The sequence below is a fragment of the Silurus meridionalis genome, chromosome 7, assembly GCF_014805685.1.
Source record: "Silurus meridionalis isolate SWU-2019-XX chromosome 7, ASM1480568v1, whole genome shotgun sequence".
NCBI lineage: Eukaryota > Metazoa > Chordata > Actinopteri > Siluriformes > Siluridae > Silurus > Silurus meridionalis.
The window spans coordinates 10,358,172-10,495,654 of record NC_060890.1 but is presented as its reverse complement, the minus strand read 5'-3'; the positions used below and the strand labels follow the sequence as shown (position 1 = coordinate 10,495,654).

At 37.5% G+C, this 137,483-nt stretch overlaps 8 protein-coding genes across 13 annotated transcripts in view; 4 read left to right on the top strand and 4 right to left on the bottom strand.

Annotated features, from left to right (window-relative positions):
* Positions 1 to 16,745: 16,745 nt before the first annotated feature.
* On the bottom strand, positions 16,746 to 45,756 carry rnls (renalase, FAD-dependent amine oxidase). Of its 3 annotated transcripts, XM_046853298.1 has the most exons (8): positions 45,618 to 45,756; positions 45,387 to 45,505; positions 44,130 to 44,235; positions 43,890 to 44,035; positions 42,256 to 42,414; positions 25,238 to 25,411; positions 21,373 to 21,548; positions 16,746 to 17,287 (listed from the first exon to the last, which is right to left on the bottom strand). In XM_046853298.1, exons 2-8 carry the CDS (start codon positions 45,502 to 45,504, stop codon positions 17,135 to 17,137), a joined length of 1,032 nt encoding a protein of 343 aa, XP_046709254.1. In that variant the 5' UTR covers position 45,505; positions 45,618 to 45,756; the 3' UTR covers positions 16,746 to 17,134. The 3 variants fall into 3 exon arrangements, with proteins under 3 accessions (XP_046709254.1, XP_046709256.1, XP_046709255.1); XM_046853299.1 differs by lacking the exons at positions 16,746 to 17,287; positions 45,618 to 45,756 and adding an exon at positions 20,776 to 21,082 and having other exon boundaries at positions 45,387 to 45,610; XM_046853300.1 differs by lacking the exons at positions 25,238 to 25,411; positions 45,618 to 45,756 and having other exon boundaries at positions 45,387 to 45,610.
* A 682-nt stretch (positions 45,757 to 46,438) lies between these two features.
* On the top strand, positions 46,439 to 60,445 carry lipf (lipase, gastric). Its single transcript, XM_046853297.1, has 10 exons — positions 46,439 to 46,549; positions 47,189 to 47,309; positions 50,775 to 50,892; positions 52,973 to 53,171; positions 56,831 to 56,940; positions 57,192 to 57,328; positions 57,959 to 58,105; positions 58,229 to 58,300; positions 59,643 to 59,711; positions 59,840 to 60,445. Exons 2-10 carry the CDS (start codon positions 47,202 to 47,204, stop codon positions 60,071 to 60,073), a joined length of 1,194 nt encoding a protein of 397 aa, XP_046709253.1. The 5' UTR covers positions 46,439 to 46,549; positions 47,189 to 47,201; the 3' UTR covers positions 60,074 to 60,445.
* Positions 60,446 to 61,761: 1,316 nt separating this feature from the next.
* On the bottom strand, positions 61,762 to 66,820 carry ankrd22 (ankyrin repeat domain 22). 2 transcript variants are annotated; one of them, XM_046853303.1, is made up of 7 exons: positions 66,747 to 66,820; positions 66,453 to 66,638; positions 64,228 to 64,419; positions 64,039 to 64,146; positions 63,788 to 63,865; positions 63,607 to 63,705; positions 61,762 to 62,578 (listed from the first exon to the last, which is right to left on the bottom strand). In XM_046853303.1, exons 2-7 carry the CDS (start codon positions 66,471 to 66,473, stop codon positions 62,501 to 62,503), a joined length of 576 nt encoding a protein of 191 aa, XP_046709259.1. In that variant the 5' UTR covers positions 66,474 to 66,638; positions 66,747 to 66,820; the 3' UTR covers positions 61,762 to 62,500. The 2 variants fall into 2 exon arrangements, with proteins under 2 accessions (XP_046709259.1, XP_046709257.1); XM_046853301.1 differs by lacking the exon at positions 66,747 to 66,820 and having other exon boundaries at positions 66,453 to 66,740.
* A 3,156-nt stretch (positions 66,821 to 69,976) lies between these two features.
* On the top strand, positions 69,977 to 85,726 carry LOC124388545 (cilia- and flagella-associated protein 57-like). 3 transcript variants are annotated; one of them, XM_046853294.1, is made up of 24 exons: positions 69,977 to 70,256; positions 71,436 to 71,619; positions 71,857 to 72,167; positions 72,340 to 72,575; positions 72,685 to 72,850; positions 73,213 to 73,341; positions 73,432 to 73,571; positions 74,148 to 74,313; positions 74,809 to 74,919; positions 75,319 to 75,525; positions 75,814 to 75,987; positions 76,244 to 76,405; positions 76,686 to 76,841; positions 77,445 to 77,538; positions 78,186 to 78,343; positions 78,713 to 78,886; positions 79,112 to 79,279; positions 80,101 to 80,298; positions 80,417 to 80,524; positions 80,620 to 80,748; positions 80,925 to 81,065; positions 81,488 to 81,584; positions 81,936 to 82,033; positions 85,294 to 85,726. In XM_046853294.1, the coding sequence occupies exons 1-23, from the start codon at positions 70,236 to 70,238 to the stop codon at positions 81,986 to 81,988; spliced, it is 3,483 nt and encodes a 1,160-aa protein (XP_046709250.1). In that variant the 5' UTR covers positions 69,977 to 70,235; the 3' UTR covers positions 81,989 to 82,033; positions 85,294 to 85,726. The 3 variants fall into 3 exon arrangements, with proteins under 3 accessions (XP_046709250.1, XP_046709251.1, XP_046709252.1); XM_046853295.1 differs by lacking the exon at positions 85,294 to 85,726 and adding an exon at positions 84,483 to 84,514; XM_046853296.1 differs by lacking the exons at positions 69,977 to 70,256; positions 71,436 to 71,619 and having other exon boundaries at positions 71,953 to 72,106.
* Positions 85,727 to 86,398: 672 nt separating this feature from the next.
* stambpl1 (STAM binding protein-like 1) lies at positions 86,399 to 95,839 on the top strand. Its single transcript, XM_046854904.1, has 11 exons — positions 86,399 to 86,758; positions 88,751 to 88,857; positions 89,533 to 89,750; positions 90,567 to 90,642; positions 91,326 to 91,421; positions 91,648 to 91,957; positions 92,045 to 92,166; positions 92,584 to 92,721; positions 93,071 to 93,183; positions 93,617 to 93,716; positions 94,526 to 95,839. Exons 2-11 carry the CDS (start codon positions 88,777 to 88,779, stop codon positions 94,580 to 94,582), a joined length of 1,311 nt encoding a protein of 436 aa, XP_046710860.1. The 5' UTR covers positions 86,399 to 86,758; positions 88,751 to 88,776; the 3' UTR covers positions 94,583 to 95,839.
* A 425-nt stretch (positions 95,840 to 96,264) lies between these two features.
* Positions 96,265 to 100,508, bottom strand: acta2 (actin alpha 2, smooth muscle). Its single transcript, XM_046854905.1, has 9 exons — positions 100,363 to 100,508; positions 99,000 to 99,172; positions 98,734 to 98,862; positions 98,011 to 98,121; positions 97,772 to 97,856; positions 97,519 to 97,680; positions 97,206 to 97,397; positions 96,942 to 97,123; positions 96,265 to 96,825 (listed from the first exon to the last, which is right to left on the bottom strand). The coding sequence occupies exons 2-9, from the start codon at positions 99,126 to 99,128 to the stop codon at positions 96,682 to 96,684; spliced, it is 1,134 nt and encodes a 377-aa protein (XP_046710861.1). The 5' UTR covers positions 99,129 to 99,172; positions 100,363 to 100,508; the 3' UTR covers positions 96,265 to 96,681.
* Positions 100,509 to 120,712: 20,204 nt separating this feature from the next.
* On the bottom strand, positions 120,713 to 121,881 carry ch25h (cholesterol 25-hydroxylase). The gene has a single exon (XM_046854206.1). The coding sequence runs from the start codon at positions 121,849 to 121,851 to the stop codon at positions 121,012 to 121,014; it is 840 nt and encodes a 279-aa protein (XP_046710162.1). The 5' UTR covers positions 121,852 to 121,881; the 3' UTR covers positions 120,713 to 121,011.
* An 8,252-nt stretch (positions 121,882 to 130,133) lies between these two features.
* Positions 130,134 to 137,483, top strand: part of LOC124388833 (interferon-induced protein with tetratricopeptide repeats 5-like) — a 21,747-nt gene continuing 14,397 nt past the window's right edge. Inside the window, exon 1 of the mRNA XM_046853898.1 lies at positions 130,134 to 130,425. Coding sequence (XP_046709854.1) covers positions 130,134 to 130,425 — 292 coding nt within the window. The remainder of the gene's footprint in view (positions 130,426 to 137,483) is intronic.

Here is a 137,483-nt window from a genome sequence, read left to right as displayed (position 1 = left end):
TGCTGTGGGGGTGTTTTTCAGCTGCAGGTAAAGGAAGACTGGTTGCAATCGAGTGAAAGATGAATGTGGCCAAGTACAGGGATTTCCTGGACGCAAACCTTCTCCGGAGTGCTCTAGGCCTTAGACTGGGCCAAAAATAACGAAGGAGTGGCTTCACAACAACTCCATGACTGTTCTTGAATGGCCCAGCCTGAGCCCTGACTTAAACCCAATTGAGCATTTCTGGAGAGACCCAAAAATGGCTGTCCACCAACGTTTACCATTCAACCTGACAGAACTGGAGAGGATCCCCAAATCCAGGTGTGAAAAACTTGTTGCATCTTTCCCAAAAAGACTCATGGCTGTATTAGATCAAAAGGGTGCTTCTACTAAATATTGAGCAAAGGGTCTGAATACTTAGGACCTTGTGATATTTCCGTATTTCTTTTTTAATAAATCTGCAACAATGTCAACAAATCTGTGTTTTTCTGTCAATATGGAGTGCTATGTGTACATTAATCAGGAAAATAAATTAACTTAAATGATTTTAGCAAATGGCTGCAATATAACAAAGAGTGAAAAATTTAAGGGGGAATACTTTCCGTACCCACTGTATATATATATACACATTATATATATTATACATACACAGGGTTATTCAAAAAGAATAAACCAATATCATGATGCATTGCTTCAGTTTTTAAGCACTGCATGGAATGAGTCAGTTTATTTATAATCAGTTATTTACATAAAAGTTGATTGTGAGCATAATACTTGTGACTTGGAGCTGGAGTTTTGCATTACTTTTCTTAATAAAGTATTATGTAATGAAATCGATTCATTCTTTTTGAATAACCCTGTATATAAAGTGTGTGTGTGTGTGTGTGTGTGTGTGTGTGTGTGTGTGTGTGTGTGTGTACTGTATATACAGTAATCTCCTATTTATCCCGGTGGTAACGAACACCACCACTAATAAAACGCTATTTTATTTATACAGTACTGTACTTTAATGAAACAAATTAGTTATGTGGCAAATGCAATTCTGCAATGTTCCAGCGGCGTGAGATTCCAACCACGGTAAAGCAAATTTCTGTATGTATGTGTATATATATATATATATACACACACACACACACACACACACACACACACACACACACACGTGCATGGTGGTCTTCAACAGGGGACTATGATAACAGATGCAGACTCAGCTAAATATTTCGGTGGACCAAAATGAGCACTTGAAAAATTCTGTAGCAGAACCACATGGGGAATAAAAATGGCTGTAGTAAAGCAGCATTTTGAAACACAAACTGTTATAATTTTGGTAGCAGATCCTGTATTGTGCCATATAATGAAATGATTTTGCTTGATGCAACTCTGAAAGGGACTATATTTCCCACTTTACAGATTTTTGTTTTCATGCCACAGGGCAGTGCAACACATTCAACAGGAAATCTGTCCTCTTCATACATGAGCTCAAAGATCCCCACAATTGGTTCGGCTTCTAATCAGAAGGCTGTGAGTTTAAATCCCAACACTGCCAAACTGCTACTAATGGACCTCTTAGCAAGCCTGTTAATTCTCAACTGCTCAGTTGTATAAATGAGATAACTGCAAGTCACTCTGGATAATAGCATCTGCCAAATACCATGAATGTTAGAAGTTTAGTTGATTGTTTTAACCCTCAACCGCTCAGGTGTATACATAAGAGAATTTTAAGTGGTTCTGGATGAAGAGCAAATGCTCCATATATAGTTCAACTACTACCTTTTTTTGCCTGTCAAGATAAACAACCTATACACTAAGTGACAAAAATGTCATCAATGAGCACAACATAAATGACCAAACAAGAAAGTTCTTCTCTTTCAATAATCACTAGTTAGACAGATGTACCACATATTTAAAAAGAAAAAAAAAAAAAAAAAAAAAACCACTAACATTGGCGGTTGTATTCGTGGTCTGGCTTGTCTAATCTTATTTCATTTAAACTACGAGTGACAAATGCAGATTTTGCTATGTGATGAACAGGATTTGAAGCCACTGCTTACCACATACCGCACAACGTTATGGTGAAACGTGTGTGGTCAGTGACTCTCATGCGACTGTATTTATTTCAGTGTCTTCCTGCATACATTGTAAATCCCGACTATATAATTTGAGAGGAAATCCATAGCAGCTACATGTATGTCTGGATAAACATTTCAGCAATCTCACCTATATAAATTCATGTTACTAGACAGCCTAAAGAAATAAAAATAAATAAATAATAGCATAATTTCTTAATTTACATAATGTGCAGATTGGGGTCAGTTTACACAGGAAAGTGAAAAGGGGGGAAAATTATTACAGGGTGTGGGTGTTCTCCTGGAGATACAGAACAATGCAGAGCTTTTATAATTGGCCACATTTTAGTTTGATTGCATCCAAGGCCACATCCTAAACACCACATACTATTGTACCAAGCAGTAGGCAAAAAATAATCAAATAGTATATACCACCACAGCCATCCTAAATGCTTTAAAATGCAAAAATTATATGTGCTTTCTGCAAATACATTACAGTTGATAACATTATTCAGTTGAAGGCTTGGTGGTGCAGAGGGCAGCATTGCAGCCCCACTGCTCCAGGGTCTTCAGGTCAATCCTGATTTCTGTTTGCGGCCTGTGAATAGTTTCACATGATTTCTTTGTCTCCACGATGATTTTCTGGTTTTCTCCCAACTCCCAAAAACATGACTACACCAAACTTTCCTGAATGGAAACTAGAAAAGGGTGTATTCTCTGTTCACAGTTAGTGTTTCCAGAATTGGCTCTGGTCCAACTGCGACTTACACTTACTCGAAGACAATTTTGATTTGGATTTGTATGTGTTATAGGAGTATAAGTTCCATGCATAATGTAAATCCAGCTTTACTTCAATTTTAATTCCATAGCTTTAAATTTTTTACTTAACCCTTATAACTGAAAGCATTTTCTGCAGCTGAAAAAAAAATGATAAAAAACCCCACAAATGATTTGTAAACATTTATATATTTGCTATTTAAACCAACTACATGCTTGAGTGTGCAGGTACAATCCACGGTGCATGGAATATTGCAGCGAATACACTATGCAGATCTATTAACCGGACAGAAAACATCAACGTCACAAAATCTGTAAAGTTGGGTTTGACAGAAATGAAAAGGTGGTAGGAAGAATTTCTAATGCTTCAAAGCTGGCTTCTTAGCCTAATGTAGTCTTGCCACACAGTGCATGCATAACTGCAGAAGAGTGAACAGGAATCTGGTCTTGACTTACAATTCCAAACTGCTTAATACCACAAGAATTGGACAGTGAATGACTGGAAAATGACTGGAAGAAGTTTCTGTAGGCAGATGAGTCCAAATTTGACATTTTTGGCACTAACAGAAGAACATATGTAAATTGGAGAACAGGAGAGATGTTAAAAGCCTCTCACCCACAGTCAAACATGGAGGTGGAAGCTTAATGGTTTGCGGTTGAAAGAAATGCCGTACCAACATGGCTCCCAGTCTAGACTTCAACTCCATGCAATTCTGTCTGAACTGCAGCTAATTAAACCCAACGTACATACATACAACAAGACAAGGACATGAAGCATACGTCCAAGATGTGTAAGTGTTAATTATAGAGCAAACAGTTGGCGGAAGTGTTATCTACCATGCAATAGCCTGCCCAGTCACCACAATTAAATCCTATTGAACTGCTCTGGGATAACCTGGATTGCAGGGTCAGAAAGAAATTGGGAAGAACTGCTTAGGCAAGTTTTACAAGAGGCCTGGCAAAGTATTTTAGCTGAAAGTTTGGAGAAACAAACTGTCCAGATGCCAAGAGTGTGTAAAGCTGTTATTCATGCAGAGGGAGGATTTATTATGAAAATAAAGTTTAACAGCTGTACACTTTTTGTTCAAAGTAAAACTTTCATACCATTAAATTACCTAGTCATTGCATTTAAACAAAAGGAACATGCATGCAGGTGTTTCTTAATCTTTGACAGGTACTCACCAGCAACCCCAGATCTATTTTATGCACCCAATACATCCATTTAAATATGAGACTCATTGCTTAAATGTGTATTAAAATGTTACTCCTACTAAAACCATGGGATGAATTGCATATTTTCAAATTAAAGAAAACATTTTCTTGTTTTTGTTGCAGACATAATACTGTTAAGGATGCATATTTTTTCCATCACATGCTCCATCATGATGTTCATGGTTCACTTCTGAGCATGGGTTGCTAAGATTTACTTGATACAAAAAAAAAAAAGAATGTAGGTGGATTATCTTTGCTAAATTGCTGTTGAATGAGTCTGTCTTGTGCCTGATATTCCCAGGATCATCTCTGGATCCTCTAGTATAAAGATGTTAATAGATGAATGATTAATTAATTAATGATCTATAGATTAATAAATGAATGAACGAATCACCCAGACCATAATGACTAATCCTGTACCTCATAAAGCTTTGCCATAAGCTAATTAAAAGTGCAACATGTGCCCCTTTCCCGAGTAAAATTTACATATAAATATTGTAACCTTGATAGCGCTACTGCACTGGTGCTCAATTTGGTATTTGTATGTCTTTAAGTGTAAGCCTTTTATTTTTTGTTGTTGTTTTTCAGAGTTAGTTTAAACCCAGTAAAATCAAGTAACCAGCATCAACAGCATAATAATTCAGTAACATTCAGATTTTGATTTTATTCATAAAAAAATGTATAATAATTAATGAAGATAAAAATTCCCCATGGATGCCTCACATAGAGGTCCATAGATCTCTCTTTAACCACTATTGCTCTATAACCAAGCAAAAATAGTAAAGTTTTGGAACTAGTGTGTATAGTCTCAGCCATTTTACATTAATAAGTGGCTTAAGATCAAGTCAAATCAATGCCGGAAATCTCCTAACACATGTTTGGATGGATCATCTCGGCTCTCTAGCCTCTGGCTTTATTGACTAACTGCACTCAGCTGCTCGTTTCAGAGAGACAAGTTTGATTCAATAACTAGACGTCGGAGCTTCGTCAAACCCGATCGTTACCTCGGCTCTATTAGTCTCATTTACAATGCAGGCAGAGAGCAGGCACGTCACATGACATTACAGCGGGCCATGTTCATGCCAATGGCGTGTACAGCACGCATGAACGCTCGCAATTAGATTATTGATTCTGAATAGCATGCTCGCACGCTGGAAGAGGGGGAAGAGCGGCAGCTTCTTTATCACAAGCAGTATCTTAACAAGGCAATAAATCTAATAAAGTTCCTCATGACATTACTTATCCAGGCCAGCCTACTCTTTTTGAATGTATTTTCAGCAGTTGTGTTTTAAATCATTTAGCTTTCTTTTTTTGAATTATTTCTGAGGCTTTTGGAGTTGGTGCTAAATTTGTATGAACTGTTAGAACAAATCCCTTTCTTGTAAAATAGTTTTGGACTACACTGTCAAGCAGCAGCAGTTGCTTCACTTTTTCCCCAAAGCTCCACTGCTGCAGGCCAGTGCCTCACAACGGTTTCCACTACAAGCGAATTCCTCTGAAGGAGGTATATCCAGACTACGATCGCTGTGGCCTCTAGAGCCTTGTCGGAGCGATAGATGCTCTGTCTGGTCTGGCATTTTGAATCTTCTCTCCAGCCTCTAAATGTACTGACCTTACAGAGGTGTCCTACTCCTTCACTCTCATCTAAAGGAAGTACTGGGACCAGAGGAACACAAAGGGAGTAAAGTCTCTCCCTGGGGAGTCCACAGCCTTTTAACCTCTCTGCAAAAAGCATATTGCACTCTTCCTTGCCAGGAGCAGGCAACACAAAGAATAAAGAATAAGGCTATAAAGCCCTAACCGGGCTTTCTTTGTTTTTACTTCTTTCTCTAAAAATCAAATAGTAAATCAAATAATAAATTAAATACTAAATCAAATACTAAATCAAATAGTAACTTTGGCAGAATTCTAGATTAAACATTTGGGGCAGAAGTGTGCATTTTAGTGACTCGGTTATTTTCTCCACCTTTATAAAAGCTCGTCTCTTCTTGTTGTCTTCCCTTTAATTATGCATCTGTTTCGGTTATCCTGAGGAAGTGTTTACAATGTTCTTTCGTTGCTTGTGGAAAAATGGTACAGGAATTGTGTGTGAAGTGATTGTAGCATGCTAATAGTAACGTGTTGCCAAGGTATGCACTGTTATGGCATACATGGGTCAACCATTTTGTTGCTCTTTGGGAGGACATTTACTGTAAACAATGTACACAGAATTTGTATTGAATCTTTAAATATCTGATCTCATGCTGATTGCACAAACATTATCATACTGAAAAAAGCCAAAGACATTCTCATGTTGCTCCAGGTCCTGCCTAGAGTCTGGGATGAACTTTGGAACAGATTGGGCCCTCTGTCCCAGCATGGAGGAGCTCTGTGTGTGCGCTCAGTAATGCTAAGTGTGGTCAAATGGCTTGGGATCTTTAACCCTTAACACACACACACACACATACGCCATGCCCTAAAGCAGGGCTTCATACTGTTCTCATCTCTAAAGTTTCTTTCAACCTGGAAAAGCCATCGAAGCGCTTTCCCTTTTCTCTGAATGCTCAGCGGTCTGCCCGACCCTCTTCTTACTGCACAGCTGTCTTGCATTTGGTTTGAGCCAGGAATAAAGCAGGAAGTGGAAATTAAACAAGAACTGGAGGGAGAAAAAAAAAAAACAAGACCTTGTTAGTTCTTGAGTTACCCTTCATTGCACTTTTCATATTCCCTGCACTCTAAAACACCTGATTCAGCCTAGAGAGTAAAACGGATACTTTAGAACCCTAGAAAAAATAAATACAGCACAAATGTTAGAAAACAGTTCTGTTAGTTATCAAGGATTCTCAAAGTAACCAATGAGCTGGACATGAGTGCTTGTGACACACACACAGAGCCAAGCCAGAACTAAAAGCTGATCCTAATCAAACTCCTAGCTAATATGGTTTTTGGTTTCACCTTCTAAAAAGGTGGCTAGGAGGCTATAACTGGACTTTCCTTCTCTGTTTATCAGTGGACCTTAACTTGGTCCCCTGTTTATAGAGATACAAAGCATTTAATAATTTGGAGTAGGCAGAGATGATGCCACCTAGCTAAATTAATTATTACAGATTAGACGCATTGGTTCCTCATTTGGTCACACTACTGTGTGTGTAAGTAGGAGCAGTCTGGCGTACTGAGTGCCAGCAAAGCCAGCATTAAGAGTCTAAATTCTAATATTACAGACAGACCATCTTAGCTTTCTTAAATTAAGATTAAGAGTCATTATTGACTCTAATGCAAAGGTTCAAAATCTGGAAATCTGGAAATATCCCTGTAATAATGATAACATAATGACAACATAATAACAATGTAATAATAATAACTTGTAAAAGACCCATCTGATAAACAAGAACAAAATGTTTCTAAATATGTCTTCTCGGTTAAACTGATCAGCCACAAATCCCGAGATTCGTTGTTATTATGAAATCGGCTGTACGCTAGGCATCTCTCCGATTCCGTTGACAGCGTATCAGTGGAGAAAGAGGACTGGGCCATTTTTGCTCCCCACAGGCTAAAAAAATCACTGTGTACTTAGTGCTCAACTTCTGCCCCATGAGATGTTGGGCAACACAGCTCCTCTTGTTCTCATCATGTTTTAGTGCTACCGGAGGTCGCAGGATGAGACACACTTGAAAGCAATGCGGGGAGCCATCTGCAGCAGACATTTGCAGGTGAACAAATACCACACGAAAGCTGTGTGGCAGATGCATTTGTGTGTGTATGGGAGGCTGCTCAAAAATCACAAAGGATAATCAAGACCATGGGGGCTTCGGCTGTCATTACGGTGACACGCAAGAACTTGCACGAGTTTTCTTGTCCAGGGCTGATCAGAAAGAAGACTGTTGACCTTTTAGGAGCAGCTTATGCAATATCTGTGAGCTATTAAGCCTTTATCCTTCTTCTTCTTTTTCCAAAGAATAAAAATCCCATATTCTTAAAAGTCTTTTTTTTAAAACAAAATGTACTCCAAGTGTTAGTTTGGTAGAGTTCAATCTGTAGGCCAGAGGCTTTTGGAGACGCCATGCCCTAAACGCTGGGTCATGCTGAGTGGACTACCAACCCATTGAACTTTCCACAGTCCCCTGACAATTCTAACCATCTCTTCGTTCCATGTGTGGAGCTCAAAGTTCACTGTAAGTGCAGTAAAAATAGAAAGAGACACTGTGTGTCCGCAAAAGCATCAGCATCAAGAGCAACTATGCAAAACAGGACAGACAGGATTCTTACTGACACATGAAGGGTATGCTTTCCGATTCATACAGTGACAATATAAAGTTTGGACTCTTCTGTATGAATGGAGGTATCTATGGTTCACTGGAGGTGCATGTTTTCTCAAAGGTTTTGTAATTCCCTTGAATATGGAGGTATTAATAAAATGTGAAAACACACAGGGGTAATTTGCATCATTTAATTTTACTCTGCAACCCAGGAATGTTGGTTACAGTGAAATTCATAGAAGTCTAACCTTAGATTCATACCTCAATTTTCTTGTATTCTACCCTATTCTAGTTGATCTGGTCAGGTAAAAAAAAACATGGACCCTGAACAAAATGCCATTTGACACAATAAACTTAATTGATTCATATGAAGTCTGTATATAGGCACATCTCATCCACTCAATCAGGCCAAGTAGTCAAGAACAGACAGCTCTCTCATGGAGGAGACGATGGAAAAAGGCAGCCAGACAATGTCTGTATTTAGCTCTCCGTCTGCCTCCTGATTTGTGCCACTCTGCTTGATGCTGCTGTTTGCTCTCTCTCACTCCCTGTGTATGTACTGTACTCTACAAACCCCCCAACCCAGAGGAAGTAAGATCTGGTGGAAGAGATAATGGTAGAAGTAAAGCTCTTAGGACATTGTGAATCTTTTGGGCCAACCCCTTTCACTCTTATGCAAAATAAACTATAAGTGCATGTCCACTGGATTTCGGAGGCCCTCCTCCACTTTCCACTGTCATCACAATTCAGGGTTTTACAAACATCCAGGCAATCATGAGATGCCAGCAACAGGGGTAGCAGTGAGGAAATCTGAACATGCCTTTTTCTACAATGGCAACAATGAGTTTGATATACTGTATTTATGTTTCATTTGCCATCTCCATTGTGCATAAGAATGCACAGTGGTGTATGCATGATTTCGTGGGAAGGCCTCAGCAGGCCATTATACCAAGGGACCCTGGGGCCGGGTCCTTGTTTCTCTTCTCCTTGTTTTCCATTATTCCAAACTTCATGGCCATTCCATTCCTCAAACCCTTTCTTAGTATTCTTTTTTACTATCCTGGCAAACCTTCCACATTTAGCAACATCTGTATAAGAGATGATAGTGAATGGCCATTTCTCTGGAGCACCTGTGTAAAGTGAGGTCACGCACAGTTCAGCTCTGCACCTCCCTTCCAGTCTTTCTTCCTCCCCTGTGTTCCAACTCTATCAAGATGCACTGTTTGTCTAAACCCTCTTAAGGCTTTAGAGCAGGCCCCAGCACAGGACAGGAGCAAATGAGGAATTCAGCCTGCTAAAGCTTGAGCTTGATCAAAGCTGCCCCAGTCTGCAGGCCTACTCAATGTAATTAGGACTGCAAGCTTTCCCCTCTCTTCCTTTGCCCAGAAAGTCCAGCTCCTAGTTTGTTTTAGAGATAATTACTATGTCAGTTATGAATACCACTTTCAATGCTGCAGTTTGTTACAATATTAATGTCAGTGGGACATGTGGAATCAAAACCGTAGCCGTGTTTCAGCAGCACCATTAGAAAGTGGAAGTGTGAGACAAGTTGGCCTGCTTTGATGCTCTCCTTCGCTTTACAGTCCAGCGACCACATTGTTATTCCTGAGCTGTTCTGCTGGTAATGAGATTTCCAGGCAAGCTGAAGCCATGTTTTTCTTGCCCTGTCTTATGAAACTTAAGATGTATTAGTTTGTCCCCCTTCCCCAAAAAAGGCAGCGCAATAAATGTAGTCCATCGCAGTCTCTCTCTGCGATCATTATTCAAGAGCCACACCAGCATTATAGGAATCTTCATGAACCTTGCTCTTATGTTTGGACAATGTCACTCTACATTCTCACACAAGTGGGCCAGCAACAGCAGCAGGATCCACTTCGGTGATCCCATGCAGAGAGGCCGCTCAGGGACCGGCTGCTGTTCCTGCCAAAGGCAAAGGCGGTGAACACAAGCAAAAATGGAGGCTGTATATTCCCTAGACTGTTGTGGAACCATGCAGTGGGAAGTGGGTAAAAGTAAACAAGGCATGCAGAGGAAAGGGAAAAAGAAATTATGTTGAACCAAAAAAATCTCTATTGCTTTAAAAAAAAAAAAAAGGCTGACGAAATTTAGGTGACCTGTTGGCCTTTCCCACAGCCATTACAACCCCAGGCACTAAAGCTTGTCTGCTTGCCTGCTTGCTCACTGCTCTTTCTGCGTGCACTTACTCTTCCTCAATAAGATCCAATACTTATATAAGCTATTTAACACCAACTATTCTTATGAGAATTTGAAGCTTTGTGTTCTAACCCCATTTTGTAATAGATTAGATATCAGAGATGGATCTAAAACTTTAAAAAAAAACAGGCTGCTAAGATAAGGTTAGATGACTGCTAGGTTAAGAAGACAGTGTCTCTGACATGCTAATTCGTCACTGCATTAAAGAGTCTATGAGATGGTGTAGATATCCTGTGTATAAGTACAGCTATAAATCAGCTGTGGCTGAAGTCAGAGGCACCACAAAAATTGATGACAGCCATTAAGAAGAAGCAGGAGGAATCGACCACTTCGGGCCTCATGACAGAAGGCATATAAAGGCTAGCAGAAGGACATTTTTAGTGTATGACCAGCAATGGCCTACACTGTGGTAGTTCAACTGCACATTACTCCGTCTCAAACCTAAAAATATGGCTTGTGGAACAGTGTGTGGTTAGCACCAACAGTGATGGTTGACATATGACACTTCCTTCCATTGTGGGTTTTTTGGAAAAGTAGTGTGAGAGAGTAAAGAAAATGATCACCTTGGATTCACTTTCAGATTCCTGGATATCAGCTGCTTTTGGGTCTTTTAAGGCCTTTTCCTAATGTGAAACCGTATGTTGCCTGTCATAAAAAATGTAAAACCTGTATTGGAAATACTGTATACATGGCATCATTACCTTTTTTATTTATATATATATATATATATATATATATATATATATATATATATATATATATATATATATATGTATGTGTGTGTGTGTGTGTGTGTGTGGCGTGTGTTTTTCCTGGGATGGTCTTTCAGCTTTATTGAAAATAAATAATGACAGTACAAAGGATATGCCCATCATGGCACCACCCCACTGACAAGAAAAAAATACAGTTGGTACTTTTCCTCTCGTATGTGATAGTTAATGCCTTCGAGACATATCTTTATAATAAAATCTCTGCTCCAAAACCCTAAATATAATTAAAAAAGGCTTACACTAGCCATATTTCGATATTTCTGCCACCTTTGACAGTCTAAAGTCCAGAGCTGTTACAGATTTACAACTTGAAAAGAAGCTTTTGAAAGAGTATTATAACCGGAGCTGGCTTAATCTGAGCTGAAAAGGCTTTATGCAATGAAACACTGCCCTGCTAACTGCTGTGATTATGTGCTGCACTCTGTTCTCTCCATTTAACACCTAGCCCTTATCAGAGAGAGAGAGAGAGAGAGAGAGAGAGAGAGAGAGAGAGAGAGAGAGAGTAATGAAGGCTATAGTCATGATGTAACCATGTGGTAATCTAAATGCTCAAATATTAGAGAATTACCTTTGGGACTACTTCAAATGTGTTAAAAAAAAAAACCTCCCTTATGATTGATTATTTTATGAACATAACCCAAGTACAAAAAAATATGACAAAAATATATGGACTACCATTATATTTATTACTGCCACTGGAACATTTTATTCCTTTACTTTTCACCCACAAACCAGTTTCAATGAACATTATTTATATAAACCAGCCAGTAATTTGGCTAAAACAACCAATACAACTCTGATTGTACTTGACAGTGATCATAATGTCATTTGAAAAGTAATTTGAATGCAGACTCCCTGGCTATGTCACACATGCCTTGGGCCAATTGGAACCTACTTGGAGAACTTGCAGCTCTAAATGACTGTCATTTTGCTTGTGAGTATATACAGGATAAAGACTAGAGGTGCCATTTTACTTACACACACCTTCCTAATATCAGGAAATTGTGACATGACCTGCAATAGATCAGAGCAACATATTTCCTCACTCAATTCTGAGAAACAAGGTAATAAAATCTACCGTAATAAAAACAAACTGGTCTGAAGCAGTGAAAAGGAAGTATGTGGTGTGTCAGACTTGAGACGTTAATTGATGTGTGTGTGTGTATGTGTGTGTGTGTGTGTGTGTGTGTGTGTGTGTGTGTGTGTGTGTGTGTGTGTGTGCATGCATGTGTGCACGTCTGGAAGATGACTCCATTCCCCTGAGAGGCTGAGTGTGCACAATGGGTGTGGCCCACCATGTCCTGTGTGTGTGTTTAACCAGTCCTCTGCCTGTTCTCTCTCTCTCAAACACACACACACCTTACTTGCGTAGACTACACCCCATGACTCCAACATGCACTATGAGTACAACTACCTTAGATTGTGACACTATATCAGTATGGCAAAGTACTATTCAGAGAATTTATAAATAAATAAATATAATGCTATACTGTTATGTTTTAGTACATATATTAAATCTTTTAGGGCAATTTTATTTGCTTCTACTTGTCATTACTGAAGTAAAACATTTAATGTGTAAGATTATTTACTCCAATGGACATGGCAGCTGGAACATCTGCCCAAGTTCAGGTAAAGTTCAACATGTTAATATTACCTTCAGTAGTAATTATTCACAGTCAGCTAATTATAGTAACTTTGTTGTTACATTTTGTAGCTGTAAGTAGCAAACTTTTAGCCAGTGTATACTGGGCTACAAATTACTTGTTCATTGTGGATAGCTGCTTGCCTTTTATTTTAAGCCATAAAGTGATACCCTACAAAATTCTCATTGTGAACAGTGTAGCCTAAAGCTGTATAGGATGCTGTTTGACTATCACTGTCAACTGAATATAAACATGCTAGCTAGCGGAAGTATTAGTGTAATTTTCATTTAATCAGTGAGATTTGTTTTTTTTTTGCATCCCTAGCAATGACAAGCCTATTGTGTGTTTTTTTGCCATGTTTGCCATGAACAGAATCCACTTGAACACAGATATTTCTAAAACAAAGCATACTAATGTTAGAATAAAAATCCTGATTACTACATCTAGCTGAGTTTATTTAAATTTTTATATTTAAGAGGGGAAAAACAACACGGTTGGGTCTATCAAATATCAAAAATTGTGACTTCTATAATGAAATATCAGGCTGAACATCTACTTAAGACTCATTTAAGTCGGCTATAATCAGCAGTGAAAACCAGAAAGTCTTTTTTTCCTGTGCATTTCTCAGGTCTAATTGGGCAATGGTCATAAGGCTTAATCGTGAAAATCATAAGCCACTACCCGAGCCAAAAACTAACATGACCCTTCCATTGTTTTTAGGAAACAAACTATAAGAAAGCATTTCAGCACCGAAACCACTCGAAGGCCACTCCAAGAAGGAACAATGCGAAAAAGTGGGCGTGAAAAGAAGCACACAACCAGATTCTTCTGTGCCACTGTGTAAATTAGGGACACACATCACTGACAAAACCTACTTTGTGGTATGGCATCATTTTATGAGCTACAGATGACACGAGTTCCTGGAGGGTTGCGCAAAAGCACAAGCGCTGTCAGTAGCTTCTGTGTTCAGTCAGAAAAAAAAAAGAAATCATGAGAAAAGCTAGATTTGTGCTGGTTGGATGGGTCATGCTGAAGTCACCTTGACATCTTGGCATTTTCCAAGCATTTTGACTGGCAGGACAAAGAGCTTACTGTGCAGCTGTTGAAAGAAGGCTGAGAAATGACATGCTAGTGAACAGACTTTCTTCTCCTTTGTTTTAATAACCTCTGATAAAGTATTTGACGAGCACAACTATCAGTGAAGTTGCACAGTAATGGCTGTTTTGGCAGAAGCTATACTGTAGCCATGTGGCTTATGCTGATCCTCTCGGATCAATACCCGGCTTCTGGATATTGACTGCTGAGAGAATTGTCCTATTTAGACTGATAAATAAAAGGAGAAGCACAGAGAAATAAGTTGACGACATCAGCTTCCATTACCCATGGCTCCACCCCCTAATTAAACAAGCCTGAGCTCCACTGGGATCTAAAGCAGAAAGGAGTCTAAACTTCCCAATCTCCTTTACACACACGCACACACATATTCCTAAACCCGCAAAGTATCTTTTTATTTCCTCCCAGAAAACATTCCAAAATATGAGAGGGAAAAAATGTCACACATAATTAGTGATGGCCTTGAATCCATCCACAGTTCTCAATGGAATGACAGGACCCTTTAAGCATCTTTAGGGGGTCCACATAAAGAGGACACACATGACTGCAATCCGGGCCTCCTGGCCTTTGCGTGGGGGGATGGGCCTCATGTAACAAGGAGCTGGTTTTGCTGTTGAGTTTTCTCATGTATACATCGTGCATGTATGTGTGTGCTTGGTAGGGATTACCCTACTATCAACCTCTAGTGCCATCTGCCACGGACATCCTGTGGAGCACTGGGTATGAAGAAGACCTGTTTTTTGGAGAGAAATTCCAATGCTTTTCGTGATGCTTCTGCAAAAGCCAGGGAAACACTTACTGCCTTTGGGATATGGTGAAATATAGAAACTGGGGGACCATTTTAAAAGAAGATAAAGGTTTTAATTTACCAATCTGTGCATGAGCGACGAGGCTTCAACAACATTTCTGTGCTACCTAATGCCCTCAATACACTCGCTCTACTGAGCTTGTAATGTCCATCAACCACTGAGTCAAATGACTGATGATTTCATCCCCTTGAGTGTTCAACCATAACCCATTCTTTCTTATCGGCTGCTATAAAAAGATCAAAGAGCCGGAGCTAGTAACGCGTGCGTTAATGAAAGGGAGACGCAGCTGATGCAACACTGTGGCAAGGCTACTGCAATCCAGGCAGCTGAGTTCTGTTTCTCAGAGGATGACTTGTATGAATTATGCATCCATAAGAAGTAATCTCTCTCTCTCTCTCTCTCTCTTTCTCTTTGTGCAGCCCAGTGTCTTTAAACAGCAGAAACACACAGGCAGAGATATATTCATAGTAAAAAAATTTTGTTCAATTTCAAAGGGTGACATGTGATGTTCTAAACATCCAGTTCGAGGCTCACTATAGGCTGCAGGCTTTTAAGCCTGCGCTCACACTGAATAATGATCAACATTGTCATTGTGTTTCGTGCCACACAGTGAGAAGCTAGATCAGCCAATCATAGAGGGCAATCGTAGCTAATCTTGCCATTTAAGTATACAGTATTTGCATATTTACCAGTCAAACTAACCAGTGTTTAGTTGGTTAATTTGTTAGTTAAACCTGCATTAGAAAACACTTAGTTCTGATTGACTGATTGGTTAGGCATTGTTTCATAAAAACCCCAATTTATTATAACCGCACTGGGAACACACTCTTGCATATTCTTTATGTGATCTTCATAGTAGACCTCAATCAAATAGATGCTTTGAAATCTGAAACAAAATTTTTACCAAAGGTGATGTTTCGAAAAAGCATCCAGTCTATTTGATGGATTCAATGTGATGTTCGCTCTACCATTTAACAATGTTGTCCGTTCTGTATTACTCGGCCCAGATGCTTCTTTGCAAAAAGGAGGTCCGTCCTTTAGTAATTACGCGGTGCATACATGATCGAAGGCATTCAGGTATCGGATATATAGAAACATGAACGTAAGCAAGCCAGTTTTCAGTTGATATTTTAGAGAGGTTATGGAAGGGGAAAGCTGGTACAAGTGTTGCAGATTCAACATAGCATATTGTCTAGTTTCCAAAAATGAACATTTACTCGTAAACCAACCAAGCAGTTGCACTAAACAAAATCGATGTACCAGTTCAGGTGTAAAGTTACTTCATTTATATATCTATACTATTCCTTTCTGTTTCATGGTGCTACATCATATCATCACACTATGTGTGCACTTTCAGGAAATACCTCTGGTCAGTGGTCAGGATAGCTTTGGAAGTATTGTTTGGAACAATTACAGTGACAAACACCTGCACTGTGCTGTATTCCTTCACACAATGCCTCCCTAAGCATTCAAAAGTATACATTTCTGCTGAAGTAATATACACAGCTCCAACTTCCCCAAAGTGGTGATGCGGAAGAACCAACCGAAGAGTAGGATGTGAAAGTAATACAATCCTGTGTCTGACATATTAGAATAGAGTTGAGGGGGTGGGAAAGAGAGTGAACAAGAGACAGACAGAATGCATGGGGTGGGTAGACCCAGCTGTGCACTGTATATGAGGCCCACCAAACCATAATTATGACTGGATTAAGAGAGGCTCTTTCACCATCCTTCCTGCCAAATATTTTGTCCCAGATTAAGGCCCAGCTGCAGCACCTCTAAACAGTGCATGTCGGTTAATAGCTGCTCAGCAGCCTGGCAGAGTGTCTCCCCAAAACACACATTCATACTCACCATGAGTCTGCTTTGCACAAATGATCTCTCAAGCTTTTTTTACAATGAAAAACAACAACAATACACAACATACTCAGATCAGGTGTTTTTTATTTTTGAAATAACTTTTTTATTGCTTTCTTACATCTCAAACCAACATTCAGCAACAGGAAGACAAGATCATTCAAAATTTGCCATTTAAATGATAGGAAATGTGTGAAAGCCTGTTTGTGCTCAACAATATTATCGTTATATAAAATCCACATTAAGTATTTTTGCAACCCATACCTCACAGTTTATTCAGGCTTCTTCTAATTCTTTGAATTTCAAGCAGTAACGTAATTGGTTTTTCTGCCCAACAGTATCGCTGTTCTTCATACAGTACATGCGTAGGTGGTGGTGTGTCTGAATCATCACTGGTAAACCCGTTCCAGTTCCTCGGCCCCCAAAAATACAGCATTCCCTCCCAACGCTCGCCCGCTTTTAGAGAGAGGACTTCAGAACCTCGAAGAGCTTCAGGGCTGACTCGACGCAGCCATCGAAATTGGAGTGTGTGAAGCCGTCGCCCCCGCACACCAGCAGAGGCTTGGCGAGCAGTGTCATCTGCCCAGGGCAGTCAGTCACTGATCTTGTCACCTAACGACACAATTGAGCGTACGCTGCATTAGTGCTGCACTAACGATCCGGCTTCCAATAGCTGATGCAACCTCCATGTTGTGCTGCTATCGAGTGGGATGGTACACTACTGTCCCAGATGCACTGTGCCTACATACAGCCCTGAACGCCAGGCTTTATAAAGCTGACTCATATTTGACTGTGTGTTTGTGTGGCTTCTTACAATGATACAGTAGATACAATCAGGGTTGAAATTCACAAACTGTTGAAATATGACAATAAGGGTATAAATGAAAAAGAAGATGGAAAAGAAAGATGGTATTCTGGACTGTTGAAAAAGTCATTCATATGTAAAACATACAGAACAGTAAATGAAAAGTAGCAGATGCCTAATTACTTGTATAAGTCTAACCCATATGAATACCATAAAACCACAGAAGTGAGATTACCACAGAAGTGAGAAATCACAGTTTCAGCATGTCTAAGTGTAGGCTGGGTCTGGCTCAGCATGGCAGGAGCTGTTAACTAAGTTTTGCATTGGCTCAAGACCTGGCTGATGTGTACATTTACCCAACAAACAGAGACAGTAGTCTTCTAAACTACAAGATAATGTGTCAATAAGTTATAAAAAATTCCAGGATAGAAAAGAAAAAATTTTCACCTTCCTAGTTTAAGAAGTTTGACAACTATGCTGTTGGAGTCTTTAATGCTATCTAAGGTATCTGAATCTATTATTCATTCATATTCAGCAACCAATTAATCTGTGTCAGAGTTGGAGTTCATCTGGAGCCTATCCCAGGAACACTGGGTAAGCACTGTAAATGCTTACACACACACACACACACACACACACACACACACACACACACACACACACACACACATACACACACATACACACACACATACATACACACACACACACACATTCACGCTTAGGTGCAATTTACAGTAACCAATCAGTCTATTGTCATATTTGTGGGCAGTGAGAGGAAACTAAAGAACATAAAAGAAACCCAGACAAACTCTGGAAAACCATGCACAGAAACCCAAACTGAGTCAGGTACCTTGAGACTATGAGGCAGCAATGCTACCCACTGCATCATGATGTCAATATTTTAATCAGAATAAGAAATGAATAAAACATATTGTGTTGAATTATCAAAATCTAAGAACATAAATTAATATCTAGAAACTCAAATGTTGGTATGCTGGGAGAATTCTGTCAATACAACAGTAAAGTATGTATATAGGGAAAGCTAAGCTTGCCTTTTGGGCACAGAGTTTTGTGCCAGATGTGATATAACACTGCCAAACCACCCGTAGAAATCTAGGAAACGCTCCCAATTTCTCCCTATAAAACACAATCCACCCACTTGCGGATGACTCTTTACAGTGAATGACCTGCCGCCCTCTCTGTTCTACCTCGTTACATATTTGAAGCAGGCACTTCAATAGCTGCTGTTATGTTATGGGTGCTCTGGGTGGAGGTGGGGTGGGCGCTAGTTGTTCAAAAACATCTTCTAAATCAATTTAAAAAAAAACAACACCAAAGCAAATATGACTTGATTCAATAAAAGCTAGAATGAAAAGTGCTTTTTCTTCTAGGAAAGTTTTAAATAGTTAAATAATATGGTAAAATAAAAAATGATAAAAAAAAAAAAGGTAAATAAATCATTGTTAATGAGAGCTGGGAGTAAGCACATTCCTCTTTAGTGTATGGCCCATTGCTGAAGCTTCTGTTGGCCCCAGAACTGCTGATAAACATCGAGGTGCAGTGCACTAAAGCCAAGGAAATAGTATCCATTTCCTGGGGCTTTTAATAGGCATCTACAGACGACATGCTATTATCACTGCCTCCAAAAAAGAAGGTTTTTTCTGCCCCCCTCCCTCCCTCTTGTAGCTTTAAACGGTAATCTGTATGTAAATCAAATGATGAATGTTCTGGCTGAAACTTGGCCAAGAACAAATTGTTTGGTTTACTCAAGGAGTAAGTTGATATTAGCAGGGTTGACCTCCTCCACCTCCTCAAATGGATTTCGCTACGTTCGTCGCCAGTATTCAGCAGAAGAGAGACAGATATTCAGAAATAGCTGGCTTCACGACAACTTGAAAACAAGCTAGATCAATTTCATAGTACAAACTATTTAGAAAACAAAACAAAATGGGAAAAAAAAAAAAGCCACTAATGCGGTTTGTGTAAAAGGAAACACTGTTTGTTCTGAGACAGGCTTGAACTTTATCTGAAATGCTGGCGATAAAAAAAAAAAAAAAAAATGCTATAATCTATTAAGCATGAAATACGCAGCTTTCATAATCCACTATACAAGAAGATTCCTTTGAACATGAGCAGCGAGTACATGTGAATCACGCTCTGTCACATAGAGGCCGTGTATACATGTGACAGCATGGAGCAAGTCGCTGCGCTTGTGACATTTCCTAAACAAGTCACACTTTTGAATTGCTGTTATGTAATTTTTCTCCATTCACTTCTCCGTACACGTCTCTCTGACAGCAGGCAACAGCTGAAAGAAAATTCTGACATTCTGTTCCCTGCAGGAAGGACTGCAGAAGGGACTGAATTACCATTTTCTGAAAAGCAATTAAGAGATTTTTTTCCAGCCATTAAAACCTCTAGGCAGTAGACAACTCCTTTGACACATTCATACAGAGAGAGTGTGTGTGTGTGTCCAAAAGTGTGTGTGCAGCCCAGACAGGCCTTGGCCCATTCTCTGGCCCACAGTAAAATGTGGGCTCCCACACAGATGTTCCATGTCCTCTGACCTTAAGCAGAGGCCCAGTGCTATGTGTGTCGCAGAGGAGCCCGGCATGGGGGTGGAGAGAGCGAAAGAGAGAGCACAAGAGAGAGAGAGAGAGAGAAAGAGCGAGAGCATGCAGAAGTGTGTGAGAAAGGGCGCACAGTGAACTACTGTAAGTGTATGTGCGTGTGAGCCAACTGTGTGGGGGTGAGCATGTATTTGTGTATGTGTATGTGTGTGTGTCAGTAAGAACACAACTTTGCTGTATGTCTCTCCGAGAAAACATCTCTGTGCATCATTAAAGTATAATATCATGCATTTTTACTCTGGCCCTCAAATAAAAGAACTTGTTTGAGCGTTTCCTTTGACCAGCTCCTCACTACTCTGCCCTATAGCCCTCCATTATGCTGCATTACACGATTAAATATGAATGCCATTCGTTGTATAGCAGAGCAGCTTTTCATTAGCTGCACTTAAGCGTGTTTGCAGAGGGAACTACATGCTACGGCTTCCATCTTTCTTCCTTCTTGTTGAATGTGATCACAAAGCTCCTAAAGGATTTCTCTAAAGAAAAAACAAAACAAACTTCCTTCTTTTAAGAACGCATGAAAAGTGAACGGGTACATGGAACAAAACAATGTGCCAAAAAAAAAGAAGAAAAAAAAAGAAGTGACAGGATATACAACTACACACCACACATACTAGCCATACAACCAAAAATCAGATTTTGAAACAAAAGATGACCACACCTTGTATTATTACTTCTTCAATTAGTCATATGCATTACATGTAAACAATTTGAGGTCATTTTTGCACTTTTTTTCTCCATACATAAAATAAATTTGCTTTGAGACTTTGGTATGTTTGGTCAAGTGCAAAAGTCGTATTTTATCCTGGCTATGATCCAGGGAAATGATCTCTGGTCCACAGAAAAAGTGCGCTCTGGGGTTCGGTTCAAGTGCAGTCACCATGTGTGGAAGTCATCTGTTCCCAGGGCCAGGCATCTAATAACATGATTGGCTAAACTTGCCTTTTTACCTCCAACTACAACTGAAAACTATTAGAGTAAATTAAAATAAACATTATTCATACTATTGAAATAAACAGGAATAAAGGATTGTATCTATTAGTGAAGGACATATAATATTTCACATTGGAAATAAAATGAAACATAAAGTACGTAAAGCCCTCAACCAAATGAGCCAAAAATCTACTCAGCATTTGGGCCAAGTAAAAAAAATAAAAAAAATAAATACACTATCAATAATAAATTACCATATTGTTAAAGGCAAACCAAATGCTTACATTTAAACAGACGAGGGATCACTAGCAGACTCTGCTTCTCACCTGAGAGTATCTCCATTTCTGGCACTTGATAGTCTCAGGTTCAGGAAGGCCTGGCAACACATTGTGTAGCTCCTGCAGGATTATGGTCTGAACCTTCTCTGTTGCCTCCTCCAAGTGCTCCATGCCAAAGGAGAAGGTGGTGTGCACCACCACAGAGGGGCCAAACTCTTCTGACACTGAACACACACAGAACAATCAAACACAGCATGCATTTTTGGGCCCTTTTTTTTTAAAGGCATATACAGTGCAAATAAAGAATAGGCACAATTAAGTAAGCTTCTCAGGTTTTAAAAACAAGAACAAGTGAGTAGAGGAAAGAAGAAAAGTTCACACTTTTACAGAAGGTTTAGGTTTACAGAAGATAAAAACACCAATGCAAGCTCATGGTGAATAAGTTTGACATGGCTAAGCAAAGAGTAGAAAGATGAGCTGAAAGCTGGCACAATTCCTTTTCCTGAGTAACAAGAAAAAAACTCTCATAGACCTTGAAGTTTTAATGGCGAAATATGAAAACAGAATGAATAGATGACCCAGTGCATTTAACAAGCGGCACCTTTTTTGACAAACAACACGCCTGATATTTGTTAGACAAATATTCTAGTAAAGCAGAGCAGAGCAGATCAGTGCAAGTGTGGTGTTTAATAGCTGCTCAAGATAGCGAACGGGCCATAATACACAGTGATAAAAACCATGGGCATCTGAAAAACCACATGAGCTAATCCTTTACAGAAGCAGGCCCTCAGCACAGCGATGACCCGTGCCTTTTGGCCAGTCCTGATTTATTAGTCCATTACAGCTTGCAGTCATGTCTTTAATGACACCGTTTTAAAATGCACATATAACCTGATTTGGAGGGGAATAAAGCTTTATTGTGCTCAATAAACACACCGCATGTTTAAGCAGCTGGAGATGCTGTGTCCTAGTCAGCGCTCTGAAGCGGGACGGGTGATGCTATAACCTACCCTTGATGGCTACCTGGGGAACAAGGGATGCCACTAAATACGAACAAAGTGGCTGAGTGTATTGAAACACTGAAACTGTGCTGGCAATCACAGATGTTCGATTCACTGACTTTATAGTGATCCATGACAAAGTGTTTTTCACTTTAAGCCAGCAGTTCAGTAATATCGATGCTGTAAAAATCAGATCTGCCCTGTAAAATATGTGTGTACAATGACCAAAAAAAAAAAAAAGGGGAGCTCAGAGAAATTGGCACAGGAAAGCAGCGTCTTGGTTCCGATGATTGTGCAGGAAACTTCTACATGAGTTGCAGTACATCCATGTAGTTAGAGTCATAGAGGCGAAAGAGGAAGTGACTTTCATCCGTTGTACACCAGTCAGTTATTCGTTATTCTAATCTGCTGTCAAACTTAATCACAGTTGTATTTGAGCTAAATCTATTATGTCCTCTCTGCATTAAAGCTTTGACATGCTGGATAAAACTTGCTACTTCAGCAAAACAGTGACTTCTAGTGAACAGGATTTAGCACAAAGGCGTTCGAGCCAAGATCGGGCACAAAAGGACTGAATCACTGACCATTTCAGTAGGCTTATCACCAGGTTTAGTGTGCACACTTATCAGTATGACGGCAATTGCCTCTAGCTTTCTGAATAAGAGAATTAATGTCACCACATTGCAGTTGCAACATGGAGGGGAGAGTCGCTCGCTTAGGAACTTCGTGTCAAACAACTCAGGCTCATGGCACAAAGCCAATTATAGAGAAGTGGAAAAGAGGGGGAGAGTGAATGAAAGACAGAGGGGCAGAAGGAAAAGTTAGGGAGTGTATGTGCGTGTGTGTGTGTATGTGTGTGTGTGTGTGTGTGTGAGAAAGAGAGAGAGCGAGAGAGAGAGGGAGAGAAAGCAGGGTCATGGTGCGTGGGCTGAAGGCTGGCACTATGCCTGCTGTTTGAGTCACTTATTTGTTGGAGTGGGCAGCACAGGTCACAAAGTTTACAGGGTGAGGAGAAAGCAGGCATCGCCTGGCAGAAAATATCTTGCCCTGTAATAATAAATTGTTCCGTATGCTTTTTAATGACCACAAAGTAATGGACTAGGAACATATTTTAAACGTTTGGCCCAGTAAAGAATACCAGGAATGTGTATGAAAATTCTAACTGAAGTGGCTCCACGTTGTCCTGTTCTCTCCAGTGCCTAGCTTGATCCTAGCTCAAATTTTACAGTTTTACACAACTAGCGTTCAGTCATGATTTGCGTTGTCATGATTCAGTGACTCATTGAAATGGTCATAAGAAGATATTATAAGTTCTGTTTATTACCATCATACGTACGTTAGACAGCCATTAATCAGCCATTAAAGACGTTAAATGCCTCTGTAATAAAAATGTGCATTTCAGAGCTCTAAACATGCCCTTTAGTCTTATGGACATAAAATCCTGTTTCTGGCTAAATATCATAATTAATGATTTTGTGCAAATCCTCATGATTATCTAAATACATAATCTCTAGAATGTAAACATTTCTATTAGTGTTAATGGGGGTAGGGTTGTGATGGTTCTCAAACAATACTTTTTTTGTCAGTCAAGCAACACAACCTAAACACAATGTCAAGCTGTGACTTCCTGTTTTAAAGCGAAATATGTTGGGTTTTTGAAACAAACAAGGCCATTTTGTGGGAACTTTAATGACAGATTTCCCAACTGCACATTCCAGCAGATACATTAGTATGGGATCAGATTTGATATAATTTTTAAACCAAAGATATATAATTGTTTGGTTTGAAAACGACAATAGAACTTATATTAACTTGTGTCTGTTTGTGATGTCTTTCTGGCACAACATGAACACACATTCAAAATACCTAGAATCGTCCTAATACATGCCGCTAGTCTGTAATATTTCACAATAGCAGTTGAGCAGCTACTATCCTACAGATACTTGTATGAGATCAGCATCAGGTTTTACAAACACTCAGTGATATCAGGTATCATATATGGAACATATTTGGGACAAATCGCACATTGGATATTTTCTGAGTAACATCCCACTGCTAGATTTAGAGCAGCTAAATCCTACAGGGTTTTATTACATCAGCTGTATTTTAGTTTTTACGTGGCAGCAATTTCAGACATTTTAAAACTAAAAGATTCAACTCTATGAACTCCTACCCAGATATACTTACTGCAGCAATGAGGTAAATACATTACAGTGATAAAAGTGGAGATTAAAGTACAGTATAGAAGTGTGGTGGCAAAGGAGAATTGCAGGGAGGTGTCCAGGCTAAAAGAACACTCAGCCCAATACAAAATTTTACAGACTAACTAATTATGATGTTGCCTTCAAAACCGTGCAGTGAATAAGAGGTGACAGGTGTGACAGTCCTTCTGATGAGGTGAACTGTCTGGCAGTCCTATGCACAAATACACTAATAACACACAATTTCTCTATAACATTCATATACACATTCTTAGTTTTTTTTCATGTATATCATGAATTTAAATGATTACTTAGCAGCAGTGCGAGTTTGTTTATATCCTAAAATAATGCTAATAAAGCTTAATGAGGGCTCCATTTTATTTATTGCATATTCAAATATTGTGCTTCTATGGTTCTTGCACATCCACATACCTGAGAGAAACAGAGTTCATAAGAAGAAACAGAGCCCCTCAATTAGACAAACATGGTCATGTGAAACATGCATGAAACATTTTCAATTATGAAAAACCAAGAGGATGAGGATTAGAAAAAAAATCCTAGAGAACAGGACAGAGAGGGCAAGACAAGGAAAGAGTGCACAAATTTCTGTAAAATTTTCAGAAACAGAAAGAGAATTAAAATGTGTTAAAGTGTGACACAGAGAAACAGAGAGAGAGAGAGAGGGAGAGAGGGGGGAACTGAGGCACTGACCTAAATTGCGCTTTTTATCATCTGTAGCGATGTAGCGAATGCAGGGATTATTGGAGACATACTTGGCCACCCAGGGGACGCTGATCTGCACGCCGGCTTTGTAGAAAAGCCCCAAGGCATAGCGAGAGGAATAGCTGACATCCTCTAGTTTCTGCCTCTCACTCTCACTCAGTACTATATGTTCAGACAGACAGAAAGACAAAGAAACAGACAGAAAGACAGCACAAGATCAAGACATATGCCAGCCTTTTGCATCACATAGTTTCTCCACTTATCCTGTCAGACAGCTCTGTGTGTGTGTGTGTGTGTGTGTGTGTGTGTGTTTGAAGAGCCTCCAGGCCTTGACCAACCAAATAAGAGAAACTGTATGAGTTCTCACTAAGTTAAGTCTGAAATGTGTTGCAAGTACCTTTACTCAGAAATCAATATTACAGTGCCACCGGGGAACTAATTAAATTTTAAGTACTATATAGCTATAGACTGCAGGTGTACTTGGCCATTTGAGGCTCTGACCGATAAGCTTTAGTACAAAGAAGATTTCATTCAGTGTGCTGCATGCGAATCTGAAAACACTAAGGTTTATCTTTTGGATGTTTGTTCTCTGTGCTTCTTGTTTTTTTTTTTCTTTTTCAAAAAAGCCCATCCTTGTTTCCGGTCAGGAACATCTGTTGTTTATTGGTCCGAGCAACTCTTGCTTGGCCCAGCTTTAGTCATCTACCCACGGTTTGAGTGTGCAAGGTTAGAGGTCACTTCTGGAGCAGGGGATACTCAAACTCATATGCTCCCCTCCCACCAATGGCAATGTAAAAAAAAAAAATTGCTGAAAGTGAACAAAAGCGCCTTAGGAAGATTTATTAACCAAAGCACATCCTCCGCTCATGCCGACTTGCAGATGTTTCACAATCTTGCTAAAAATAGTGAAACACAGTCCAAACATATCATGAAGCTTACAAACATGTGTGAATGTTCAAAAGAAATAAAAGATTCCACTGCTGTCTCTACAATGAATCAATGAGCATATGACATTTTTTCTATGCTGTGGCTGAGTGGTTATGGACAACAAAAGGAAAATAGCAGGAAAGCTTCTTTCATATCTCCATTACAGGAATCCAGATGACACTGAAAACACTTTCCTTAAATGTTCATTTCATTACGGTGTGACCACAGAAGAAAATGATGGGCAAAATTGACAGGTCACATGACTGTCCCTGGACCTTCTAGGATTTTCTTTGTCATTGCCTCACATCTGCGGTGAATTGAGAGCATGTAAATGTGCCCCTTGGTAGAGAGAAATCTTGTGCTGTGTCTGAGCGTGGGGAGTTTGGAAACAATGCAAACCCCGAGGGCAGAATTCAATGCTTTTTTTCTTCTTCTCTTGTGGTGAAGGAATCTGGTTACAGAACATGTCATTTTTCACAAATGGCACAAAACACAGGACCCAATGAAACGAATACATCCATGTACTTCTTACTATGATGAGTGGTTAAGCGTCAAGGCTACACACTGACTGGGTGTTTTAAAAGAATCCATTCAGCATAACTAATGCCTATAACGCTAAATAAAAGGCTCTACAAATGATTATTTTTGCTGTGATATGTCTAAGCTCATAGAGACAGCCAAATCTTGTAGAACTGTGGCAGCTCCTTTTCATGTTGCTAACCTGAATTGGTCATGCAGGTTTCTTCTTTTCAACCTCGGGCATAAGCTCAGGATTGGACTACTGCAACACACTCCTGGCATTTATTCCCTTGCATGCCATCCAGTGACCCACAGCTGCTTGACTTGTTTTTAATCTGCCAAAGTTCTTTCATACTTCTCCAGCCATCTTCCACTGCTGCATGGACAAGCCCCTGCCTACCTGAAGGCCCTTATTAAACCTCTGTAGCGCACTCACTATAAGCCGGTAGCCTGGCTAGTTTTGACTCACCAACCCTCAAGATACAAGGAATACATTCATCATGACTCTTCTCTGTCCTGGCACCCAGGTGGTGGAATGAACTTCCTCTGGCTGTCTGAACAGCTGGGTCACTGCCTGTCATCAAACGAGGACTGAAGATGTCTTTTCCAAGAGCTTAAATTAGCAATGATTTAAAAAAAACAAAACAAAACAAACCTTGGCTTGTGTGTTTCTATTGCTGTATAACAGGGTTTTACCTTGACACTATTCTCAGAGCATGAGCTGTTTGTACTAGTGAGAAGGTACGTAAAAAGCACTTCTGTAAGTCACTCCGGATAAGGGGAGAAATGCTGTAAATGTAAATTTAAATGCAAATATAACGTTTGAAATTGGAACAACCTTTCAGTCAAGTCACATCCAAAACTGCATGAAAGAGCACGTAAATGAACTGATGCAGTTGAAATGAAGGAAGATGTCACTGTAAAAATGTTAGATTTTTTCATATTTAACATTTAGAATGACACATTTAGAAACTTTGGCCATAAAAAAGAAATATTCTATATAGCTACCGAGAAATTTAAACACTTCATTTAGTTATAACACAAGATTTGTTCCATTTGACAAATTGATTAAAACGGACCATCCAATTATTCATCACGTGTCAGTCAGAAACTCTGGCATGAGAAAAGCCTTTTGACTTGACTTGAGAGAATGGTGTCCAATAGCAGACTCATGCTGTGCATCTTCTGGATTGCATTTCAACCACATGTTTAATACCATACTGACTCGAATGCAAACACAAACCAAAACTGTCAGTTCTTGTCAGTCAAATCAAGACTTCTATATTTTACATTTACATTCTCAGCACATCCAGATGCCTGTATCTATAGCAGAGTGCTTTGTAGTCTCCAAATTCTGGTGACTTTTATTCAATAGGCCAGGCCCTAATAATGCCAACAAGCTTCTCTTCTGCCTTCATCAATACTTATTTTCATATGTTTATTACATAACCAGCTGTTTCCGCTGTCATGTCACTATTGAACAAAAGCTGCTGGTTGATTTTTAACTCGGCTCTCTGATGTGTGTTTGTGCTTCTTTTGAACTGGTTAACATTAATAAAAGAGACAGTTAGCTCAGGAGTAGTGCACAAAGACTAAAAAGGTTTTACCCAGCACAGTTCCATAGAGATCAAAACCCCAGCTAAAGAGTTCTCAATTCAGCACTCCCTCGGGATGGTAGAAGAAATGGTGTTCCAGCAGTTTGTTGTAGGTGGACCTGAAGGAATGGTTTGCATTTTTCCAGATGGATTTTCAATTGCCTTCATCTGGAAGAATATTTAGCTCTGCTGCCCTGTTCCTTACACAGCTGTTTAACAGGTGGAGAGCAACGTTTACCACTGAGTAGAACTCTTTTTCTATTCAACGCTCAAGTCTACGCCTCAGATAAATGACGCAGTAGTGTTTTATATGTTTGGGAGTCCAGGGGAAAATGCATTAAGTATTGTTATGCAAGTTACTCATTTCCAACACAGGGTAAGAAAATATTTCAAATGTGTGTCCAAATTGTCACAAAGCTAGTCAAGTGGTTAGGACACGACAGGCTTGTTGAAAAACATTGTAATTCTGTGGGGCTGAAGTCTCAGAAAAGCCGTGATGACACACCGTTCGCGGGGCATTCTTCCAAATTTACGTGTATAAAAAACTCAGATTCATAGGGGGCCTCTCTTGAACTTTGAATGAGAGAAAATAAGCAGCGTGTATATTCTCAAGAGCATTCGCATCATGAGGTGCAGAAACTTTGCTCTCACACCTTATATCTTCTTCCTCTTTGCACACTCGTCACGACAGAACTCTCAGGACCCTTGGAGCCTGCTCTGGGTCTGCCTGAACTGTATAAAATCGCCTAATAATACACTTCTAAAACCATCTTGGAGATATTCCCCCATCGCTGGCTGATAGTTTACACGTCCTCTCTTACTCGGTCGCGCTCACACACAAGCTAACACGTGCTGCTTATGTGTTCTCCGGCGCCTGACTGTGGCAGTGCTTAATTTCCCCAACTTGCAAAAGTAAACCATCGGTGGACCCTGCAGCAAGAACGTTAGTCCTTCACATGTCCGAGTAGGAGGGTGACTTAATCAGAGGATGTGTGCGTGTGTGTATATGTGTGTTTTGTGTGTGTATGTGTGAGATGACAAGGTTAAAGTTTTCCAGTTTGCAGCTCTGTGGCTAGCTCTCTTTGCCCTGTGCATCTTTGATGTGGGGAATAAGCACTAGACTCGCTTAGGCCCAGCATGCTGACAGAGACTGGCCTGATCAATGCAGCCCATAGCATACACTCAGTCATACACTCCAGCATGGGGGAAGCAGCTGCTCCCTCCCTCCCTCTCTTTCTCACTCTCTCACTCTCTCTCAGTGTTTGTCCCGGAGCCTTTTATACCCCCACAGCCAGAATACTGCATTGCAGGAAAACTGCACTTTTCCTAGTACAGTCAATGACAAAGTGAAGTGCACCGTGCGTGGCAGCGGGCGTGTGGCCGAGCACCGGTGTGTGGAGGGCAGAGCCAAAAGGAAGCCCTAAGGATCAAACACCCATGAACGATTTAATTAATGAGGATAATAGAGACGAAACAGAGAGTATATACGTGTGAGCTTTAAATGCTGAAAAGTGAAGTAAACGTGAAGACATAAGTAAAAAATAAAGCCGTTTTCTTTTCATTTGTGAACCTGTCATTTTCTCCCCCGAGCCAGCAAGCTTTTCACAAGCACTAGTTTGGAGAGTCTCACTGCTCTGACAAGTTAGAGGAAGATGTACCAGATGGTAACAAATGTATCAGAAGAAACCTCAGCTGCACGAGCTGTGATTCAAAAACAAAAGCTAGAAGTCGAATTGAATACAGAAGTTGCGCTTGAACAGCACCCAAACACACGCTCTACTGGTCTCATGTTATAACATGTGCTATGAGGTTTCCTCATAGAGCTTCCTCTCCAAGCACATGTGTTTGTGTGTGTGTGTGCGCTTGTGTATTATTCAGAGGTCAGTAAGGGGAGGTAGAAGATATTATAGTACTGGCTTTGTCCCAGGTAGCTCCATACAACTGAATCTCTCTCTCTCTCTCTCTCTCTCTCTCACACAAACACACAGACACAGAAAAATATGTATACAGAGAGAATTACCCAAAATCTAAGACAATTTTGCTGACAGGACATTTAATTTTTTTTGTCTGGATATCTGTATTTTCTGGACTATGAAATGAAGACATTTATAAAAAAAAATTATTTATTTATTAGAATAATTTATAATAATTATCATCATTTCTTTACAAATGTACAAATTACTAATTTTTCTTAATAATGTAAGCTTCGCAAGGAATCGTGAAGGTACAGTACAGAGACTGTAGAGTTGCATTTTTGCATGCCAGGTTGCTAAGATATGTGAACAGTGTGGTCTCCTCCCATCTGGCAGGGGCACAACTATAAAAATGCAATTGTGAAACATGCTTTGTGGCTCTCTGGCAATCAATGGGGTGCAAAAGAGAAAGAGTAAGAGAAAGAGAAGGAGAGAGAGAGAGAAAGAGAGAGAGAGAGAGAGAGAGAGAGAGAGAGAGAGAGAGAGAGAGAGAGAGAGAGAGAGAGAAGGGAATAATAGCACAAGGGCGTTTTCTCACAAAGTTCATCTTCTGGCTAACTACTAGGAAACCATATTTCCTTAGTTGTTAAATTGTCCACTGAGAGAACACTCGGGATGGGGACCCAGGCCACTGAGTGAACACTGTAGGCTAGGCTTGATGAGCTTGCCTTTCACCAACATAGTGGTAGGTACGTCCCTGAAGCAGATATAAGCATGGTGCATAGTCAGAAATCAAACCATGAACATGCGGTGCTCTACAGTATGGATCACTGCTTGCTGTAGGAGTTGTGTTCGTGTTGTCATGTGGATTTTCAAACATTTCAAAACATTGCAAAAAAACTCAACTATCAACATACTGCAGTATAGCACCAGCATCCACAACAATCAGAAAACAGAACGGCATTCGGATCACCAGTCACAATCCGCACACCTATCTTCAAAAAAATCACAACAAAAATGTGCTCCAAAGTGCTTCAAACATCTTGTACTGAAAGTGCACACTAGTGAAGTAGTTAACGTTTTTGAAGCACTACCCGAAACACAAACGCAAAAGTTTATTTTTGAACGCGGGCGCTTGATTTATGTAGGGTCGGTATTGTTCAAGGAAATATTGTTTTAAGAAAGCACACCAACTCCCATGTATTTTTCATTGTTCCCAGGCCAAGACTGGCCTTTGTCGCTATCCTCGGGGACTCGGTCTACACGGCAGTGCAGCATACTGGAAATCTATTCACAGTACTTGAGAGAACTGCACAAGTTTCACAATTTACGATCGCTCTTAGCCCTTTAAAGGTTGCTTTAATAGTTGCTGGAGAGGTCCTGGAAAGCATCCCGAAAATAAATAAATAAATAAATAAATAAATAAATAAATAAACAATAAATAAATAAATAAATTGTGTCGGAAGTTGTTTTTTGAACTTTTACTGCACTTGCTGAACTGTATCCAGCGATAAGTGAATCTGTTCCTAAAGCCGGGGTGAACTGTTGCAGTGTTTCGAGATTATATCCATCTTTATTCATGGCAAAAGGGGAGGGGATAGTGTTCGGGTGTGAGAGGGCTGTCATTAAGCTAAGATTCCTTACAGACCCTTTTTCAACATCCAGTTGATCAAATCATATTTGACAGTGATGATATATACGTTTGGAACAGAAACCTGATTTACTTTTCCAATTGCACGTTCAGAGTCAGCTCAAGTCACTGGCTGTGTGGCTGATGAGATCCGTTCAGCACAGAGCCAAGCTGCGATTTCAACAGCCAAACCACCTGGAAGAGAAAACACTTTATTTCATGTAGCCATTTAAATGGATGAAGACCAGCACCACAGATGCCTCCAAACTAACCTTTGGCAAGCAGCTGCAAATCCAAAACACTGATAAAACACTACTCCCATTTATTAAATAATGACACACATATAGCAAAAGCTGGGTTTACTTACTGCACATGAAAGAGGTTTAAACTCAGAGCTGATGAGATTTGGGTCTCAAAAACAATTAACTCTTTAGCAGGTCCAGTGAGTCTGGTTAAAACATGAACTTGACTTTTGAATGCAATCGTAACAAAAGCGACACAGGATGAGCAAACGATTGTCGAACGTGATGGCGTATCCTATATAACCGATGCAGTTTATCAGCACACATTAGTTTTTAAGCAGTCACCGTTTTAAAACCATTCAAGTCTCACAGACTAAATGCAGAAGTTCTCTTATAGCCTAAACAATAATAAATACAACTTTGCTTTATTCCTTAATTGCGCATGCACCTATAGGTTTACAGCAATGTTTATTGATCTTTTCATTTCAGGGAATTTTTACTCCGTCCTTCCTCTATCCTGCAAACAGGATGCCTTTGTGTAGGCAGGTATAAGGACCTGGCATGGTTCTGATGTCAGCTAAAATATCTGGATGGGTAAACATGACTACTCACAGGCAGGCTTATTTCAAAGAAAGCTCAAGTTTAATTTAGGACCGAACAGAGACATTTAGGGCAGCAACCTGGGGGCTTCACCACTGACGTCAAGCCACATGCTTTATTTTAAGCAGCTGGTCAAAGGTAAGCTGTTAGATGGGGCCCTGACAAGAGAAACACATCAAAGAGCCATATTACAGAACATCTGTCACCTTTTTAATGAATAAATCAAGAGCCCATTTCATCCAGTTGTGTGGCGTGTTGACAAGTGCTGCAGTGGACATTCAGTGATTGTCTATAGGAAATCAATATGTCCCATTTCTGACTCTGGACTAATTCAGGCAGCAAATGAAATCAGCTCTACTGTGACAACAAGATCAATTGAGTTATCTAATTTACAGTAAATTAATTTAGGGGCATTGCTTTGCAGGCTTGCCACTCCAAGCCAACTAAATCAAGCCAAATATTCATGTAATCACACAGCAGTCTGCAAAGTGAATTAGGCTGTGATGGCGGCCCAAATTTGCTGATGTGTGAGCAGTCAGGCAAGGCACACATTTATAGCGTTGACATTTACCTAGGAAAGGAATGCAGCAAAATGTGTTTCCTCAGACATTTGACTAATTGTTGCAAAGACACACTTTGTTCCTGTATTTGAAAACCAAAGCAATCTCAAGGGAAAGACTTTTTTTTGTAAGATGTCTATTTTTAGGGGTCACCCTTTTATTCTCCTAGTATGCTTAAGTGAAAGAGGGAGTTGCATGCTGAAATGGATTAAAAAGAGAAAATCGACACATGAGTGTAAAAGCCTGCCATTAGTCATAAAAAAATCATTTTGAGAGTGACAGCAGCTCCATCATGCTATCTAAACTTTTCCCTGCCTCTCTGTCAGGAAAAAAAAGGCTTCCTTCATCAGGAAATTAGAAACAGGCTTTTCAGAGGCCCTATTAATTTAGAGTGGGATTCAGTGCTGAATCATCTCCCAGACTAATCCCAATACAGATCAGGATTGTGTCCTGAAGGAAGATGATCAATTCAATGCCTGAGATTCTGATCTGGTAGTCTGATCCCTTTTTACACCAAAATTTCAAGAATAACACTACAAAAGAAGCTTATGACAAACTGCTATACAAACAGACAAATGATAAAAATGTACCACTGATCAAACATTTATGTGATCTACACATTATGGCAAAGGTCTGTGAACACCTGACCTCCAGAACCTCCAATGTTGTGGGAAGATGGAGATGATGTTGTGGAGTGTTAGTAAAGTCAGGTACTGATGTAGGGTGGTGATTCCTGGGGTGTAGGCAGTGTTCCAATTCATCCCAAAGGTGTTCAATAGAGAGGAGGTCAAATCTCTATAGCAGGCCACTCAAGATCTTCCACGCCAACTTGTGTAAACTGTATCTTCATGGAGCTCACTTTGTGCACAGGGGCATTGTCATTTTGGAACAGGTTTGGGACTCCTACTTGAAGTGTAGGGAAATTTTTATTCTATTGCATTTAAAGACATCATATCCAATTGTGTGCCTTTAACTTCGTAGACTTTGTGGTTTGGTGGAAGAAACAAATATGGTTGGAAATGTCAGGTGTCTATATACTTTTGCCTGTATAGTCTCTATCCAAACCTTTAGCATTTAATTAATACCTATATTTTGTTTTATTACTCATAATATCTGTTTAAATCTTTAAAATCACCTTATAGCACCTTCAAGCAATTTTATTTCCCAATTTTATTTCCATGGGCATGATCTTACAAAATACTATTTAAAAAAATTTGGCCAAATTAGAAACAGCAAAAAAAAAAGAACTATGAAATTGAAATAGTACAGCAGTCCTGAAACAGTGGTGCTGTCATCGAAGTTAAATTGTCAGTTACACCGATTCCTGGCTGGCCATTTATACCTGCTACTTCCTGCATGCCTATTGAATGATGTAACTAGTGCTGTAAAAGCAACACTGTGACAAAGCAGAGTTTATGTGTGCTTTTATAAGATCTCATCAGGTGAGCTGTTACTCTTACAGCGTCTGTACAGTAATGTGGTAGCCCTGTTTGCCCACAAATACAAGGTTGGACATGTACATATACATTTTTGGGATTAGATAAATCATCATCGCAGACATTATGTCTTATTATTAGAGTTTGTGCACCAATATAGCTGCAAACTGCCGAGAAAGAAGATAGCTGACTGCATTACTAGTCGTTTTGGTACGAGTGGTAGTTCAGACAGAAATGCTTTGTTGGTGAGAAAGGTCTGAAGAGGTCGATCAGGCTGCTTCGAGCTGACCGGAATTCTACTGTAACTCAAATAAACACTCCGTTCAACTGTGCTAAGAAAAAAAAAGCATCCAGGATCCGCTCCTATTAGCAAAGAACAAAAAGCTGCAGCTAATCATTAGAAGACAGAAAAAAACACAGTGTTTGTTCAGTCATCAACTGTACTGTGCTTTAAATTTGAACTCCGATCTTTAATTGTTTCGGTTTTTGCGATCTATAATCATTTTACTGCTACACGATGTTTTTATTTGTTCTTATATGAATATGCAATTATATACATCCATTCAAAATTTATGAACCATAGCTACAAAAATCTCGACTCTAGTTCCAAGGTCATTAGACTCTTAACTGCACAATACAGTAAAGAATGCATTATAGAGAACACCTCCATTGTTGAGTATACTAAATTGCTGAGACAGAGAGCATCAGTTTAAATCCATGAAGCCAGACAGTGTGTGAGGGTGGGGGGGGGCAAGCCATACATCTCTGTCAGGAGTCAGAAAAAGGATTACATCATGCCAGACTCACAGACTTAAAAGCTAGTGAAGCCAGACAGCCACACACTTGACGGGAAACAAAAAGAGACTCCCTATCTTGGAGGAAGATGATGTAACTCGACACATTAATTGTATTTCAAGGATGGACTGGAGCTCGAGGTAATTGGTTGCAAAACGATACGCTTGGATATTTATGTATGGCGGTGGGGACAGGACGGCTGCACCGGAGTCACGCTCCATCTTCCCATCATACCTGTTATAATATCAGCTGATAAATGATTGCTTTTACATAGCAAGGGGAAAAAAAGCAAGGTACTTATCTCATAGTCGAGCCCCCAAATTTAATAACCCAGCCAGGCAGACTGATTACCACGAAAGAGAGTTGGCCTGACAAAAATAGAGCTTAAATTTCATTAGAAATGAAGAATCATGTTTCTCAATATCAGCAGAGTTTCAAGGCTGGAAAGGGGATGAAGCTTAGTTAAAAAAAATAAAAAAATCCACACAAGCTTAACCGGCACACGGGTAACACTAGAGAGGAAAAACGAAACATCAGCCATTCAAATGTCTGCAAAATGACGTAATCTGAAAAAAAAAAAGGTCTGAATGCTCTGGGAGTTCAGTCCAAGCTCACAGTGCACGAGAAGGCTGGAGCGGTCAGGAAATAAAAGAAAGAGCTTGACAGTAGGAAAGGGTGTGAGCTTGCCATCACTCAGTGGATGAGCGGACACCCGAGGCACGGGTAATGAAGCGGGCTCAGGAGTTCACGGCTACTCATCCTCTGGATGGCTGTATGTGATGAAAGGGGTGTGCTTAACCCCATCCAAGTCATACTTTGAATATGCTTAAAAAGACTGGGAATTGCAGCACAGAACTATTGGATGCGGAAACCGGAATATTAGGAGGTCAACAATGACTTTATGGAAAATGTAAAATTAGTTTGGAGCAGGAAAAAAGATAATAATTTACACAAATGTTGAATTTTTTTTTAAATTTATTTTACAAATCCAAAAAATATAACATTTTTAAAGCCACAAAGGTGAATACTTCTGAACATAGCAAAAAAAAAACCCTCACAAGCTTGTCCTGTTGTTTTTTTTTAGGCACAGCATTAGCTTCCTCTTTTCTGTCTCTACCCACAAAAGCGGAACTAGTTCCTCGTATGCTCAACTGTGCTCGACAAGCTGGAAGTAAATTTCGTTTAGATTAAAATTTTGTCCTGCTAGGCCTTTCACTGCAGCCTGATCACATGTTATTAATAACATCCTCCGATTAAAAACAGACACGCACTATTTCAAGCAAACTGCAAAAAAAATGAACTGAGCAGGTCTACAAAAAAAGTGTCTCTCTCTCTCTCTCTCTCTCTCTCTCTCTCTCACAATATCAATTAAACGTATTTAGGGTATGTGTGCAAATGTTGCCTGACTCAGTTTCCCGAATGGTAAGTGAATTCGAGGAAAAAAAAAGTGGAGTTACCACAAATGAGCCTCTGAGGTCTGAGAACACTCAAATGTTCTTATGTCATTCACATTCACCCAAACTGTGCCAACTCTTGCAAAAGCTGCATTCTGTTCACTTTTGTTCATTTCTGGCAGCTGGAAGAGAATTTCAGTGACAGCATGCATTTAGGCTAACCAAGAAATAAAAGCAGAACTGCGGCAATAAAACGATGAAAAACATCCAAACATTATGGCGAGAGTGATAGAGAGTGTGTGTGTGAGAGAGAGAGAGAGAGAGAGAGAGAGAGAGGGCAGGTTCTGTCCAAAAAAGCAAACAGAATCCATCAGGGATTTGGCTGTAGCTGAATGCATTAAGGTTTTGGCACTGTAATTGCCATGGCTCTGTGTATGAAAAGACACCTCTCCCCTGAGCTCGCGCTCCAGGAACCAAGTCAAACCGCTGACCCAAAATGTTCAGCTGTATATTACGGGGAACAAATAGAGCTGAGTCCTGCGCTGATTTACATCAGGCGTGTCACAGACCGGCAGAGTTCCTCGAGTTCATTCATCTTTTGCGAACGATACACAACCATATTTTCTCTCCCTACACATGGAAATCCAGAGGAAAAGGGGCCAAAGCATTGAAGTATAAATGATATAGAAGCAGCTCTGCAGCAGTCTCAGGCTCGCTGCATGCACAAAACATTCAATAATTTACACGGAGGCCTCTCTCCAAATGTCACCCTGCTCTGTGGCCAAACCGAACGATTTATACAACTTTCACTTTTTAATTAATGTTCACAATTGTACAGAAGAGATGCTGTCAATCTGATGACACTCATATAAAGGTTGGTGGACCTGCTACTTCACAGTCAGCTTTGAAAACAATGCGAATGACTTGTTATTAACTTGAAACCACAAAACGTGAAAAATATATGCAAAAGATTTAAATTAGCTCCTCTCTGAACTTTCATATTTGACAATGAAATAAAGCAACATTAAATGTTTTTTTTATATCAGCAAGGTGTGCAGCAGGGTTTCTGATTTGATCCTGAGCTCATGTTTCTATCCATGTGGAATTTTACATGGGTCCATGAGAGTTTTCTCTTCAGGTTCTCCAGTTTATTCCCTTTGTTATGAAAAAAATATTGGTAGATGACAGACAGTAGATGGACTGGCTGGTCTAAATTTTGCTCAAAAGTGTAAATAAGCTATACATCATTGATCAAAGCAAATAATTAATTGGTAAATGTAGGGTATTACTTCTAATTTTAAGTTTGCACTAATTATCAAATGTATTCTATAAGGAGACTGACGACTAAACAATACTGAACAGGATTATCAATTTGCTTTATAGAAATACCTTGTGCTATATAATTCCAGGATCAATCATTAAAAAAGATGGTTTTCTATTCAACGATCCAGATTTTATAAAAATATTTAAATCCCAGTGGTGCCTCTTATAAATTTGACTTTATTTTCTGAAATAAAACTTATCCGACTGCACTGCGTAGCAAGTTCTGGCAAGGCAAGTCCACTGTTTTATTTCAGGGGAAGATACTTAGAGATGAAAGAAATTATCAAATGTTTTTCTGTATGTTGGCCTGCATACACACACACACACACACACACACACACACACACACACACACACACACACACACAAATATACAACCATTCTTTCTCTACTTCAAATACAGCCCACATATCCTTAGCATAAGTGCAAAGCACCACTGAGAATGACATAACCTTTTCAATCGATTTTACAGACATATTTGCATACTGATTTTTGGAAAGTGAAGAGGGAGCATGGAGAACATACAAACAAAAAGTTTTATAAAAGTTAATGCATAAAGTCAACATTCTTTTGAGACTTTTAAATATTTTGTTGAGTAGGCAGGAAGTGTGAGTCATTTTTTTTGTGTGTGTATATCTTAAATCGGTGTAAATTGTTTCCAGATTGCATCTCTGTGACTTTTCAAACAGGGAGGCTTCACACCTGCCTGCTGCCCCCAACTGTCTGTTGTGTGCCACTGCAAAACTGCGACCGGGTGACATCATTCCTAGCACAATTCACTCCCTGGGAATATCTTCGAGCAGCTTTCTACTGCTCCATTACACACATGAATGTAGGATGTAGCGTGTACGGCTGAAATCAAACATATATCTAAGTATCTATCAAGATCTTCTATCATATTTACATCTGCTTACCCCTGTCACACAACCAGCCTAATAGAACATGTAAATTAGATTATTATACACATTAGAATGACTGGCTGGACACTATAATTAAATGAGGACAAACTGTTTCACATACTGTACTTACACATTCGATAAGGAATGTACAGGAATGACTTCAGGAATTACAGCAAACATCCTAACAACAAAGAGGCACATACCGAGACAGAAATAACCCGTTTCCCCTCCAAGATATGTGTTGAAGGGAACTTATAACAAGTTGATGAATAAACACCAGAGGACAAACAATTTAAGCAATTATCTCTGTAACTTTACAATGTGTCTCTCCACAACAAGCCACAAAAGACTAACTGAAATGACTTCACAACCCCTGCCATAACCATCCTCCATCCAGCATTTCATATCTGTGTGTAATGCACTTAAACTCCGTCACTTAATGTATTGAGACCCCTCACATTTGTCTACATTTTGTAGACAAATGTTGCATGTTGCAGCCTTATGATAAAATGTTTTAAATTGTTTTTTTTTTTTCTTTCAGTCTACACTGCATATCCCATAGTGGCAAAGTGATTGGTCACAGATTTGTGATAATTGTGCAGTTGCAAATTAAATAGTAAAATATCAAATTGACAAAAGGATTTGGATCCCTACCTTAGTATCATCTGAAGTACCTTTGGCAAAAAAGTACAGCCTCAAGTCTTTTTGGTATGATGCAACAAGATTTACACCAGGATTTGGTTTTCTGCAATTATTCACTGCAGATCCTCCAACCTCTATCAGGCACAATATCGACCATTGGAGGACAGCAATTTTCAGATATCTCCAGAGATGTTAGATCACCTGGTGGCACTATTTTGTGTTTTGTGTATCTACACTGTCCTCTTTTGTCTGTTTGCACCAAGTTGAACACGATGCACTTTCCACGTCACAGTCCTGTCTCAGCTCTGATCCTTGGATCCTCGGATCCTTTGGTCTTGTAGCTTGATTTTTGCTCTGATATACATTATCAGCTATTAGAACTTATATTAACAGGTGTGTGCCTGTCTACTTCAATGAATGGAATCTGTCATAATTAGACTCTGGAGAAATGAGATAGACATGATCTGAACACTTGTATCTATGTGACATTTTAGTATGTTTATTTTGAATAAATGTGCATTAAAATGATCTTTATCACTATGGGAAATTTTAGCATGGGGCTGCAACAAAAAATGAGGTGTAAATACTTTTGGACTGCACTCTATACTCACAATTTATTTACTTGTGTCAGTGATTGGTGACACGTAAATGAGTGTTGTTCATTGCACAACACTCAGTTCTGATACTCGTTGATTGAACTCTGTTTTCCATAGTGATCTAACAAATATAAACATATGCTGTGCCATGTCGGTGTACATGTGCGTTTCAAAATCATATATCAGTCCTGTGCACACGTACCATCAAACAACTTTCCAATACAGTTGGACAATTTATGCTGAAGCCTCCATACACATATCCTGTAACAGTAATGACACAGTACTCCATCTCCATCCAGACCACTTTACATGAATTTTTCAGTAGCTACAGCCTAGTCATTTGGGATTGTGTCAACAGTGTCGAAAAGGCAACTGACTCTGGCCTTCTTCTCCTCCCCTTCTCCTCGATAGCAATCCCACCACCATTTTCAGCTGTCTCATTCCATTTTCCATCCACTGTCTAATTTGTGATGCGGCTTTCCCCCCGCCTTATTTTCGCTCTAGATGCAATGACATTCTGCTCGCTCATTCCATTATTCACCGTTTCTCAGAACCACCATGCACCCCAGAGACCCTGGCCTGCCTCCCCTCCCCATTTCCATATTTGGCCTTACGGACTCCGTTTTTACCATTTCAAATAAGCGTGTTGGATTTAGGACTTCATACTGCGAATACCAATTTGGAGGACGATGAGCGGTTTGCAGTGCAGCCGGTACAGCTGGAGACCAATTTAAAGATGCAGCCAGAAAGAGCCAGCGCTCACAGCAGTCCCACTCCAGCCGCTGGGCAATCAGCTGACTGTCAGGAGAGGCAGGAGAATACATCTGAAACTAGAAAGGAGGCTAATGGACACACAGTCTAACTGCCATGTGTGACCATGCCACTCAAAGTGATGGCTTCCAACATTCTTATGGAGATAACATGGGAAAAGTATGTTATTGCTTTGGATGTGGATAGTTCTGAAAACAAAACTCTACATGCATGCATACATACGACCTCCATGAAGATATAGTTTACAAAATTTTGAGTGGAAGCTCGTGGAATGCTGGCAGCACCCCAGGCTCTCACATTACATCAGTGACTTTACTACCAACCTTGTGGGTGATTGAGCACAAATCTATAAAAACTTTAAAATCTAGTAGAAAAGAAGAGCGGAGGTTCTCATAACAGCAAACTAACATAATAAAAGAATAGCACTAACTAGTAATGCCCAGATATAAGTTATGACAATTCCTTAATAGATACATGAGCAATGGCTGATTACAAATACAACTTTGTCATGTGGCACCAACACAAAAACATGCAAATACAGGACAAGTGCTTCTCTAATGTTCACATGGGGAACAAAATATGATGTCAGTGACTTTGACGGTTGCAAGGTTGCTCATGCCAGATGGCATTGTTCAAGAATTTCAGAAAATGCTGATCTCCTGAAATTATTACACACACAAATAAAAAATCACCCAATGAGCAGCATTTTTGCAGGCAGAAACACTTTGTGGATGAGAGGGATCAAAGCAGCATGACCAGGCCGGATCGAGTTGACCGGAATCAAAATAGGGTATAACACAAAGTTATGCTCAGTTAAGTTAAGTTAAAAACTAAAGTTGTAGTGGGCAGAGACTGGACATTTGAAAATTATAAAAATACAAGGGCACCGTTTTTTCAAAAGGGGGGGTTGGCGGGTGGGTTTGCACACATCAAAAGTTTTCTACATGAAATTTTTTGGCTGTTGAGTTCCACTTTTAACTGGGTGCAATTCTTCACATTATCAATACTTTATAATTCATGTAATTTTTCTATCCCCATTTACATAAAAATATAAATACTTAAAAGCATGAAGCCATCTACTGCATTGCTATCTTAACAAAACAGTGAGCCCAGATAAGTACTGAAATTGCTTGCATGTGTGTGCATGTCTTATAAGGAACTTACAGGAGCCAATGTCTCCTTGTAACTGTAGTATCTGCGGGATGGGCATAGTTAAAACCACCACATCAAACTGCTCTGGTAAACCCTCTTTCCGGTGCACCTCCCAGCACTGCCCTCTGCGGTAAACGTGGGTGAGCTGATGACCGAAAAGCACCTCTGCTCCTGATTGGGTGTAGAGAGGCAGAGTTGGCAATATTTTCGGGAAAAACAAAGAAGGAATGAAACAGTGGGAAGAAGTTGGCTGTGGAACAGATGAGACAAGAGAAGACACATTCATCACACATGCAAACAGTTGAACATGCAAAATGACTCCCCCGATCCTCAAACAAGAATAGACAACGCCCACTTTTATGAATCAAATCATTAAAGGCTTAGACATGAGGTAGTGCATGTGAAGGAGTTTTCATTTACATTTACATCATTTAGCAGATGCCCTAATCCAGCACGACTTATTAAAGCATGCAGCATTACATACGATGTCGGTATGTACTGTATGTTTCAGGCGGAGGATAATATTTTTTAACTACATATGAACAACCATGTTTACTGTAGTGAGATTGGTTGATAAGTCTGAAATTTACTAATGAGAATATATCATATATACTAAATTTTATATAAAATGTCTGTTCTTAGTATAAAGGGCAATTATTTAGTATGCTCAAACATAATTTATCCTATATATAAACTAGGACGGATATAAAGATATAAACCTATTTTCCACATCTTGGTCTTTGTTCTTGCACATGTAAAATATCAGAAAATCCTATATGCTGCCTAATAAGTCTCAGAATATTAGTATAGCAAGACTAATGTCCCTATAAATCTGCCTTGAAACAATGTCCATTGTGAAGAGCACTATATAAATAAACTGAACTTAATATTATCAGCTCTATGATTGCAGAGGCCATAAAACAGTGTGCATAGTCATGTCTAATGGCCCTTCTGTCTCTCTAAGAAAACTGGAAAAAAATTTTAAAGAAGTAAAATGTTGAATTACAACATAGTAGAAAGTACATATGGTCACATATGATGAGATACAGAATCAACAAAAGCTAAGGTGACTCAGTCATGCAAATATTTGCAGTATAGTGGAAACAGTGTCATTATTGATTCTAAATAAAAACGTGTGTAAATCATGGTATTTGGGAGGAATTAATTCCATAATTTCTGTTTATTACCCAGCAAAATAAGATCAAATCCTGCAATGTCCCTTGACTTATTGGATAGATATCAGGCAAACCTTTCCAAGCCAAAAACTATGCAATAACAATGGAAATGGAGTTTTAAATGCAAAAGGGAATGATTAAATATAATATAAATATAATATATTAAAACTTGTAAATACTTTGAATATAAATAACTGAGCACATAAATAATATTCTGATATAATATGAATAAACTGAGCCATGGTTTTATTCATTTTAAAAACATTGATCTGATGTTACACTCAAAGAAAAAGATGTTTCATTGGTTCTAATGATTGTAACTCTTGCAAAATTGAAACCGTCTGTTATATGTTTCACATAAAACCTTTAAATATTTCTTAACAGGGACAAACTAATGAGTCCTTCAGAATGCAAAATGTATTCCTTTTCACTATGATTGTATGTGTTAAGTTACAGTTGAGGAAGACTAACCTGACTCTTTGAGATAGTATTTAACAATGGATGATGTCCCAGATGGAGTTATATAGTGTATAGTGCCTTGCTCCATTGGACTCATGCCCTCCACTGTGGCCTCGAGTGGTTTAAAAATACCATGCATAAGAAGCTCTTGATAAAAACTAGATAGAGGAGAAATACAAATTTAAATATTGCAAGACTACAAAAAGAAATGTAAAACGATTGGAAAAAGCATAAGGGCATAAACAACACCACCTTTTGTGGATTCTGGAATAATATGGTGTGGCAGTGATGTACTGAGCACCGAGGTCCACTGTGCAAAACAAATTGCTTGGACTTCTGCTTGTAGACATCCTTCCTCCTAGAACACACACATTTATCTTGTATTAAGAACTCATGAAGGGCAACACTTAGCACTGTGTTTTAGTGTTAAGCCATGATCACACTCCACATTTTTGCTTGATTCAGAGCATGCAAACACTGGACACCAGAAACACCAATTCAGTGAACCTGCAAATTTGAATCAAGTGAAGAAGAATGACCGATATGAGACCACTATGTCATGTTTTTAGAAAACAAAAGATGAAGAAACACTGATTATAGCATTATCACAGTATTCTGTTTTACACAAAACAGCTGTAAAATATATATATATATATATAAATATTTAACATTTACAATCATATACAGTTGCCACCAATGTTTGCTGCAGGTACCCAAAAACATTTTGCCAGCTGAAAGGCGAGCGTGACCACAACTTTAGTTATAAGTTGGTCATCACTTGTATGTACTGGTTTCATAGCTGGAAACTGATAAAAAACTTCACTATAATCTTAGTGCCTTTCGAAACTCTTCCTTCTTCATGTAACACAGGGCCCCCCAACCACCGGGCCAAGGGCCATGGATCATTTGGTTCCCAGGCTGCACAGAAAGAATAAAAACTTTTACATTTTATTTCCAATTTATTGCAAAATGACCGCTTCCGCATATGCCAATTTCCAGTGCTTGTTTCCACCAGAGTTTTTTTTCTATGCATCCATAAATTAAGCTCCTTCTGATTCTGCATTTTGGTGAGTTGAGGTACATGTTCATTATATATGTGAGAATTAAATGAAGAAAGTATACACATTATATTATCATCATGTAATTCTCTGATCCTTGGAATTTGTTCCTTGCGTGAAAACTGATCTATCATGCAAACATCTTGGAGGCCGCTGATGTAACAAGAATATATGCAAATACCCATGTCAGGCAAATGAATATGCAAAACGGCCCATGACGTCACCACGCGACATATTTCTTTTCAACAAGCGCTAGCAGCTTTCCGCTGAAAACATTTGGCAACCCGGCTGTCATTTAACAGCGTTAGCACAGTAGCTAGCTGGTCACTTGCAGTCTTTTTACACAAACACCTTCAAAATAGGGTTCTCACACATCATCTTTGTTTACAAATCCGCACACAAAAACCAGACACGAGCATCATGAAGCCGGAAGAAAAAAAGAAACCCTGACCTGCTCCCCTCGCCTTGTCCCACACCTCTATGTGGACTCGGTGTGCCATTTCCCGGCGCAGTAAACACGCACACAGCCCTCCAGTCAGTCCTGCTCCGACTATCAGCACTCGGGACATACTGAGAAACAAAAGCACGAATTACACTGATGATAGTGAGATTAAAGTTACGGTAACTGCGACCACGTCAAGCGGCACCAATGCCTAATAATACTATACTCCTATAAACACACCCGCCTCGCTTTATTCTGTTGGCCAACTGAAAGTTTTCCCTGGTTGATGTGGAGCTTTTACACGATCACAAACCCTGCAAAGTCATACATTACTCATTCTATTTATATTAAGTGACATTTTACAAAAAAGAACATTTCCACTATGTTTTTTGTACATTGTATTATAATCCCTTTAGGGTTACATCACGTGATGAACCCCTTATAAATAAGGGTTAATTCTGTTATTTAAATTTTTTATTATTATTATATATGAAGTATAAAATCTAATATGGCTATTTACTGTACTTAAAGTACATTAAGGAGACAAGAAATGTCACAAGGCACACGTGACACAACTGTGAACTGAAAACTGTTTATAGTGACTTCCTCTTGAATCTGATGAGAGAATGTCATGTGTTTGCCAAGCTGCAATTAAAGCTAAATCATTATCACTGGACAGTCTAAAATATAATACATATTCTGGGTTGTTCAGACGTGTTCTTTCATATCATAGTTTGGATAAATACAGTTAGTCGTCGACTTACGACCTATGCAACTTACGACCATGCTCGTGTTACGACCGGTCTATATATATATATATATTTTTTTATATATATTTATATATGTCTTAAGAGCCCAGTGAGACGTTTGTGTATATATATATAATATACACAAGAGCCCAGTGTGTCCTCAAAGCCACGCCCCCTGAAGCGGTCTAGACCAATAGTTGCCCCTTTCCCACACCATTACCAGCTGGTAACACTGTAACATTTACAGACCATTCGCCGAGCGCACTCGCTCTTAATCTGCAGTTAGCCAATCACAATTCAGAAACCGTTCTACACCGATCCAATCCCGTGTCAGAGGAGGCGGGATTATGAAGAACACGGATGGGGGAAGATGACATTGCTGTGAGTGTCGCCTGTTTTTTGGAGAAGGTGATCTGGGAATTGGTGAGTTCTTAGGGAACGTTTAGGTGTGGCGTAATGAGCTGTTTTTAACAATATTAAATAAAACCTTTTTACAAAATGTTTTACTCTGATCGATCGGTTCATTTCAAATACCGTGTGTTGTAACTTCGTTCATAAACAAGGTCTTGTTTTTGTTGTTGTTACACAGGGATTTGTAGTTTATAAAGCAGACTGCATGTTAGTGTGTTGTTACTGCATTTCTTAATGACAACATTTTTATTCACGAGAGTCACGAAAAACATTCATTTATTATATTTCTGGATACTTTTAACTCATACACACTGGACCTGTGCAACTGTTTACTATCTTGTCAATGTTTTCTGTCAAAGGAGTTTTTCCTCTGACTTCTGTATTGTAGTAGAACAAACACTTGGACACTATTTAGTAAAGATGTTTGCAGTTTGAGACCAAAACCAATATTAATATTTAAACTGATGGAGCAAAATGTGCTCAAATTTTCCCCTTGTCTAAACTTGTCATAAGATCACTATTCAGGGAATAATGCATCATTAATTAATTTATTTTGTATTTTTTATTTTTATAAAAGTTAAGCATTGTCTTTGTTGTAGTAATACACTTCTTTGATTTATTTTCCTAATGATGCCACTTTTCTGTTGTTAGATCGGCAGACATCATGTGGCCCCGGTTATGTTTGGGGCTGTTGTTTGTTGGCCTGGTACGAGCAACGCTGCCTGCCTTCGAAACCAACAAAAAGCTGGATCCTGAAGTCTGTATGAATATTGTAAGTTTGACAGATCTGCATTTTTATGATCTATGATGCGTTTCAGAAACCACAGACTGAGAAAATGTTTTTACTCAGTGTGTCTTCTACATTCACACATCCACCATCTCGATTATTATTTACACTTTTCCTCAATGTAATCAAGTACACATCATTAGAGTTATGTGTATGTATGTTTAAATATATCCATTCATTTGGAATATTATCATCCATTTAGATCAGTTAGAAGTTTTTAATTAATTTAGCTTTTTTTCAGAACAAACTCATAAACTCACAGTCCTTTATACAACTTTTTGACTACTTTATAGCTCTGTAAAGCTGCTCGCACCTTCGCACTTTAGCATGTAATTTTGCTTTAGCATTGGAACTTTGCTTTTCATTGGAAGATCTCTCTGTCTGAAACCTTTGGTTCTTTGACCCTGAGAACCACTTCTGCATACAGAACACACCTTTTATCAATGAAAAGCTTATCACGCTGTGTGTACAGGCTACCGGCTTTCCGAGACTAGTGTGATCATGTCTCTTACACACACACACACACACACACACACACACACACACACACACACACACCTAGACACGGAAATTAATGTTCTGCAACGTTTGGTAAGCTATAAAAGATTGTGGTTGCGAAAGAGAATTGAACATTTTATTGCACTTTTAGTTTTTCAAATCCTTCTTCTGTGTGTGTTTGTGTGTAAGAGAGATTTGCACAATATTCTCACAATATTTAAGTTTTTTCCCTGTAATAAGGAAGATTTAGTGTCAGAAAGTGTTTCTTATATATTATTAGATTTTATATCCATAGTGACTGGTATGGTGGATGCCGGCATGTTTTATGTGAGCAGATATATACTTTAACATTTGTTCAGAAAGTGTCTCAGTGTCTATGCTTTGTGACAGTCAGAAGTGGTTTTGTAGGATCGCAGTAACGTGGCAGAGGTTTTTTTTGGGTTCATTGTTTTTTGTCTTCTTAACTTGAGTTGAAAGGAAAAAAAAGGCTTGTGTACCAATGACAGTTTTGTAAATGTTTTCAAATAAGAGATAAGTAACATGTTTTTATCCATTTTGTATACATTTTTTAGTACATACGTAATTATAATCCTTCAACAGGCAGAAGTGAAAAAGGCAAGTAAAAAAATCACTTAATATTTTTTTCTAAATTTGTTTATTACAGTGACATATATTTATTACATATTTATTGTCTATTTATTTTTTGGTGAAATTCCTAAAATACTTTGTCCTATTAAAGTATAAAAAAATAATAACTTAAACTTTGATATCAGTCCATTTAAGTGAATTGCAGAGTAATAGAAAGTAAAGGCAGGTAGGTAACTGTTGTAGGAGAAGAGGAAATAAAACATTATAGGTCATACAGCATGATATTGTAAAAACAGAGAATCTTTAGAGTGATTACAGCAACTATGGTTGTGTTTGTTTGTATCGGTATTGTTAGGGAAGTGCTCACATGCATTCTTTACATGTTACGCATATAAGAACAGTGTAAGAAATGAGACATTTTGAGTTTTTCTGAATACTTGATTTTTCATTTTGATGGCAATTACTCCTGTTAAGTCAGAAGGAATTCTGTCCTTTATGTCAGTTCTTAAAAAAAGAAAAGAAAAGGGAAATCATGCCTAATGTAAACTGGGAAACATTATGGACTTGTGCCTTGTATAGTAACTTGTAAGTCATTTGGATTCACAACACTGAATATTCTAATATTATTTGAACACTTACTTATTAAAAAAAAGATAAAAAAACATTGTGACCTTGCATCAGGAATCAAAACTAGCCAAAGTGCTGTTCTGTTAAAACTGCTGTATAAACCACAATCATTGTTTAAACATTTGCACAGTTAAACAACCAATTTATAGCAAATCAAGGAAACCAGCTTAGATAAGCGTATTGATTTATGTGTCAAAAGGTTTCTCTGAAGCAGTTGGTTGTATTATTTTTCTCTTAGCTGTAAATTTGTTCAAGGTCTTACTTCTGGTTTGAGACCTGCACCCCACCGACCCCCTGCCCCCCGTCAGGCTCAGAACTAGACGTGAGCAAAGACAGAGAGAGATAAGCGTGAGGCAGCAGTGGGTTTATCCTAAAGTGGCCTAAAGTAGAGCGTGCAGACTGCAGGCCCCGGGGGGAGCGGGAAATTGCGGTGCCTTTAATTATGCATGAGGAGATTGCACGGCGGCCCTGGAACCAACAGGCTCACAGTTTCTTTGAAGTTCCCTGATTAGAATGCATTTCATATTTTGAGCGGGGGGTGGGGGTGTGGGGGTGGTGGTAGGGGGATGGCTCCAGACAACAGAATTAAAACTGCTCCTGAAGTGACAAATGGATTACTTTTCTATGCAGAAGTGTGGCAATATGCTCTATTTATAGGGCTTTCGCCTCATGCCCTTGTGAAATGATGTGCAGAGTGAACTGTTATAATGTGACAGGAGTATTTGGATGTATCATTAAATGGATTTCAAACACACTTGAATGTGTGGCTTCGACTACACCGGCAGTCAAAAGTTAATCAAAAGATGGTCAAACTTGCATTAACATTATCAGTAAGTGCTTTATCCTGTCAGGGTCGCAACACACACACACACACACACACACACACACACACACACACACACACACACACACACACACACACACACACACACACATATAGGCAATGTAGAATAGTCAGTTAACTTAATGGGAAATTTTTTTAGAGGTGGGATGAAACCCAAGAATCCAGATTAAACTCACACCGGGTAGGACATATGAAAGACCATACAGATATGATGAGCTCAGGATCATCCCACATATATGTTTATTGTTAATTTCTATTTTATTTTTTATCCTTTTTTAATTTTATTTTTTGATGTCAGAGCTCATTTTACTGCATGTTGTACTGCTAACGGTTACGTACAAACAATAAAGACTATTTAAAAATAGATCCAAATATTTAGATCTAACTGAAAAATGGTGATTTGGACGACTATAATTAGGCCCTGACATTTAATAATTGTACATATATATATATATATATATATATTGTGAAACAACATTCAGGCATCCTGATGTATTTGCTATATCATGATATATCATCATCTTTTTTTTGCACGCCTCTACATGGTACAGTTAAAATTTCACCATGACTAAAACACTGCATTAGTGTATATAAGGGTGAGATCCTGACTCCCAGGCCTCTAACCCACAGAGCTGCTGTGATTCATATATGTTTATTTATAGCATAATAGAACAAATGACATCATTGTGTGAAAGACTAAGATGAAAAACTGTGCTTTTAAAAAAATTATTATTATTTAAGTCAATTATATAATTATTAGATTATTGATACTATGTGAATAAGGTTTAGTGATTTTTCTTTACGATTTTCTATTTGCATTGACACCGATGTCCGTGTGCTGATATGCCACTTGGACTTTGCTCATGTTTCTTGCTTGTGTCTGCATTCATCAGAGTGAGATCATCAGACACTGGGGTTATCCGGCTGAAGAGTTCGAGGTAGTCACCGATGACGGCTACATCCTGAGCGTCAACAGAATCTCACACGGCATCCAGAGTAAATTCCAGCAAGGTGAGATTTTCGATACGGAACCTTCTTAAACCCCGCAACTAGACGCTTTAATCTTGATGTGCGACAAGGAACAATGCAAGGATTACACCTATACCACGGGGCTGAACTTGTGCTCTGACTTGGTTTCACACATTCTCGAGCCATTTCGAAACAGTCACACCACAAAGTAAAAGAGAAGTGGGTTTTGAATTAGTCAGCTTTCTGCATGCAGGGGAGGATCTTTCAGGCTATTATAAAACCCTTCTTGCACAGAAGGTGCAGCCCACGCGTAACCTCGGTTTTAAGTAATGTTTTAGATTTTGTACTTGCACTTGTGAGCCAAGGTTTCATAAGACACCTCTGTATTCCATATGGATGTTGATTAAATAAATAAAATACCCGTATCAGGTCAGACCTCTTTGAAGCAATGTTTGCCAGCAAATAAGTTAATTTTAGCTCTTCACAGGCTGATGGTTTATGCTTAAGCACATCCCGTATATTCTTTGCAGTAGGGGAAAAAAGGAAACAGGAGACACTGTAATACATTTCTGATAAATACATTTCCACATATTCATACTATATAGCATTTCTTTGATGGGTATGATTATGTATTCAGATTTATGGCACACATTGCACAAGGTTGCATTCATTATATTATTTTTAGTCAAATATTTCTGGTAGAAATCGTCCTTTTGTTCCATCACAACTTAATATTCGGCATATTTCATTAATACGCAGAGTGATTTAAAAAAAGCTGCACGCACACGTGATATTTTCACCAGGGGAAAATCGGCGGAGTGGAACAACCCATTCAGCTGCCTCCTTTCTTTACACTGACATGACATGATTTCGCTGACACAAATCTGCTGGAAGATTTCAGCAGAAGAACCATGGCCATGCTCCATGTTGTTATTTTATTATTTTTTTGTTCTTTTTAATATAACTAGACATGCTAGGCTGTGTATTAAAGCTTATTGAAAATAAATGTGTTTTTGTGTGTGCTTTGAAGAGATATCTGTATGTTCACAAGGCCTCTGGTATTATGATGGTTAAACTATTTAGTAAAAGCTAATAATGGATTCTGATGTGAAATAAATAAGTAAAAAGATCATCAAACAGTTTATGTCGGTTGATGAGTGTGGTGGCGTCGAGCGTATTCGGCGCGGTACGCTTTAGAGCTCGGCAGCAGCTCTGGAGACGCATCTCATTTCCTGCTGTCCCACTTCTCCCTGCCACATGGGATAGATAGAGTACAACATGCCTCAGTGGAACACAAAACCAAACAAGTTCTGTAACAAAGAAAGAAGTTCATTCAGGCTTACGAGTTAAGGCCAAATTAAAATGACAGTTAAGGTAAAAAAAAAAAAAAACGAAGGACATCTGAGAGAAAGTTTCTTTTTTAGTTCCTTAATTAGTTTTTAAATGCAGTAATTCATTTCCCAATATAAAGCAGTTTAAATAGATTTTTTTTTCTCATAGCTACGCTTCCTTTCCCATGTGTGGTGTGGCTAAATCTTATGCAATTAGTTCTTTCACATGAGATTGCAAGTCAGTTGTGCAAAATGGTAAACCTCAGTTTCACAGGTCACGCTAGGACTTTGGGTTACGGCTTACGGGCTATTGAGTGGGGGATGGAGCACTAAGAATGGCTAGTATAAAGTAAAACAATCCTATCAGGTCAGGCTCTGTTTGTGCTCCAGAGAGGTCCAGCTTACTTCCTGTTTCTGATGGAGATCAGTGATAAAGCTTCCAAAAAGAAAATGTAGAAGTGCAGCAGGCAGCTCACTTTGGCTTAAAGGTGGTACAAATATTCCCTCTGCTGGCTGCACACAAAATCACTGCTGTGTGCTAGTTTCATGGAGAAGCAAGAGCACAATGGCATTAATAATTATTTGAAGGACGATGCCTTTATATGTCACATACACACATACATTTTCACATATAATCAAAACATTTTTTGTTGTTATTTTGGAAATGTTTAAGGGCCTTGTTCAAGGGCTTCACACTGCTCATGTTTGAAACCCTGATCTTCTAATCAGTCACTCAAAATCTTAAAACTAACCAATCACTGTCACTGGCTTTTATTTCCTGTTTGTGGCAGAGCCCAGGCCTGTGGTGTACCTTCAACATGGGCTCCTGGCCGCAGGAAGTAACTGGGTGACCAACCTCCCCAACACCAGCCTTGGCTTTTTGCTAGCGGATGCTGGATTTGACGTGTGGATTGGAAATAGCCGTGGGAACACCTGGTCAAGAAAACATGTCAAGTTTACCCCTAAGCAAAAAGAATACTGGCAGTTTAGGTGAGTTTCTGTTTTGCGGTTTTCTTTTTTTCGCACACATTTATTTTGGCTTTATCCAAAATTAACAATTTACTACCACTATTACTACTACTACTAATAATAATACTACTATTACTAATAGCACATTTTTGACAAGTTGCACAGAATGCAGTACAACTGAGTATTAAAGATTCAGTTATATGATTAAATGTATGCAAAGTGTAATGTAAATAGACAAGGACTGAATACAGTGAAATACATATAAGAACTAGATTAAATGAATACAATTAAATAAATGTAACAATTTAAACAAAATAGAATAGAATAGAATAGAAAGAAGAAATAAATACTAAAGGAAGTACTTTCAGGGTTTTTTTTGCATTTTCAATGAAGAATACAGAAAACAATAGAACTATAAAATTACAGCTTGAGGGTATATTATATACTTATACACACACATATCTTCATATATATGTATGGATTAAACAGAATATTTTTTATATATACAGTGGAACCCGGTTATGTCGATGTCCTGGGGGGTCGCCAAAAAGCATCGAGGCAACCGATGATTGAGATAAACGAAAATCAAAATGGCGGCAATATATTAATGTGCTTGAAATTTCTTTATGTACATGATGTGCGTTAATAAATGAGAATGTGCATGCACGTGTTTTTGAAGGTTTTTTTTACACAACAGCGTTGCCGTGATTTGTTTGATGAAGGCATGCTATAAAAATACATACAGTATACAGTTTATCTGTCAGGAATCCACCTGCCACGCCCCCTTCGGCGTCCCCTTCAGCGTGTCAGGTGCTTTCTCGGCCACGTTCTCTGAAGCTCCGCTTCAATCGCGCACATCTGGTGCTCGTTTATCATCATCACCAGCTCCTATTTAAACTTCCACACTCTCACTGTCCGTTATTGTTGGTATATGTTGGTTCACGGCGGTCGTTGTTATCGCGTATGCGTATCTCGGTACGTGCCTTCCCACCGGCACTCTCTCAACGGCTGCTCTTTTCTTCCCAAAGCGCACCGCGGATCCCCCCGCATAACATTTAACAACAAAAGGCATATGTGCACTAACTAACAGCAGAGATTCACCAGTATACAATACAACACCTGTAGCAGCTGTAAGCCTTTATTTTTCTGCCACTTTCGCGAGTTCTTCTGCGGCTGCACCGAGATAACCGACGTTAAATGGCAAATTTTCCCCCCCTTGTGCTCGAGATATTAGGGTTCGGCGACATACAAAAAAACCAAAACCGATAAAAAATGCTTAGAAAAAGCGAGAATTTGGCGGTTCCACTTCAAAAACGTCGACTTAATAGGGTTGTCGAGGTAACCGAGGGCGAGATAACCGGGTTCCACTGTGTATGTGTGTGTGTATGTGTGTGTGTGTGTGTATATATATATATATATATATATATATATATATATATATATATATATATATATATATATATATATATATATATATATATATGTGTGTGTGTGTGTGTGTGTGTGTGTGTGTGTGTGTGTGTGTGTGTGTGTCCCCCTGGTGGTCTAGTGGTTAAGATACAGTGTTCCCACCGCTGCGACCCGGGTTCGATTCCCGGTCAGGAACCATCCCCAGCCACTCTCAGTGCCGGTCCCAAGCCCGGATAAATTGGGGAGGGTTGCGTTAGGAAGGGCATCCAGCGTGAAAACATGTGCCAAATCAAACATGCGGAGGATCCGCTGTGGCGACCCCTAACGGGAGAAGCCGAAGAAAGTTTTATATATATATATATATATATATATATATATATATATATATATATATATATATATATATATATATATATACACAGTTGTGTTCAAAATTATTCAACCCCACTGAAATTGATTGTTTTGGTCGGTTTGACATTGATTATGATCATTCAGTCATCCTGCTTACAATTAAATCAAAGAGGCACGTGTAGGTCAGACAAATATAACATAACATTTATAATGAAATAACCACAAATGTCTTTTCTGAGCTCACATCATTAGCAGTTTTATTCAACCCCAAGTGACATTCAATCTTAGTACTTAGTACAACATCCTTTTACAGTTATAACAGCTTTTAAGCGTGAAGCATAGCTTGACACAAGTGTCTTGCAGCGATCTACGGGTATCTTCGCCCATTCATCATGGGCAAAAGCCTCCAGTTCAGTCACATTCTTAGGCTTGCGCACTGCAACTGCTTTCTTTAAGTCCCACCAGAGGTTCTCAATCGGATTTAAGTCTGGTGACTGCGATGGCCACTTCAAAATGTTCCAGCCTTTAATCTGCAACCATGCTCTAGTGGACTTGGAGGTATGCTTGGGATCATTGTCCTGTTGAAAGGTCCAACGTCTTCCAAGCCTCAGGTTTGTGACGGACTGCATCACATTGTCATCCAATATCTCCTGGTACTGAAGAGAATTCATGGTACCTTGCACACGCTGAAGCTTCCCAGTACCTGCAGAAGCAAAACAGCCCCAAAGCATGATTGACCCCCCGCCATGCTTCACAGTAGGCAAGGTGTTCTTTTCTTCATAGGCCTTGTTCTTCCTCCTCCAAACATAGCGTTGATCCATGGGCCCAAACAGTTCTAATTTTGTTTCATCAGTCCACAGAACACTATCCCAAAACTTCTGTGGTTTGTCCACATGACTTTTGGCATACTGCAGTCGACTCTTCTTATTCTTTGGGGACAGCAAGGGGGTGCGCCTGGGAGTTCTGGCATGGAGGCCTTCATTACGCAGGGTGCGCCGTATTGTCTGAGCAGAAACTTCAGTACCCACATCTGACAAATCTTTTCTCAGTTCCTCAGCAGTCACACGGGGACTTTTCTCCACTCTACGCTTCAGGTAGCACACAGCAGTCGAAGTCAGCATCTTCTTTCTGCCACGACCAGGTAGCGTTTCAACAGTGCCCTTTGCCTTGAATTTGCGAATGATGCTTCCTATGGTGTCTCTTGGTATGTTTAACATCTTTGCAATCTTCTTATAGCCATTGCCCTTCCTGTGAAGAGTAATCACCTGTTCTCTTGTCTTCCTGGACCATTCTCTTGACCTCACCATGTTTGTAACCACACCAGTAAATGTCTAGAAGGAGCTGAGTATCACAGTCATTTTAAAGCTGCCTAATTGGTGCTTATTAGGCTTTATTGCTGCTCCCTGATATCCACAGGTGTTTTCAATACCTGATTGAAAACACTTCATTGAACCTCTGTTCTTCAGAGTGGTAGTCTTTAAGGGGTTGAATAATTATGTCAATGAAGAATTCACAAAAGAAACATTTACTACTGTATTACAAAACTAATTGATGTCATTTTAGTTGCATATGGTTCTTTAAGAAGTCCTTGTAGGATTTCATTCTGAATACAATTACAAATGTACACTAAATTCCCTAAAACCATTTACAGCATTGGGGGTTGAATAATTTTGAACACAACTGTGTATATATATATACATACAGTATATATATAGTACAGTATATATATATATATATATATATATATATATATATATATATATATATATATATTACACTGTATATATACTGTATATATTCATTATGTAATGTTTGTCATGTGTGTAATTTGATGAGCTTCTTCCTTGAGCAGCTCATGCAATGTTTCATCCAACCCAGGTGTCACAATACTGTTCTGTTTTTGTGTGTCTTTGTGGCAGCCATGATGAAATGGCTAAGAGGGACCTTCCAGCAGTAATAAACTTCATCACAAAAGTCACAGGACAGGAGCAGATTTTCTATGTTGGCCATTCTCAGGGAACCACCATTGGTAATATATGACATTGTTTTGAGTCAGACGTGGCGTGTGATCTAGTTTAGTTGTTGCATAATTATGTACTTTAAACCACATGTGTGCTCTTTGGTTTGTTCAAGAAACACATGACATTTGAAACCTTTTAAGGAAGTTATTTAAAAATAATTTATTATTTCAACATTATGGAAATGTTTTAATATCTGAAAGCAAGCACCAAGAAACAAATATGCTTAATCAATGACCTGATCTTTTTGTGCCTTTTGTAGCTTTTATGGCTTTTTCCACAATGCCAGAGCTGGCTAGCAAAATCAAGATGTTTTTTGCATTGGCTCCAGTAGCCACAGTTGCTTTCACAGAAAGTCCTATGGGCAAACTGAGTATCCTCCCTGAGTTTTTCATCTGGGTGAGTATGAGTACTTAAAATCCACCATTGCACATACACTATATGGACAAAAGTATTTGGACACCTGACTTTTCCAGCCATATGTGGTTCTTCACCAAACTTTTACCACAGAGTTGGAGGCACACAGATGTATAGGACGTCTGTGGATGCAGTAGCATTACATTTCCCCTTCACCTCAACTAGGAGACCCAAACCTGTTCTTGCATAAAAATGCCTCTGTGCACAAAATTGAGCTCTATGAAGATATGCTTTACATGGGTTAGTGGGGAAAATCTTGAGTGGCCTGCTTTAGATCTTTAATCTCAACACTACTAAACACCTTTGGGATAAATTGGAACGCAGACTGCACCCCAGGGCTCCTCACCCGACATCAGTACTTGACGTTACTAACACCTTTGTGGTCAAATGAACACAAATCTCTATAACCACACTCCAAAATCTAGTGGAACATCTTCCCATAATAGTGGAGTTTGTTATAACAGCAAATATGGAATGGGATGTTCAGAAGGCACATACAAATTTGATGGTCAGGTGTCCACAAACTTTTGTCTATATAGTGCATGTACATATTTGTCACGCACACACACACTTTCAAAGGTTTAACATTGTCTTTTTTTCTGTAATTCTCAGAAATTATTTGGGCACAAAGACTTTTTTCCTCAGACTGCTCTCATCAAGTTTTTTGCCACCCAGTTCTGCAGCAAGAAACCAATAAGCGTGCTGTGTGGAAATATATTTTTCCTCCTGTGTGGTTTCGATGAGAAAAACCTGAACATGGTAAGTTGTTCAACTGAGCACCTTTTCCTAACAAATGAAAGCATAATCTTGTATTTTCATAAGATTTTCAGTGCGGAAACACAGTCAGCAGTTTCAGTTTCTCTTCTCTCTCTTTCTCACCAGACCCGAACGCCCGTGTACACAACACACTGCCCTGCTGGAACCTCTGTCCAGAACATGGTCCACTGGGCTCAGGTCAGTATAACACACATCATCTAAAGTCTATGCTTCTTTCTATTTTAGACTTCACAATATTAGGACAAAAACTTATTGATGCTTCTAAAAACATGCAACATTTTGAGTGGTCCCTTGTTTGGTTCAGTAAGATGGCAGTAGGTGAGACTGGATGGTGCTAGCTACTCCATCATCTGCTACTTTCTTAGCCCTAATGGATTTTCTTCACACAACCAATTACGAAAAGACTGCAGATATGAACTAACTAGTATTACAAATATTTTTTGTACATAAATAGTACATCCACACTGTTGGCTAATTGCTGTTTAGGGATAAATTACTTTTTAAGATAAGATAAACCTTTATTCGTCCCACAGTGGGGAAATTTCTATGTTACAGCAGCAAGACAAAGAAATAAAAATAGATGCAAATATATAAAAAAGAATATACAAAAAATAAAAACAGAGAAATAAAAACAAATAATAATAATAATAATAATAACAAACAAAGAAATAAAAATAAATTCAAATATATGAAAAAGAATATACATATACTACAATAACAGTATATACACAGTAAAATGTATAAATACAAATAGGAAAAAAACAAAATTACGCGTTTCAAGTAATATTTCAAGGTGGTATTGCATGTAATAAAAGGACTACATTATTAGGTTTATTTAAATACTACAAGTTCTCACACCATTTTGCCAAAAGTTTGTGGACACCTGACCATAATATTCATATGTGATTTTTAAACATCCCATTCCACATTAAGTCCCCATTTCTTCTAATAATAATAGTCTCAACTCTTCTGGGAAGATGTTTCATTAGATTCTGGATTGTGCTTGTTTAGATTGTTGCTCTTTCAGACATAAGGGTGTTAGTAAAGCCAGGTACTGATGTACGGTGACATGAGGATGCCTGGGGTGCAGTCATCCCATAAGTGTTCAATAGGGTTAAGGTCAGAGCTCCATAGCAGGAGACCTTTCTCTCCAACCCATGCAAAGCAAATCTTCATGGAGTTTGCTTTTTTACACAGGGGCATTGTCATAGTGGAACCGGTTTGGGTCTCCTAGTTCAAGTGAAGGAAAACATTTATTCTACTGCACCCAAAGACTTCCAATACAATGGTGTGCCTTCAGCTTTGCAATAACAGTTTGAAAAAGAGCCACATATGGCTGGGAAAGCAAGGTGTCCCAATACTTTTGTCTATATCAATACTCTCCCCTTCCGCTCTTTGGTGATAAGGGTTATAACACACATCCATAAAGCCCTGTATTTAGAGGTCCTCATTAATTGAGGACTGACACCACTACACTATTGTAAAATGAAACAGGGGCCATATTATTTTGTTTTAACAGGCTGTAAAGAGTAAGAGACTGATGGCATATGACTACGGAAAGGCTGGAAACATTGTTCATTATAATCAGGTAAGTAGCAGTAAACTATCAAAATATAATAAAGCTGTCTCTTATACTATCTCTAGTTAAGCAGAAGCATAATTTTAAGTGCTAAAGATCTCTTAAAGCTAATTCTGTTATCTTCTGTCTTAAATCAGTCAATCCCTCCTCTGTATAACGTGCGGGACATGAAGGTGCCTACGGCGGTGTGGTCCGGAGGACACGACACGCTGGCAGACCCAAAGGATGTGGCGTTGCTGCTCAAACAGATCCCTAACCTGGTGTTCCAGCGCAAAATCCAGCATTGGGAACACCTGGATTTCATCTGGGGACTGGACGCCCCGCAGGAGATGTACGAGCAAATAATCCAGTTGATGAGAAAGAATATCTGACCGCCTTTTATGCCTTTTAATGTGAAGTTTTAGTGTTATAACAATACAACAACCAGCACTATGAATTTCTTAATAATTCTTTATCAGGGAATTACAGCAAAAAATACTAACATTTTTACTTTCTTTTACATTACTTGTTGTACCTCAAATTTATCTTACATTATCTTTGTTTGATTTGTAAATACACCGTGTTCCAAACTATTATGCAAATGCATTTTTTTTTCTAAATAGTAAATATGCTTAAAGATTTTATATTTTAATTTTAATAACATTTATATTACAATGTGAATGTTATTACATGCAAAAGAACTGACAATGTAAACTGCTTTATTGACATTTTGGAAAAATCACAAAATATGCTGTTCCAAATAATTATGCAGGATGCACTTTTAAACTATTCAAAAGGTTATAGTGAACTCAAAGCTCGAAATCTGTCATATATGGTGCATTGACAGAATCTTCTTAATACAAATACAAATTATTAACATTTCAAAATACATGTTAATATATGCACCTTCTTTGAAATGACTAACAACTCTCTCATCTATTGAAGTCCATGTATAGTTTCTGCCTGTATTTAATTTGAGGATGCCAGAATTGCCTCTCAGAGCTGTTGTTTGGAGCTATTCCGACACCCACCTTCATAGCACTTTTAAAGTGCGTTTTGCAGCATGTGATGGTGGGTTGTCCTGCATAAAAATCAGTTTATACCATGGCAGAAAATGATCTGTTAGGAACTTCACATATCTCACAGAGATCATTTTGACACCATAAGGAGTTCCTAAAGGGACCTACCATTTCACTTCCCAATATTCCAGCCCAAAGCATCACTTCACCACCTCCTTGCTGCAGTCACAGTCTTGTTGGAACAGAGTGGCCATTTAGCCATCAACTCCATCCAGTGTAGCACGCCATTCGTCAGTAAACAAGACAGTAAAACAAGAAAACGAGTCTTCATATATCTCTTTGCAAACTGCTAACGTTTCTCTTTGAGAGATTTGGTTAGGGGTGGCTGAAATACAGCTTTAAGCACAACTACCAGCCTATAAACGATCCTGCATCGATAGGTTTTTGGTACTTCAGAAACAGCAGCAGCTTCAAATATCTGCTGCTCAATATTGTTTTATTTATTTTTATAGCTGCCCTTTTATTACTATTTATTTGTCTGACAGAAATCTTTCTTAGTAAGCCTTTATCTGATTGCATTCTTGTGTTGTGAATCACTCACATATCTTTTGATAGTTTGATGATCTTTGTTCAGTTTCTGATATACATCAATTGTTTGCATGCCTTTGGCTAGACATTGCAGTTTTTCACATTTTTTATCTTCAGAAAGATCTTTCTTTCCATCCATATTGCATCAGAACTGTGACTTGCTTAATAATGTGAAACAACCTCTTTAAGAAGGGTACGTTCTTTTACTAAGATCACCTGGAAAGCTAACAAACAAACCTGTCTGTGCTTGATACCCGTTACTCCAAAATATATGAGAAAAACAAACAAATGCTTTCTTTAAAAAACTGTAACCTTAAACATATTTTTCTGAAATCCCACTGAAATGTTACTTACATAATAATTTGGAACACAATGTATGCTTTTAACTCAGGAGCTGCTTTCTCAATTGAATGTAAATGAGTGTTTAATGATAAGAAACTACTTTTAACAATGTTTCACAGAAAATGTTGTGAATTTTTGTAATCTGTTTTTTTTTTCTTCCCCAATTTGAAAATCATGATTTACATTTTCCAAATGCACTGACCAAAGCATGTTTTTTAATGAAGGATTATTTTACTTATTTTATAATCAGTGGCCTCAAAACCAATAAACATTTGTAATTAAAAAAAAAACCCATCACATTCATTTTAAACCTCAACAGGGAACTAAAAGGGAGGATATTAATTGTACAAAATAAATACCCTCATGTCTTATAGAATTACTGGTAATGTGAGTAGACATGCAACAACTAACAATACTTAAAAAAGAACCCCTACATAATAGATGTATGATGTAGATTTTTAATGTTTTAAACATAGATTTAAATTTGAAATACATGACAACTGTGCAAAAAAAAGTGGTTTTACCATATATAAAACATTTCACATGAATCACTATTATAGTGGAAACAGTACAGTATTGTCAGTCTGGACACATTAAACACAAAACACAATTAACACTACTCCTTTTAAGCCTTTTCATAATGATGCTGTGTAACTTCCAATACCTAATACTGTAACTTATTTCAAAAGCTGTACAATTGTAAGCCTGTGTCCTTTGTGTATTTAAATTATTTGTGTATAAACATTTTGAAAAGGCATTTGCACTCATGTTGTAAAGTTCACATTTCAGAGTTCGCATCTTTTCATTGTAGACTTTAAAATACAGGCTATTATTTCAAATGATCCTTTTGTACTCAAATAGGTAACATTGTCATTTAGATTTTTCCAGCATCACTACAATTTTGTTGAATTTGAGTCTGATTGCAATATCCAGTGGCGTTTCACCCTCCTGCAAGAAGAAACATAGTGTTCACTTTTAAAACGTAGTATATACACATGTAGCACCTGTATAAAGCAGAATCAAAGATTTTATTGCCATGTCAGCAACTTCATAAAAAATTTAAAAATTGAAGTAAACAGAATGAAGAAATAGAGGAGTTCAGATTACTTAAAATATTTTAAATTTACATGAGATTAAAATCTTAAGACATTTGGTAGTGGTATCTTACCAACAAATTTCCTTAAGTGAACTTGCTTATATAAAAGTGTTGTCTATTTGCAATAAAAGCAGGATAATACAATAAAATTGGTTTAACAGAAAGAGGGTTTTAAAGAACATAAATAGGGAGAAATGTGTGCATAAATTTATCCTATTCATCATCGAGTGAACAACACGATGAATTTTTGTTTTAAAAGGGATTAAAAGTTTTACAAAGATCACTTGTATAAAAATATTAAATCAAAGACTTTTAAAAATGTATGACTATAATAAATGTGTTGCCATCACTATCCATTTAAACTCCTAAAAAATCTATATATATCTGATTATGTCCACTCCAAATGTGCACTCCAGACATCCTATTTACTGAGTTATGCTTTATGTGCATTTTATTCTATTATATATACCACAGCCTTGTTGAATGCTTCATCCTTGATAAGAATGTATGGATACTAAAAGACATTAGTCCTAGATCCAAGGTTTAGATTAATGTGCTTGCTCTAATCCACACTGGGATTTACATTACAGATGCTGCATAAACATAAAAGTAGAGTGGAAACTTTGTAAGAAAATGTTCACATTTTTTTTTGGAGTGAGTCTCTAAAAGATTTCCAGACACAGGAAAGTTCAGTGTGGATTCTTGATTATTTATAGCTGTTATAGTGCAAGTGCATAGGCCTAGTGCATAGTACCATTCACAGACATTCTAAAAACGTTGTATGGAAAACTAACTACTAAATAAAATGTAAATGTGTGACCTATAGGTTGTACCTGCCATATTCAGTTGTGCATGCAAAAAAAACCCTAAATCAACTTACTTTGTTTTGGATTGAAATATCAGCATTTGCCATCAGTAACAGTGGAACGATTTTGTGACTTTTACACTGGCAAGCGTAGTGAAGTGCAGTGTTGCCTTTCTGTTAATGAAACGCACATGATTCATTAACAGCGAAACGTGTCTATGAAAATCTCCCAAACTGAATGTTTAGCATTACTTACATAATCTACAGCGTTAACGTCTGCTTTACTGTTTATAACCATCTCCAGCAGGTTTACATGCTGTTTCTGTTTCATGATCTGTCAAAGTGGATAAACCAGTTATTTGGTGTATCTTGATGGAAACAAAAAAAAGTGTGCGATCATATCTGATGTAGAATTGAAAGATTAGGCATGCACTTGCTTTAAACGACAAATACATTTTCCGCATTCACGAGCAGATTCATTCTCCAGAGAAAAGACGTATACTGTACCATTATAAGATATCCAATCAATAGGATAGGCATGAGAATAACAATCATGAGATAATCCAAGAAGGAAAATGTTCTTTTTGCAGCATAGTGCAGGCAAGTCCTTTGTTTCTAAAGACAGAAAAGTGTACTATTATTCCATGCATGCATTCACAAATGCTTTTACCATCAGATGCAAGCCGCATAGGATACCTTGTTTTTAATGGATACATCAGCGTTTAGATCTAAAAGGTATTTGACAATGCTGACGTTCCCACTCCGACAGGCAGCTATGAGTGGGGAGTCTCCAAATAATTCATCTTGAACATTTAACTTCTTTGGATCAGCCTTGAGCAGTTGGTAAACCTGTTGGATTTCATCCATGTAAGCTGCTTGGCAAATGGGCTATAGAGAAAAAAAAAAAAAAAAAAAGGACAAACCTATATAAATGTGCACTATGTTAGACACAACAAAATCAATATTTATCTTTGATTTATTACTTAACAACATGTATGTTTTAAAAGTTTGTTCCTGTTATCACTTTACAATACCTCACACATATATTTTACTTTGCAACTGTTACACTGTCTCCAAAATCATGTGCCAATTCCAAATGCATGAGTTGGTCCACTTTAGCAGTTATCAGAGCCTCCACTCTTTTGGGAAGTCCTTCCACAAAATTTTGGAGCATAGCTGTGGGGGGTTTGTGTTTCATACACTTGTGTCAAGTAAGAAGGCCTGGTGTGTAGCCAGCGATTTCATTCAGTCCAACAGTGTTCAATGGGTTTGAGGTCAGGACTAAGGCAACTTGAGTTCATCCAAAAAATTGTCTGGAGCTCGCTTTGTGTATAGAGGCATAATCCTACTCGAACAGGATTGGGCTGCTTAACTCCAGGGAAGGGAAATTGTAATGCTTTAGCATACAAAGACCATTGTGTACGTTCAACATTGTGGAAACATATTGGGGAAGATAAATATGAGTGTGATTATCAGGTGTCTACTTTTCTTTGTCTATAAACCAGAAGTTTTTTTTCCTTGTCAGCTGATGTTAATAAGTCACAGATGTTAGCTGACACAGTTATTGAGAAGTATTAAAACATTTAGTTACAGCTTTATTTCTGTTACAAAGCTTTGATACTGAAGGTATCCTCCAAAAATGTTCAGTAAATGTCTCATGAAAATCTTTATTATAAAACCAAATATATAATACAAAAATGACCTTCTCATGTGTTATGTCAAGTGTGACAGGGCCAAGACCACTGATTTGTGGTCTTAACTGATTAAAATCAAGCATTCATAGGCATAATGTATTTGTGTATTATATATGTATATATATACAGTGGAACCTCGGGTTACGAACGCCCTGGCATACGTATAATTCAGGTTACGAATCGCAGTTTCTTCAAAATTTTTGCCCTTGGTTACAAACAAAATTTCGGGATACGAACGTTGTGCACCAAAAAAAACGCAGGCAAGTTGTTTCTTTTCTTATCGCCACCCACACTCTCCCACGCGTATCCGGATACGAACTTTTCAGGTTACGAATAAAGTACCGGAACCAATTAAATTCGTAACCGAGGTTCCACTGTATATATATATATATATATATATATATATATATATATATATATATATATATATATATATATATAAAATCACCATCATCTTTCAGCTGCTTCCATTAGGGGTCGCCATAGCTGATCATCTGTCTTATCATCTCGATATACCCCATGTCCCTCCTCTGCACATGTCCAAACCTCCTATATATATATATATATATATATATATATATATATATATATATATATATATATATATATATATATATATATACACACACACACATATATATATACTTTTTTCCTTGGACAGGAAATATATTCTTGTACAGTCTAGTGTCTTCTCTATTATACACTGGCATAAAACCTTGGTTTTCAAACTGGCATATGAAGACCCCCCTGGGAAAAGAGATATATCTCTTTACATTTTATCATAATGGTGAAATTCACACCTATTACAATACAAAACAATCTTAAATCAAATGTCAGGATTACATTTAGCAATAAAAATAATCTAACTGTGACTCCACGGTGTGTGACTGTGCACACAGATAATAAGCCTGATATTTGAATAGTAATGTCTCTATAGACTGCATCATTTGACTGTTTTTTCTTAGTTAAAGGCATTATCTGTACATTCATAGCAAAAAACATTCAATGCAAAAAAACAAAAAGAAAAAAAGAAAAGAAAAAAACAAATGAGCATTTCAACCTGGACTGAAGCTGGAGAAGTGACTTCAGACATACTCTGTACAAAAGGTCATTAAAAGGACAGAGGATTATAAAAAAAAAGTATCGGCTGGGCATCTATGTAACCTGTAGCATCCTAATTAGAAGTATAATATTAATACAGTTGCGATTATGAGAATATTGACACACCTCTGAATATAAGATCCCCATAGTGTTGTCTCAGTTCTCAGGTCAAGTGGCGTGTATAGGAGCGTCTCTGTGAGGAATGCTGGTGTCTCTGGGACTTTCTCTGTCTGACTCTTTGTGAAAGTAGTAACGTTGAATTCTTCTTTTTAATCAGATGTTTTGAAATTCTTCCGTGGCTTTTGTTGCAATCTTGGAAAAGGAAATGGAAGAAAGAGAAACGCGTACAAAATTAGGCATATGAAGGATTTACCACCATCCCTCTCTACCCCATACCTCACCCCCCACCCCATTCAATACCACAGCACAGCGCACGGGAGTGTCGCAATACCCGGAAGTTCGTTTACGTCATACAGGTGTGCCATCAGGAAGAAATGTTTCACTGATAAATATTATTTATTTATTTTCCAATGTAGAGCTAATCACTCTTGTATAAAGATGTTTAGCCCAAACTAGTTTAACAAATCTAATTACTAGTTTAAAGTTGGACACCATTTTAAAAATGACTATTAATAAAAATCGATATGAACTAGTAGAATTGTATGCAATCTAGAGAGTTATCTAAGACATGATCAGTGATTAATAAACATCACTGCATGACACAAGCGCATGAAAAACTATATTTTGTACATTTAAAAGAGGCAAAGCTAGAAAGTCTGAAACATAGCATTGCATCCTGAATAATATATCAAATATAAATAGTGTGCTTTTCACTGCCCAGTGGTGGCCGCTGACGCTGCAACGCTAGTATTAGCATTATGGAAAGCCACTGGTGTCAAAAATTATAATCATAACCACAAGTCTTTAGGGACATTTTACACTCACCGTGCACTTTACCAGGAAGACTGTTATAATACTGGGTTGGGTAGGTCTCAAAATTCTTAATGGCATAGACTCAACAAGATGTTGAAAATAACCTCAAATACTAAAATAGAATTATGTTGAAAATAACCCTTTGAGATTTTTATCTGTGTTGAGATGATCACATCCTGCAGGTTTTTCAGGTGCAACTGCATCCTAGAAGTAGCCATTAGAAGATATATTAGAAGGTAAATTTATGCACATGATCAACAGTAATAAACCTCCCAATGCTTCACTGGCTCTCAACTACATGCGACTCAGCACTTTCACCACAGCAGATGTCTGCACAGAGCTCATTACATCATCAAAGACTCCTGCCAGTCAGAAATTATTTATCGTGCTACAGAAGAAGATACAGAAACAAATGCACCAGAAACAGCTGGTTTAGGGCCAACTTTTTCCCATCAACCTCCCTGCACTGTTTCTACTGCAGTAATCATCATGCAGTCTGCTCCACTCTGCATTCTATATTATTCTGGACAATTATTCTGTATAATATTAGTCTTATTCTATTCAATCATTCTATTTAATTATCCTGGATATATTTCATTGTATATCCTAGACTATCCTCATATCTATATATCATATGTATATGCGCTGTGTAGAACGACACTTGTGCATACAATGTACATATCCCATATTGTTAATCTTTATATTTACCAATCTCTACACATATTGTGCCTTATACACAAAACTTGCACTAATATAACTTGTCATATGTTTAAATATTCTTTGTGTTTTTGCTCACACCTCCCGCACATTTTTACACTGCTGAGAATGGATGACCTACAAGACCCTCTAAGACCCAAAATATGGTTCTGTTCTGAAATCAGTATCGGTTACTCAGAACACAATGAAACACTCATTATGACTGGTAGTAAATAGATTTAATACTGAAATTTGAATGAAACATATAAAACACAGTCACAGTCCATCTGAAACTCAGCTCACAACATTGTTTTAAAATCCATCTTAATCAATATATGCACTTCACCATGCTTTTGGTTGCATTGGTTAATTCTTTGTGCATGCAGAACCCGATTATGAGACTGAATACTTTAGTCAACAAACCACTAAAGATTATTAAAGAGAGAAAAAATATCACATGAATAACGTATAATCACACTTGTAATTTTAACGTTATAGTAGATGGCCTCACACTAAATTTTTAGCATTATATAGTGCAGAAAATGAGGGCAAAATGCTACAGTAATCCTCATAGAGCTGCTAGATTAGCATATTTCTCATTCTGATATCTAATTGATATTGTTAGAGCAATCCACTTTTTAGCCAATAAAGACTACAGTAAAGCACAATTTTGCAGTATTTTTGCCTTGTTATTGAAATTCAATACATTTCATATGATTTTTATTTAGACCATACTCATTACAAATTACATTAAAATAGTATATATTTTTAAAATATTTTCTTACACTAACCCAATTATGAGTTTTTAGTTTGTTTGATTTTTGCCATGTTTGCTATGTCAAGGTTTAATATATTGCCAAATTAAAATGAGCAATAACTGTAAACTCAAGAAATGACAATTTCTTAAAAGTAAAATAAAAGTAAGGATTAGACCTTATTAATTATTTAGATTAGAATTACACATTGTATAATATAGTTCCTTAAGTGTGCAGATCATGATATTAACATATGAAATCAGAATATGAATCTGTAGGACAATAATGAAAATGATCTAATCTACATTTTTTAGTTTTCAATTTATGCCACATTTTATGGAAATTAGCGCCCCCCGGTGGTCTTTTTGTTTAACACACAATCTCACACACACACACACACGCACGCACGCACGCACGCACACAAGAATAATACAAAAAAAGATTATTTTCTACAAACCCACCTCCTATCTGTACTGACATATACACTTAACTCCAGTATTCTTTCTGATGTATTTCTCTCAAACTTATTGCATTAAAAGTACATCATATCATTTTGTTTTGCTGGAAAGATAAGCTTTTATAATAAGCAAATAATGAATAGACACTCGGTGTGGTTCCTTTTTACTAGAACAGACATCGAAAACTAGAAGTAAGACAGAGTACATGAGAGGGAGGGCAGTGGAGTGGTGCAGTTGCGGGGAGAAGAGGTGGTGAAGGTGGAGGAGTTCAGGTACCTGGGGTCAACAGTGCAAAGTAATGGAGAGTGTGTTAGAGAAGTGAAGAAAAGAGTGCAGGCAGGGTGGAGTGGGTGAAGAAGAGTGACAGGAGTGATTTGTTATAGAAGGGTATCTGCAAGAGTAAAAGGGAAAGTTTATAGGACTGTGGTGAAACCTGTGATGAATGGATTAGAGACAGTGGCATTGAGTAAAAGACAGGAGGTGGAGCTGGAGGTAGTAGAGCTGAAGATGTTAAGGTTTTCATTGGGAGTGACGAGGATGCACAGGATTAGAAATGAGTTTATTAGAGGGACGAGATTGAGATGGTTTGGACATGTGCAGAGGAGGACATGGGGTTTATTGGTAGAAGAATGCTGAGGATGGAGCCACCAGGAAGAAGGAAATAAGGAAGACCAAAGAGGAGGTTTATGGATGTGGTGAAGGAAGACACGCAGGTAGTTGGTGTGACAGAGGCAGATGTAGAGGACAGGGGGAATATGGAGACGGATGGTGCGGTGTGGCGACCCCTAATAGGAGCAGCCGAAAGAAGAAGAAGAAGAAGAAGAAGAAGAAGAAGAAGAAGACATCGAAAACTACAGGTTTGACAATAAGTCCACTCATTAATATCACACCAGTGAAAACGCGCACCTCGTACGCAGCTGATTACGTCACAGTCCGCAACACCTCACAAAGAGCGCGCGGTGAGAACACGGCGGCTCACTCAAGTCCTATGTATTCACCTGTTTTGCGACAAATTTCACATTAACGTTTCTGACCTCGAGAAACGTTTCGCGGTTCAGAGTTCAGAAATGATTGATTGTATTCAGGAGGTAAGATTTCTTCAGATTCATACACATTTCTCGCGTTTTCTCATCGATGCTCATGATGATTGACAGTATTGTATATGTTCCTGCCCCCCCCCAAACAAGTCGGGGTTTTGCCGATCTTTCTACACAACCCCTACTACAGGGCTCCCTACTTATCCTATTAAGTAATATATTAATAAGTAATCCTATTATGTAAAATAGTGACTTTAGTGTACTCGTGTATGCCTGCTAAGATCTTTCAATAAAGTCTCAGAGTTCGTTATTAACACTATTAACATTAATATTTCGATCTCGAGCCATCATGTGCAAGTGTAATGCCAGGGTTTTCTCCACCGTTATTGTAATTGTGTCAAGCCATCGAGTTGGCTGGTCTTCCAACCATGAAGTCCTTCTCCAGTGATCGTTTTTTTCGTATGATGCGTCAAGTCGTAGCTTGATGGTCCTTTGATTTGAGTGATGTGACGGGTCTAATGTAAGCATTTTCGCAGCAAAAAAAAAACTTGTTATAACGCATAATGCATTTATGATAATGAGAGAAATGGCAGAAGAAGATACAGAATTCAGACAGCGAGCGCACGCATTTTACAATTTTTGATTTAGCGGCATTTTGCTTTCAGTTTGTTTTCCGCCTATCGATCAATTAGTACAGTAGTGTCCTTGGCGTGTTTTTCCCCCCTGCATTATTTTAAATTTAGTAATTTTTTTATTTAGGCTATGATTTATAATATAGTTAAGTACAACACTTCAAACAAAACATACTTAAGTACAAGTAAAATTACAGATAAAAAAATACTTTAAAAATAGACATACCGGAAAAACTACTCAATTACAGTTACTTGAGTAAATGTAATAATTGACTGTCCACCGTTAAATATATGTAATTATTAAATTAATAATTTAATCATATAAAATGTATACTAGTAATATAGTTCATTCCCTCTCATGGAAAAATTGTTTCCTGTGAAAGTAGCCCGTGATACCAAAAAAGGTTGGAAGCACTGGGCTGTTTTCTCTCGCTTTTATCACTGCTGACTCCTCCATATGAACCATAATGTACACCTTTCACTAGAAAGATGTGTGTCTGAATGCTTAAGGAATACACTTTTGCAGGAACTTTTGCATACCAATGTTCAAGTAAATCATATTTTCTTCTTCTTTTTTTTTTTGTTTTACTCAATCTAGATCGATTCTGCTGAAAAGGATTGTAATGAAAATTTAGTACAGATCCAGCCCTGCCACATTTTTGGTGTGTGCAAAACAGTAAACAACAACTTACTCTTTCTGGATGAGGAAACATTGATTTTCTCAAGTGGAAAACACTGTATTCGATATCACATTGATAAGCGAGGGGCCGAGTTCATCTATGGTAAGCCTGCTTAGAGCTTTACTTCCTTTAGTAATTAAATAAAAACAAACAAACAAAAAATGGAATGTATTGTAAACATACCAAGACCCCAATGATTATAACATGAAGATCATTGATATGTTCAAATTATAACTACATATCGTGTCATTTTTTGTTTGGACAGCTATTGGATCTTTTCATTAGAAACATTCAGTCACCATAATTAAAATGTTATGCCACTCAAATGTCATCCCACAGGTTCAAAGGGAAGGAAAGTCATTCAAGCCCTGGCTTTAAGCCCTGACCGGCGCTACCTGGCTGTATCAGAATGTGATAAATCGGGCTACATCACCATTCTTGACTTACAGAACAAGAAGTGCTGCAAGACACAGGTTTTTGATGGCTGTAGCATTGGTGCACAGGAGTTTGTCTGCCTGTCATTTTCTGCCAACTCAAAATATCTCCTGGCTCAAGCTGGAGGACCCAAATGGAACATTTATTACTTGAGGTGGGAGACAATGGAGCTCATCTGTAATGTGAAGACCACTGTGAATGGTCTTATCAGCCAGGTAGAAATTGCACATGTCTTGTGGATTTTATAACTCTAAAGATGTTTCTCGGTTCAAAACATTCACACTACCCAAACAATAAAAAGTTGTGTAGCCTTATACACAAAACCTGTATGAGGCAAATTTTATGTTTAAAAAGTGTATACTGACTGTAATTATTTCTCAATCTTAGGTCAGCTTTAATCCAGAGGACGACAACCAGATCTGTGTGACCGGAAAAAGTGTTTTCAAACTTTTTGAGTTGAAGAATGACTCCCTGAGATTGGCCAACTCATATCAGATGGAGAACGACGAGGTCCTGTGCCACAAATGGATGTCTGGGGACTGTATCATCGCTGGAACTGAGGGAGGAAAACTGCTAATGTTAAAGTCCACGCACCTGCAGGTGCTGGGGAAATCACGTGAGAGGTAACATTCACTTGTTCTGATATGTTTTATTTTTGTTATCCTTGTGAGTAATCCTAAAGTATACAATAAGGTACAATACAATTTTCCACATTCTTCTTTCTTTCGACAGACAAACGAAAAAGGAGCATGCTTCTTTATTTCTAGCTGAGGTAGCACCTGTTACGGCCATCCACCGGCATTCCAATGGCTTTGCCTGTTCAGATGCACCCGGGTTAGTTTGTCTCTATGAGAAAACTAAAGATAAAGAGAACTACAGAAAGACTGTGGAGATAAAAGTGAGTAATTCACATTTAACATTTGGCAGAAATTTTTATTCAAGGCAACTTACGAGTGCAAGTTTTTGCTCAAGATCGCAATGTTTTGATTTGTAAAATCAACTTTTAGCAGAACTCGTCTGAACTTTAACCATAATTTATGTTCTATAAAATCAAATGATATTTTAAGTCTTTAGCAGAAGAGCATGGAGAATATCGGGATGAAATTCCATAATAAGGATATCTGTTATGCTAGTAAAACCATGTGAGGTTTAGTCTAAAGTATTGTCATCTGTATATAAATAAATTTTTTTTAACAAATTGTTGTGAGGTTGAGAATCACTGTGTATAAGCACTAACTACTGTTTTCCTCTGATCTGTAGATTCCTGGTGATCTGCCACTTCAAGCAATTGCCACAATGTGCATTTCTCCAAAAGAGGAGACTCTGGCCGTCACCACAGACCGAGGCCAAATGTTCCATGTCAACCTCACCTCGATCAAGGATGGAGAGGTATCAGAATCACAAGCATTGTGTTGAGCATACATTAATAATTAAAGCAGTTTAAAACGGTAAATGTATTGACCTCTGCTTCTTTTTTAGAGTGAGGAAGCTCAGTTTGAATTCCTGTCTCACTCTTATCACACTGATAATATCACTGGACTGTCCATGTGCACGATGAAATCCCTCATTGCCACCTGCTCAACAGACTGCACCGTGCACATTTGGAACTACAAGATCAAGTAGGAGCTGTTCATACTTTGGCTGTATGTGTGTATATATATATATATATATATATATATATATATATATATATATATATATATATATATATATATATATATATATATTAATAGACCGAGAGAGAGAGAGAGAGAGAGAGAGAGAGAGAGAGAGAGATTGATATATAGATAGATATAGATATAGTGCTTTTCTCAAATTCAAGGTCACTTAACAATCACGAACACTGTATATAAAAATAAATTGAGGTAAGTAGTTAGTTAAAAAGTGTATTATTTTTTAGAGAAAATAAATATTTTCATCATCTGGCTGGAAAATCTCTTTTCCTGGACATGAGTTAGTCCTAGAAGAATGCATACTTGCTTTGACTTAACTAGGTAACTAGATTTAACGTTAACTCTGGGTCAAATCCAATACAAAATTTTTTTGGTACTCATCAATACTAAAAATTGTAATTTGCTTGCAAGCAATCATCTAGCATAATGATCATCATCAAACATGGCTACCAAAAAGGTCATAGTCCTAATTTACTGTGACAGTTTTCTGAATGTATAGAAATGTCTTTTTTCTCTCTGCAGATCTCTGGAGCAGTTTAAACAGTTTGATAAACAGCCACTCTCTGTGTCAATGTTCTCAAATGGTTTATCCATCCTGGTGGTGTTCTCCACTAAAATCTGCCTTATGAACCTGCTCTATAACAACATTGTCACTGTCAAGAATTTTGATATAAACAATTGCACTGAGGTGGGTCCTCATTTACATGAATTTTGTTTGATCAAATTTTGTCTGGTGAGGTTTTGATATTCCAGCTTTAAAAACTGAAATCCTTTTCAATGAACAATTCTTGCACTATAAAGTTACATCAGTTTAGCGTTATTGAGATGTTGTGACTAAGAAATAGCATTTGTTACAAAAAACGTAATCAAACTCAGATTGTTATCATCCTGTAAGCTCAGATATTGATCGTTTTAAGTTTCAATTTGGTTTTCATTATTAATCAATAAAAAATATATATTTTTTTAAATAAAATACATTTATTATTATTATTTTTTGGACGTTTTGATTAGAATACATAAGAAAAAATACATTTAGAGTTAGTGCTCAGAATTGCTTATATTTTCCTGGTTTTATTGATTGTCTATGTGACATTGTATTTCATATTTAAAATTAGTATGCTGTTTGTCTAGACACTGTGTATAGGAATAGTGAGTAAAATAAAGCATGTGTGTTTTTACACAGTGTGTGCTCAATCATGACTGCAACATGTTCGCTGCTGTCATCAAAAACATGATACATGTCTACAATATCAGAACATACGAGAAACTGGACTTGGCCGGCCACAGTGAGACGGTCAGTACAAAATGTGCTTCACAGCATTTTACTACCACAGGGCCTGTGTGTAGACGCTGAGCCCTTGGAAATATGGGTATGCCATTGAATCCTGTTATACAAAAAAAAAAAAAATTATACAAGGTTAATATTTTTAACCTGACAGATTTGTTTATAATCTTCATCATATTCTGTGGTTGCCGACTGTCTGAAACCTGATTTAGGATTTCTGACAGGAATTTTAGGTTGTATTCACATAGCAAGATTTATCATTCTATGTATTTATTTTGCCAATAATAATAATAATAATAATAATAATAATAATAATACTATATATATTTTCTGAATGAAATATTTTTTTTATTTAATTATGACCACTCATAATTATATATTGATATTTATGATTTGGATACCCTTCAGGTGCAGTCGGTGAAGTGGAGCAGTGATGACAGCCACTTAGTGTCATGTGGACTGGATGGTGCTGTATACATATGGAACATCCTGAATGGCAACTACGAAACTAAGATAGAGACTAACTGTATCTATGTAGATTTGACACTCTTTCCTAACACTGGGAACATCCTTACTGTAAACCAGTCCAGTGTTCAGGAGATTCAGGATGGAAAGGCAAGCTTGACAAAACAAACTATATTAATGTCTTGACTCTGAGAAAGGTTCATAAAGTTAGAATCACAGCAGGTCAAATGTAGTGTTTGTGTATTTATTTATGAATTTCATTTTATTTTAAATGGAGCTGTTAACAGTAGACATTTTTACAAAGCTGCTTTTCTCAGACCATGCTCTCTAGTTTAGGTTTTTACACTGCGATTTTGAAGACTTGACATTTTGTTCCTTTGTATACATGTATGACCAGAATGCTAAGGTTGATTTGTATGTGTTTTTGTTTATAATTAGATCCTACTTGAAATAACTTCAGATGGTGTGGCCTATACAGCAATATCTATTACTCATTCAGAACGAGCAATCTTTATTGGGACTGCCGCTGGTACCATCAGAATCATCGAACTTCCATTTAAAAATGATAAATCCTGGATAGAACAACAGGCTCATGCTGTTCCCATCACAAAAGTATGTATGTGTGTGTGTTCTATGGGAATAATGAAATGCAAAACTAAAGAAAGCAGAAATAATTGTACACACTAGATAGTGGTGTACAGTATAAGAGTTAATCAACAAAGGGCATCCTCATAGCAGAAAATAACTACCAAGGAAGTGACTAAAACATTGAGACGGTTTACTTGGCTAGGTGCTTCCTTTTGATTATTTTATCTTTTCTTTTTGCTCTAATAAACTTTTCTATTCATTTGTTAAATGTTGTGCACAGCTGGCTGTCTCACCTTGTGATCAGTTTCTGTTGACGGCCTCAAAGGATGGCACTCTCCTCATCTGGAACATCATAGATCAGGGCCGAATAAAGCTGGAGATTGTGAAGGAATTAGATTATACTCAGGAGGTCCTCTGCACAAAAGAATATATGGAGGAAAAGGTACGTATAAGCTATATAGTCATTTAAAGTGATGGAATGATGTTTTGCTAACAGTAGTATATTATGCATTGGGCAGTGTGGTGCATTGCCAACACAGCTTCAGCCCTGAGGCCAGGTTACTGTCTGTGCAGAGTTCTACATGTTACAATACCATATTAAAATGACTTAAAACAAGTGCATTAACAGATTTGCCTATTGTATAGTGATACACATGCAGGATCACTTTGGATTTATGTCTAGCCTGTAACATTTTACGGTGTTACATTCTGTTATCATACAGCTTCAGACAATAGATGAGCTGACGTCCCAAGTCAAGTGGCTGAAGATGCAGCACGATTGCGAACTGGATTTGATGGACGTGAACTACAATAAGAAGATGAGCAACATTGTACAGAATTACCTTCAGGAGATAAAGTCTCTTAAAGCTAAAATCCAGGTCAGGACACAAGATCTTAAGCTGATCATTTAATTATTGTTAGTAGGCCTTGTTAGAAGACTAGAATAGGAGATAATGATCAATTATTAGGCTGAATTCACAGATTTCGCATTATGACAAATGTGAGGACATTTAGGTAAGCCATGCACTTTGTGCAGTGTTTGTGTGAATAGTGTGTAGCTTTGGACTTTGTTAAAGCATCAGTTATCAGAGGGCATTATTTTTTTTTAAGTTGGAGAACACATATTGCCTTGTTCATTTATTCAGTACACAAGTACACAAGCTCCTTCACCACAACAAGATCTTGGTCCATAAATGGGAACACCACTACATAAATTATAGATTATTAACAGAGTAAAGGTGAATATTCTGTGCTTATTGAGTGATTTTGGACAGCCATATCATTTTCATTTGAAGATTTCTTAAATACCCTTCACTGATTTTATTTTATTCTTGAGTAACAAGAATATATGCATTATATTAATGTAGTTGCACTAATATAATGTAACTACATTATGTACATAAGGTAACATAGTTATATGGATGAATAGCTAAGTGAAAACAGTATATATCTACATCTATATATTTATACCCTAACCCTAGATGCTGAATACCGAAATAGAGGATGAGAGGGTCTCTCATCAGAAGTTGGTGACAGATTTAAAGGAAAAGCATGCCCAAGAGCTGAATGATCTAGGTGAATACAATCAATGTTAATGTTTTTACTTTACATTCAGAGATATAGAAGAATATATTATTAAACAATATATATTTAGTATATATGTACATGTATATATGTCTGTATACTGTGTGTGTGTGTGTGTGTGTGTGTGTGTGTGTGTGTATATATATATATATATATATATATATGTATATATATATATATATATATATATATATATATATATATATATATATATATATATATATATATATATATATATATATATATATATATATATATATATATATATATATATATATATATATATATATATATATATATATATATATATATATATATATATATATATATATATATATATATATATATATATATATATATATATATATATATATATATATATATGTATATATATATATATGTATATATATATATATATATATATATATATATATATATATATATATATATATATATATATATACATATATATATATATATATATATATATATATATATATATATATATATATATATATATATATATATATATATATGTACATGTATATATGTGTGTATACTGTGTGTGTGTGTGTGTGTATATATATAAACATGCACTTGCCTCAGTGTATCTAATGTTAACTCTACCTTTTTCCCAGCACTGGACTACAACATGAGGATGACTGTGGAAAATGAGGTGAACTGCTGGTCTGTGCATAAAGCAGAGGAGATACAGCAGGAACACAAGGAGGAGCAGGCCAGCCTAGTCCTTGCCATAGAGGACATAAAACAGGGCTTGGAACACAAGCTTCATGAGGTGAGAATGCCAGACCATTAAGCATAGACGTTCCTTGTTTGTCCCTCCAAGGGTTATTTTCTTTCCCTAGTATACTCACTCCTTTTTCTGGTATTTACTGTGTAGCACACAATTTGACACATTGTGCTCTAGCTAGGGTGCCTACACTAAGCTCTGAAACAGTATCAATTAATAATTTAGTAATCAGTGACAAAATTAAACATACAAAATCATACAAGACACTGATATAATTGTTGCATGCGTGGACCAGCTCAGTTTATAATGTTCACTATCCTGGTAATTGGGAATCATTTTCAGTCCAGCCATGCCATTAGTACATTTAGAGTTTACATTTTAATGTGTATCTCTTGTTCCATCTCCATTTTACAGCTACAAGCCAATTTGGATCAAGAGAAGAAAAATTCTGAGGAGAGGGAAAGAAGGATCAAGGACGACACTGAATCTGAAATTACACAACTCGGCCAGGACTATGAAAAAGATATTACATTGGAAAGGGAGGCCAGGCTAAAGACCAGTAGTGAACTGGAGCACCTGAAGCAAAGTGTAAGTGTTTTGGGATATGCTGTAATTAGTGTCGATTTTTAATCCTTGTGCATGTAGGGAACAGCAAACAATGAACCACAAAGTGCTGTTATTTTCACATTACCACTTGTGTACAGAAGTAAACTGCTGATTTTTAAAACTCCTTGTCAACACTACTTCTTTTAGTTAGGGTGTGATTTAACAAACCCATATTGTGTAATTAATGTGTATGTGTTTGTTTTAAAGATATTGCAGTACACAAAAATGAAAGCCGTGATAGAACAGCAGGGCTTACTGGTCGCTAGTGCAATGGCAGAAAAGCAGATGGTGTTGGACAAAATTAGGAGGGCAAAACTAACCATCAAGGAACTGACAGAGGAAATGGAGAAGCAAAGCACTACTATTGATGAACAGGTAAAGGTCATGCTAATAGTACAAGTGCTTCATTGTGTAAACTATGGTCTTTTGCACATAGTTGTCATCAGAAAAGAATAGTCCCTTAGCCTATTTAGGGAATTATTATGTATATACTTATATTATATACAGTACAGACCAAAAGTTTGGACACACCTTCTCATTTAAAGAGTTTTCTTTATTTTCATGACTATGAAAATTGTAGAGTCACACTGAAGGCATCAAAACTATGAATTAACACATGTGGAATTATATACAAACAAAAAAGTCTGAAACAACTGAAAATATGTCATATTGTAGGTTCTTCAAAGTAGCCACCTTTTGCTTAGATTACTTGCACACTCTTGGCATTCTCTTGATGCCTACTTTGAAGAACCTAAAATATGACATATTTTCAGTTCACTTTTTTGTTATGTATATAATTCCACATGTGTTAATTCATAGTTTTGATGCCTTCAGTGTGACTCTACAATTTTCATAGTCATGAAAATAAAGAAAACTCTTTAAATGAGAAGGTGTGTCCAAACTTTTGGTCTGTACTGTATATATAATATATATAAACTTTTGGTCTGTACTGTATATATAATATATATACAGTACAGACCAAAAGTTTGGACACACAAGGTGAAGGTGACTTTTGGTCTGTACTTTTATATATATATATATATATATATATATATATATATATATATATATATATATATATATATATATATATATATATATATGCATCAAAATTAGCCAGCTGTCAGTATTTGATTGTTAATTCTTAAAGGCATTTTATATATTGAAATACATGTAAAAGTCTTCTGTACTTGCAGGAACATTCCATCAACGAGTTGCACGTAAAAATCAAACAGAATAAGCAGAGCATGGAACAGACAGAGGAAAGATTGCTGAGTGTGACCATGGAGAGCAAACTGCTAGAAGAAGGCAGTATGCTGAAGAGCAAAGAAGAGAGGAATGAAATTGAACGCCTTCAGAATGAAATACTGGAGCGGAATCAGATGTACCAAGGGGTGAGGGATTTAATGCTTTGGCATAATGTCGGATTTTATACTGCAAATGACTGCTACTATTATTATTATTTATGTTTATTATTTCTGATAAGTTGACCAGAGGATGTTGTTATTTTAGTTTGCTGATGAGGTGAAACATGTCAATAGGAAGTACAATAGGGTTATTGATGACCTGAAACAGAAGCTATTATCAAAGAATACATCATTGCTCGAAGAGAAGCAAAAGGTTTGTTCAAAAACAAATTGCTTTGTTTATGATGACTATTATGTCATAATACGCATTACAGTTTTGTAAAATTTCGTATGTCATGGTTTTCACAGGTCAAAAGCTTAGAAGCTGTAGTGCAAAGGACGAAGGCTGACATTCAGAACTGTACACGCTTCATCCAGGAGCCGAAGAAACTAAAGGAGAACGTCATCGAACTCCACTCACTCCATTTTCATCAAGAAGTAGGAATAATATATATATATATATATATATATATATATATATATATATATATATATATATATATATATACAACGTACACATACAAAAATCACATACACATGTACATTAATACACATGCACACAAAATACACAGCCTAGTATGCTTATACCTGACTGACTGTGATGACTACATTAGGTGGCAATCGGACTGGAGGCTGAAATGAAGCAAAAACATGTCCGAAATATGGAGCATTTCAGCAAGGTCTTAAAGTGTCAGAAATCAAGACACTCTAGGGAGATCCAGAATGAGAAAACAACAAACACCAGGATCACAAATGTAAGGAGGATTCTTATCAACTCACTCATACTCATAAGGGGGCGTGCTTACTACTATGTCTTCTCTATATATTGTATGCCATAAGCAAACCTTTGTAAATTGGAGTTAAGTGATCAGATTTTATATAAAGACACAAGTTGCAAAATTAAGCAAGTGAAAGTATCTTTTACATAAAGTCACATTTGTCTAGTTTCTCCTATCATTAGATTACCATGACATATGATTATTAAACCAATTTGTAACCGTTTTCTTTTTTTTTGTTGCTAATTTTAAGAATTGATTTTTTCATGTTTACTTAGCTTCTTTTAATACACAGGTGCTAAAAAGAGTAAACTGATCTGCCAATCAAACAAGACTAAGCCTAAAATTTGTCAAAATATATGGAAATGGGTAGGCTTTGACCTGTTTTTGCATATGTGCAGGAGAGTACCTTCATGATAACACAGATTAATGAGCAGGAACTAAAGAACCAGGAACTGATCACGAGCATCAGAATGAAGGATATCCAAGAAGCCGAAAGTAAGTAACAAAATAAACAAATATCTTTTATTATACACTTTGTTTATCATCGTAGAAAGACGCTTTGGGGAAATGCATTTGGCTATTCATCTTGTAGATATATTTAAAATGTAAGATAGATAGCATGCATACACCTAAGAGTATTTTGGAATCTTTTATAAGATCCCATTAAAATTATGTATAAAGGACATCATTCATTTTCACTTAATTTTATGTGTCATGCACAACACTTTACAGTCATTTTTTAAAATAATAATAACAATAATAATACAATTAAATTATTTACAGTAATTATAGCATTCTGGACAAATTTTTCAAAGTAGTCAAAAAACACTTTCTTTTTCATTTCAGCAGCAGCAGCAAACCAGAATTTACCAGGCCCATGTCAAAATCCCACCGTTTAACAACACAGAAGAAGACCAGATAAAATTCCATTAAAAAAATACCAGGTTAGTCTTGCTTTGGTGTAATAAGGTAGAGTAAGAATAAAAGTCGCACTGACTTATTAAATTCAATTACAGTGAAGAAAGCATTCCAGTAAGTTGCAAAAGGATTAACCTGGAAAAAAAAAATAGGAAACCGTTTTGACAGATCTTGTTTTCAGGTAAAAGCTAAACACAATGCTTGGTGGCTTCAATTAAAAAATTTCAAGTAAAGTTTACTTCAGTTTTATTCAAGTATATGTTAATCATATACTTTGTAGCTTTAACTTAAGTAATGCTTATTAATTTAACTATCATTATTAGTGCTTTTTTAAAGTATTTTTTTTAATAACAAGAATTCTTCTGGGAACTATTGAAAGACAACATATTGAATTAGTTAAAAATTCATGAAATAAGTCACAAATAAAACAAATAATAAAACAAGTTACAACAAACTGTAAAGCATCTTGCTCAAAAAAGATCTGAAAGATTTCAAATGATAACTCAAGCTCAGGGAGTAAATGAGCAGAAGGGACTTGTTCATTAGATTTTATACCTAAACAAAGACTAATTTCCATGACTGAAAACAACATGTGGGTGCAAATCACAGTTCCTGAGATAGCCAATTTTTACATGTAAACTTTTTTTTTTATTTGACACTCTTTTCCAGAGTGACTTACAACTGAGCAGTTGAGGTTAAGGACCTTGCTCAAGGGCCCAGCATTGGCAGCTTTGGTGGTGCTGGACTTTAAACTTGTCACCTCCTGAGCCTTAACCACTGAGCTTTCACCTCCCTGATAAAAAAAAAAAAAAAAAAAACATTTGCGTTTGCCTTTAATTTTCAAAATGCTTGTATAATGCAGCCACTTCTTCCTTAATGAATAGTAAACACATGATACAAAAAACACCTGATTCAATTTAAAAGACAGGCCTGAAATATAGACATAAACTCCAAGGGGGAAAACTCAGAATTCTGAGATAAATTTGTATTTTGTTGAGATGACATTAGCATGTATTTTGTTTGTATTTTGTTAAATTGAGTTGACATTAGCATGTCAACTCAACTCTGCTAAACATATTAATAGTTTAACATGTCAACTCAAACTGCGTTAACGGAATGTTGTCCAAAACATTTAAACATTTAGAAGAGCTGCAAATGAAACTAAAACGGCAGTATTTCAACACACTGTAGTTTCAGATCATGAAAAAAATTCCCTGTTGAACAGCTGGATGGAGGCTTGAGGACAATTCTCATGTTGGAAGAGCACATGCTCAGTGATTTCTGGCTTTTAAATATTTGTAAATATATTTGTAAATATTACTTTGGCATTTTTATTTAAATGCATGTGTGTAATTAAGCACAAATAATTAATTAAGGTGCTGGGTTACTGATTGGAAGGTTGGGGATTCAAGCCCTGGTATCGCCAAGCTGCCACTCTTGGGCCATTAAACAAGGCCCTTAAATATCTGTGCTCCAGGGACACAGTATCATGGCTGACCCTGTGCTCTGACTCCAACTTCCTAACAAGTTGGGCAGAGGTGGCAAAAGTACACAAATCCTTAACTCAAGTAGAAGTACAGATACTCATGTTTTAAAAGACTCTGGTAAAGGTTGATGTACTGAATACACTTTTTCACTCAAGGTAAAGTAAAGAAGTTTGGGCTCTTACATGTACTTAAGTAAAAAGTAACCTTTACTATTACCTGTTTTAGTCTCACACTGATAACTGGACCTTACATCATATTCTTGTTCTTCTTCTTTCGGCTGCTCCCATTAGGGGTTGCCACACCGAATCATTCGTCTCCATACTACTCTGTCCTTTACATCTGCCTCTTTTAAACCAACTACCTGCATGTCTTCCCTCACCACATCCCTAAACCTCTTCTTCGGCCTTCCTCTTTTACTCCCTACTGGTGGCTCCATCCTCAGCATTCTCCTACCGATATACCCCATGTCCCTCCTCTGCACAGATCCAAACAATCTCAATCTTGCATCTCTCACCTTGTCTCCAAAACGTCCTACATGCGCTGTCCCTCTAACAAACTAATTTCTAATCCTGTCCATCTTTGTCACTCCCAATAAAAATATCATTTTCAGCTCTGCCACCTCCAGCTCTGCCTTCTGGCTTTTAGTCAATGCAACTGTCTCTAATCCATACACCATCGCAGGTCTCACCACAGTCCTATAAACTTTCCCTTTCACTTTTTGCAGATACTCTTCTATCACAAATTACTCCTGCCACTCTTATCCACCCACTCCACCCTGCCTGCCCTCTTTTCTTTACTTCTCTAACACACTTTCTATTACTTTGCACTGTTGACCCCAGGTACTTAAACTCGTCCACCTTCATCACCTCTTCTCCCTGCAACCGCACCACTTTACTGCCCTCCCTTTCATTCACACATGTACTCTGTCTTACTCCTACTGACTTTCATTTATATTGACTTACTCCAGTGCATACCTCCACCTCTCCAGGCTCTTCTCAACCTGCTCCCTACTCTCACCAGACATCAGATGTCATCCAGACGTCGTCTCTTTCAGGGAAGATGTTGCATTTTCCAACATGACAATGCCAGACCATATACTGCATCAATTACAACATCATGGCTGCGTAGAATAAGGATCAGGGTACTGAAATGGCCAGCCTGCAGTCCAGATCTTTCACCCATAGAAAACATTTGGCACATCATAAAGAAGAAGATGCGACAAAGAAGACCAAGACAGTTGAGCAACTAGAAGCCTGTATTAGACAAGAATGGGACAACATTCCTATTCCTAAACTTGAGCAACTTGTCTCCTTAGTCCCCAGACGTTTGCAGACTGTTATAAAAAGAAGAGGGGATGCCACACAGTGGTAAACATGGCCTTGTCCCAACTTTTTTGAGATGTGATATTCTGAATAAAATATTGAAATTTAAAACTTCCACAGTGTCCCAAATGTTTTGGAATCGGGTTTGTAATTTAATTAAATTGAACATGCTAAAAATATTTTCAAACATTATTCTCACACTTTATTTGTGTCAAGAAATTGATATTCTTGCTATTACAGCCCAGGATTGCTCTTTGAGGTTGGGAGGTAAAATCCAGATTTTTTTTCTGCACATAAAATCTCTCAAGCTCAAATATACATTTTAAAACCAAACTTTTATTAGAGAACATATCATATAGAGATATGGGACAATGTACAGTATGTCGTGTTATGAGGTACAGCTGGGGAATTAAAATGTACTCTAGAAAGTTTTATGGTACTGTTTTGTCTGATTTTCTTTTCTTTTGTCCCCACTAGCATCCCTCCTGAGGAAACAATCTACAATCTGCCCTTTCAAGTATTTCTAATGCCAGCTGGAAGGAATCTTGCAGTGGCCCCAAACTAGCCTCTACTGCATCAATTAAATCTATTACAGTTTGATCCTTTGTTTGTTTGTGCCTTTAGTGTTTCAACCTATGTTTCTATGGCCAACATTTTACATGGTCAACTTTGCCCCTGGCATTACTTTTCTGGCTTATGTCCATACCCACACTATGCTTGCTAACTCACATAACACTGAAGTCTTTCCAGGTCCCATGATATCACAAGCACAGAACCAAACAAGTGAGATAGGTAAACCAAAACATATATCAGACATGGTAATAGTGGTGCTAATTACCCCTCATGTATAAAGCACCTTATTATGGGAGAACTACTTAGTTAAACTGCTAAACACAATAAAAAAAAACCAGTTAAACACAGTTAAAAAAAATACATTAGTGTGCACTATAATATATATATATATATATATATATATATATATATATATATATATATATATATATATATATATATATTTTTTTGTGATCACAACTTAAAATTTTTGTGATCTCGACATAGCAAAAGTTGTTTTCTTGTTATCACGACTTCATTTTCTTGTGATCTGGACATAACAAAGGTTGTTGTCTCGTGATCAGGACTTCATTTCCTCGTGATCTCCACATAAAAGTTGTTTTCTCTTGATCTTGACAAACATTGTTTCCTCATGTTCAGTAATTTTTTTTTTCTGTTTATTCGGCATAAGAGCATGTTTTAGAGGAAGCCTCATGGATATTAACCATAACCATTTATGGCAGCACTTGGATGCCACCCTGACACAAATTGTTATGGTTACTATCCGTGATGCTGCCTCAGGAGTGAATCTGGTTCCTCTCAAGGTTTCTTCCTCATAACATCTAAGCGAGTTTGTCCTTGCCAGTCTAGCTCATCAAGAATAAATACACATCGTTCTGCTTTACTGTTAAATTCTGTAAAGCTGCTTTGAGACAATGTCTGTTGTGAAAAGTGCTATAGAAATAAACTTGACTTGACTTGACTTCCGTACAACTGGGCTAGTCACTCTAGCATTAAATACACCATGCTGGATAGTGGAGAACGTTTGGCGCTTGTGGCTTTCCATACTGCAGGACTCACTATTGTGTCATTGGCTCTCTCCACCCACGTTGTGTGTCAAAGAGGCGCTGTGCTGCTGATGCGCTCATATCCAAACGTTTGCGTTCCACTGCGAGTGTTCAATGTCATTGAAGAGCAGGTTTCAGGTTTAGCTGCCATTAACCTCGCCTGTGCTTTTGGCTAGGAATAAAAGTACTGTGTTTATGCGGTGCAGAAGTGAGACGGATCTCGGCTTAGCTGTGGTGGTATGTAAACATGGGCTGCATGTGAGGAGGACAGGAGCGCGCGCGACAGGGATGCGGAGCATGGGACACCAGCAGTCCACTTATCGGTAAAAATATTGATTATTTACAATTGTATATGTCCTGATCAGTTGATTTTCTTCCCCCCGCTTGTTACTGCAAAATCGCTAATGCTATCTAATTTCAGTGCTTTTTTTTGACTAGCTTAATATTCCTGTATATTTTTAACCTTTTAGATACTAAATGAAATAATTTAATTATTTACTTATTTGGGGAATGAGTTATACTAAGCAGGCTTTACCTTAACACCAAATGTTTGGAAGGTGTCTCTAGTGTGTATTATTATTATTATTATTATTATTATTATTATTATACGCACTAAAACTTCCAGTTTTACTTTTTAGAGCAGCAGCAGATTGGATATGAAAATCAATGTCTGTTATCAGTGAGATGTATTTTGGGCACTGTTCACTCTTGGAAAGCAAATCTAATACCTTTTTACTTGTAAGGATTTAAAAGAAACTTTAGGTTTCAGTGTAGAACAGTACATATAAGTGTTTTTGGAAAATGTTTCCAGATTTTAGGAAGTTTAGAAGTAAGTGGAGGTTATGGGAATGCTTAAGGTATGGACAAAAGCTTTGGCACTATTTCCAGAGAAGTCCAGAATATGCTGAAGCTTTAGGATTTTAGATCATAGAAGTTTCCTTTTTCACAAGAGTGCATAGTTTTGGTGAGGGATTTGTTTAGTCAGCACTAAAGGTATGTTGCACTACCACTTATTGCTTCATTCATTTTGACAGACTCCATTCTGTCTGACTCTTGTCTAACAAGCTCAGAAATTCAAAAGTCTCGAAATGGATGACGGTTGTGTCTCTGCATGGCTCGGGCCTAAGATTTTTGGGGTGTTTGAAGCCACTTTGTATGGCCTGCATTAATGGTAATTATTTAGAATTTTTTTTTTTCTGTAAAAATGGGCTTTCCCAGTGAATATCATTTCCATTCCCTCATTAAAATAGAGTATTTCCAAGTTAAAAAGAATAAAATGCAGACATCTGTATATTATTACACATTTACCAACAAATGTAGCTATTAAAAGAGATTCTGAGAGCATTTGTCTATCTGAACCTTGTGGCTATTCACATTACATGATCATTTGCAAATCGACTGACCCACTTTTTCATTACTAGTCATCTGTGCACATGATTTATGTAATTTTATGTTGATGGAAAAGCTGACAAATCAGATGAGGTGTGAGGTGCTTCATTGGATTTGATCAGTGCTAAATTGCATGTATATATCTCCTTTGCACCAGGTCTTTCTTCTTACTCCACATCCATTTCATGTTGCCATGGCATCATCAACCTGAGTGCCACAGTGTTCGGTAACAAACCATTCTGCTGCATCTGTCATAAATGTAAAAGTGTGGCTTGTTGATGGATGAGTAAAAAAAAGAAAAGCCTTGTTGAGGAGAAGTGTCTGTGGTTCACCAAGTTTGGCGCTTTTGTGCAAAAGCCCACCAAGTCTCTTTTTTTTTTTTTTTTTTTGTTCCACAACTGATATTCATGACTCACCATATTTTTCTGCATGGTTACAAGCTGTCATAGCAACTGTAGCACAGTTTCTGCCCTGAATAGAAGTGTGCATGGCTGTTTTGGACCAAAATCCGCTACGTTTTAGTGAATAATATAATAATAATCTCTCTAAGGAGACTGATGCACCCCCACATTGCACGCCTGTAAATGAATCAAGGAATACTATAAGCAGAGGTGTCAAATTCAGGAGGACAGCAGCGTAATTCGGTCGAATCTGAAGGTTAAGTGAGCTATAATGGTAAACTCTGCAGTGTTGTGGACCTTGAGGCTGAAGGCTGACATATCTGATCTAAAAAACTTATAGAAGCTTTAGTATGAAGGTTGGTGTTACTTTAGGTAATGGAAGTTAAGGTCAGAAGCTAAAGTGAAAGGTCTGCATTTAGCAGGCTTTTATGGCCTTTTAGGAGGCCGTATCGACCCAGTGGCCTTGTAGCATCTGGCTCATGATGTCCTGATGTCAGAGCTGACACGTGTATTTTTTTTCCACAGTGAGGAATCGTCTTGGGAGATGACAGATGGAGACATCGGGAGGATCGGAGCCTGCCAGCCTGCATCCTAAATGCGCCATGGAGCAGGAGTTCAGCTTCAGCGCTCTGGTGAGTGATTGGAGTGAGGGTTGGTGGGGGTGCTGTATGTTGGGGTAATGGGTCAGTTCTCTGAGTGCTGGGGAAGAGTGTATGGGGGCAGAAGGGCTGGAGTGTGTCTCTGACTCATCCATTAGCATGCTCAGTGCAGCTGCACTGTCATTCACATCCTTCCATCCTGAAGTGGGAGGGAGTGGGGAAGGAAGGAGCAGATGTAAGCCCCCTTCACACTTTGCCTCCTTTCTTCATGAATAGATTATTAAAGACAACGAGAGTGTTTATCATTGTTTGGTTCAGTAAATAAATGTGCCCTCCTGCACCTTTCTTCTTGCTGACTAACAACTGCGAAGCTTTTTGGAGCGCTTCAATTATGCTTGGCATTGTTATTCACTGTTGTGTACAAATGGGGAAACTGGTCATTATTTCCAGCAAGGATCCAGTGCTGGGCCGATCTTCTTTCCAGCTCTGTGGTGCCCTACTGAATGTTAATTAAAAGCCCTCTCTCCTCTAGGACCGTATAAAAGCTGCTCTGTGTGGTTGTTAGTATGGGTGCCGAAGGCCACAGCTAGTAGCTTCCGTTCTGTCTCGCTTCTAAAGGAGCACTGAGAATGAACAACAAACAGGGCTTATTTATGTGTGTGTTTGTGTTCTCATGTGGTGATTCAGCTTCTGCCTTTTCATCTGCAGAAGAAGCTGGCAGCTGAGCCGGACTATGCGGATGTAACCCTGCCGGCAGTGGAACGTGTGCGAGCGCTCAGTAAGATGGGCTACAACATTGAGATCAGCGAGGACATCGCGCCACGCCGCTACTTCCGCTCAGGGGTAGAGATGGAGCGAATGGCTGCCGTCTACCTGGAGGAGGGCAGTTTGGAAAATGCTTTCGTCCTCTATAACAAGTTTATCACGTAATTACCAAATGTAGCTTTCCTTTACTTTTTCCACTAGGATATAGATGAGTTAATCATTAAGGAAGTTGTTGGCATTTATTGATAATATTAAAGCTGATCAAGTTGCATTAAATAGTAGTAGTTGTAAAGTTTTCTGTTTGTTTGTTTGTTTGTTTGTTTTTTAGCAATAAAATGTCTTTTCATAGAAATTTACCAGAGATAATCTCCATGTTTACATTGTCACCAGGTCATCTGGTGGTCTATATAAAAAAATTGTTAGCTATTAATGTGCATAATGTCTCAGTTGCCAAGCAGTAGTTCATTTAGCCAATTTCCATTCAAAATAGTTTATGAATAGTTCAGGCTTTTTGAATGAGTTTTCAGGTATTACAGTAAATAAATACTAAGCTGATCTGATGCATATTAGAAGGTCTATCTGCATAGCACTGACCAGTCATGACTCAGTAGCCATGATGATCTGTGTAAATTGTGAATGAATCATGCAAAGTTATTAACAGCAGCAGCTCAGTTCTCTGTCTGGTTTTCATACAGTCTTTGTTTGATTGTGAAATAAATAAATTTTAAAAAGTGGAAAAAATTTATTACTAATTTGAATGCACAAATTACCACATAAGATGGATCTTGTATAATTATCCACGTTTTTTATTAAGGAAAATTGAAGAAGTGTATTATTGATTAAAGGTGGGCTTGCAGATTATAAATGGAAAATGTATTTTATGTATCTTCCATTAGTCTTTCATAGTCTTCCATTATACTTTCATTGCCTTTAACATGCAATGCTTTATGTTCATCGCTTCTATTGTTGCTCTGCAGGTTGTTTGTGGAAAAACTCCCCAGTCATCGGGACTATCAGCAGTGCAACGTCCCTGAGAAACAAGTCATAATGAAGGTAAGCCCCTGGCAGCCTGCGCTGCGTGGTTGAGCCGAGTGGCGCTGAGCCCACAGTAAATCTAATTAGCATTATGCTTCATTAGCACAGAGACACAAATGCGCTTGCTCCCACTGAGACATCACAGGAAATTTCTTCAGTGTACTATTGTTGTGTAGGCAGTTCAGTCTAGAAATGCAGACTCACTGCATGGCGCATGACAGGTCAAAATCTGTTTTTGGGCAAATGGAATATTTCTCTGTTTGCATTCAGAAACTCTGTCACTTCTGCTTAGTAGAATTATGTTATTTTTTTGCTATCCTTGATTTGTAACTTCTGAAACTGTATGTAGAAGTGAGGCATTCGATAAACCCTCAAGTCCTGCTGGCCTGAGCACCTATTAATGTGCCTTAGGGTGAATAGGCAGAATTATCCCATGCTGATTTTAGGAGTGGCAGCAAAAAAAAAAAAAAAAGGAAAAAAAAAAAAGAAGTGGGCTATTCCACCTTGAACATACTCTAAAGTCAAAAAATCATCTCTAGACAGTCTGTTGGATGATGATCATCAAGATCATCAAGCAGAAATATCACTATAATATTTTCATGTTACCTAGAGCAATTATTCTATAAATATAAATTGCTTTCACACCCCCTTTTTTTTTTTTCCTTTTTTTTTTTTTTTACACACATTTGGCTTTTTTGTAGAAGTTGCAAGAAGTGGCTTTTCCACGTAAGGATCAGCTGAGGAAACTCCTCCATGAAAAATACAGCAAAGAATACAGTGAATATCTGAAGAAGCAGGTAAGCTCTGTGTGCTCAACCAGATTAAACTAACATTATACTGTCAGCTTGTTACTCTAAGCCCTGTTTCACCATGTTTCTGATCTAAACTGCACTAGGTTTTATATACAGTAGATTTATAAATGCTATTGAAGTAAGTAGAGCTAGAACTGATGCAGTCCTTGTGTTTCTACACATTTTGTCATGTTGCATTTTAAGTGACCTTGTATTGGCTGTGGGTTTTTAGAGCCAGGCCATGCCTGTAGCTATGTGTGGAGAACAGTTACAGAGGCTCTCTTTGCTGGAGGAAGAGAAACAGCGTGTTGCACAGTTGAGAAAGATGCAGCTGGAGTCAGAGCAGTTCCGCTACTTCGAGGACCAGCTGCGGCGTCAGGAGCAGGCCAACCGTAAACAGGATGCTTTCCCTAAAGAACCTGAACAAACGGATGGCTCATGCCTATCTCAGACTCCAAAAAACCACACGCGCCTTGACCCCAACCGCAACAAACAAGCCACACCTCTACCCAAACCTGCGGCCACATTAGCTGCAGTCCAGAGTGAGTCTCACTTTGCTTGGTGTCCACATCTGGCTGTGTGTGTAATCAGCGTGTTTGCACTCAGTGTATGTATATGTGTGTGTCTAGATCAGCAAGTAGGCCTGAGGCGGGTTCTAATTCCTCGAGACCTGACATACAGGTTCCTTCTGCTGGCTGATCGCAACACAGCCAGAGGCATCGAGACATGTGGAGTACTCTGCGGAAAACTGGTATTCAGTCCAGATTTATTCGTTTTCCGTGTTAAATTTACGTTGTTGAAGTTACTGACTACATGCCGCATTCCTTTTCTGCATTGTGTGCACTTTTATTGATGAGCATGTGAGAGTTTTGCATTTTTTAACTGAAAGAGGTCATTTTGGTCATGTTTTTTGTTCCATGCTTATACACAGCCTGACCCGTGTCTCCCCCATTTGCATTTGGCATAAGAGTGGCTTAGTTTAGAATAGCTGTGTGGTGATACTGAAACTGGGCGTGAGTGTATTCTGAGCTTACTCACTTCTCACACAATGGAGCTGTAAACATTTGATAAAAAGGTTGCACTTTGGCTTTGTTTGCTTAGTCGGCTAAAATAGCCAACAGTTGACAGAATGAAACACTCTCATTGTTCTTTTTGTTCGAACCTCCAGACTCACAACGAGTTCATGCTCACCCATGTGATTGTGCCCAAACAATCATCCGGGCCCGACTACTGTGACATGGAGAACGTGGAGGAGCTGTTCAGTTATCAGGATCACCATAACCTACTGACCCTCGGCTGGATCCATGTAGGACATTCTCTGCCATACTTACTGATTTAATATTTTATTTTTTAAGACCACCTTTTTGTACTAACAGAGAAAAAGAAATATACATTTGGAAATATGTATCTTTTCTCAAAACATAATGAGACCGCAAAGAGGTTTTTTCAAAATAACCTCGTTGAGTTGCTCCTATTACCTGCTGGATCAAATTTAATGGGGCTTCAGGCAGAGGGTCACCATGGTAACATCCCTAATTATTTTACAGAGTTATTCTCAGTCTCAGTCAATTTACCTAGTGATCACGCAACAACTGGTTATGTAAAGATGTCTGTTATTAACGTGTTTGTGTGTGTTTATGCATGCATGCCTCCAGACACATCCCACTCAGACAGCTTTTCTATCCAGTGTGGATCTCCACACGCACAGCTCCTATCAACTTATGCTGCCCGAGGCCATCGCCATTGTCTGCTCTCCCAAGCATAACGAGTGAGTTATATTCTCACACTCTTTTTGTCATCTCATTGTTGCCATGCAGGGAACATGACTGGGATACTTTTCCAGAACACCGCTCATTATGAGTAGACAAAGCCTTAGTACGATTTTAACTGTAGAACCAACTACTGAACATGTCATGTGTGTTTTCCCCACATCACTTTTGTTATCTTTTTTATTAGTGATTGATTAAGCCAAATTAATGTTTTCTGAACATGTTTATCAGCTCTGCAAAAAAAAAGGCGAAAATTGTATAGACAGCTAGCACAAGATGCTATCGAGACACTATTTGGAATCTTTATCTGTTTATTTGACATTCAGAGATGTTTGGATGTTTCAAACCATTAATGTGTATACTGTGTGTGTATACAGTATGTAATTAATTAATATATATTATCACAGTGTCTGCTTCTTACTCCCCCTGCAGTACCGGAGTGTTCCGCCTTACCACTGCTGGAATGAGTGAGGTGGCTGGCTGCAGACTCAAAGGCTTTCATCCACACTCAAAAGATCCTCCCCTCTTCACTGTAAGACCTTCAGCCATGCTACATTTGATTAACAGCAAACGCATAGGATTGGTTGTAAGATTACTACCAATAGTACTGAATAGCTGCACCAACTTGTTGAGTAAATAACTAAGCAGTAAAGAATATGTAGCTAGTTTACTCTATTTTATGATTCATGAGTTTACAGCACCTATGTGTACAGGGAGCATTTAGTTACATATATTTCATTTCATACATTTCACCAATAATCATCCAACTCTTGAAACTTGAACTGGACTGAACTAACTTGTACCAACTTTTCTGCTAAATGTGTGTGTGTGTGTGTGTGTGTGTGTGTGTGTGTAATCTCCATATCCTTTTTAGAACCATGTTACTAGTGTTGATGAGATAATGACATTAAAGGTGCGGATGGCAGCCCTGCTAGCTAGTAGCTAACTATATACTGTATACATAGATGAGCTAGAAAAAAAAAAAGCTTGTGCGAGCTATTGGTACTCTACTGTGGTGTTATGACCATTCCATCATCCAACCCCTAATCTTTTTATTTAGCTGATTTTACAATTCAATACAGTCAATTATGACAATAATACAGTCAATCAAAAGAGTGCCTTTTTTGAGAGACGTCACCAGCTAGTTTGTGATTGATGTACCCTTTGTTAATTTTATACAAATGACATTAGAAATCCGGCTAGGGACAGTTCAACTCTTACATACACTCATACACATCATTGTGCAAATCTGTGTGTTAAATAACTTTTTATTAAAGTTAAACGTTAAAAGTGAAAATGCAAATTGCAGGAAAGTGAAAATCAAATGTGTGTATTTTACAGATCTGTAAGCACGTGGTTGTGAAGGACGCTAAAACGACAGTGCTGGACCTCAGGTGACAGATGAAGGGAGGACATGCTTCAGTAGAAGCCACAGACCCAGGAGTTTTATTTTTGGCTACTTGAAGGCTTTTTTGTAATTTATTTATTTATTAAACAAAAAAGTACTGTGAAGTGGAGTCTGTGTTGCACAGGTTGCTGTTGGCATCTTGTAAAGAAGCTATAAAGATTTTAAATGGTGTTTTCTCCCTGTGTTGCTATTTGGGTATTTAAAGATCTTTGCTTTAGCATTTGTGCCTGTTTAAAAAGCAATCTTTTTGGACAGTTTTGTGGTCAGATCTGACTTGCTTGTCAGGTTGAATTTAACTGTGTGTCCTGAAGGTGGCATGTTTTAGCTATGAATGCCACAACCAAAATGTGAACTTTTTTTTACCAGGATGCAAAGTTATTTCTAGACAGTTGCCTTATGTAACATGATGTGATTTTAGATTTTTATTTTATTCCTTGCCATTTACTTAGATAACTTTTACCCAATATGCATTTGCAAATTTTATAACTTGTCAGTTATTCTGAAGTGGATTATTACAGCACCAGTGTTTAGTCAATGGACCTCAAACAATAATCAATATGTATTGTTCAGTGTACAGCTAATGCAGCCATGTCCAGTTTAAGAAATTCAGGTCAGTAAAGGTGATGTTTGACTTGTCACTGAAGGTACTAAAGCAATGTTACTATGATGACCTATTTGGCATTAGTAATAGTGCTCAGGAGTTTGGGCCTTAAAAAAAAAAAGGTAAAGCTGAGCAGCGGAAAAAAAAAAAAGATGTCCCCCAGTTTTGCCTCATTTTATCCTTAACCAAAGCACCTACAATAGAATAAGCAAAGAAGCCTAATAAGCCTTATTAAAGGAGCCACTGCCAGAGGTTTGATAGAACCAGTGATCTCAGGTACTGTATCATCCTCTTCTGCTAACATTCTAACTCAATCACACAGTGGCTCCTCCTCTGTATTTCAACTTTCCATTCCACAGTGGTACAACAGAAAATGACAAGTTTCCAAGTTCTGATATGCTCTTTGATGTTGATTGGTGTCTTGTTAGCATATTGTGAATTTTGTGTGCGCTGTGGCATTGTACATTTTCCTCTATTTTTCGTTTTTGATGTATGTCTTTGTCCGAGTTTCAGTAGTTCCACGGAAAACCTTTTTTGCTCATTACCTCTGCAACAGGAACTTGTGGGCAATATGATGCAGTGACTGTACAATGTTTTTTCCCCCACTGCCATTTTTTTTTAAATAAAAAAAAAGTGAGTTTGTGAACTTGACTGCATCGTTTTTTTATTTAAACTAATCTCATTGTAACAAAACGCTTAACAATGAAATTATGTGAGATGAACACATAAATCTGATGTATATTAGAAATTCTCTACTGATTCTCAGCTTGCTGCTGGGGTTAAATGAAGTTGATGCTGGCTTTCTCAGGAACAAACAAAATAATTTGTGACCCTGTTGGAATTCATGTGGGCTTGTGTTATTGAATTGGGTTAGTAATTAAATTAATAATAGACTTTTAGGTTAGGTAGCTTATTTGTACTGCACTGGTTTAATTTATTTTCTTCCATAAAGAAATGGTAATACCTCTTGCAAGATGGGGCCAAAAAGTAAATTTTTTTGGTACACTTTTACACAAGACTTGTATTTCATTTTAATCATTGTCTGAAATTGAAAAAAGACATTAAACACAATTTTAGTATGCAGAGCTTTATTCATTCCTGGGGTTATTGTATAGATATCCATACAAACTTTCTTAAAGCCCACAGCAGTGAGAAATCACATGCAAGGGGTACCTTATGGTGTTCAAAACACAAGAGGGAGTATGCAAGCTCTGTTCTTCTATAAACCATTACAAAACACCTTGCCTTTATTCTCTCTCCCTCCATCTGGAGCCTCACTAAACCCCAGGAATCTTCCCAATCTGTTCATGTTGGCAGCTTTGCTCATCCAATGTAACCATAACAATCAATGACGAGGAAAAAAAATCCAAACATTCACGCAAGTGTGGGCAGTGCAAAGACAAAACAGGAGAGAAACCAGAGGATACATTCACAGTTTACAGGCTATGAAGCAAGAGCAGAGAGTTGAGGGCTTGGGGCTGTTGAGGTTTAGAAGCACTTGCGATGCACAATGGATGGACCGGCCTCATCATACTCCTGTTTGCTGATCCACATCTGCTGGAAGGTGGAGAGGGAAGCCAGAATGGAGCCACCGATCCATACTGAATACTTTCTCTCTGGTGGGGCGATGATCTGTGCACACACAGCATTCACAGATAAGGACATTTACAAGAAAAAAAAAGTTCAGTGATTATCATGAGCTTTAATAGTGCCACAAAGCTAAGTAAAATCTATCCATGAGTACTCACTTTGATCTTCATGGTGCTGGGGGCCAAAGCAGTGATCTCCTTCTGCATCCTGTCAGCAATGCCAGGGTACATGGTGGTACCACCAGACAGAACATTGTTGGCATACAGGTCCTTACGGATATCAATGTCACACTTCATGATGCTGTTGTAAGTAGTTTCATGGATACCAGCAGACTCCATACCTGAAAGGCAAAACCAAAATTCAGAACTAGTGGGTCAAATTGAAAAAAGAGAGAAATTCTAAAGAAAAAGGAAGAGGCGTACCGATAAAGGATGGCTGAAAGAGGGTCTCAGGACAGCGGAACCTCTCGTTGCCAATAGTGATGACCTGCCCATCAGGAAGCTCATAGCTCTTCTCCAGTGAGGAAGAGGTGGCAGCGGTGGCCATCTCATTCTCAAAGTCCAAGGCGACGTAGCACAGCTTCTCCTTGATATCACGGACAATTTCTCTCTCAGCTGTATTAGACGAATTTCATCAATAAATTGATGTTCACGTTAAACATATGTGCTTACATAATCAAAAGTACTCAGCAACACTAGTCTGTGTTTTACAGAGATGAACAGTGTTTACACTCACCAGTGGTCACAAAGGAGTAGCCACGTTCAGTCAGGATCTTCATGAGGTAGTCAGTGAGATCACGGCCGGCCAAGTCCAAACGCATGATAGCGTGAGGAAGAGCATAGCCCTCATAAATGGGCACATTGTGGGTGACACCATCACCAGAATCCAGAACAATTCCTGCGCAAAACAAAAAATTGACCAGATAAATATTGTTTCATTCTGAAGTTTATCATATTAAGGTTTTTCCAAAGGGGACACGAGAACTGACCTGTAGTACGTCCAGAGGCATAGAGAGATAGCACCGCCTGAATAGCTACGTACATGGCTGGAACATTGAAGGTCTCAAACATAATCTGATAAAGGGACAGTTTGCAGATGAAAAAGAGAGGCTATAAACACTTCTAATTCTTTACTGTATTTTTAAGTTTTTTAAGCTATATTGATGTAGAAGATTTAGATTTCTATTTAAACACTTTACAGGTGTAACCACTGCAAACTGAGCCTGACCTGGGTCATCTTCTCCCTGTTGGCTTTGGGGTTGAGAGGGGCCTCTGTCAGCAAGGTTGGGTGCTCCTCAGGAGCAACACGGAGCTCATTGTAGAAGGAGTGATGCCAGATCTATTAAAAGAACAAAAGGCAATTGGGGCCAAATGAAGTCAATGTGTCCTGATTATAATTAATCGCTGACAGGTGGGCTGATGAAAGTTTAATGGATTAGCTACAAAAACCTGTAGTTTTCTTAATTGTGACACAGGATGCTTAGAATGAGTGAGATTTGGAGTAGTCACTGAGAGCTAAGTGAATAATACCATCTGCTGCATGCATCTGCTAGTTGATGACAGTGTGTGCCTGAAGGAAAGTGTTTGGCACATTAGTGTATAAGAGTGCGTATGTGTTTGTGCATGTGTGTGTGGGTGTGTGTGTGTGTGTGTGTGTGTGTGTGTGTGTGTGTGTGTGTGTGTGGGTGGGTGTGCGAGTGTTAGTCATGTGCACAGTGAGTCATAAGGCAGGATAGTACTTCCAGGTATAAGTGGGGTCTGTTTGAACACACAGATAATCGAGAAAAAAAATTAAATAAAAATATTGATAAGAGCAATTGTGTGTTCTTTTCAGTTAGATATCTAGCATAAGGCTTACATCCTTTGTTACTATTTTGGGGGAGCTATTTGGTCTGTTGTTCTCAGCAAGTTCTGGTTCGTACTGATGCCTAAATTAGCATGGTCCACTTACTTTTTCCATGTCGTCCCAGTTTGTGATGATGCCGTGCTCAATTGGGTATTTGAGGGTCAGGATACCTCTTTTGCTCTGTGCTTCATCACCAACATAACTGTCTTTCTGCCCCATCCCCACCATCACTCCCTGAGAGCAGACACAAGAACAGTCATTATCACAAATTAGACTAATGTTTCCAGTGCCACTGAACTAAATGTCATTTCTGTAGTTGTATATTTTCAGTAATATCGTCTCTATATGGTGTGATTGGGGGGAAAGTCCACCTGGTGTCTGGGACGACCCACGATGGAGGGGAACACAGCTCGGGGGGCATCATCCCCGGCGAAGCCTGCCTTACACAGTCCTGAACCATTATCGCACACCAGAGCAGTGCTTTCCTCGTCGTCACACATGGTTCAGCTTGGATTTCCTTCTTCACTCAAACAGGAGACAATCACTGAAAATGCAACAGTCCAACATCAAAATATCTGTTTGTCGTCATGCAGAAATCCTTGTTTTTATACATTTGTGATCAATTCGAGTGGGTAAGAATGAATATTATTTGTTGGATTTCGAATGTTAAATGTGTGTGTGTGTGTGTGTGTGTGTGTGTGTGTGTGTGTGGGTGGGTGGGTGTCTGTGTGTAAGAGAAAGAGAATGACCACACCCTATTCCACCAAATCGTGAATGTATAGAATACTATAATAGTTCCAAAAAGATAAAATAACATTTGACTAAAAGTTCTATAGCAATATGTTAAAGGTAATAATAAAAAAACTAAATTATGGCTTTAGAACTCAGCTAGTGTCCCACTGCCATGTATGCTGAGTCCTGTACTCCTGTCCTTGATGAATGAATGCTCCACTATGGGAAAAATTCCTAATTTGGAAATAATGGGGAAGCATGTCTGCCTTTGGACTTCACAAACTCTCCCCCTGACCCTCCCTGTCTATAACAGTTCTTGGAGAGAGAGAGAGAGAGAGAGAGAGAGAGAGAGAGAGAGAGAGAGAGAGAGAGAGAGAGAGAGAGAGATTGAAAGGGAGAGAAAAGCTGGGGAGTCACACGAATACCTCTGCTCTATTTAAGAAAACCATATTTAGGCAAAAGCCTCACAAATAACAGGCACTTTAATCCAGCATGGGCCTCTACCATCTAGCCTAATAGTCTTGTCTCCAAACATCCAACATATAACACACAGCATGTAAAGATTTTGCAATTTTATACAGATTTTCTAAAACTCTGCATGCATATACAACAACTGTGTTTTAGGTTTGTGATGCCCATATTGATAAATGTGCATTGTAATATTCATACAAAAAACATATGCACTACAGCATCATTAAGAACAAATCTGCAGTGAAACACTAAAGTATGCATTATTACACCATTATATATCCAATTGCTCCTAATGAAAATGTGTATTCTAGCCAAATGCCACACAAAACAAAAAAAAAACACCATTTCAACAGCATGCACCTGTGTAAACCCACAATTAAACATGAGCTGCAATCATATGCCAACTTTCTGTATTATATGCATTCCCTTGTAACAAGTTACATATCAAGCACCCACTTACTTCAGAGGGTGTGAAAAAGACATGAAAAGACAGAGAGATGGAGTGTAAGAAAGTGGGTGGAGGCCACTTACCCTGACAGTGCTGGGCCGGGGGGGTTTAGCCACTTGGTGATGGTGTGGCCCTGACCAGTGTGTGGAGTTCTTATGTAGCTCCAGTCTGTGCTTCTCTGCCCCCTCCCACCTCCCAAACATGGAGCCAGGGCCGCACACAGAACACTGGGTTCACTCTACTACAGCCTTATAGGGATGACTGGGGAGAACACTCCAATCCGGGCAGCCATCGCTCAGGGCATTCCAGCCACTGTCTCCCTTTCTCTCTTTTTTTTTTTTCTTTGAAAGGATGGAGACCTCATCGTGCAGGAACATAAACACAACTGAGGCTTGCTCTCCTAATACACACATTAATGCATACACACCCTAACTCAGTCAGTGAGTGTTGATGGTTTCTGTCCCTGACAGGGCTTATACCTGAGAACCTGAGAATGGTGCCGGTGTTTAAATTGCATGAAGAAAATACACACAGGATATTATCTTCATGCCCTGATTAAAACATTACAAATCTTCTGGTACCATTTAGTCTTAGTATACCATGGCATTGCCATACATGCCACACACAATATGCTGTTATTAACATCCTTTTGTGTCAGTCAAAATAAAACTTAATAATGTACTTTCTATTATTACACGTGTTATGTATTTTCAGTAAGTCAGTACACCGTCAGGAAATGCACCATTATAAGATTTGGAAAAAACTAAACAAAAAACAATTGCTTGAATATATAGATTAAAACTGATAGTGACAAAAATTAGAAGAGACGAAGTAAAATATAATAGCAATATGTTAAGATTGGAGTGATACATTTTCTTTTGTCCACTGCATCATCCACATCACACAGTACATATAGTACAATGAAGAAGAAGGGAACATATCTTAAAAGTGGAAATATCTTATTATATTGTAATTTATATGGTTATTAAACCTAATTTTAAGCATTTGTACATTTCAAGCATGAAATAGTGCTGTTCTATTTGCCGATCATTTTACTCAGCATTTATTTCTAGAAAGGCGAAAAATGATCTGCAGAAAGAATAACCTTGAAATGAGTAATAATGTCCAGCAATGGGTTCAATGATTTTATATCAGGTTTCATGTAATCTTACATAATAAGAAATACCAAAAATATTTGACTCTAGTGAAAATATTTTCATGTGCAAAAATGGCTTTTGGTTCAGTATAAAAAGAGTTGAAGTGTCTTAAACACAATTATCCAGAGCGACTTATATTTATCTCATTCATACATCTGAGCAGCTATGGGGTTAGGGGCCTTGTTCAGTGGCCCCAGGAGTAGCAGAATGGTGTGGCTGGGATTTAAACTAATGACTTTCAGATCCAAAGTCTAATACCTTAGCCACTAATCTATCACATCCCATTTTCCATGCAAGCTTCAGAATTGATACTGAGTGCTTGACAGTGGTTTTGTAACTCACAGAATGTGTCTGTCTGCTCTTGAAAAAGGCCTGGTTGGTCTGCCTCTGGTTTCTTGAACTGTAGTTACATTGAGGCTGATTCCACTTTGTTTTTGCTATCAGGCTTGCCATGTGAAGTTCCTGTGCAACTATTTAATGGAAAATTGTGAGGAATGTACTAGATTAGCTATCACTGACCAAAAAAAGGAAAATATCAACAGGAGTGAAATTAAAAGGAGAAATATACATGTACTATTACAATACTGCACCACTAACACTATATGTTAGGATACATATATAGATTAACAAGTAATAATAAATGTTGTTTGTGGTTGTCCTTTATTAGTCTTAGCTCTTTACTTTGGGTTGATCATTCACTGAGGATGGGTTATTCTTTCTTATTGGATAAATTCCTGTCTACAGATTAAGTTAAGGCTCATTTTCTCATGTAAACACTTCACTAGCATGTGTCTGCCTTTTTTTTTTTGCTATGCTCTACACTCAGTGGTTCACAGTGAAATGTTACAGTTTTCTCCTCCCTGTTAGCTGTCTTTAATGCAGCACCAAAAAAGGAGCTGTTCGGTAAATAAGGAGAGACTTGGCAGCCTGCTCTACTCTCAGGCATGTAAGGAAAGAAAAGGACCCCGCGGAAGGAGTGGGCTGGGAAAAAAACATAGTCTAGCACAGAGAATTACAGTGTATATATGGATGAATGCCTATCTGTTTACCTGTAGGTGTAATGCATGCTTATTTAGGAGGGGGGATAAGGACACAAGGCAGGGGAATGGGAATTATTGACACTGGGATGTGCATTTTGGGAGGGCTAACCATAAATGAAAGCTTCAGACAAGGATATCCTTAATACTATTCATATTAGTAGGTCACTGAGCACATTTTCATTTCCATGTTTAGACGTGCTCCTATCCAAATTCGAGACTTCCTCTCATCGCGCTGCTGGCCTTCAGCACACTTGCATGCTAAAACAGGGCCTCCAAAAGCACTGTGCACATTACTAAGCTTTTCCTGACTCATCATGATAATTGCTGTAATAACTGTACATTGCATGAGGCCCACATGACCAGGATTAAGGGCCACTAATGTTGTCCTTTACAGCCACTACATTTGCCTGCATAATATTTTAATGAATGCACTGACATGCGGCCTCATTAACACTTTTTATCAATGTCTGCAGAGCAGAAATTTAATAAAAACTCGTGGTTAAAGTGTGATACATCACCTGGAAACCTTTAAAATCAAACATGACCAGCCTCAGATAATAATCTACCCTCAAAGGTCTGAATAAATGAATGGGTTCAGTGGATTATTCAACTAAAATGCTTTCATTGTGGTTCAGTAGAAAAGCACTTCGTCAGAACCAGCAGCACTGTGCAGTAATGTTTGCTACTGGGCGGTGGATGAACTTATGCTCTTTTGGCATGTGCTTTGACCGAAAATGGCAAGGCAGCTGTTCTCTTAAAGGACTCCTCCAGTCAGCATCTCATTGGACGACAAGGATTAACAGGATTCAACTCAGAATAAGCATGAGAATGCCTTAGTGCGACGCCTGAATACTTTTCTATCTTTTCTCAATCTGTATCTGAATCTGTAAAATTCTCGCTATTTCTTTGTGACTTTGGCATTTATCCTATCTTGCTCTCTTTGGTCAAAATATCTCACACAAGTATCAAACAACAAATTACTTTTAACAGAAAATAATGAACATAAAGTACAGCATTAAGTTTTTACCATACATTTGGAAACAGGATGACAAGATCAGTAGTGTGACTTTGGTTGTGAATCAGGTAGTATTCTGGTGGAGGATAGCTAATTCTAGTGCAATTGTCTCTTCAAAATTCAGACTAACTTAATGCAAATTAATCTGGCTCTTCGATTTCTAAAGAAAAATTATTCTGCATGTTTCTGCATGTTCAGATGCAGATTTGCTATACCAGCATGTATTTGACAAAAATGATGACCTGATCATATAAAATTTATGTGAAACTTTAAAGCATCCCCATGGGGGATGGATCTTTCCACAGTCTTGTAAGAAATGTGTCACTGAGCACATGATGGTTTTCTCTCTGACGAGTCCAGGCTTGGGCAGGTTTTTAGTAAAAATAGGGAGATAGTAAAAATAGGGAGATATCATGTTGAGAAATACCTGCTATTACATATATTGCACTTTTCTTTTCTGAGTCAGCCAGTTGGTTTCCTTTTGTCATGAATGTGGTCATTGTGAGCATGTTGATAGTCAGGATCAATCTTTGATTTTCTGATAGTTAGGCCCCAGTTTGTAGTCCCTGATAAGAGCCTGATATCACACTAGTTCACAGTGAGTTATATATTTTTGCTCTGCCAGTGTCCTAGATTTAGTTTTTCTTTCCTTGTCTTAGTTCTGCTCTGTGTTGGTGCTGGTTACAATGTTCATGTCTCTGGAATGCCATCTTTGTTCATCCGGAAACTAAGAGGCATTTTCAAAAAGACCCATATCTTTATTGCATGCATTTCTTAGAGTCTTCCTTTGATTTTTTCAAAGATCATTTGCAGAATTTGACTTGCTGACAACATTTTATTAATAAATGGACCTGGGAACCTTCTCTCAAACAACACATCTGACTGGATTATGCAATTAGCTAACTGGTATCAGACTGTAAAGGGTAAATCAGTACTGTAATTATTATTATTTTTTTAATGTCTTGCACTTTGTTGGCTCAATACTCCTTCCTATTTAGTGCATTCATTGCTTTATTTTTTATTTTATTTTAATGATTTCTATACTTTCTAAACTTTCTTCCCTTAAATGTACTATATTGCATATTTGTTCCCATTTTATTTGGTAAGGAATTCCACTAGATTTGTATTGATTCAGTCTGAACAGAATTAGTGAGGTCTGGTGCGGAGGCCTAGGGTTCAAGCGGCAGTTATGTTTGGATCTCACTTTGCGCACAGGTTTATTAGCATGATAGAACAGATTTAAGCCTCCTAGTTCTAGGTAATAAATTGGAAATTCTACAGACATCCAGTACTTTTATGCACCTCAACCTGTGTAGAAACGGTACAAGAGAATGAACCACATTGGTAAGTAATGGTCAGTTGTCAATAAATGTTTGGTAATAATCCATGAGTCTTATTAGTTTCTATATAGTTGGTATAATGTTTGGAGGGAATGATCCTGACATGATCGTGTGCCATTGACCATATTAATTGATATAGCAATTTTCCTTTTTCTAGCAAACAAAAACTCTTGAAATAAGCCAAATGGCCAGCCAGCAGAATTAAACATAAAAAAAAATGTAAGATATTAAAGATGCCTTTATTCAAAATAATTTTACTTATAATATTTGTAATTTTGTAATGTTTACAACAGAGTACTTGTCTTCAATTCATACAGACAGGACAGTAAATTAGGGTAACTTTAATACATGTGTATTGTATCAAATTCTGTTTCTCACAAACCCCTTCTTTACTTATCTGACTCATGCATGGCTTTACTTTGCCTCGTTTGCCACCCAGTGGTCAGCCACGCTTTTTAGACAAAATAAAAGTCCCTACTTAAATAGAAGTATTTGGTCGAGTAAATATATATACACTAGGTTTATTAATTGATTGATATAATTATTGGTTTGATATAAAATGTAATCAGTGTGTGTGATTCAGTTATATGAATAAACAAATATATTTTTAACCTAATATACAGTTTCAATTTTTAAACTTTGTTCAAATTTTTATGTTGAAATGTCATTATTATTATTATTATTATTATTATTATTATTATTATTATTATTATTATTGTTGTTGTTGTTCATTAACCTCTTTATTATTGTTAAAAGGTCTTGAATTCAAATTGGAAGCGCCATAGAAAACAATTACACATTCATACAGATATAGAAGCTATTTTGAAAAACAACTCCACCTACGTGTTTATTTTATAACTGGTTGGAGAAACAATAACCTAAGATCAAGATCAAACCTGGGCAAAACCCATTCAGCGTAATAATAATGAGCCTTTTTAAAATTTCCAGTCACATGTGCTGTAAGTACATAATGAAAAATGCAACTGATCATGTTTGTAATTATAAGGTGAATATAATTAGCATTTTCCTTTTGGGTATATTCACAATGTACCCGCAACATGTATTATACATTTCAAAGAATCAAAATAAAAATATTCCTTAATCACTCATGAAGTTACTAGAGTTTAACAATTTCACATTAGTTGTTGAGCAAGTTGGTGGTTTACAAACAATGTATACAGCAATTACAATTTCAACATGTTGCATTTAATTGTATTCCATAATGATGATGTAAATGGGAGGGATTTGAAAGCTCATTTTGAAGCACTCGGACTTTCCCTTTTTAGTTTCCACTTCTATATGCAATCGCTTTGCACAAAAGAAAGGGAAAAAAAAACTAGGGCAGGAAATTCATCCTTAGTCATGAGTAATTAAAAGGAACTGATGAAAGTATGTGGTTCAACTATTGAAAGTGTGTTCCCTCGTGTCACTGCTGGTCCAGTGTGAGCATACAAAGACATTTATACGTCATGCTGATAACATATCTTCATCTGAGTCTGGGTTTAAAGAAAAAAAGTGTTGAATATGATTATCATATGAGTCATTTTTGATAGGATGAAGCTGTACTGGTGTGAAAAGAAAGTAAACTCGAGCATACTTTCCATAAGGGAACAATAACTCTCCACCCCAGGGCATGTTGCTAAACATTAACACCATGTAAACAATAGCCTCAGTGTTTCTTGGTGTTAAGCCAGTAAAGCCTGTAGATAGCATGTAATACGACTTGACTTGATTTTTTTAAAATAATAATCAGTGAATTACAGAATAAGGCTTCAACTGCATATTCTTAATTTATTTTACCAATCAGTCTGCTAAAAAAATTATATCATAACCTATTTTTCATCATGCAGTGATTTTATTAGAATGAGTGTTTAATGGCTGTTAAAATCCAAAGAAAGAATAATAAAGAGAACAAAATTTATTTTGTGACAAAGGTATTTGGTAGCAATATTTATCTTCCAATAACAAGCTTACAGTGACTGTTTTATCATTTTTTCATTTCAAAGTTTGTTGATTTAAAAAGTTTGGTCTTAACATAATAATGTTCAATGGTATCACATTACTGGAAAGAAACTACAGAGTTTGTTAAAACATGTCAGACATATTTCTGTAGAAATGTGTGTGTGTGTGTGTGTGTGTGTGTGTGTGTGTGTGTGTGTGTGTGTGAGTGTGTGTGAGTGTGTGTGTGTGTGTGTGTGTGTGTGTGTGTTTAGATGAAAACTGTTTTTTTCCATTGATAAAAATCAATTTTCCATTGATACAAATAATCTTACATCTCACACATAAAAGAATCCCCCCTCCCGTGATTCCGATGAGGCTCAGAAAATGTTCAAATTTGATAAGCCATCTAAAGAATAAGTTAAAACAAGAGAATTAGAAAAAACACGAGAGATAATAAATAGGCCATATGCTAAAACTAGCTCAGTTTCTTTGGAGGTTCTCAGACATGTTCAGGTTGATCATGTGAATTGCGAAATGGTGAAATTGGGAAATGGTGAAATAAACCTTTTGTTGCCAAACTGCAAACACACAGATTTGATCTATGTACGTACAATCATGTGAAGAAGAAATTCTAAGGTTGTATGTATCAGAGCATAATAAAAAGGTCTATCAGGGCAGGTCTTTAAGTTAGGTAAATACAACCTCAGATAAACAACACACAACATATAACATGTCATTATTTATTTTACAAAAATAAAACCAAAATGGAAAAGCTATCTATAAAAACTAACAACATCTTTACTGCTTCCATAAGAATTAAGGGTCTATATACCAGCAATGTGCTGCTAATCAAATGCCCTTGATTAATTGATCATCAGGAAGTGTGACCACCTCTATAAAAGCCCAAGTTTTAGCAGTTTGCTAACACAATGCCGAGGAGGAACAACAACAGCAATGATTTTAGGGAAGCAAATGTTGCCACCCATCAATCTGGGAAGGGTTATAAAACAATTTCCAAACAATTTAAAGCCCATCAACCTAAAGTGAGCAATATTATTCACAAATGGTAACTTTTAAATCAGTGACCAAGTGAAGATTTTGCATTGATGCACAACATCACTTTTGGTGAAATCCAAACACAGCATTCTAACACAAACACCTCAAACCAACTGTCAAGCTCGATAGTGAATGATTTCAGTTTGTTTTACAGCCAAAGGTGCTGGACAACTTGCAGTCATTGAGTGGACCATGACCATGACCACTGAGTGGACCATGACCCATGTATACCAATTTATTCTAGAGTCAAAAGTTCTAGAATCCAGGTGTCCAAATACTTTTGTCCATATAGTGTATGTTTATTGATCCAAAAGAGACAGTACACATTGTTCATTTTTAATAATAGAAATATGTCAGATGTAGCTAAATGACTACATTTTATTTGCTAATTTGCATCTTCTGGACAATCTGGTTTTAAAGGAAAAATAAAATAACAAAGAAAATCACAAAGCAACATTAAAAGGCCATGTGATACTTAAAACTAGCACATAAAATACCAAACATAAAAAACACAATCTTAACAATCGTTTCTGTGACCATGTCTATACACGCTATGTTACCACACATCGTTATGACATGCCTAACTTGCATAATAAAGTGGTTATACCTTTTAAATCAATGGCAAGTTCAGTGTGCTATAGTTCATGATTCAACACATTGCACAAAACTAAGGCAGATTGCATAAACAGGAAATGCTTTTTTCAGTACAGTACAAGGAGGAGTGGAGGAACAGGATCATTTAGAATTTTAGAAGTCTTGACGAAGTCCCCAACTGCACAGTGTCCTTAACTTTTATACAACAATAAGTAGACTTAATAATCTATATCTTTCTTTCCCCCTCCCTCTCCTCGGACCTGCCTGCTTCATCCTGGCCTGCCTCTGGATTGTGTTCTCTTCAGTTGGAGGCCACTCTGTGCAGCTGGTGATGGATTCTCCTCAACGGCCTGGGTATCTATAAAAATATGAAATGAGACAGGAGCTCTGAAGATGGATTTGGACTGAACTTAATGTCAACAGTCTGCTACACTGACTCAGAACTACAGTTTGCATTTTATCACAATTACTGCACATATCATCATTGAGCTGTAATAAAAGGACATTCTGTGTCACCCAGATGAGGATGAGTCCCCTTTTGAGTCTGGTTCCTCTCAAGGTTTGAGAGGTTTGCCATCTCAGGTAGTTTTTCCTTGCCACCGTCGCCACCGGCTTGCTCATTAGGGACAAACTTACTCTTATAAAGACCAATCATATTGATTGTTTCTGACCATATTATCTTTGTAAAGCTGCTTTAAGACAATGTACATTGTTAAAAGTGCTATACAAATAAACATGAATTGAATCAGTCGAGTCAAGGCAATATATATTACATACAAAAAAAATCAATAGTAAGACTTCTAATTTAGCTGTGTTATTTTTTTTTTACTTTTTTGTGTACCTGAGTGAGTTGGATCCTTTAAGACACTGGCCTTTGAGGATAATTAATTAAAAAATATGATTCTCCACATGCTGTTTCTCCATCCTTGAACATTAAAAAGCTCTGGCCTGAAGGAGTTGGTGTTGAATCTAATTTATTGCTCAGGAGCACCAGGTGCCAAATCTCCAAATGACTGTATTAGACTGTAGAAAGTACATTACTCATAATCACACACTACATGATATTTGCTCATGATCAATAGTTTAAATTTTTGTTCTCTAATTCTTACCTCCTGTAAAGCTGCTTTAAAACAATGTCCATTGTGAAAAACGCACTATAGAAATAAACTTAAATTGAATTCTTGCAGAATGTAACTGTGTTTATACCACACACATTAAATGTCCTGATACATACCCTGCATGAAGTCTATATTTATCAAAGCTATCATAGATTTTCCATTTATATAAAAACAAGTTCCTTTAATGATGACAAATTAACTCATTATCCAAGTGATAATTAATGTGTTTAATGTGTTTTTATTACAGTTAAGATGGGCTGTCAATCACCAGTGAACAAAAAAATCGACCTTTTTCACTTTAAACAAATTGTCAGTGTTTATAAAGGCAATGCATTTGGCAGAGTGGTTTGAATTGCTTCACCTGTTAATATTTATGTCTCAGCAGTCAGTCCAGACCTGATTATTTCAGCCAGCTGTACAAATGGAAACACTCAGGAGAGTAATAAAACCAAGTAATAATATCAAGATGCCATGTCAGAGGGTTGCTTCACATCAAAGACACAGTGAGACACTGCATATAGTGCATCTTTAAAAATGTATTCCAGTAGTGTCATATTAAAGAAATAGTTCTGGATGAAAATTATGTGTGCGTTCAAATCTCAGTAAACAAACAGACTACAAATGTTAATATTTCTACCAGAAATGTACAATAATAACTGATCAGGTAACATGTCCTTCTCTCTCAACACGCAGTTAAATGATAATAGATAAAATAATAATAGCAGACCATCGGGCAAATACTTTCAAAATGGATTTCTAATTACCTCTCATATCTAATTTTTTCCTTATGTTGAGTGACTCTTGACCTTTACTACTATGTCTGGTTAAATGGAGTAATAGCTGGGGAGGGTTTGTAGGTAGTCTGAACTTTCCAAATGTCAAATTATGCAAAATAGTACAAATTTCTTTTGTGGGTTTTCATTTTTATTATATGTGTCAGAATATCTGGAATATTGTGAGTCAGAAAAACAACTGGCTGAGAGTTGTGTGGTTTGCTAACAAGTCTCATCTACACAGCTGAAAGAGAGGACAGGTTGATAATTGTTTTTGTTAAAAGTGAATCAAAGCATTCTGTCTTCTGTGTGGCCATATTACTATATGTCAAATGCCTGTTTGGCCTCTGCAATCTAGCTGCAGTGCTAAAGATCAAGTCAAATATAGAGCTTTCGGATGCATATTTCTAAACTGATGTCAACATTAACCGCATTGTAAAAAGTAAATCCCCTGACCACAACTTGGTAAAAGGAAATCAATATGGTCTTTATATAAGCTCACTATTTACTCATTTCGCAATGCATCTTTTTAGATCTTTGGAAAATATTCACAAATATCCGTATTCTGTAGCAAAGATTTTGTATTAGTTTTTTCAAATTTAGTAAGAAAAGAACAAGTTCACATAGCCATTTCCTGTTTGCCATTTCCTTTTTGTTCATGCTGTCTCAAAGGCTAAAAGTTGTTGTTCAACAAGAACAAATGAAATTCTCTGGTTTGCACGGAAAATGTAAAATAAATAGTATTGTCATAAAATATCTTTACATTTATTTAATTGAATCATTATAGATCAAGCTATTCGTGTTATCTTTAGATGTAGGGTGAAATATATTCCAAACAGCAGCAACATTCAAAAGCAAAAACTTTTTTTTCACATCCGTCAGGGAGCATATATGCAATGATTGTTCAATTGTTTACATAGATTGAGCAGTCAACAGAAAGATCAACAAAATTGCAAAAAAAAAAAAAAAAAAAGCAAAAACTAGTGACATTGTTGTCAAATTGATAAGTATGTATCATATAATATACTAAGATTACAATAAGCTAAATATAATATTATTAAAACTAAAGTCACTTTTACTAATTTCTTGCTTGATACTGATATTGTTGAGATGTAAAGCAATCTTTCAAAAAGGCATCTTCAATTAACATATAAAATGACAGTATCATGTCCCAAAGTAGAAGAACCCTTAGTATTCAATGGACAAATAGTTAAAGTCAAAAATTGTAAATAAAATTTTAACATTCGAAAATTCAACAAAAGCTGGTTCTCAAAGTTTTTGGAATTTACTTTCAGATCTTTTTGGACTGAAATGAGACCAGCAGTGCTAAAAGGTTGCTCACAGGCAGCAGATGCGGGTAGGGGAGTGTTGAGCCTTACTGGCATCTTCAACAGAGGTGCAGTGTGGACTGTGAAAACAGAAGCCTTTGAAAACAATGACTGATTTTTCCTCGACATTGTAAAAATTAAATGAGTCGGAAAGTAAATTACTAACAGGCGGAAATGATGCAGGTCGAAGCACCTAATGTTTTGCTCATACGCAGTAAGGGGACATAAGTGTTTTCAGATGTTTCAGCGTCGATAAGCTTTTTTTTGCGAAATAACTGAAAATTATAGTGTGGATGAGAACTGTTTTTGTAATGTAGTGTAGCCCCAGATCCTAAACTGTGATAGAGCCAACACTGCCACCACAAAAGATCTTGTGTTTATAACCTAAACCTGCTTTAAACTTCTCTACAACTATTCCTGACCTGTCTGGTGTGTTCTTTAGTCTTCATTATGCAGTTTGCTCACTAATGTTCTCTAACAAACCTCTGAGGCCTTCACAGAACAGCTGTAATTATACTGGGATGTAAGTAAACACAGGTAGACTGCAATTTACTAATTAGGTGACTTCTGAAAGCAGTTGATTGCACTGGATTTTATTTAGGGGTATCAGAGTAAAGGAGGCTGAATACATATGCACGCCACACTTTTCAGATTTTTATTTGTAAAAAATCTTAAACACCATGTATCAATCACAGTGCATTGAATTGCAAAGGTATTCAAACCCCTTGAATATTTCCACATCTCTCTCTCTCTCTCTCTCTCTCTCTCTCTTTCTCTTTCTCTCTCTCTCTCTCTCTCTCTCTCTCTCTCTCTCTCTCTCTCTATATATATATATATATATATATATATATATATATATATATATATATATATATATATATATATATTTGATCCCCTGCCGAGTTTACTCCCTTACAAATTATTTTTAATAGGTTTATTTTTACAGAGAGAGAGAGAGAGACAGGATATCAAAAAGAAAAAAATCCCTTAAAAAAAACTTTAAAGAAAGGTTATCAATTTATTTGTATTTAATTGAGTGAAATAAGTATTAGTCCTGTCCTTTTAAGAAAGTTATTCAAACCTCTCCAGCAACCATGGGCAAGACCAAAGAGCTGTCCCAAAGCTTGGTAAGAAAGTGACCACCGTTGGCGTGAGAATTTTAGAATAGAAGAAATACAAGATAAGTCAATCGCCCTCGCTCTGGAGCTCCATGCAAAATCTCACCTCATGGGGTGAGAATGATTCTGAGAAAAGTGATCAGCCAAGAATTACATGGGAGGAGCTTGTTAATAATATCAAGGGAGCTGGGACCACAGTCACCAAGAAAACCATTGGTAACACACCAAGTTCCCCCTGCTCAAGAATGAAAAAATTGTCTGAAGTTTGCAAATAAACACCTGAATGATTCAGAGAAGGCTTGGGAGAGTGTGATGTGGTCATTTGAGACCAAAATTTAGCTCTTTGGCATCAACTCATTTGCTGTGTTTGGAGGCATATAAATGCTGAATATGACAACAAGAACATCATCCTCACTGTCAAACATGAAGGAGGAAACATTCTGTTTTGGGGCTGTTTCTCTGCTAAGGAAACAGGAATACTTCATCACATGAATGGGGCCATGCACTGTAGAATCTTGAATGAGAACCTTCTGGCCTCAGGCAGAACACTGACGATGGGGTGGTGGATGGGTCTTCCAGCATAACAATGACCCCAAAAACATTTTGCTAAGACAACAATCTGGTGGTTTTGTAACAATCCGATGAACTACAATCTTGTCCTTGACGTCCTTTGACAGCTCTTTGGTCTTGCCCATGATGGTGGAAAGGTATGAATGGAAGAGGTTGATTCTGTGGCGGGTGTCTTTTATACACCTCACAAGCTGTGCACTTTCTTAATAGGACAGAACTAATTTGTGTGTGGGAGTCAGAATTCTTGCTGGTTAGTAGGGAATCAAATATTTATTTCACTCTGTAAAATACAAATTAATTTATAACCTCTCTTTAAATTTTTTTTAATGGATTTTTTTATATTCTGTCTCTCTCTGTTAGAATAAACCTAACAGACTGTTAATTTCTTTGTAAAAATCAGCAGGGGATCAAATTATTATTTCCCTCACTGTATATATATATATATATATATATATATATATATATATATATATATATATATATATATATATATATATATATATTTCAAATCAGTAGTAAATAAGGTAATTTCATTTGCAATGTAAACTATGTATAATTAGATGATCCCTTTAAAAAAGCAAAAAACTACTGGAAAAAACCCACAATGATTTCAATTATAAAATTTTTTATGATTTCTTATTGCATGATGTCGTTTACACTCTTAATTATTATCAGTGGAATATCCTATTTGCACAAGCACCCCCGCACACCGCCTACATACTGTACGCCGGTGCAGGAGCAAACATGCCTTGTAGATTTGTCATGGGTTCCCACCTTCAACATGCAGTTAGAAACATTTCGAAATGTGTGTCGTGAGTGTCAGCCCAAATGTTACAAGTTGCTTCAAATTCTTAGGTAAATTTTACAGCCTGCACAATCAAATGTGTATTTGCTCTTATGCTGTGTAGGTTAAAAAGCTAGATTTTCCCCTCATGTTTAAACGTAGCTGTCAGTCACATAGACACCTTTACACAAACACTTAAATTATTTCAGGCAATCCTCTAAAACATGTTTGGTCAAATGTTTTTTTAAAGCCTTAATTTTTGTAGATCCATATTTGGCAAGTTAAGTTTGATAAAAAAACTAACAAAAAAAATGCAAACTGAAAGGGTGATTTCAAAAACATTGAGACCTAATTGTTTCTTGCTGAAACCTCATCCCATGGGAACAAATCGCGTGTAACCTCATAGGAAAAATAATACACACTGCCATTGAGTGTGTAGTCATTTCAAACATTTTCCAGTAAGGAAATTCTGAATAAGGTCGCAGGGTATTTCCCATTATGGGCTTGCCGAACAAAAGGAAGGTCACATCCTATATTTTGGAATTTCAGATAGCAGGACCATGCACACACACACACACACACACACACACACATTGTTAAAGTGCAACTAGTCTAAGAAATCTCTGTGTTTGCTTGAGAAACTTGTACAAGTTATCAAGTCTGGTGAATAAAATAACATTTATTAGAAAGTGAGGAGATCTACTGTTGTTCAAGGAGTAGCAAATGTAGTTTGCAAGGTTTCATAGTTAGTTCAGCAAAGTGCTGGAAAAATTAAAGATTAACTAGAATGATTAAACTGGTATCTTCCCCGGCAAACCTGACATGTTTCAACATTCAGTAGTGTGCTTTCACTTCTGCAGAAATTATACTAGTCTGAAATCTGAATTGGCATGATAAATATGGCAGATAAGAACAGATTTTCCTAAACTTATGCCAAGAATATGACAGTCTCACGCATTATAAGGCACATAAACACTTTATTTGGGCTTTTCTTTTCTTCCACTGCTGAATCTTATAGTCTGTATCTGTACTGAGAGTAAAAATAGGCCTTAATGTGGAAAACTGGAAATAAAACTATTACAAGCTAGTTGCACTTACATTAGTTTCATGGAAATAAATAAAAACTATATAAAAAAACATAGTTGTGAAAATAACTTCTTAACTTCTAAGTTCTGTCCCAGTGCTGAGCCTGTTGAAATATATTAATGAATGCTTAAAAACTGCATTGGCTCATTCTGTCATTTTATATCTACATTTCTACAATAACTCATAAACATTTGCACAGTGTGAAAATCAATGTGTATCAATATATACATCTCAAGATCTTAAGATTTTATTTAGAATAAGCCATCTGTAATCTAAATAGTCTGGCTGACTAACAAAAACATGGAGGTTTTATTGGTAATCCCACCCAGGAGACCTTCCTATAAATGCTCTTATTATTCCATTTAGTAATTTTCAGTAACTGCTCTGGTTAGCTCAGGGTCTTGGTCATGGTCTTGATCACAGTGGATCCATAATAAAATATATAAAAATAAAAAATATAAATAACAAACAAACATAAATAAACACACTCTATGGACAAAAGGTTTGTGGAAACCTGATCATAGGAATATTGTGTGCGTTTGAACATCCTTTTCACATTTTTTCCCCATTTGCTCTTTATATAACCTTCACTTTTTGGGAAAATGTTCGACTAGACTTTTTCAGTGTGCCTGTGGAGATTTGTGTACCTGTACTATGCAATGACAATGAAGTTGTATTTATCTATCTATTTAGACAAATGCAAAAAAACAACAACAAAATAAATAAATGATGCTCTATATGAACTGTAGGAATTACTGAATTAAGCTTTTAACTTAGTTAATCCTCTAGAGTTGGTCGAAACAAGGAAACACAAAAGTATAGTATCGGCTATGTCATAATATCAGCTATAAACCATGACATAACCACAGGTGTGACATGGTGTGCCTGTACCAGACAGATGTACACCTACACACCCAGATTATTGACAGACAAAAAAAGAATCTTGGTAACAAATGGTTTGAACTTTTTAACCACACTTTTTTTAAATAAAGTGAAATATTAAATGTATGTTGTTGCAGTTAACATGAGCATAACTTGAATTTGGTTTGCTAAGACTAAGAATACTGGATTTTGGCTTCAGACACGTTAGTTATGCATAGGTATTTCCTCTCTGCAATATATAATTTGTGGTTTAGTTCTGACATAATTAAGTTCTTGTTTGCTCAGAAACATGCTTGAATGTATTCCATCAGTTATATTTCAATTCAGAAACAGTGCTTTAAAGCACAAAGCAGAAACAAAAGTCAGAGCATGCATAGAGCTGAAAAGAGGAAGTGTGAATTTCTCACATCTGCTTTCTATATAAAGAAAATGCAGACTGTCTGCTTTAATCGTTGTGTGGTTTGTAATTAATAAAATGTTTCATCATAAATTTGTAATATAAAACCACACACTGAGTTTTTTGCTACCGGAAGGGATTTCAAAACTTTAAAATTTAATTTGTGTAAGCATCCCGACAATGTTGCTAAAAGTGAGAATGGAATAAAAATACCTCTGAAGTAATGGAAAGTTTTATAAAGAAAAGGGAAGTGGGATGTAAGTAAATATGTGCACCTCGTGCAATTTTCCTAAATAATTCCTGTTTATTTGTATGAAGCATTCAGCAATGTCCATTGTCGAGTGGTGAAAAGAATACTGAACATTATAAAATCATACTCAAGTAAAAGTACTAATAGTTCCTAAAAATGTGTGTGTAGAGTAAAAGCACCTGTCCTAAATACTACGTACGAGTAAACAGTAGCCCTATTAAAAGTACTCAATAGTAGTGATTAGTGGGTGCTATGCTGTGAATGTTATTCCACATTAAACTTCCAAAATTAAAACTGTACTTACATCAGTGTTATCGTCTTTTATGGATGTTTCTTTGTAAGAAGAAACCAACAACAAATAAAACCCAGTTAAAACTTTATTTTTGACTGCCAACACTGAGAATCCAGTCATGTAATATTTGAAAAAGCAATCAAGAACCAGGTAACATTTATGACAACCATTCTTTAGGGGTCACCTGTTTCCTAAGCACGATCCTTTGTGTGAACTTCTTTTTGGGTTCAGTAACTTGTGATGCTAAAGCAATGAGTAATGTGAAAATCTCTGAGATTTGCCAATACCTTCACAGTAATAAGACTGGTTGTGTGCTATGTAAGCAGGTAGAAAAGGATTTTGTGTATTTAAAAGCTGATATAGAGCCAAGTCAAAGACTGAATGTGTCATACCATAAAGCTTGGGTTTTAGTGCCAACGTCAGGAGTCATTCAGTCAGCAGGGTGCTCATGTACGTACGCAGCTGAAATACTGTGGAATGTCACTAAATTAAGTACTTTACTAACATTTCCAGTGGTGGACTTTAATGACTTAAATGTAAGTGTTATATAGTAGTATATACTGAAGTATTTCCATTTGGGGAGACTTTAACTTCACTACATTTCAAAGTCAAATATTCTTACTTTTTACTTACATTTTGTGAAATCAGTCGTTCCTTTTTATTTATGAGGATAAAAACTTAACTGGTCAACCAAGGCACCAATCAGGGTAGAGCTCACACTCTGTTTTAAACTTGTTTTGTTTGCTGCTTGGTGGAATCTACTTAGTACAAACATACAGTTCAGCGTCAGTTCAACAGCAAGCAGAACATTTTGAGAGTCATAAATGATGGAAGAAACTCATTTTTTTTTTTTTTTAAGTAGTTGAAAATAAGGTGTTCATGATCATTTTAATATATATTAAATATATATGTGGATCTTAGAGTCTTATCAAATAAACTGAGTGAATTATGAGTCATGCAACAAAAATGATAATAGGAACATTATAGCCATGATAGATCATAGTTCTTTGGAAACTCATGTACATTTCCAGGCAGAAACATTTGTACTTTTACTTGAGTGAAAGTTTAAAGGGAGCACTTTTACTTTTACTGAAGTTATATTTTATCTAGTGTATCTTTACTGTAACTCAAGTTTGTATATTTTGTCCACCACTAAACATTTCTAATTTACTAACATATAAATGAATAATTTAATACAATGCACTGTGCATTGTGTAAACACATTTTTACACTTTACACATTTTTATACTTTAGGTTTGTGTATATAGTGTTGTTCCTTAAGACACAAATTAGGCATCATCTAGTTAGAAGTGTAACCAAGAACAGCAGGAAGATGTACACCATGTGATTGTAGAGGGAGAGAGCCAGACAGTTCCACATCATCCTCAAGGTCACTAGTTTCTGCTGTATTTTATATCTCCTCACCAGCTCCACTCTGGAGGACAGGAGGTCCAGAAGCACAAAGGGTGAACAGAAACTTAAGTAGACTGACAGTGAAAACAGTACTGGGAAAATCGGGGACCTTAACCAGGTCTCATACTGTAGGATGCAGTTCCAGATTCCCTGAAGCAGAGGTATTTTGCTCCATGTCTGTGTGAGCAGAAGCATGTCGCTCTCTGGCTGTGTGAGCTGAGACATGTTCCTTGTCTGAGTGAGCAGAGACATGTTGCTCTGTGTGTGTGAGCTTGTGAGCTGCTGCTTGAGGTTTTTTATACAGTATATCTTAGCCACACCTCTGGGAACGTTTTATACAAAACTTTGTTTCCTGGAAACTTTGATGTCAGATAAAGAGATAAGATGAATGTTAAAGATATTCTCACTTTTTACTTACATTTTGTGAAATCAGTCGTTCCTTTTTATTTATGAGGATAAAAACTTAACTGGTCAACCAAGGCACCAATCAGGGTAGAGCTCACACTCTGTTTTAAACTTGTTTTGTTTGCTGCTTGGTGGAATCTACTTAGTACAAACATTCAGTTCAGCGTCAGTTCAACAGCAAGCAGAACATTTTGAGAGTCATAAATGATGGAAGAAACTCATGATTTTTTTTTTAAGTAGTTGAAAATAAGGTGTTCATGATCATTTTAATATATATCAATGTGTGTTTGACTCATTAATATCATCCTGCAAATATTGTGGATCTTAGAGTCTTATCAAATAAACCGAGTGGATTATGAGTCATGCAACAAAAATGATAATAGGAACATTATAGCCATAATAAATCATAGTTCTTTGGAAACTCATGTACATTTCAAGGCAGAAACATTTGTACTTTTACTTGAGTGAAAATTTAAAGGGAGCACTTTTACTTTTACTGAAGTAATATGTGAGTGCAACAAACTGACTCACTAGCCCAGGACCTCAGAGTTCCTTTGTACTCGGCACAAAACAACTACGAATAAAGGTCTTGAATCCAAGGTTGTTTGTTTTACTGTTTAATTATGATTTTTAAATAAAAACAAAACAAAAACTTAGGATCTTCACCTTTCTAAACAAATAAACTGTGTAGTTCTGTGTAGTTCTGTGTAGGTCAAAAGACTGTGTTGCTCCTAAGTCCAGTGGCTTCTGACTGTTTTGTAGGGTTCTATCTCTTTTATACCAAATCTAACAGCCAATCAAATTACGTTATACTGGAACTCTTGAAATGGCTTCAACATAATATTTTATCTAGTGTATCTTTACTGTAACTCAAGTTTGTATATTTTGTCCACCACTAAACATTTCTGATTTACTAACATATAAATTAATAATTTAATACAATGCACTGTGCATTGTGTAAGCACATTTTTACACTTTACACATTTTTATACTTTAGGTTTGTGTATATAGTGTTGTTCCTTAAGACACAAATTAGGCATCATTTAGTTAGAAGTGCAACCAAGAACAGCACGTTTTTCCTAAACTTTTTAATGCCGATTTAAAATATTCACACCTGAAAAACAAACCACACATTAACTTATTGCTGTTGACACAATTTATTAAACGCTACACTGCTACTACTTCTGGCGGAAGTTATACCCATAATCGTGTTCACAGCAGCACCACCAGTCATTCAGTGACACTGAGAATTTTCCTGAGATTATGGGATTATGGGATTATTATTATTATAGTGTATGTATCTGTGTATGTATGCATGTATTATTATTATTATTATTATTATTATTATTATTATATGCTGCAGATCCACCATAAGCCAGGCCAGGACAAACAAGTTACTGAAGATCATGGAGTGAATAAAAGTAAAGAAAGCTGAATGTACTTTAGATGATAAATGGACAAAAGCAAGTGGCATTTCTAACCAAAAGACTTTTGGCTTTACAGTAAGGAAAATATACAGGTTGTAATTATATGCCTTGTACTATGATTATATAAGACTATATAGTACTTTTGTTTGTAATTTAATATAAAAGATTTCAATTAGATCATTTGAGACTGGTTTGGAGATACTGTTTGATATAACTACTCCCATTCATTATTATTTAAACAGTCCAGTGGAAATCAGTTTACTTTAACTGTAATTACACTGTACTGCCCACTCAAACCTTCCCACTCACTTAATGCCAGCTCTGATCTGCCACACATGTAGTTGTCCGAAACGAGAAATGATTGAGTCTTCTGATAATTTAACTGAAATTGTCACATTATAATAATAAATATTCAGGTTTTAACACACAAATGCACATGGATTTCAGGTTTGAAGAATAATTTATTGTAGTGAAATTGTGGTATTTTGTTCTTGGTCAACAAGCAAAACCTTTCATATAATAAAATATAAATTAAAGTTCATATATATTCATAACAAATAGTTAACTACATTCAAACAAAAATACATCTTTCTTAACTTGCTATTTACATTAAATAGTGTTAACATTTTAGATACACAATACAAAAAATTAAATTCAAATTATAGATTCACTGAATCAAATAAAAAGCCCCTGCGATCCTTTTGATGCAAAATATTACTGTGAACTGAAAGTCCTCCTTTTTCTGTTCACTCTGAGTGAAGTGTCCCAAACAGCTTGTCCCAGTGAGTAAAGTATGGAGCGTAGTTAGCCTTGAACTTTTGGTGATGAAGGTCATGATGTGGAGCACCTCCATACAGTCTGAAAGGAACAAGTCTGTGTGTGGCCCAGGGCAGATCATACCCACAGTGGTCCTCAACTGACAGCCACATGTTTAGGATATGAAAGAGCATCTCAGTGAATGGGTGGCAGCCCAGCAGCATGGGGTTCATTGCTGCAAAGAGTCCAAGCGACAGCGTCTCCCAAGCTCCTGAGTACTCTGTAGTTAGAGCAAACGTGGATGTGTGCTTATGGTGCACTTTGTGGAATGTGCGGTAAAGCCACGGCACCTTGTGATGCAGCAAATGCCAGATGAAGTACTGGAAATCAAAGAGGAGCAAACAGCTCACCAAATGTCCAATGACTTCAAGAAAATCAGGAGCCTCTGCTGGGTAGATGACAGGTCTCCAGTACCAGTGCAGCACGCTCAGTGGGAAGATGTACACCATGTGATTGTAGAGGGAGAGAGCCAGACAGTTCCACATCATCCTCAAGGTCACTGGTTTCTGCTGTATTTTATATCTCCTCACCAGCTTCACTCTGGAGAACAGGAGGTCCAGAAGCACAAAGGGTGAACAGAAACTTAAGTAGACTGACAGTGAAAACAGTACCGGGAAAATCGGGGACCTTAACCAGGTCTCATACTGTAGGATGCAGTTCCAGATTCCCTGAAGCAGAGGTATGTTGCTCCATGTCTGTGTGAGCAGAAGCATGTCGCTCTCTGGCTGTGTGAGCTGAGACATGTTCCTTGTCTGGGTGAGCAGAGACATGTTGCTCTGTGTCTGTGTGATCTTGTTAGCTGCTGCTTGAGGTTTTTTATACAGTATATTAGCCACACCTCTGGGAAATTTCTGTTTTCGGAAAACTCCATGTGCGTCAACGTCTTTGATCAGTTTAAAGCTGGAATAAACCCTCACATCTTTGTTAAACACTTTAAATTTTTTAGGTTATTAATTACTCCCTTGCCTGTTTGTTGCTTTAAAAGCAGGAAATTACGTGGCATGAAAATATGCACTTGGCATAGTTAATACAGTTCATTATTAACAGGTTATGGCAAGATACATTTGCAGTGTAGCAACAAATCAAAAAAATTACAGATTATTTACAATACAATAAAGTAAAAATACTTAATTACTTAAAAATTAACATACCTAAATGTATTGAAATGTATTTAAATATTAGACATGATTATAAAAGGCCCGAAAAAAAAGTGTAAAAACAATGTAAAATATATACCGGCTACATAAAGATTTTCATAAAACTGAAAATATCATGCACAAGTTTTACTCTCAAAAATCTTTTTAGTGTGTATTTTTTACCTAGAAAAGTGTACATATTATACATTTAAGTATGCCACCTGCTTTAAATTATACTTTAAAGATGCAATACACCGAGGTTAAAGTCTCACACACATACAATTTGGCACTATTTCTTATAAGTATAAAATATGAATGTTAAAGATTATTTCAAGCAGAATTATTGTGAAAGTACCTAACCTGTTCACCAAGTAGACTAAATACTGCCACCTATTGAATTATTAAGTTTCTTCTATTACATTTTGAAAAGTAGTAGCTCAACATTAACCTGGAGACAGCTGTGTCAGGCTCTCCCGGCCTATTAAGATTTATTATTTTCTTTTTATTCTTTTTACTGTATAGACTGATGGAAATGAGAAAAGGAAGTCTAGCAAATGGCACCTTGTATGCAGAGCTGGAGAAAGCTCTGCATATTTTACTTATATCTAACTCTTGGATACAAGTGATAATTTCAGAGATTATCAACAGCCAGGACTACCAGACTGAAGCATTGGGTGGGGAAAATGTGACATCTCTGTGAGGTGGACTAGACGTTCATCTTCTCCAGTTTCTTCGAGTGATTATAAGACAAAAGACAATGAGACATTGAAAGCTGCTTTTCCTACACAATACAATAACACATCTGAACATGTTTCACATTTTGAGATGGCTAACACCAAGTTTCTATCTGATTCTGTTTTTTTTCTTGGATGACCACTGTCAGTGTTTTATATATAGGCCCGGTTTCAAAAGATGTTCTCAAAATATTTGTTTACTCATACAATAAGTGTCCTACATCTTTATTATTGCCTATCCGCATGTTTCTCCTTTTAAATGTCATATGCATGTATAGCCTCCACCAGTTAGTGCCTACTGCTAAAAATCTATGCAAAATGTTACAGATACAACAAGAATAAAGTGTCATGAGTATGAAAACAAAATTAGTGCTTTGTATCCTAAACAATATTGTAAGTAAATAGAATTGCACCCTGTATTATACCCCTACAGGACACTACTGCAAACCAACAATATAATCTAACTCTACAGTTACAGAACCCTAAAACCAGTTTTAATCAAAGACCAGAGATAAGAGTTTGGAATAGTCTATGGAATTGTCAAAATGTATTACTGTATGAGAAGAAACATGTGTTAACAGCTAATGTTAAATGGAACTAAATACATATGTAAACAGTTTTCAGTCACCCATGATCACAGTGCAACTAATATATCTTATCAGTATTACAGTTTTATGTCCACACTGCATTCCCACCTTTGACTTGCTGCCAAATCTGTGTTTAGGCAGATGATATCCTGTTTGACTAAACTGGAAACAAACAATACGTGCCACAAAAACACACTGGCATCACATTGTTTTGACTGCAGACAATACAATGCAAAATAATTGTAATTTACAAAAACCTCCCCATGCCACCTCCCACTTAACCAACACCCATTCATATTGTATTGTTTACTCATTTAATCTCTGAAGGAAATGAGAGGTAGAGTAGATGACTCCAATTACACTTAATGTGAGAACATAAGATTTGCATTTGACCTGAGAATATGAAATGTAAATGACCGCTGTCGGTAGTACGCAGGTGTGGGGTCAAAACTGAAGTTACAGATTGGTAGATCAAAACACTAAAACATGGAGGGTTAAAGATGTTGAGACAAAATATGTTTGCTGAGCCCTAACAGTCCCCAAGTAATAAATGCAAAATGTGCTCCAAAAAAGGATAACCTGTGAACTGGTGATTCACTGATGTGTGTGGGGAGAAAAGACAACCATCTAGTCCGATCCCACAGAAGTGCTGCTATAGCATTAATTGTAGAAAATGTTAAGGAGCCCAAGGGTTAGTCAGTCAGAGATTATTTGACAGCACAAGGAGTACCTACACAATATTTAGGAAGGCAGATTTAATGTAAATATTGATTGGTGTATGCAAGATAGGTATAGCTGCAGATAAGGCATGAAACTATGTCAAGTCAATAAAAAACAAAAAACAAAGGAGATGCCAAAATAGCATGCACAAATAAAGAAATTTTCCTTAGTACAAAAGAACGAATAACTCCACAGGGGTACTTTTTCCTTCTGAACTCTTTGCCTTAATGCATTAAACCTCTCTTGCCCCTTTTTACCTCCATTATCTAAGACAAACCTTGCCATCAGTCACTCCTCTACAAAAGTACAACAATAAGCTGTATCTAGTGCTGGCCTGAAGTACTTGTCTGGCAGGTGCAGGCAATCCAAGATAATCAGGTAAAAAGATTCTGGAGAGCGCCTGCATGGTCGCTCTCACTGTGCACCTCTACTACCCTCTGCTGGGTGCTGGTGGTGTAGCATGGCCTATTTACACCCCCAATCCATTCAGACTGCATTTGAAAAATACTTTCACTTCCCTGAACCCATGGTTTGAGAATTTACCAGCCTATTAAAACCCTATTGATCTTTTATCCACCATCTGTGTTCAAATCGCTACACGTACTGAGACTGACCACAATAAGGTAAGCACTGTCAGTTATTTGTAGCTTATGTATTTATCTTTTACCTGAAACGTGTGCATTTATCTAAAGAGCTTATAAAAGCTTTGAATGGCAGGGACCCATTCTCTCTTTTATTTTTAATGATTTTGGACTTTTAAGGTTTAATAAGAAAAAAAAACAACAACAAATTTAACAATTGTAACTGCACATTTGTAATTTAATTAGGAGAACTTGGGATAAGTGTACTTATGCTTTGGTAAGATTGGAAAAAAAGCATTCCAAGACAGTGCAATGCTCTTGATAGTCCCTCTGTAAAATTTTGTGCGGATTTGTGGTAAGAGGCTGTGCCTTCCTCAGCTTTCTCAGAAAGTAGAGTTGCTGCTGGGCTTTCCTTGTTATGAAGCTGGTGTTGAAGGACCAGTTGAGGTTTGCTGCCACAATTTCCACAGAGTTGATGATGTTCAGTGGGGAGTGGTAATTTTGTATCCTCTTGAAGTCAACAACCATCTCTTTAGTCTACATTCAGAGACATTTTGTTGGCTTTCCATTTCCAAAAGTCCATTAACCTCTGTACTTCATCTCTGTATGCTGACTCGTCATTCTTGCTGAGGCTGTCCACCACGTTCATGTCATCAGAAAACATGAGTTGATTCGAGCTGTGCATTGCTAGACAGCCGTGAGTTAGCAGTGTGAACAGCAGAGGACTGAGCACACAGACCTAAGGGGCCCCAGTGCTCAGTGTGATGGTGTTAGAGGTGTGGGTTGTGATCCAGACTGCCTGAGTTCTCTCAGTCACAAATTTAAGAATCCAGTTACAGAGAAAAGTTTTCAGGAGCAACAGGCTCAGCTTTCCAGTTAAATGCTGAGAAATTATAGAGTTGAATGCTGAACTGAAGTCTATGAACAGCATGGGTGTGGCTATTGTTGCTTTAGTGCAGAGAGACTTTTCATTATTGACTTTCAAAACTCACATGCCCCTGCTCCCCTCTGCTGGCTGCTGGTGGTGTTGCATGGCTTCTTCAGCTTGTTTTTATTTTATGTTCATAATGACCCCCAATCCATAATACATAATACAACCATGAGGACATACATTAATATAGTAAAGTTGTTAAAAAAGTCAAAAACAAAATTATAATAATGAAATAAAAAAATTACATTTACATTTATGGCACTTAGCAGACACCCCTGTACAGAGCGAAGTACAAAAGTGCTTAATATAAAATTAAATTGTTATAATGCCAGAGACTTCTGATGTTCAAAAGACTCTGGGTCTGATGGGTTTTATATCCTGACATGCACAGGCTTGCAGATTTAGAGACACATTTTTAAAACTAAAACCTATGAACTTATTCATATTTTAATTGATGCATTTCTGTTAAGCTGCTTTGCTGTGCTTTCCGTGTCATTAAATGGGTTATAACGTGAATCTGTGTGTGTTCCAGAGTTAGACTTTTGTATGACTAGAGAGGAAGAGAAATTGATTTGGTCTCAGACATACTTAAAAATAAGTTTTCAAGAAAAGCATAGACATTGTGAGGAGAGGTCTGCCAACCCCGAAGCTAGCTAGCTTGCCTCAGCCCGGGAAATGGTTTGTTCTCCACTTTAAGACCAGTAAATACGAGCAGTACCACTGGACTACAGCCTCTGAGGAGCGGTGCAAATAATGAATATGTATCTCTGGTAAGTAGGTTGTATTTTATTCAATTTTTCATGTTTTTGTCATGTTATTAGACAAATATTGATTCTGAACTGCTCCAGATGATGTAGGTGCACAGTTGTGGTTGTAGTGTAGAGGTTGGAGCTTGCTTTAGTAAAATTGTATTCACCCTCCATATGCAAAATGCCTCTCTCTCTCTGTAATGCCATGAGTTGTTATATTGTGTTTTTGTATTGTAATGATGGTTTCTATAATTGCGACGTGATAGTGGTGGTATTAAGAGGTGGATTATGTCAGGTAAGTCCCCACTGAAGGTCCAGGTAACAATACATGGCCCGCCCCTGGCTTCTGCAGATATTCTAGTATTCAAACACAAATTTCTATGACAAGAATACTCAGACTTTATATTTGAGGCTCTGTAAATTACATTGCTCAAATGCAGAAGTTCCATTAACATGCTTATAATAACATGCAAATATTTCAGAAAAGATCAACTTAAACAAGCCATTGCCACTAACCCAGATGAAGATGTTCTCATCATCACATTCAGTTGGGTTTGAGATGAGCTCAATAGATCAAGTATAGCAAGTCACAGAGCCTCGTGAAGCAAGCCTTAGAAAGAACACCCAGAACACCTAGATGGAATTCAATATTTTGCTCTGTCTTCCTGGAATCCAGTTGTTCACTTTTGATGTCCCCAAGACAAAATGCAAACACTTCAGAAAAGATTTGAATACCAAATTATTTTCAGTTTCCTTTCCTGGGCCCATGGATAGAATTAGATGGTTTATATTCGTGCCACAGTAGTCTTGCTGATCGGGTTTCATGCTGTGATGAAAACTGAGATGATGACCATTATGAGGTAAGAAAAAGGGGTACTTAAATTTACCCATAATTGCCACTGTGACGTTACATTTAAGGGTGTGATATGTGGATATTCAATTTGCAACTATTAAATAATATTAATGTTTTTTACCATGAACACGTTTCAATGTGCATATATGACATTAAAGATTACTTACCTTTAATTATTATTATTTAATTTTTTTTCTTACCATTAAATCATACATTTATTTAACACTTCAAATGTATGCTACAGTATATGCACCTTTCAAGAAATAAATTATATACTAAATCTAAAACATCTTTTGCCCTTTTGGTTTGAATTATTTATATACTTGCTTGCCTAATTCAATCAGTTTTCATCATGAATATGACTCATTTTTTCTCTAACAGTTCAACTCAAGACACAGATTTAAAAACAAGACTTTTTCAGCAAGAATGACATTTCACCTGGGCTCTGATTAAAAATTTAGATCTCAATGATCTTCTGAGCAGATTAGAAGAACAACTTAGCCTGTATACAGCTACACACAGCTGTATAGGATTTGTGAAGTTTCTACAAGGCTTTATTACTGAAGCTTTCAGCAACTGTGAGAAATCTGTAGAACGCATTAAGGATGGACATTCCTTAAGTTTTCATTTAAATATTATGAAAGGGCTGGACACTGAGAAGGGTGAATGGAATTCCGGCCTTGCCATTGCTCTGTATTGAACAGAGTTTGAACACCAAGGACGTGCACCAGAAACTTCAAATGCTGTTAATAAACTTAGACGAGCCATAGCCACTAACCCAGATGATGATCTGATGATGTTCTTAAAGTTCTGCTTGCTCTGAGATTGGCTGTTTACAAGAAGTACAGTGAGGCAGAGAGCCTAGTGGAGCAAGCCTTAGAGAGGTCTTCAGAACACACATGTGATTTGCTATGTTGGAATGTATTTACTCATTGATAAGAGAGAATTAGAGAAAGCTTCCAGCGCACCCTTTATACACCATCAGCTGGGGCTCTGCTATAAACAAAAGAGTCTGAAGCTGAAGCAGGCAGGGAGCCACCACACAAAAGGTGCAGAAATTAAACAAGCTCGAGAGCAATATATCTACTATTTGGAGATGGCAACCAAAAGCAAAACCAGCTACATTGTTGCTATGAGTGAACTGGCCTTCCAATGTTGGGGTAATCAAAGATATGTCAATAGAAGAAGAAATATTCCAGAAAACATTTCTGGTAGCAAAAGAAAAACAAGACAATGCCCAAGTTGTTCATGACTATAATGCACAATTTCAGAAGTACGGTATGAGATGTGAGCCTGCTGCCATCAAACATTACAATGAATGTATAAAGATAAATCCAAGTCGATATGATGGGAAAAGAAGTGCTCAAAGTATGAGATTGCAAAGAGAACGATTGAGAACAACCCAAATGAAGAGGCCTTTGGAATACTTGGAATTGTTCATAAGGAACGAGGAGAAAAACAACAAGCCATAGAGTGCTTTAAGAAAGCGCTGACCTATGTAGATAATGAGGAGTACCTCAGTGATCTTTGTGATCTTAGGCTTTCTTTACGGTAATATTAGCAATATGATATACAATTCATATGATATACATTCATGTGTAAAAGATAGTACACCCTTTTGGAATGTAATGGTTTTAAATATCAGGATATCAAAGAAATCATCTGATTGTTAGTAGGTCTTGTTTATCTGAAGTTCAATACACTTCAGATATATTACTCAATGTCATTATTTATTTAAAAGACTCAATCTGTGAGTACATATATCGTATTGCTTCCATAACAATTAAGAAGCTAAGTATCAGACAGTTGCTGCTAATCAAATGCCCTTGATTAATTGATCATAAGCAAGTGTGACCACCTCTTTAAAGGTCCAAGCTTGAGCAGGTTGCTAGGCTGGAGCATTCAGGTGTTAACACAACAACAAGGAGAAAAGACATCTACAATAATCCTAGAGAAGAATACTTGCTGCCTTTCAATTTGGAAGGGTTACAGTATAAAGCTAAACCATTTCTACACAATTTAAAGTCCATCATTCTACAGTGAAGAACACTATACAGAAGTGGAAAATTGCAAATCTCCCCAGGAGTGGACGTCCCAGCAAAATCACCCTAAGGTCAGACTGTGCAATGCTCAGAGAAATCAATTAAATATAAAATTCTAAGGGGCTCTCAGAGGTTGTTTAGCCAGAGACCTATTAAATTTTCTGTTACTCTTGAGGTTTGACTTAAACTAATTCATTTCAAGTGACAGGTAAATGAAGGCAATGACTATTAAGTACAATAATTAATATAATAAATGGTGGATGAATGGTGGATTTCTACCAATGCAACTAAACCTAAAAACACACTGCCTAGAAATGATTTCCTGGGTAGTGCTGAACCTTAAAAACTACCTAAACACGTGGACAAAATTGTTGGTACCCTTCGGTCAATGAAAGAAAAACTCACAATGGTCACAGAAAAAACTTCAATCTGACAAAAGTCACAATAAATAAAAATTCTATGAATGTTAACCAATGAAAGTCAGACATTGCTTTTCAACCATGCTTCAACAGAATTATAAAAAAAAAAAATAAACTCATGGAACAGGCCTGGACAAAAATGATGGTACCCCTAGAAAAGACTGAAAATAATGTGACCAAAGGGTCATGTTAATTCAAGGTGTGTCCACTAATTAGCATCACAGGTGTCTACAATCTTGTAATCAGTCAGTGGGCCTATATATAGGGCTCCAGGTAGTCACTCTGTTGTCTCATGACATGATGTGTACCACACTCAACATGGACCAGAGGAAGCGAAGAAAAGAGTTGTCTCAGAAGATTAGAATGAAAATTATAGACAAGCATGATAAAGATAAAGGCTATAAGACCATCTCCAAGCAGCTAGATGTTCCTGTGACTACAGTTGCACATATTATTCAGAAATTTAAGATCTATGGGACTGTAGCCAACCTCCCTGGACGTGGCGGCAGGAGGGAAATTGATGACAAATCAAAGAGACGGATAATCCGAATGGTAACAAAAGAGCCCAGAAAGACTTCTAAAGAGATCCAAGGTGAACTCCATGCTCAAGGAACATCAGTGTCAGATCGCACCATCCATTGTTGTTTAAGCCAAAGTGGACTACATGGAAGACGACCAAGGAGGACACCATTGTTGAAAACAAATCTTGAAAAAGCTAGACTGGAATATGCCAAACTACATGTTGACAAGCCACAAAGCTTCTGGGAGAATGTCCTATGGAAAGATGAGACAAAAATGGAACTTTTTGCCGAAGCACATCAACTCTATGTTCACAGGTGGAAAAATGAAGATATCAAGAAAAGAACACTGTCCCTACTGTGAAACATGGAGGAGGCTCTGTTATGTTCTGGGGCTGCTTTGCTGCATCTGGCACAGGGTGTTTTGAATCTGTGCAGGGTACAATGAAATCTGAAGACTATCAAGGGATTCTAGAGAGAAATGTGCTGGCCAGTGTCAAAAAGCTTGGTCTCAGTCGCAGGTCATGGGTCTTGCAACAGGACAATGACCCAAAACACACAGCTTAAAAAAAAAAAAAAAAAAAAATGGCTAAGAGGAAAACATTGGACTATTCTAAAGTGGCCTTCTATGAGCCCTGACCTCAATCCTATTGAGCATCTTTGGAAGGAGCTGAAACATGCCGTCTGGAAAAGACACCCTTCAAACCGGAAACAACTGGAGCAGTTTGCTCATGAGGAGTGGGCCAAATACCTGCTGAGAGGTGCAGAAGTCTGATTGACAGTTACAGGAATCATCTGATTGCAGTGATTGCCTCAAAAGGTTGTGCAACAAAATATTAAGTTAGGGGTACCATCATTTTTGTCCAGACCTGTATCATGAGTTTATTTTTTTTAATAATTCCGTGGAAGCATCGTTGAAAAGCAATGTCTGACTTTCATTGGTTAACATTCATCGAATTTTTATTTATTATTACTTTTGTCAGATTAAAGTTTTTTCTGTGACCATTGTGAGTTTTTCTTTTATTGACCGAAGGGTACCAACAATTTTGTTCACATGTGTAAGTAAACAAAGCTGTTTGAATGATCACAAGTTCTAGATAATAATTGAATGCCAGGGCTTAATAAAATTTGTTTGGAAAAGATGAATGTGTTTAGAGAGGATATAAATACATTAAAATAATCAGGACATTTTACCTGTGTTTGTAAAACAAACATGGTGATGACATATCAGTTATATCAGAAATGAATTCGTCTAGAAAAAGCAGCATAGCTATTCCCAAGAAAAACACACACACACACACACACACACACACACACACACACACACACACACACACACACACACACACACACACACACAAAGCAATTATCCTGGATTATAGTGTTTTTTTGAACTGAGATATTTGTACACTGTCCCCCCCCACTCTCACATGTTCACAGGTTTGTTGATGGTGATGTGGCATCGTCATCTCTTATCCGAGAGATCCCTCTTGTCTTTGTTACCTTCAGGCTACAAATACAAATAAATTTAATAGAACTTATGTTTTGTCTTAAATCAATTGCACTTTTTACCACGTTTTCCACAGTATTAGTTTGTATTCTTCCTCCTTCCAATAAAATGATGAAACTTTCAGTGGTCCTCCGGATTGAAGACAAATGTCTGAAATCACACTACTACACCACTTCATAGTTTTCGGTGTCAGTGATTAATTTTTGTGTCACATCAAAAATTTCAGATGATTGTGAAATGCATCTTATTATACACATTATTTTAACATAAATATATTAATGATGTACGATTCCACAGAGTTCAGTGACACGTTTAACCAAGTGTGATGTACAGTTATCATAACTAAACACAAGATTTATTTGATGCTGCTGGGATTCAAACCCCCCAAAGAATCAGAGTAATAAAACCTAGCACCTTTAAATATTTTGCCAAAAAAAGCAAACTTAAATTTTCACTTAGTCGCTGGTGTGAGGGAGCTGTGTAGCCAGAAAAGAAGTACACTAGGTGTGTTTCCATCAATAAAAATACAGGAAGAGCTGAAATCAGCATAGATATGAGATAACTTACATTTTATTTTATTATTATTTTTTAAATAACATAGATTTACATTTTAATTTCACATAGTAGACAAACTATTAGATTTCAAAAGAGAAATAAAAATGTTTAATTGGCGATGCCAGGGAGTGAACCCCCAACCTTGTGGGGACTTGCTAATCAATAAACCAACACCTTACCGATTGAGCTATCTCTTCTCCCATGTGCAAGCAGTCAATGTGCCTAATGAACCAACATGGCTTCTTTTCCTATACTTCAACACCATGTAACTTATATTAAAAGTAGGCCAAACAAGTGTTTCGAAAAAGACAAAGAAATAAAGCAATATTTTAAACAGGTCTCTTTGAATAACAAATAGATTTACAGTTTAATTTCACAAAGTAGACAAACTGTTACACTTTAAAAGAGAAATAAAATATTTTCATTGGCTATGCCGGGGATTGAACCCCCAACCTTGTGGGGACTTGCTGATCGGTAATACAACACCTTACCGATTGAGCTAGCTCTTCTCCCATTTGCAAGCAGTCAATGTGCCTAATAAACCAACATGGCTTATTTTTCTATACTTCAACACCATGTAACTCATATTAAAAGTCTTCCAAAAAAGACAAAGAAATAAACCAATCTTTAAACATGTCTCTTTAATTACCAAATTGATTTACAAGTTAATTTCACAAAGTAGACAAACTATTAGATTTCAAAAGAGAAATAAAAAATTTTCTTTGGCAATGGGGGGGGGGGATTAAACCCCCAACCATGTGGGGACTTGCTGATCGGTAAACTAACACCTTACCGATTGAGCTATTTCTTCAACCATTTGCAAGCAGTCAATGTGCCTAATGAACCAAATTGGCTTCTTTTCCTATACTTCAACACCATGTAATTCATATTAAAAGTAGGCCAAACAAGTCTTTAAAAATAGACATAGAAATAAAGCAATCTTTTAAACGGATCTCTTTAATTAACAAATAGATTTACAAGTTAATTTCACAAAGTAGGCAAACTATTAGATTTCAAAAGAGAAAAAACAATTTTCATTGGCAATGCAGGGGATGGAACCCCTAATCTTATGGGGACTTGCTGATCGTTAAACCAACCCCTTACCGACTGAGCTATCTATTCTCCCTTGTTCAAGCAGTCAATGTGCCTAATGAACCAAATTGGCTTCTTTTCCTAGACTTCAAAAGAGAAATAAAAAATTTTCACTGGTGATGCGGGGAATTGAACCCCCAAACTTGTGGGGACCGGCTGAATAATCAACCAACACCTTACCGACTAAGCTATCTCTTCTCGGGTAGTATAAATCCAAACTATTTTACAAGTAACCCTGTAGACAGCAGTGTAATTATAACGGACAATCAACTGCAAAGCTTCACTCCTATTTATGAGAATGACTTAATTTCATTAATCTCCTCATCAAAATAATCAACCTGCATTCTCGATCCCTTGCTTACAAGTTTCTTTAAACAGATAGCTCCAGAGGTAATTAAACCTGTTTTAAAAATAATTAACTCTTCCATTAGCACTGGTTATGTACCTAAATCCTTCAAACTGGCAGTTATCCACCCCCTTATTAAGAAACCTGACCTTGACCCATGTCAGTTGTCCAACTACAGACCGATATCAAATCTCCCCTTTATATCCAAAATTTTAGAAAAGGTTGTAGCACAGCAGTTATGCTCACACCTGCTTATGAATAACATTTTTGAAATGTATCAGTCAGGATTTCGGCCTCATCATAGCACAGAGACGGCGCTAGTTAAGGTGGTAAATGACCTGTTATTGGCCTCTGATCAGGGTTTTGTCTACTTACTTGTTTTGCTCGACTTTAGTGCAGCTTTTGACACCATTGATCACACTATACTGCTTGCTAGACTTGAGAACGTTGTTGGAATAAAGGGAACAGCTCTCTCTTGGCTCAGGTCTTATTTGACTGATCGCTATCAGTTTGTGGATGTAAATGGTGAGTTCTCCACACTCTATGAGGTAAAGTTTGGTGTTCCTCAAGGATCTGTCTTAGGCCCACTGCTTTTCTCTTTATATATGCTGCCTCTTGGTGAAATCATTCATAAACATGGGATTCGCTTCCATTGCTATGCTGATGATACACAGATGTATATTTCAGCAAAGCCAGATGAGCGAGATCAGCTAAACAATGTTGAGAAGTGTGTAAAGGACATTAGACAGTGGATGCTTAATAACTTTCTTCTGCTCAACTCAGATAAGACGGAAATACTTTTACTAGGACCACATGCAGCTAGAAGTAAACTTTCCGATTACGTAGCATCTCTAGATGGTGTTTCTGTTTCAGCATGTACGGCTGTCAAAGACCTTGGTGTGATTATTGACCCGAGTCTTTCCTTTGAGTCTCACGTGAATAATATCACCAGGATCGCCTTTTTTCACCTTAGAATTATTGCTAAAATTAGAATTATGATGTCGTTACAGGATGCAGAAAAACTAGTTCATGCTTTTGTTACTTCTAGATTAGACTACTGTAATGCTTTACTGTCTGGGTGTGTGAGTAAGTGCATAAATAAGCTTCAGTTAGTCCAGAATGCAGCAGCAAGGGTCCTCACTAGATCTAGGAAATACGACCACATCACCCCTGTTTTAATCAGTCTACACTGGCTCCCAATCAAATCTCGCATTGATTATAAAATATTACTACTGACGTATAAAGCACGTAACGGTCTCGCACCGCAGTATCTGAGTGAACTTCTGTACCAGTATGACCCTCCACGCCTACTTAGATCAAAAGGTGCTGGCTATCTGTTGGTTCCTTAAATAATGAAGACTACAGCAGGGGGCAGATCTTTCTCTTATAAAGCCCCACAGTTATGGAACAGCCTTCCAACCAGGGTTGGGGACTCGGACACAGTCTCAGTATACTGGGAATTGAACCCCCAACCTTGTGGGGACCTGCTGATCAATAAACCAACACCTTACCAAATGAGCCATCTTTTCAGCTTTGTGCACGTAGTCAATGTGCCTAATGAACTAAATTGGCTGCTTTTCCTATACTTCAAAAGAGAAATAGAAAAAGGTCATCAGCGATGCGGGGAATTGAAGTGCTAACCTTGTGGGGACCTGCTAATGAATAAACCAACATCTTACCAACTGAGCTATCTGTTCGCCTATATGCAAGTAGTCATTGTGCCTAATGAACTAAATTGGCTTCTTTTCCTATACTTCACAAGAGAAATAAAAAATGTCCATTGGCGATGCGGGGAATTGACCCCCCAACCATGTGGGGACCTGCTGATCAATAAACCGACAACTTACCGACTGAGCTATCTCTTCTCCCTTGTGCCAGCAGTCAATGTGCCTAATGAACCAAATTGGCTTCTTTTCCTATACTTCAAAAGAGAAATTAAACTTTTTCATTGGCGATGCAGGGACTTGAACCCCCAACCTTGTGGGGACCTGCTGATCAAAAAAACCAACACCTTACCGACTGAGCTATCTCTTCTTGCTTGTGCAAGCAGTCAATGTGCCTAATGAACCAAATTGGCTTTTTTTCCCTATACTTCAAAAAAGAAATAAAACGTTTTCATTGGCGATGCAGTGAATTGAACCCCCAACCTTGTGAGGACCTGCTGATCAAGAAACCAACACCTTACCGACTGAGGTATCTCTTCTCCCTTGTGCAAGCAGTCAATGTGCCTAATGAACCAAATTGGCTTCTTTTACTATATTTCAGAAGATAAATACAAAATTTTCATTGGCGATGCAGGGAATTGAACCCCCAACCTTGTGAGAACCTGCTGATCTAGAAACCAACACCTTACCGACTGAGCTATCTCTTCTCCCTTGGGCAAGCAGTCAATGTGCCTAATGAACTAAATTGGCTTCTTTTCTTATACTTCAAAATTGAAATAAAAAATTTTCATTGGGGATGCTGGGAGTTATACACACAACCTTCTGGGTACCTGCTGAGCAATAAACCAACACCTTACTGACTGAGCTATCCCTTCTCCCTTGTGCAAGCAGTCAATGTGCCTTATGAACCAAATTGGTTTCGTTTCCTATACTTCAAAAAAGAAATAAAAATTTTAATTGGCGATGCGGGAATTGAACCCCAACCTTGTGAGGACCTGCTGATCAAGAAACCAACACCTTACCGACTGAGGTATCTCTTCTCCCTTGTGCAAGCAGTCAATGTGCCTAATGAACCAAATTGGCTTCTTTTACTATATTTCAGAAGATAAATACAAAATTTTCATTGGCGATGCAGGGAATTGAACCCCCAACCTTGTGAGAACCTGCTGATCTAGAAACCAACACCTTACCGACTGAGCTATCTCTTCTCCCTTGGGCAAGCAGTCAATGTGCCTAATGAACTAAATTGGCTTCTTTTCTTATACTTCAAAATTGAAATAAAAAATTTTCATTGGGGATGCTGGGAGTTATACACACAACCTTCTGGGTACCTGCTGAGCAATAAACCAACACCTTACTGACTGAGCTATCCCTTCTCCCTTGTGCAAGCAGTCAATGTGCCTTATGAACCAAATTGGTTTCGTTTCCTATACTTCAAAAAAGAAATAAAAAATTTTAATTGGCGATGCGGGGAATTGAACCCCCAACCTTGTGGGGATCTGCTGATGAATAAACCAACACCTTACCAACTGAGCTATCTCTTCTCCCTTTTACAAGCAGTTAATGTGCGTAATGAACCAAATTGGCTTCTTTTCCTATACTTCAAAAGAGAAATAGAAAATGTTCATTAGCGATGCAGGGAATTGAACCCCTAACCTTGTGGGAACCTGCTGATGAATAAACCAACACCTTACTGACTGAGCTATCTTTTCACCTATGTGCAAGTAGTCATTGTGCCTAATGAACTAAATTGGCTTCTTTTCCTATACTTCAAAAGAGAAATAAAAAATGTCCATTGGCGATGCAGGGAATTGAACCCCCAACCGTGTGGGGACCTGCTGATCAATAAACCAACACCTTACCGACTGAGCTATCTCTTCGCCCTTGTGTCAGCAGTCAATGTGCCTAATGAACCAAATTGGCTTCTTTTACTATATTTCAGAAGATAAATAAAAAACTTTCATT

Bases quoted from the DNA above. Each gene is read 5' to 3' on its own strand.
- rnls (XM_046853298.1), bottom strand. From the start codon at position 45,504: ATGTCCCGAGTGCTGATAGTCGGAGCAGGACTGACTGGAGGGCTGTGT. The intron at 44,236-45,386 runs GTCAGGGTTTCT...TGTGTGTTCTAG, and splicing joins GGACAAGGCGAGGGGAGCAG to GAGGAAGGATGTCTACAAGC. The intron at 17,288-21,372 runs GTGAGAAGCAGA...TTGTGTCGTTAG, and splicing joins AGAAATGGAGATACTCTCAG to GTGACAAGATCAGTGACTGA.
- lipf (XM_046853297.1), top strand. From the start codon at position 47,202: ATGTGGCCCCGGTTATGTTTGGGGCTGTTGTTTGTTGGCCTGGTACGA. The intron at 50,893-52,972 runs GTGAGATTTTCG...TGTTTGTGGCAG, and splicing joins CCAGAGTAAATTCCAGCAAG to AGCCCAGGCCTGTGGTGTAC. The intron at 59,712-59,839 runs GTAAGTAGCAGT...GTCTTAAATCAG, and splicing joins ACATTGTTCATTATAATCAG to TCAATCCCTCCTCTGTATAA.
- ankrd22 (XM_046853303.1), bottom strand. From the start codon at position 66,473: ATGGGGATCTTATATTCAGAG. The intron at 63,866-64,038 runs GTACAGTATACG...CCACTTTGACAG, and splicing joins TGATTGGATATCTTATAATG to ATCATGAAACAGAAACAGCA. The intron at 62,579-63,606 runs GTAAGTTGATTT...TTCTTCTTGCAG, and splicing joins ATATTTCAATCCAAAACAAA to GAGGGTGAAACGCCACTGGA.
- LOC124388545 (XM_046853294.1), top strand. From the start codon at position 70,236: ATGATTGATTGTATTCAGGAG. The intron at 72,851-73,212 runs GTGAGTAATTCA...TCTGATCTGTAG, and splicing joins GAAAGACTGTGGAGATAAAA to ATTCCTGGTGATCTGCCACT. The intron at 76,842-77,444 runs GTCAGGACACAA...CCCTAACCCTAG, and splicing joins CTCTTAAAGCTAAAATCCAG to ATGCTGAATACCGAAATAGA.
- stambpl1 (XM_046854904.1), top strand. From the start codon at position 88,777: ATGGAGACATCGGGAGGATCGGAGCCTGCCAGCCTGCATCCTAAATGC. The intron at 91,958-92,044 runs GTGAGTCTCACT...GTGTGTGTCTAG, and splicing joins CACATTAGCTGCAGTCCAGA to ATCAGCAAGTAGGCCTGAGG. The intron at 93,717-94,525 runs GTAAGACCTTCA...TGTATTTTACAG, and splicing joins AAGATCCTCCCCTCTTCACT to ATCTGTAAGCACGTGGTTGT.
- acta2 (XM_046854905.1), bottom strand. From the start codon at position 99,128: ATGTGTGACGACGAGGAAAGCACTGCTCTGGTGTGCGATAATGGTTCA. The intron at 98,863-98,999 runs GTGGACTTTCCC...GTCTGCTCTCAG, and splicing joins TGGGTCGTCCCAGACACCAG to GGAGTGATGGTGGGGATGGG. The intron at 97,124-97,205 runs GTACGCCTCTTC...TTTGCCTTTCAG, and splicing joins CTTTCAGCCATCCTTTATCG to GTATGGAGTCTGCTGGTATC.
- ch25h (XM_046854206.1), bottom strand. From the start codon at position 121,851: ATGTCTCTGCTCACCCAGACAAGGAACATGTCTCAGCTCACACAGCCA.